This window comes from Hibiscus syriacus, unplaced genomic scaffold (genome assembly GCF_006381635.1).
Source record: "Hibiscus syriacus cultivar Baekdansim isolate YM2019G1 unplaced genomic scaffold, ASM638163v2 tig00110204_pilon, whole genome shotgun sequence".
NCBI classification, from domain to species: Eukaryota; Viridiplantae; Streptophyta; class Magnoliopsida; order Malvales; family Malvaceae; genus Hibiscus; species Hibiscus syriacus.
This window is the reverse complement of record NW_024062626.1, coordinates 1,337,826-1,444,154: the sequence shown is the minus strand read 5'-3', so window position 1 is coordinate 1,444,154 and position 106,329 is coordinate 1,337,826. Positions and strand designations below refer to the sequence as shown.

The window sequence follows — 106,329 nt, the reverse complement described above, 5'->3', positions numbered from 1 at the left end:
AATTATCCAACTCCGATCCCTTTTGTTTTTCTTTGATTTTGGTTAGGAAATTAATGGAGGAATCAACTTTGAGTAGCTAAATGTAACCAACTAGTCATTGATGCTAATTAAGTTCATGAAAATAGGACTTGGTTTTATAATTCCTTTCATTTTAATCCCACGAGTGAATAGTAAAAAATGAAGTTAAAAGTGTTAGAATTGATAGTATTTCCCCTTCATTTTTCTATGAAGAAGTCTATGTTATTAGAAATATATGCAAGAACTAATGATACCAATTAGAATTTCTCAACTCCCTTTTCGAGTTCATTCTGTTTAATATGAGGTTTCTATTTTGAATTTGTTTATTAATGGGATAATAAATATGAAGTGGGTACAGATTCTGAGAATTTGTTGGATGCATCTTTTATTTCCAGGTTCCTTGTCCCAATATTCTCGATCCAGCAGAAAAATTCCTGTCATTGATAATTCCTGCTTTCAATGAAGAGCATAGGCTTCCTGGTGCTCTCGATGAAACCATGAAGTAAGTTAATGCTTCTTTTCCTAAATCCCTTAAAGTTGAAACATATGTGGTTCAGTTGGATGGTTTATGATAACAAAAATAGCTTCAACATATGAAAAATGCAGGATGCATATTTTCAATAGTCAGTAGTATCTTGAAATGCCAACATGTCAATTTGATTTGTTCACATATAAGGGGGCCGGAAAAAAGTAGACAAAAATGCAGGATTATTCCAATTAATTAATTTGAGTTTCCCACATCATAACAATAAAATTAAAGACTTTTTCTTTCTTTAGCTCTTCATTCTCTATTTGTATATTTGATTAACCATTGCCTTGTTTTCAGGATTAAAAATATGGTTTCTTAGACATGTTTTGATGAGTTAATTAGAAACTATTCCCTTTGTTGTCACTGAAAAGATTATGATGTTAAATAGTAATCATTTGATGTTGTTACTTTGTAGTTACCTTAAAAAACGGGCGGCAAATGATAAATCATTTTCCTATGAGGTACCTTTCCTGTTCCATCTTTTATCTGGATCAGCTAAATTGGTTTGTGAAGTCTATTATGTTCAGCATCCTATCATGAAATAGGTTAATTATGCTTCTGGCTCGCTACCGAAGGGTAGAACTACCATTTTTCCCCTTTTTGAAGAAAGCATACCATTTAAATATTTATTTGATGTCTTCATGCCTCTTACTTGCATGAGATGTGCATCATGCAGGTATTGATAGTTGATGATGGGAGTAGGGATGGAACGAAAAAACTAGCTTTTGACTTCGTAAAGAAGCATGGCGTGAACAATGTAAGAGTTATCCTTCTTGGTAAAAACCATGGAAAAGGAGAAGCAATAAGAAAAGTGAGTCACCTAAACCATTCATTTGGATATTCGCAAACATTTTCTGATTTCCCCTTCATGATAGCAATGGATTGAAGTTCTTTACCTCTGCGAAAGCATTGTAAAACAGGGAATGCTACATTCACGTGGTGAATTACTTCTAATGCTAGATGCCGATGGCGCTACCAAGGCTACCGACCTGGAAAAACAGGTCTGTAAAAGACTGACTACCCTTGGTGAAGATATTCCATGTGGTACAAGATTATATGATGCTTCACACTTAAGATCCATGCAGTTGCGAGAAAAGATCATCATCATGGTGATTTGGCAGCTGGTGAGGCAAGTTTTAGAATATCTGATATCCCAATAGTTGCATTTGGATCTCGCGCCCATCTTGAGGAAAAAGCTCTAGCTACAGTTAAATTCACTTATGAGGCTTGCTATTTAGTCAAATTTTTATTTTCTATTCTAAGTTGCAGAGTTCTTCTTGTTGAATTTTTTTGAATCTTCTATGCTTTAGAGGAAGTAGTACCGCAATTTTTTGATGAAGGGTTTTCATCTTGTGGTTCTCTTGGCTGCTGGACCTGGAATTCGTGATACGCAGGTGTGTTTCTTTATTGTATAGATTTCTATTTTCTGGCCTAAAATAACATATCTTCTCTATTAGTAACATAATATGTACTGAATTGTCTATGAACATTTCTTTATCTGGATTTCTTCATAAAATGCAGTGTGGGTTTAAGATGTTTACTAGGTCTGCAGCAAGGAAGCTTTTTACTAACATCCGGTTGAAAAGGTGATCCCGTAGACACTATCCAACACCTATCCTTAAGCACTATTACTTGCTTATCTTGTTATTAATAGTTCAAAACAAGTCTAAACTATATGCTTAGATCAATGTGCTGCCATCAAAATGCTTGATTTATCATTGATACTTTGGTACATTTCTGTTGTTTCCCGTTTACAGATAAGCATTTAATAAGGAGAAATAAACAATAGGAGGTTAGAAAGTAGTAGATGGAGATGAACTGGTAATTTAGTAATAGATATTTGTATTCATGTGTGTTTTAACCTCCCATATCTCCACTGTTCTGAAAAGATTTGCTGAGTAATTTTCGATAAATTCTCTTTCCACCAAACCCAGAAGAATTCAAGTCTCTCGTCTTCGACACACTTTGTACTTTCTTGGTTTTAAATTTAACTTGTCCCGGGTCTAGCATTTATGTAGCAAGAGAAAATGCCGTACTCTATTAGTCATTCCTTTGGAAATTTCTGTAACTGACGGATGATATATTCAGGTGGTGTTTCGATGTTGAGCTAGTTTTCCTTTGCAAATGGTTCGATATTCCAATGCTGGAGACATCTGTAAAATGGTCCGAAATTCCTGGATCCAAGGTAAATCCATTGAGTATACCGAACATGCTTTGGGAGCTTGCCCTCATGTCTGTAGGGTACAGAACTCGGATCTGGAAAATTAACTCCTGATGTGGATCCATTGAGCAACTGATTTGATAACACTGGGTTTTAATACGTTCTTTCAGAAGACCAGTTTATCCGAGCTTCTTCTTTCTGCAATCCACCCGCAGTCTTTTCCGGTTGTAATATTAACTGAGGTGACACTTGCTTTACTGTTTGATAATTGAATTACGAACGTATTTCTCGGATAAGCACTTTATTACGCTTTTACGATTTCATTTAAGCAGTTTAATACGGATTGGATGTGAATCCAATTACATAATATAATTTTTTTTTAGTTTTACACGGATTAAGACCGTTAAATGAGCGAAAATAGAATGTTGAGATTATCTTATTTTATTTTTTAGTGAATATCTTCTCATTTACTATCGTTAATCTTAGTCTTATTTTCACTCATCTAATAGTTTTAAATTTGTATAAAATTAAAAAAAAAATTACATTGTGTAATAGTATCATATCTTTATATAAACTCGTGATTAATCCTCACTTTTGTGTCCGAGCGTGAAGACAGATTTTCTATTCAAATAGCAAGCAAGGGTAGAGATTAGTTGCAATTTTCATTTTCATTTATTTTACGAAAAACCTTTTATTGATTTTTAATAAAATGTTTTTATTTTCAAGCAAACCTAAACTATTGTAAGGAAAAAAAGAACGGAAATAAAGCGGTGAAAGGTGACAGATGGAGCCGTCCAAGTACAAAGGTCATCTTAGCTTGAAATTTCAAAGGTTCAACTTAAAGGTTCCTGCCTTTGAATAAGGTTCTTAATAAATCAAGTTCGTTTGCTTGAATATTTGTATTATCATTTAATAAAAAAATAAATTTATTTAAGTTTAATTATAAAATTATTGATGTTTTGCTTATGAGAGGGTTAACTTTAGTTGTAATTAGTAGGAAGATAAGCTTTGAAACTTTAAAATTTCTAATAAACTTAATTAGTTCTCTTGTAGTTGGGATAATTGTTAAAACATTCTACATTATTTTGATGTAGGTGAAAGAGCTCGGGACAACAACTTGGGTAAGTTCGAGCTCTCTGGCACCTCGAGGTGTCCCTCAAATCCCGTTTGTTTCGTCAAGGATGCCAACGGTATCCTAAATGTCTCTGCCGAGGACAAAACGACTGGCCAGAAGAAGAAGATCACAAACGCAAGTTATCCAAAGATGAAATCGAGAAGATGGTTCAAGAGGCTAAGAAATAAAAGACAAAGGGTGAGGAACACAAGAAGAAAGTATAGGCCAAGAGCGCTTTGGAAAACTACGCCTGCAACATGAGAAACACCGAAAAGATTGATTCAAAACTTCACCCGGCTAACAAGAAGAAGATAGAGGACGCCATTGATGTACCAATTAACTGAGGCAGATGAGTTCAAAGATAAGACAAAGGAATTTGAGAGCATTTGCAATCATCATCGCCGAGATGTACCAGGATGGGTGTTGTCATGGAAGATGATGTAACTCCTCCTGCCGATAGGGGTGCAAGCCCAAAATCGAGGAAGTTGATTAAATCAAATGTTAAAACCCTTTTCTTCTCCATGTTTATGTTGTGTTTTTATTAAGGAACAATGTGATCGTCTCTAAAAGTTTATGTATATGAATATTTTTTAATATCTCCTTTAAAATAGCTACAGTATTTTTCAATTCTCAATTTCTGGTAGCGGTAGAATTTAATATGAATTCGATCTAACTCAAATTAATTAAGAAAAGTAAAAGATTGAGTTTGATTAAAAGTAGGAGAATTATTTTTATTTTATGTTGATTGGGAGTATTCCCATAAATATATTTAGAGTTATATGTGAAGTTGATCATAAAAATTCTTCTTGTATTCTTTTATTTTCGACATTAGTGAAAATTCTGTCCTTTTTTCATGATTTTTTTCTAAAAAGATTTTTCACATAAAATGTTGATGTCTATTTTATCATGTGATCAATATGTTTACCATTATCTTTTAAAAAATTGGTAGCAGAATATTCATGTTGTTAGTATTGATCACGATTATGACATCCTTGAAGTATATAATTATGTTGTTGGATCATACACAAAAATCGTATTGTAATAGGTAGATGTATAAAAATTTGCAAGGTTTCTCCCATTACAATGAAAGAACAAAAAAATATTGTCAAGAGATGAAATTGTTATCTTTTTCAGATATAATGATTTTTGGAAGCAGAATAAAATTAAATTTAGTGAGCATAATGAATTTGAGAAGAAAAAAGAGAATCCAATTCATCACATGAATTAACAGGGAAGAAGATAGAATTCTCATTGATGATCAGAACATGTTGTACATGATATTACTCGTAGTGATACAACTGTGAGCAACACTGAAACTTATGATGATCTTATCGATGTGAAGACGGAATTACGTCATACATTCATGCTTGGGAAATGTTTGGATTAAGTTGGCAAGCATTGTTGAAGAATACCCTTTAAGGGGTTTCATGGAGGAAATGGATAATATATTCTCAATGTGGAGAACTTTTTCATCGATGTAAATAATTATTTTTTTTATTGAGTTTGAGTGTTTCATCGAATTTGGGATTTTATCTCGAACTCATTGTACTTTCAGAATTCGTGTCAAGATAAAGATTATTATAGTTACTTGAATTCAAGTTGACTCAAATTGATTGAGGAAAGTAGGAAACTTGGTTTGATTGAAAGTATGAAGTCTATTATATTTTATGTTGATTGAGAGCAGGAAACATGGTTAGAATAAATTTCTTGTTATGTCTTTGTAATCAAGTAATTATTCTTATAAATAGACAATAAGGAATAGAGTTAGATGTCAAGTTGTTCATAAAGATTCATCTTGCATTCTTCTATTTTCGACATTATGAAAATTTACTTCTTATGTTAGTGATTTTTCCTAAAAAAGTTTTTTCACGTAAAATATTGATGTCTAATTTATTGTGCAATCATAATGTTTGTCATTATCTTCTAACAATCATTGAAAATCTATTCATAGCCAGTGTAAGCCCTAAAGAATAATCATTTTAGATACTAATTAGATGATCTAATGAGATAAGACACTAAAACTTTTAAGTAAAATAAGAGGTTTCAATCTTAATGTTATGAATGAAGCAAATTAAGTTGGAAGGTTTATCTCATAATTAATTTCTACAGAATTAAGTGATCAATAAATCAAATAACAGTAGTAAATCACATTAGATAATTCATGTATCTAATTTTTATATGTAATATTATAATTGTATTTAAATATAGAATATTTAAATAAAATTAACTAAATTGATAACCTGTAATTATTTAAAATTTCATATATATTATTTTTATTTAGTTATTAATATTTACATCATATTATGTATATTTTAATATTTCGAGTCTCATAAACAAAATTGTTGAAAAGATGGATTGATCTGAAAGAAATTTACAGGTCTTGGAAGAACAATGGTAACTCAAATTCACACAAACAATGATTGCATCTATTGAAAAGGTGAGGGGATGGGTAGATTCAAATAAAAACAAGTAACCATCACTAGTCCCACGGTGGAAATTTTGTTGTACAACATTATAATATAAGATTAAAGAAAGTTTTTATCAAAAATATTAATATTTTTGGTAGAATATTATTTAAAATGTTATTTTTTTTATTGAAAATGTTAATTTCGTTATTTAAAATGAATATTTTTGATAAAAAAATAACATTTTAAGTAGATCTTTACCGAAAATATTAAAAAAATATTAACATTTCCAGTAATACCTTTACTTAGACTTATATTAGGCTGTTTTTTCTTGTACATCTCGTCCCACACTCCAACTATACAGTTCATGTTATCCATATTTTTTTATTTTTAATCAACATATATTTATTTTAGATATATATATATATAATTTAAAATTTTATATACACAAAAATTATATTCAAGAGATTGTAAATTTTAATGTATTTAAATAAGATTGTATCTATTTAACAGTTAATATTATTATTACAGTTTTACATTCATTTATTTTATTTATATTTTACATTCACAAAAATTAAAGAAAAACAGACCATCATGAAAGTTGATACAACACAAATTAGCAATATAAAAATTTGGTTATGGTTCGATAAAATTTATAAACAGGATTAGAATACATGATTTGTGAACTTTAACTAAGACGAAGTACCTGAGAATGAAGTATGAATTTGCTGTTGATTAATGCGGTCAAACCCTTCTTCTTTGCTCTTATCAACGATGATCGTGATAAAAGATCCATCTTCTTCATCTCCGAGATAAGCTGAAGAAAACTTCAACCCGCCATTGTTATGAACATCTTCCATTAGTGTTTCCCTGTGAAGCTTCAGTTCAGCTTCTTGCAAGAACTTCAACCTCGTCGAAGGAGGCGAAGATGATGTAGTTAACCTATCGAAGTCTGCATCAGTTCTGGATTCAAACAAAGGGTTGAATCCGAATTGGTGAGCGAAACAAACATCGATTGGAGTTAGTGGGGGAGTAAAAAACGGTGGAGAAGCTAAAGGGGTTAAATAAGGGGTTTCAAGAGACTCCAGATCCTCCATTGTCTCTTCAATAATTGTGAAGAGAAATCCAGGTTGCTGCTCAAAATTTCCATTTCCATGGTCTCCATCAAAAGGCTTCAACATTAAATCTTTGTTCGGTTGCAGATTATGCTGCTGCTGCTGATGACGATGATGGCATTGCTGTTCTTCTGCAAATCTAATTTCTTGAGGAGTGAAAGCAGAGTTAGCCTTGGAAGCTGATGGAAATATGTGAAACAAATGAATGAATGAATGAAGTGTACCTGGGTTTTTGAAATCATTTTCAAGATCTGAGCTTGTTCTTAACCTGTTCTTCCACCATAACAAGTAATATATTTCAGCAATCAAAGCTAATAAAAGACACCCAAAAACTATGCTCAAACCAACCCCTACACTGCTCAAAGATTTCATTTTCATCTTCCCCTCAATCCAGCTTTCGTAACTTCACATTACAAAGTTTGAATGCTCAGAGAAGCAAAGCAAAAGAAGCTGTTTTGCACTCTGAAACTTTTCCTCAGAAATATACCCTTCAGCTTTACCTGCAAAAATCTCAAATGGTAAGTTTTTTTTTACAAAGAAAATTCTCCATTTTAACCTTTGAAAATCAAACTATTTTAGCCATCAAGTATGCATGATTATAAAAATTAATGATATTGTTGAATTAATAAACGATAAATGAAAACACAGGAGGGCTTTTTATTTTATGGTTGAGACTTGGGAGGTCCCTACCTTCCTCAAATACTCACATGGGGATTGGGATCACAAGTGTTCTTCTCATGCTACTCAACATTTAACACCCTACCATTTTAATATAAGTGAAATAAAACATTAATATATTAAATCTCATATAAATATAAAATAATAATAATAATAATAATAATAGAAAAATGAAGAAAAAAGAGAGAATAAATGTAGGAGACATTGATTTATTGGTGAAAGGTATACAAAAAGCAGAGAATTTATAACCCCTTGTGTGTTATAGGTAATTGGATTAAATATAGTCCTACACCGCCAATTTTATAGGTGAAATTCACAATTTCATTTTTTAAAAAAAAGATAATGTGATTTTTATTATGTATATTTTAATTAAATATGTTCCTTAATTGAGTAGTGCTTATCTCATTTAAATTCAATTTAAAATATAAAATTGATTTAATTATATATTTTATTATTAAAAATTAAGGGACCATTTTTATACATATTTTATTTAAACATTTTTGATTTGAAGTTAAATGATTTACAATAATGATAATAATTTAAAAAATCTAGTATATCATAAAATTTGGTGGAAAAAACTATCAATGGGGATGTTATCATCATTGTCTCATGGAACTAAACCTTAGACAATTATTGGTTGTTTATATTTTAATTGGGTGCATTACTTTGATTACACTTTTTGAAAATTTTATGATGTTTTTGTTTATAAAAATAAACAGAAAGGGTTAGATTATATTATACTAATAATAATATCAATTAAATTAAACTTAATTGATAGAAAGAAAATGTATTTATAAAAACTCAATTAAATAAATAAATAAAACTTTTTTAACTAAAAATGCTGTGCTATTTTTTAACTTGGGATGTGAAACAAGTTCCCCTAATTAAGACAGTGATTAATTAAAATAGTTGTACCAAATTTCCACTTTCCCAATATTCCCACTAATGAGTTTTCCGTTAAACAAATCTTGGAAAAATGGATTTTTCTCATCAACCAATCATCCTGTAGGCTATATTGGTTTCTTATGACACGAACCTCTTCTTTTCCTTTATTTTTCTCAGGTATTTTTTTTAAAAGAAACATTATAAATATTGAAAATCAAAGTTTAAACTTATTTAATAATCCTGAAAATAATAGACTAAATTCTTATTTTTCCTTTTTAAATTATATTAAATATTAGAGTAAAAGCTAAAAAGGATTAGAAATTATAATAACATCTATTCTCTATGTTTTTTTTTTAAATCAAATCATTATTTTACCTAATAAACATATAATTATATATTGATCGAATCAAATTAGATAAAATAAAAAATCTTTATCTAAAAGGTTAAATCAAATAAAATCTGTCTAAATCTGAATCAAATAATATATAAAAAATAATTAAAATCGAATAAAAATTTTGATCAGTCCATACTCATCCCTACGTGCAATAGTTAGTTGAGTAACCTTGTATCATTTCTTTCAATAGGTCGGTATAATGGAGGAAAAGGGTGGAGTAAGTTAAGAAGGATATTTTCGTAAGTTTGATTTCACTTATCAGATTGTGTGTGTGTGGACCCCAGAAGCATGGTGCTACTAAATTAGCACGTGTGGATGAGGTGCCAGCAACATGCTTAGCACATCACTTGAAGTGGGATCTTATGCTAAAATATCACAATTCCCAAGTGATTTCAATAATTAAGTTTTTTTTTAAATATTTTAAATTTAAATAATTACGTTTATACGATTAAGATACATATATTATTAATAATTAAAAAATTAAACATATGTTATCTTTTAATCACTTATTAATAAATAATAATAATTTACTTTCAACGTTCAATAATACACCATTGATCAAAGTTTAGAACACATAGCGAAAGGGGGGCGGACAAGGGTAAAGTACACAAACAAATTGTTTCCCACCATATGATATTGCTTTGTTACGTCTCTTATAAAATTATTATCTAATTATTCATTATATTTTAAATTCGTCTTTTTTCGTTTAAAAATTAATAGTCGTTTGAGTTGGACGTTAACATGTTGATTAAGATATAAGTCATTTGAGATTATAAGATCATATTTTATCATATCTTAGTTAACAGATTAACATCCAACTCAATTTATCATCAATTTTTTAACAGAAAATTACAAGTTTAGAATATATATATAGTTACGTAACCATATTGTAAATTTTAATAGTTATGACACTCAACACAACAACGTCTTATAGTCAATGAACTATTATATAACTTTTAATAATTGAGGAACTCAACAAAGCAGTATCCTATAGTCATTGAACAATTTGTGTACTTTACCAAAAAAAAAACAAATGAAAATGTAAAATGAGAGGTGTAAAAGATAGAGGGGAAGAAGAAGATGATGAGATGGGAGAGAAGTTGGTAAAGTTTATGACTTGCGCGTGGAGATGAGTCTGGCTTTTGAATTTCTGTAAGCCTTCTACCTCTAAACATTTCATTACCGAAACAATGCATTGATCTTGTGGAGTTTTTTTTTTAAATAATCAAACATAATAATAAAAATATTAAAAATATATAGTTAATTTTAATTATATTTAAAAAATAAAACAATTCATATAATTTTATACAAAATTACGCCATGTTTCTATATTTAAAAGCTCTTACAATTTTAAATAATTAATTGATCAAATCTTGTGTAAAATCTAAAATAATCATAAATTTGAATATAATAATTTGATTAATGTTTACTAGATATAAGATTTATCCATACTTCATTGGGAAATTAAAATAATTAAATATAAATAATAATGTGTGAAATTAGTTTAATTATAAACATATAATTTTGTATCAAGTAAAAATAGATAATTTTTATATATACTAAAATCTATTACAAGTTAATTATAAATACAATTATAATGTGTCATAATTGTCATACGGAAAGTTATTTAGTTTGTGTGAGCTTATCTACATGCTTAGAATGTATTTGTCACTATCAACAATAAATTAGTTTAGTGGGATGAAACATTATATCCCTTAAACAAAATTAAGAGTTTTAATCTTAACGATTATAAATGAAATAAATTGAGTTGAGAGGGTCATCTTCACTTATGTCGTACTTGAACTAAATTAGTTAATTAATAGATCGAATACTAATGATTAAAAGAAGGAGAAGAAGAATGTATTAGTTACTAATAAATTTGGTAAAGGTTTGTATTTGTGGATTTTGCACCTTCAATGGGAGTTCAGTTTTGTTGGTCAAAAAGAAAGAACGAACAAAATTTAGTGACACCCAACTCTTATCATATAAAACATATTATTTTCTCAAAACTTCGAAAACATGCAATATATTGGGGGATTTCTTCGATGCCATAAATGCATCAATCATCACCGTCATGCAAACCCTCATTTTGCGAAAAGTATATCATATTTTGTCTTCTAAATTTGGTCAATTTTCAATTTACTCTTTTAATTTATTTTTTTATTTTAATTTTCAAACTTGATAATTTTCTGAAAATTTATGTCATTATTAAAAATTTAAATATATTTGTTTTGGATGATGAGGTGACAAAATCTCACAATGTAGAAAATATTATATACAAATAAAAGTTTAAAAGTTAAATTAAAAAATATTAAATTTGAAAATTAAAATGTACTAAAAATTTTCAAAAAAAATAGAGTTACAAAAAGCAACCAAATTTGGGTTTTTTTTCTTTAATAAAAGTGAGTTTAGAGGTTTAGTACAAAATTATGATATAATATGAGATTAAAGAAGGTGAATAAAATCTTTTTAAGTATACTTGGAATGATTTTGGAAATTATTCGTAGATCATTATTATTATTTTGAATAGTAGCCACTATTGGATTAAAAAGTGAATATCCAAGACTATAATAAGAATTTAAAACTATTATCGTAAACTAAATACATAATTTAGAGATCATTATAAAAGTATTATTCGAGTCATATTAATAACTATACATAAAACATTTAAAAGATTCACTTAAAAATCAGACGGTGACACATATTTGATTGGAGGAACAAATTTATTAAATTAAAATTAGTATTAAAATATATAATTATACTAATTTTATTATCAGTAACACCAGTTATTTAAGTAATCTGATTAACAAAATTAAAAAATAATTGTTATATTAAAATCTATCACAGTTAGATGATCATCCATGTTGTTTATCCAAATTATAAACGATTAAAATAAGGAGGGAGGTGATTGATTCTTCAAAATTGTCCCATTGAAATTAAAAAAATGAATTAGAAGTGCATACATTTTTCTTTTTCGAGAGTCTAAGGTGGAAAAAGAAAGAAAGGAGAGGAGGGGCGATAGGCCACTTTGAATGCTTTACTGAATATGGGCACAACACCTTACAAAAGTGAAAGATTGGGAATCATGCTTCTTTTCAATTAACTTTTACATTATTTTATTTACAATTGCCAAATTGGTTGAATTTTAGTAGTTAAATGTGACTTGACTAGGATTAATAATATGATTTATTTTTTAAAATATATTATAAATTACTTTTTGTGTTAATAATATTAGGCATAAGTCCAATCCAATCTAATCTAAGCTGTGCTTGTTTGATCATTTGATAAATTAGGTGTCAAAAATTTAGAAATAAAAAATGCTTAAAACTATTTATAACTTTAATTCCTAAATAAGGGGTCGTTGTCTATTTAAGTAAATTTAAATTTATAATCTTTAAATAGTAAAAATATTATTCAAAACCTAAAATAAGTAATAATATTAAGCATATTATTAAAACAATAATACTATAAGGAATAAGATCCAATTACACAATATAAAATTTATTTAGTTTTATATAGATTTAAGACGTTTGGATTAGGAAAAATAGGTGACTAATATCAACTCTTTGTTTTTTTTATCTAGTGAGTATTTTCTCATTTTTTACTGTTAATCTCAGTCATATATTTTCATTCATCATATAAAATTAAAATATTTTACATTGTATAATTAAATTAAATAATAATTTTATTATAATTTTCTATTAACCATGATATTTTTTTAACCAAACACGAAAATATATAAAAAATCAAAAATCATTTTCAATAAATGAAGCACAGTCTTAATTTTTTTTGGTCATATTACTTCATAAAATACAATACAATACAATATAATTTTATTTTATTTATTTTATTTTTCAGAAAATTATGTAAACGCGGCCTTTTAGCTACCCGAAGGGATTTTCATTCAAGTGCCCCTCCAATTTTGTCTACTTCTTCTAATATGCGCAAATCCTGATAAGCTTGCATACGCATAATTAGATTCTTTATTAGTTTTCTTTAACGGTTTCGTTTGACTTTTATCAACCAAAAACCTCACTTGAAAATTAAAATAAATACTTTTTAGATTTTATAAATGAGCAATTTAAAAATATTTAAAAGTTATTTCACCCACTTATATATATTTTTTAAATCAAATATTATAATATAAAAACCCAAATCATGAGGTGATAAAAAATTACATAAATATGATGAAAAGTGGATAAGATTAGAATAATATGAACTTTACTGGCAAATAAGTTATTTTCCTCTAAATTTTTTATTAAAAAATTTCCTCAGGCTTTGAATATTTAAAGATGTACATGACATCTTATGAATTGATGAGGTCATTGCAATGTTGCTTGTGTGTTGGGAAAATTTTATAGATTTAATTGTACTTTTCAACTCAATCTAATTTAAATTTTATACATTTAATAAATTTCAAATCAAATATACTTATTTTATTTATTTTGTTAATGTAAACGAGTTCAATTATTTTATTCATTTAATAAATTTAAAATTTTGAATATATACCGAGTGTGTGTTTTATTTTCCTAAAAAATATATAACGCAAAATTTAGTATTTTTCACTTTTTAAACAATTTCATTCTATTTGTAAGGGAGGGGGGGGGGAGATTATGGCACGTGTACGACACGTGCTCCACATCGGTATATATCAAAAACTGTTTCATAGAGTGAGACGCCTCATTTGACCCTTGTTTTACGCTACTCTGTCCAGAAAACAAAAATTGCCGTCACAGTCTCCGTTACCTAACGCCGTCAGTTCGAAACGGCGCCGATGTCTCGACCATTTCCTTATTCAACTCCGTCTCTTTAAACAGATTCCGTTTTCTCTCTCTCTCTCAAAGGGATCATATTTTTCAAGCGCTCAATTTTATCTGGATTCAAATCCTCTCCTTTTAGGTAATAATATTACATACCAATTTCCTTTTTTTTACCTTACTTTTTAGGGTTAGGGTTTTTTGTGCGTGATTGATTTGATTTCCTTTTAAATCTGCTCCTCTTTTGCGACTCTCACTTTTCTGTTGGAATTTTATTGGATTCCGGTACTTGTAGAATCATGGATTTGATTTTTTTCCACTTTATATTCTGTTTGGTTTGATGGGTAAGAAAATCAATAGAAAATGAAAATTTTGGAATCTTTAAAATTTTAGGGTATTTTAGATCTTAGATAATAGAAACATTAGCTTGATTCGGCCTTGATATAATCATCATTTTGATTATTTTGAATCCATTTTTATATAGAAAAATTGAGATTGAATTGAGTATTTGTGTATGTTTTTTTTTTCAGGTTGGGTTTTTGGTTTAACATTGTTACTGGCCATGTTCGTATTCAGCTGTAGTTTGAATTTTGATTGATTGATGAAACTTAGTGGATTTTGTTGTGTTTGGAATTGAATCATGAAGATTTTTATGAGGTTTACCAGTGGTTTTGTGGATTGATTGGTTTATGAATCTACTGTTTTTCTCGGATTTTTCATTTGATTTATGAAGATATCTACAGGGAGCTTTTGTTGATTGTTAGGGTTTTTAAGTTTTAAACAGTGGGAAAGAGGAAATAGTTAGAAGAGCAAGGAAAAATAATGGGGGAAGCTCTTCTCACAACTCTGTCAATGGAGTCTGATCACCCGTCTACACTTCTGTCTATGGATTCGGGCTCTTTTCTACCAGATGAATTGGAGAGAGAAATGAATCGATCTATGATGCTTTCTCGCCCACCTGATATCAATCTCCCGTTATCATCTGAACCAAGCCCACCTCCATTGGCATGGAACGATTCATGTGACATCCTAGATGTTAGCCTTGCACCCCAGATTTACGAGGCGGTTGTCAATGTCCCAAAAGTGGCTAAGAAGTGTATGAAGCGTCTTGACAGTGTATGGGGTGCTTGGTTTTTCTTTACTTTCTACTTCAAGCCTGTTTTAAATGGAAAGTCAAAATCTAAGGTACTCAGAGACAGCAATGGTTTGTCCGGTTATGACAAGTCAGACTTGGAGCTAGATTCGTTCTTGGTTCAGCATGACATGGAGAACATGTATATGTGGGTCTTCAAGGAAAGGCCCGAAAATGCACTTGGTAAGATGCAGTTGAGGAGTTACATGAATGGTCATTCTCGGCAAGGAGAGCCCCCGTTTCCGTTTAGTGTTGGTAATGGTTTTGTTAGATCTCATAGAATGCAGAGAAAACACTACAGGGGTCTCTCTAATCCTCAGTGTTTACATGGGATTGAAGTTGTGGCGTCACCAAACCTCTCGAATCTTGATGATGAAGAAAAGAGGAGATGGAGAGAACTTACCGGCAGGGACATGAACTTCTCTATTCCTCCTGAAGCAAGTGATTTTGCAGCTTGGAGGAATCTTACCGGCACAGAATTTGAGCTTGAGCGACCCCCAGCTCCTTTAAAGGGTAATTTAAATTCCCACACTAGAAAGCTGCTTAACAATACTGGTTTGAACTTATCAACTCAGCTGATAGAACATAGCAATGGTAATGGGATGGATTTATCTCCTGTCTGTTATAAACGGAAGAAGGACTGTTTCTGGAACGGAAATGATGAGGATCTTGGTTTACCAAATAATTTGTATTCTAACGGAGTTTTGGATATGAAAATCCACCCAGTTGAGCCAACATGGATGAATGAATTTAGTGGGGTAATGAAGAATGTATATGGGCCTGTAACAGCAGCAAAAACAATATATGAAGATGATGAGAGCTTTTTGATCATCGTCAGCTTGCCATTTTCGGATCTTCAAAGGGTGAAAGTTACTTGGAGAAATACTCCCTCACATGGAATTGTAAAGGTATCGTGTGTGAGTACAGCATGCATGCCACTCATTAAGAGGCGTGATAGGACATTTAAGCTAACAGATCCAGCACCCGAGCACTGCCCTGCGGGGGAATTCGTTAGAGAAATTCCCCTTCCGAACCGAATTCCTGAAAATGCTAAACTGGAAGCATACCATGATGAGACTGGAACAATGCTCGAGATTATTGTGCCCAAGCATCGTGGAGGACCAGAAGAGCACGAGGTCCATGTCTGCTTTCGTCCCTCCCCATGGAGTGAGCGACCATTCATGGATCTCGAGGAATCTATATTGTGATACAGGTAGGGATGTTAGTGCTTGGTGCTTCATTGTTTCCTAACCTCATTCCATGAGGAACTCTATATGAATTATAACTGCATTTTTTATATTATATGTTTGTTTTTTGTTATACTGCGCGTAGTTGATTCATCATGATTATTGACAGTTCATCTTTATTGACATAATAATCATTTTACATACATGTAGGTCCTTGCATTTAATTTAATTTGTGAATCATTGAATTGAAATCTGGGGTTTTCTCTCTTCTTGAAGGTTAAAGTATTTGTTTTAGGGCCTGAGTATGTCATGAGAATGGCTAGTATTGTATTTGTAACTTTACAAGCAGCAGCTCCGTTGCTATACCTCAGAGCCACCATCACCGGTGGTTTTCACCCAACCCATCACTGGACGTTGCTACTTGTAACTTCATTCCCCTTTCATATTTAGCTTTCAACTTCATGCTTCTATCAGAAACATTTTTCATTTCCACAAAATAATCATCAAACAGAACCTTATATCTTGGTGTCCATAAAATGTCAACATTACTGAAAATAAAATTTATCACTCTTTTATATGAACCAAGCGACCTCAGTGATTAAAGAATTTTATGTTATATCCCAAGTTCGAGTACCGTATATAGGAATACGAGCGTTTATAGTTAAAAGATTTAGAGTCTTTAAACACATAATTACCTTGTATTCATCCCTGATTTATAAAAAAAAAATGTATCACTCTTCCATCCTATGCAGATGGTCACCGTTCCTTAACATTGAGGGAGAGAAAATCCTGCATTTTCTCCGCTTTAATCAGTTGATTCCACACCATTCTTGCCCTACTGCATAACCTAAGCACACGTCCCACGTTCTCTTCACCATTTTAAGTGTTTGCATTATCATATTTCAATATTATAAATTCAATTTTTTATGGGTATAAATCATGGAATAAATAAAAATAAAACAATATGATATACTTTTTTTTATATAAAAATAGAAACTGAAGTTGGATTTAGGCCTTCAATGTTAAGCACAAGTCTAACCTATATTAAAATGGGCCTAATATTTTGTCGAACCACAATTATCAGACCTAATGTATCCAATCCTTTTCAAATTTAAGACAGACCTTCAAATTTAGACAAATAATTCTACCATTGAACATATCTGTTCCACAGTTAAATTGCTAATAGTAGGATGATATGATAATTTTTAAGTGGAATAATTAAAATTTTAATCTTTAATTTTTTATATTTTTATTTAGTTTTTAAATTATTAAAAAATCAAGACAAAAAAAAAATAATGAAGTCGGGAAAAAATATGGCGTATTTGAATTTATTGGATCATTTTTTTATAGGCCTTATGGTTATTCAATGAAAAGTTTATATTTATTACAAGATTGGCAAATGATCCTAGTCGTTGAGCGTCATCAATCATCAGCGCATAATAAAAACTGACGTAGCCGGAATTGTATAAAAAACATAGTTTGTGGCTGCTGGGATTCGAGCCCAGGTCTCCACGGCCACAACGTGGAATTCTTACCACTAAACTACAGCCACAAGTTGATATGTTAGTACAAATATACTATTATTATCCTTTATGTATATAATGATAACTTTAGATAGCTTACATGTGCCTTCGTTTAACAGTCAACCAGGGCCGAGTCTGCTCACTAAATTAGGACAGAATAATTAAAACAAATGTCTGGTTTTCTGACAAATATACCTAATTAATTTTAGGATAACTACATAGTTGATATTTTTGTTTCATTTTATTAAATGTATTTTCACTCAATTTAAAAAATTAATTAATAGTCACTTCGTTTTATTTTAATTAAAATGTTGTCACTTAAACATTAACTTACGTTAGTTTGATAATGTGTCACTTTATTAAAAGGATTTAATTTTTACTTTAACTCCTGAACTTTAAATAAAATACTAAAAATGAACTTTTTGTAAATAAAATATTATGTAGGGACAAAAGCTTAATTTACCCCTTTTTTTAATATGTTTTCTTCCACAACCCCATCTTCTTGCGCCGAACACCTCCCTCTTCTCTACCAATGGAAAAGCAAAGTACAGGAAGAAGAAACGGATGAATCAGACGGGCACTTCAAATTAAGTGACTAAACCTCTAGTTTACCCTTGTATGTTCGAGCATTTTTCTCTTCAATCGGTCCTTGTCAGGTTGATGATATGAATCTGCTACGGCCTTCGGGAAAAAGCTATCGTAGTATTGACCATTTGTCAAGGTTTTATCTCCGTAAGAAAGCGGCGAGCTACAACAATTAGAATCCTTGTTGAGATCCCTCATTGAGTAAAATCCTGGCAAATAGCTTTTCGACCTAACTTCTGTTCCCATTCCTGAAACCGGTAAACAAGTCTAATTAATTCGACATACAATGAACAATTGCAGCGACAATCATCACTCGTATCTCAACAAAATGCAGAACTGTTAATGCAGTATCTTAGAGACATATGGCCACATTTCTGGTAACTTGCATGAATAAAGCATCGTAAAGTCAAATTATCACTCAGATATCATCACAATCAACTGTTACTGATTCAACAAAACGATTCGTAAAAATAAAAAAAAATATCAACCAGAATCGAATAAACATAAATAGTTGCATGCCAAAGCAACAAACATCTATGGCGAAGTAGCGCAATCATAATAACTAATGACACTAAAAGCAGGCAGAAAACCAAGATTTTAAAAGTGTAATGTAAGCCACAAGATCATAAATGAACCACCAGAGCCACACTCTCATGCATGTATAAAACTCTCAGAAAACGATAGAATCTTGCAGAGAGAAAAAAAGTGTTGCCAAAGGAGGAAAGTTAGGAACCCTATCATCGTGGAAGCAAAATGCTATAGGAATCTATGGAGACAAAGGAAATTAAGATACTAATAAATAAGCAAATTAAGATAACAGAGTAGATCCCAGAGATATAAGCAAATAAGCAAAAAGTTGGGAGATGGTTTACTTCGAAACCAGTGGTTTTACTTTTTCCTTCTCAAATATAAACCATTGGTTTATTTTCGGGATTTAAAAAACAAAAAGAGGGGTCTAGGCTTTTGGGTAACCTGACCACCGCTGTGGTGGTCCGAAAAGAGTGAAACAATGCCGATCTAAGGCGGGTGCATTTTCACGGCTGTAGAGAAGAGGGAAGTGTGCCGCAAGAAGACGGTTGGGGAAGAAAACATATTAAAGAAGGGGTAAATTAAATTTGTCCTTAAATAATTTTGAGTTTACAAAAAGATCCATTATTAGTATTTTATCTAAAGTTCAAGAGTTAAAATAAAAATTAGACCCTTTTAGTAACGTGTCACATCATCAAACTAACGAAGTTTAACGTCTCAATGACTACATCTTAAATAAAATAAAATGAAAATGACTACGAATTATTATTTTTGAATCAAGTGACCATGCGTTAAAAAAAATGAAACAAAAGTGACAAACTCTATAGTTTACCCTCGATTTTATGTTTGAAACAAAATTTAAAAAAATTGTGTTGATTTTATGTGCTTCATATCGGTGTAGTCTCAAACTTCTATTTCTCCGTAAAATAATCGAAATGTTTTTATTTTGTTAATTTAGTATGATTATAAAATGGTATCAATTTTAAAGGATTTTAATTATTAGATAATAAAATTTCAAATAATTTTATATTTTATGATAATCGAATTATTGATTTTTAAAGATAACGATAATTTATTTAATTACTGAGATAATTTAATTCAGGTATAAAAAATCTTTTTTAAACCATAGAGCTGCATGGTTTTAGCATAAACAAAAATACATTTGTGGTCTCATCAAAAGATCCCTCGAAAATTTTGTTAGTTAAGATATAAACAAAGCCTAATGTCAATCTAAACGTAAAAAATACGTTTATGAAAAAAAAATCTTTAAAACTATATATAAAAAAGAAAATTAAATAGAATCGCCATTTTAATGAATATTTTATGTGGCTACAATTTGTCTGTCATTCACTTCGAGAAATACGGAGGGTGTGATAAAAAAGCAAATTAACCACTGTCATCGTCTAAGAGTAATTGAAAATTCATAGAAAATGTTAATAATGTAATTGAATTTTTTAATTAATTCTTATATTTTTTTAATTAGGGGTTAAATATTCATTAGGAGTAGAGTTTTTATTTTATTTTATCTTAAGTAGAAATTGTAAAACTGTTAAAAAAAAAAAGAAAACGTATAGGAAATATTAAAACTTAGGGTAAATTACGTATTTAATACATAAACTATCAGTTTTTGTCTCTTTTAATACTTAAATTTTTAATTTTTTTTAAAATCATATCTAAAGTTTATTTTTGTTTCATTTTAATACCCGTCATTAAAAACTTAACACATTTAGTATCTAAACTATTAGTTTTGATCTATTTTAATACCTACAATTTCATTTTTTTCAAAACTTAAATATGATTTAGGCACTAAAAATGTGTTGGTTCATGACGTTTATTTTCTTTTTCAAAACTTAACAGTAAATATTAAAATAAAATAAAAATTAAACGTTAGTTGTGATTTTGAAAAACTTAAAAATTTAGATGTTAAAAATGGATCAAAACTAATAATTTATGTACTAAAAGCACAATTTACCCATTGAATATATAAGATTTATCTAATTGTTTTATGATTAAAATTTATGTATAATAAGATAAAACTAATACCACTGGTGTTACATTTTGGATATTGCAATTGTTACATTCTTAACATCATCGGTAGTTTCATCAAATATAAGCTTATCTAAAATCTTTATAAAGCTGCTTTCTGTTTTCATTGTAAACTTGGCCGTTCCCCTTTCTAACTAACTTCTCACCCAATTCCAGGGCCCCTTCGCTGTCTTCTCCGCCGTCTCGAACGCAGCGTCGATAGTTCCGCTCTCCACAGCTTGCTCCGCCGTTTAACTTCCTCGCTCCCAGAACCACGTTTCGTCGTACTCTGGCGTCGCCAATTTTGCAGCTGAAATCAATAAAATTGCAATGAATGTTTGAATAAAAGAAATAAAAATCCAAATCTTGACTGAATCTTATTTGATTCTTGAAGAAAAACATATAAATTTACTATTTTTAAAAAAATAGCGAAAATGACAGATAATAATTCATCCGAGATGTCGAAATAAAGGTGAAAAAGGAGATTTTCTGAAGTAATAATCACCTTATGACGGCCATGAACCAAGCCGAAATCTTCAGCCCGATATCCATTTCACTCATATACACAAACCCTCGATCTTTCCTCATAACAGCATAATCATGGCAAAGAGCAAAGATCATTCCGGCCGCGCAGACCTGGCCAGTGATGGCGGCGACGTAGGCATAGGAAAGGAAATTAGGTCAGCGACGAGATCTCGGAGCTTGGAAGACAACAAACGGATCTTTTCGGGTGAAGAGCCTGCCCAGGCGAGATCATAGCCGTTGGAGAAGAACCAGGCCTGGCCAGTGATGGCGGCGACGTAGGCATAGGAAAGGAAATTAGGTCAGCGACGAGATCTCGGAGCTTGGAAGACAACAAACGGATCTTTTCGGGTGAAGAGCCTGCCCAGGCGAGATCATAGCCGTTGGAGAAGAACTTGCCGTGAGCAGTAGTGATGAGAACGGAACCGGAAAGTGAGTTTGAGTCGGAGCGGATTCGGTTAAGTGCCGACCGGATCGCGTCGACTCGGGTCGGGTTTAAGCGGTGCTAGTATTTGCCGGTCAACGTTAAAATGAAGAACTTACCTCGCTTCTCTAATTTGCAAGCCTCCATATCTTTCTTTCCAATGAACAAAATGATACTCTTCTATTTCCCCCTTTCTATACATACTTTTAAACTTATGCTTAATTCAAAAATAGTGCCTAAACTATTTTTTTTTCATTTAGCTGTTGAAACTTTTTATTTTGGTTAATGAAAGTATCTAATATTATAAATGTTATTATTTCAAGTGTCTCAAACGTAAAAGTTAAAAATATTTGTTATCTTATACATATTGCATTTATTTTTTAAAAATTATTAACAATATAATTTTTATATAAGTTAGCATAAATAAAATTTTAAGATGAATATAATCAGTAAAATTAATAATGAATAAAAGAAAATTGAAATTCTAGGATGTGTACAACTGATAAAATTAATGATTTAAGAGAGAGAAATTAAAATTTCAGGATAAATAATAAATAGATCTGTCCAAGGATGGACACAAAAAAAATTTATGTTCGAGGTGAACTAAAATTTCAAGAGAATACGAATTTATAAAACTTCAGGCGATAAAAATAAATTTTGAATATAAAATATTTAGAAAAAATTTAAAATATATGATAATTTTATATTTTCAAGAGGGACGACTACTCCATCCGCTCCCCTCGATACATTCTTTGGACCTGCCGGGGGTGCTAAGGACGGAGAAAGGGATACTTAAACATTATACCCCTACACTGTTTAGAAAGGGGAACTGGTTGAGTAGGCTAAAGTTATTAACAACGTTTGCTTTTACGAAAACCATAAATTTTTAGAGTAAGTTAAGTCGGTATCCACACTGATGCAGGTGATGATGCTGCACTTTTCCTACTAAGACATACAAGACCTTTGCTTGTCTAATATCCTCAGCGCGTCTTCTTCTATGTTTTGCTTGTCCTGATCCTCATTCCTATATAATACAACGCCAAAACTTATTCAGAATTCATAAGTTTGAGTTGAAAATTTAGATTCCTTCACCTACTTTTTTAACCAGGATTTCATCAAGTACGTGGCCACGAAAATATTCGAGATAGTTCACAGCCGAACTTGAGCCCACCTCAGGAGCAGGCATCTGTGAATCAAACATGGAAGGAATTATTGCATGCAACAATAATTCACTGTTTACCATAAACAGAAAATGCTTTAAATTGATACATAATTACTCCTTCCCATTTTCTTTACTTACCTCGACCTCGTTTGGATTTGAATGGAAGGAGTTCTTTGGATTTGAACTTCAAAGGGGGAACAATCAAACTGGAGCAGACCCTGTTTCTCAATTACTAAGACAGTTGTTTAACCATTGCACATATAAAATACAACAAAGCATGAAAATTCTTGAAGCAATCAAACAAGAAACAGATATGATAATAAAAACAGTAAAAAAGAATACAGAAGATAAACATCAGGAATCAGAGAAGGGAATATCTCCAAATGTCAATAATGACCCAACCACCGGATTCAAATGATCAAACAAACGTTTTGCTTGTCATTTTGAAACTCACCATACCATGAAAAAGCGTTAACATTTAAAACTCACCATACCAATAACAGGGTGAAAAAAGAACTGGTGGGACACGAAACTCAAGAAAAATCGTTTCAACAAACAACTTTAAAGTGTCTTCCATTTCCATATTCCCTGAGTTGAGCTTCGTGCTTTCCACGACTATATATTTTCTTAAATAAGAAATGCAAATCATAAGCATATGGGGGATGTAGCTCAGATGGTAGAGCGCTCGCTTAGCATGCGAGAGGTACGGGGATCGATACCCCGCATCTCCACTCTTTTTCTATTTTGTCTTATTTCTTTATTAGAAATGTAAATATTTATTCTCTCCTTCACAGGTTTTCTTTATCAAGTGCAATAGATTAATTCATATTATTTGTCTTAATATTTAAAAAATTGTTTAAAATATATTTTTTATTTGGATATTTAATTTTTTTTATTAATTTTGAAAAAAATGGTTATCTAACAAAAGTTTTAAAAAAAATGTTATCTAACATGTATATCGTTTATAAAATTTTGAAAATTTTATTTGAAAGAAATTTAAAAATATTATTATATATATTTTTTAAAGATATAATTTCTCTAAAATTACAATAAAAAAATCCAAAATTCTAACCCTAATTCCATTCCTTTATCATCTTACTTGCTAGTCGTCGCCGCTTTTATCGTCTCCCTTGTTGATTATCGCTGTCGTTGTCATCCTTGTTATTATTGGTCGCTAGGGTGATGGTGGATTTGAGTAATTTAGGATTTAAGGTTAAAAATTATAAATTTAAAATTTAGTATTTTCATTGCCATAAATGGAGGTTTGGTCGGTGACAACGTCCATGACATTGGAGGTCCGATCAATTGGCTATTCATCAACGAGTGATAAAGGGTGATGAGCGACGTTGATAAAGGGGTTTGGAATTAAGATGTTCAAAATTTTGAGTTTTTTAAAAATATATTAATAATTTTAAGTATTTTAAAAAAATAATAATAATTTTATTTTTTTATTTTAAATAAATCTTTTAAAATTTTATAAACGCGACACGTATGATATATCAATTATTTTTAACAATCGTGATGGACGAGGTACCTAAATGCTAACGTTGGTAATGTTAATCATGTAAATTGACCGGGGGGGGGGAATTAGACACCTAAATGAGAAAATAGTTAAACCTTAAATTTTTTTATATTAAACCTAAATTTAATAATAAAAAAATTATGAATAAAAAATTAAAATATAATACCTTATAAATAAATTTGAAGTGTGTGTTTGGTTGGTCATTCTTACATTATGTTGCAAAACATATTGAGATTGATTGTTATTTCATTCTTAAAAAGATTCAATAAAGTTGATTTATTATCGGCTATGTGAAAATTGGAGAAAAGCTAGGAAATATTTTCATAAAGGCTATTGAAAAGGTGCAAATTAATCATCTATGTAACAAATTATACATGACTAATATTTAAGTTCCAACCGAGAGTGTTACATATTTGCAAATTAAATCTGAAGATTAATATATATTGTATTTGACATAGGATATTACATAATTAATGTGGGATATTATTATTTTTTGAATAGTTAACGTGGGATATTGGTTTACATATTAATATTACATAGTTAATGTGGGACCTTTATATATTCAAGTTCTTTGAAACCGTTTTCTGCTGACCGGATCTTTTGTTAATTACTATTGGTTAATTGGAACATAATGTATTTTGCAGAGTGCAAAGACAAATTTTGTTAGGCCTATAGGCTGTTATGCAGTTGAGGAGGTTGAGTGCAGTTAAGGTAGTTAAGGGCTGTTGAGAGTTAGTTACGTGTGTATGTGTGAAGTGAGTGAGCTATGTTGTAAAAGCTATACAAGCATGGCCTGGTGCCTTTATAGATAAGCAAGAAATACAATTCATATTGTTAATATAGATTTCTTTACAAATTTGAATGTGGAAGAATCTGATGATAAGGCGGAGGTATTATTTTCTCTTCTCTGCAACTTTTATTTTAAGTTCTTCAGGTCGTGTAATCATGTGAATATTATAAATTTGCAACTTGAAATGATGTCTTGGTTTTCGGTTACAGCCAACGACACTCAAAATTAATGAGCAGGACCCTGCAGCAAGTGCTTCGTAAAGGGAATAAAATATTCTTGAACTCAAGTGACCATTGTTATGGATTTGTGTAAATCCATCTGATCTCTAAACATACGGGATCGTTATCGTTCTTGTCTGTCTTCTTGTCCAACATTATCTCTAATATCATTACCGTTATCGTGTATTGATCAAACGAAATGATTCATCAATGCGACTCAAATTTACCTTGATAAATAACTTGTGAAGAATAACGATTGTGAAGGTGAAAATTTAAAATGTCATTGGTGAATATGGTGCTATTAGTTGAACTAGTTATGATGGTACCGATAGAGGAGTATCACTTGTCAACAATGATGCATATGCAATAAAATCTGTGTTTGATACTATTATATATAATAACCTTGTTTCGGGCTGAGGATAGGAGAAACAATATAACGAATATTGCATCTATAAATGATGGCATGATGGTGTCGGTTGTGATGGTTTGGACAGTGTTGACGATGACGAGCCAAAAGGATTTGCTCTTTCCCAATTAGTTGTGAGACAATGATACTACATCCATAAATGCTTTTGTCTATATTGATTAATATAGTTGATTCATTGTTCATCGAACAATAGATACAACTTCTCGTAATACATGAACAATACCGCACAATCCATATGTGAGATAAGCATAAATAATGATAAACATATGTGAGATAAGCTATATGAGAAAGAATAATCTGCTTAGATGAACTATGATATATGAATTACATGGTAAAGATCTATGAAGTCATAGGTAAAAGTTACAGGAGTAATATGAAATTGAATTAAGGGAATATAGGAATTAGTATATAAATGAAGTTATATAAGTGATATATGTTGGTATGCTACAATATATGTTACATGATCTATGGGAGCATAAGAGAACAAAACATGAGCTAAGTGATATAGATATAAATGATTATGTGAACATTTAATATAAATTAGGGAATGATGATATTGGTGTTTATATGGCTATAAGAAGATATAAGAACAATATATAAGCTATGTAATATGAACTGTATGATTTAAATGCTATGTAGTATTATCTATGTGAATATAAGATAATAAAATATAAAACATATGTTATGAGATGAGTGATATGTGGTTATGTGAGACTATACGAGAATATGTGACATAAGCTACGCGATTACATGTGTTTATATGTTAAGTGAAATAAGTGACATAAATTATTATAAATGGTAATGCCCATGTTATGTGTCATGAGAGCTAGATGTATAGTTGGCAAGCCAAGAGTCGAGGGTCTACGCGATCCTTCGGGACATATATATATCCTTTGGAACATTTATGAGGTCCTTTGGGACACATGATTGATCCTTATGGACATTTTATATGGCACTCCGGTGCATTTCTATGCGGCACTTCGGTGAAATTCTACGTGGCACTTCGGTGCATTTATACGAGCTGTGGTGACAGCAATGTGCACAACCTCTATGTATTCGCATACCTTCAGTTCTCACATGTGTTCATGGGCTAAACAAAGATAACAATAAATACTCTATATGTCATGTATATGCTTTTGGTAATATGAAGTAAAGTATAGAAGTTGATATGATAATATGTTTGTTTTCTTGAAAAGTGATATGTGTGATCGATGATGTGTGCAAATAATTAAGTATGAGATAATCTAATAAGAGGAATTACTGATAATACTAAGAATGAATATGACGATATATGTGCATGTGTGTATTTGTTATATGAATGGATATATGCTTGTATATGATATGATAGTATTAATTATTCATGCATTGTTATTTTGGAATTTACATTATATGTTTTATATGCCTCACTAAGTCATAGACTTGGCGTGTGAGTGTTTCACACGTAGGTTTCAGAAAGCGAGAAGAGAAGCGAAGAGTAGCAAGACAGGTCAGATTCTCCTTTTCACAGATCAGATCAGAATTGTATTTGAGTATATGTATTTGGTTATATAGAATGTAGTTGGCATATAGTCTAAAAGATTTAATTTGTATAAGCTCTGATATGTTTTGTAAAACCAATTGATTTTAGATAAATGAAAAGCAATCATTTTCTTGAATTATAAATTTTAAAGTTTAGTCATTTTGTAAAGAAAAATGTTTGAAAAGTCAATGTGACATCTCGGACTCAGATCCGTGTCGGATACGAGTTTGGGGTGTTACATTTTTAGATGAAATTGAGGTGATTGTCAGATAATATCAGTTTAAAAGATTCTAAGTTATTTTATAATGAACGCTCAAACATATTTACAAACACTGGTAGTCAAACCTGGAACCTTTAGAAACAACAATATTTTTTAACCGCTGAAAGTAATTTGATACACGTATCAGATTTTATATTAACTATCATATCATTTATTATGTTCGTACTTTTGTACATAAATTATGATGTTATCTACCACATTACTTTACAAAACGTTAAAAATATTGATATAAAAGCCCCAATTAATCATAATTCATAACTTAAACTATATAACTAAATCAAGGGTTTATTTGATTTATTTTTATAACTTTCGGAGCAACTTTTTACTATTTAAATTTACCATGAAAGTGAACGTTAAAAAAATTGAATAGATATTATCGTATAATCACATTAATAAAAAAAACAATTGAAAAAAATTGTGTAGCATGCAACGAGGACCACATGAAAAAGCCATTTTAGTTGGCTATTGCTCCGCCCCCTGATGATGCAATAACGGAGAAAACACAAGCTTGGAAATTAGTCCATAGTTTTCGGATTGTGTCCTAAACAAAATTAGTGGTCGGTTTGGTAATTTTAATTTTATATATTAAAAATCAAACAAATCGATTATATTATTAAAATCGAGTTTATTTAATGGTTAAATCAAATTGATAATTAGTGGGAACTTAGAACAACAAGATTGATTTAAAGCCACCAATTTCTACCACCTAAAATCAGGATTTGAGGCCAAGAATTATTCATGTTTAATTTAATATATGTAACCCACTTGAATTGAAATTCCGTCGGCTAAATTTATAAATCCATAGAAAATCAAGATTAAGATATTAATCAACTTGTTAAATTCTCACTAAATTCATTAGTGGAGCATTGACTTCCATTTGTTCTCAAAATGTCAAAATGGAGCTGTGAATGTAATCTGATTAGGATGCCAAAGTTGTAGGGATACTTCCTCGAAATATTAATTAAATATTAACAAGTACGATGCTGATGCTTTCCCCCCCCCCCCAAATTTAACATGAGACAATATGTATGTATAAATTATCCACACACAAAAATACGTATGTATATGTAGGCATGGATCAAAATAGAATTTTATAATTTTACAGCTCTTAAACTTCTAATATAAATATCGAGAAATTCATATTACCTTGTACAAAATATTGTATCCATCCTTATATACAAACCCTTTCTTTTTAAGTTGATTATTTTCGATTGGTTATATGTGGATTCATGCAAATTTTTGTATTTATTTTGATCCAGAAATATTTATAAATACTTATCGTAAATAATATTTTTATGAGATAAAAAGACAAGGTTGCTGAGTTAAAATAAACTATGTTTTATAGATTAGAAGTCATTAAGCTTTAGATCGATCCAAATGTAAAAGGATGGAGATTAAGCAGATAATTTAACAAAATTTCTTAGAAGTTTTGAAGTTCAAAATGGATAAAAAAAATAACCAATGTCTTCAAGAGTTGTTTTGTTTCGTTAAAATATATAAAGAAAGTTAGATTTTGATTCTATGGGGAAAATTTGTTGCAGGCTTGAGAAGGTTAATATAAGAAAATTCCATAGCCAGGCAAAGATATTAGGCACAATTGTGACCGTTGGGGGAACAATGCTGCTGATGCATTGATTAATGGACCAATGTTGCAGTTGCCGTGAACCAAATCAAATAGCTTACTTGTACATTCAACTGCATCGACACCCGAGCAAGATCCGATTAAAGGTGCTCTCATGATCACTGTTGGCCGTTTTTGCTGGGCCGGTTTCATCATTTTACAGGTAAGTTCTCTCATTAATCTTCTCCATTAACCAGCCAACTGGTTCGGGTTGATTTTAATTAACAAAAATGTAATGGTTTTTTTTATAGGCAATTACCCTAAAATCATACCCTGCTGAGCTCTCCCTAACAGCGTTAATCTGCTTGGCGGGCACCATTGAAGGAAGCATTGTACCAGTGGCAATGGAAGCTGGCAATGCTGCGGTCTGGTCTGTTCATTTGGATGTTAAACTCTTAGCTGCAGTTTACAGTGTAAGAAATTCTCAATTCGTCTAATGTAACATCATAAAATATTTCCCCGACCATAATAACTTGCGTTTGGTTGCAGGGAGTAGTCTGTTCCGGGTAGATTATTATGTTCAAGGAGTAATAATGTAAACCAGAGGACCTGTTTCTGTCACTGCATTTAATCCTCTAAGCATGGTTATTGTTGCAATTTTGAGCTCCTTTATCCTATCCGAGGTGCAATACTTAGGAAGGTATTATATCAATCCCTCTTCTCCGCTATATTAATTATAAAATTGCTATAGAAAATTTTCTATGAATTAAATTACAATAATGTTATGTTTATTATGGTCGTGGATGTAATGAATGTTATTGTAATTGTTGCAACCTCTTATAGGGTACTTGAGGCAGTTGTAATTGTTGCTGGCCTCTATCTAGTTTTGTGGGGTAAGAGCAAGGATCAACAATCAACGGAAGCAGGAAATTATGTGAAAAAGGTTGACATGAATGAGCATATCACAACTATGGTTTCATATCAAGATTTCGTCGTCCTGGATTTAAACCATAACAAGGTGATAACTAGCGTTGAACCTGTTTGAAACCCCACAACAAACGTCTACTAATTAAGGATGTAGTTTTGTTTCCCCCCTACATGTATTGAGCTAATGTGCACAAATAAGCCGCTTGATGATTATATCATCATTCGGATTCTTCATTCTCTATCCAAAATTTGTGTTTGACCTATATTCATGTTTAAAATATGCATGCAACATTTGTATCTCCAATACCCATATTGGACACATACTCGAACTTAAATATAAAACACCCATATTGAACACATACTCTAACTTGAATATAAAATACCTATATTTTACACATACTCGAACTTGAATATAAAATACCCATATTCGACATGAACACAAAGTACCTATATTCGGGGCAAAAGAATTAAAGCTTACCTGTTGGGGTAGGTACAAGACTAGTACCTGTAACATGATAATTAAAATTCTAAATCTCAGAACTAGTCAAAATATCAAATCTCATTTAGAAATTTTTGGAAAGTCAAGATACATATAGCATTTATCTGCATAAATTATTGAAATCCCAAAACAAGTATATAGTTTAGTACAAAGATACAAGCTGCTGGGCACAGATCTGACCCACCTCACAAGATTTGAAAGGCTGAGTCTTCATCTCAAAGATGACACAACAGCATCATCCTTTCCATAGATACGCTGAAGCTCACGGGTGGCAGCTTGGTATGATGCTGCAAAAAGTAAACAAGGAATTTGAGTCAACAAAACTTACAGAGAGAAAAAAGGACGGGGTCTGAGAGCACCGCATTACTCAAACTCAGGTGTGAATGCTAAATATGAGTATATGTTTCATACAAATATGCTCAATATTTTAAAATCATTCCACGAAATTGAAGACTCCTTAGAGAACCATATCTGAATCCGCAGGTACGTAGAAAAAGATGAAGAGTAGAAGTAATGTCAGTCAACTAAACAGCCACTTTACCTTTCCAGATGCGAAAATTCTTCTGGTTGATTTGAGAACCTGTCACGGTTTGAATTGCATCAAAAAGCAACTCTTGAGGAGTGTTCTTGAGCTCTTGAACAACTGCATAGATGGTCTTTCCATTCTCAAAGTAAATGTGATTATTGGGGTGTTTGGTCTTGCAACTAGCATGGCGCTCAAACTCATACGCATTCAGAGCCTGCACAATAGATTTTGAATTATACAGTAATGATACTCAGCTTTAGTAATCTAGTTCTCTTCCTATAACTTCATAACGAAGAACACATTCAGTTGGTATCTTAAAACATGGCTGAAAAGCAGAGACCAAACAAGTTGCTTACAGTCAAATTGTATTAGAGTCCTAACTATATTTACTTTACTGTTTTAGGAGTCTTTTAAGATTATGAATCCTTATTATCTTTATCCCTGGATAAACTATATCTTCCAGTAAAGTATTTTATTAGGAGTTAATTACTAAGTATTAAATAAGGGACATATGTATACTACTACCGCAGATTAGAAAATAAGAACTTCAGCTTTTATTTTTCTTCCTGTTTTTTCAGTTTCTATTATGTTTTCAGTCACTTACTTTTTCAAACTTGCAGTCGTTGCAACCGCACATATACCCGGTCCCTTGTATATATCCTTTAAGGTTTTTCTGCCAATGAAAAGGTCTCGTAACATAAGTGAAATCGCACCGATGAAAAGTTAAGTATAGGAAATGACTCACCTCCCGTGACCAAGAAACATACTTCACAACCACCCCATCAAGCATACCAGTTGATAACAAACTCTTGACATTGGAAGGGAAATTGTTGGGAGAAACCTTTTTCGATGTCACAGTTTCTTTATGCTTCAGGTTGGTATCAATTGTAAAACTACTTTTTGATGCACTATTTACATTTGAATCAGTACTATTCGACTTGACCAACACTTGCTGGCAAGGAGCTTCTGAAGCTTGTGCTGAATTCTGATTATTCATCAATAAGTCATAGCAACTAATAATACTACCAGAGAGGTTAGCCTCCGGTTCATCATGGAAACCCCCAAAAGATATTGTATTTCTTTCGCACCTGTTGTAGTTTTGATGCATAGATAGAATATTAGACCCTCCTTTGTCTTGTTTAGGAGCCACTGCTGTGATGTTACAGTCCGCCTTATGATAAGATGGACCCATTGGTATGATATTATCGCCTTCCTTATCAAAAGAGGATGCCATCGAAACCACACTCTCATTTGGTTTACTATATTCAGAGGCCATTGAAATGAAATTTTCCTGCCCCTTACCATAAAATGGGCTCAATGAAATTAAGTTGGCATCTCCCTTCTCATATGACTGACCAATCGGAATAAAATTGCCATCTTCCTTGTCAAAAGGCTGACCCATAGATAAAGTACTCTCATTGCCCTTGTAATTGTGGCCCACAGGTATGAAGTCACCAGCTCTCTTGATAAAGGTGTGACCAATTGAAATAAAATTGCCATCTGCGTTACTAAATGTAGGGCCCATTGAGATGGTATTTTCATCCTCACTACCATAAGTTGGGCCCAAAGATATAGCATTATCATTTTTACTGAAAACATTAGACACTGAAAATGTGCTATTAACTCCTCTATAAGGGTGTCCCATTAACACCGGCATGCCACTGTTGGAATCCCTAACTTGATTGACCTTAACTTTCCTTATTCCACCAAAACTGAGAAATGAAGAGGCATCTTCAGTGGTATGGGACATAGACAAACCAGAAGATGAACTAATACTGTACTGATCCTCAAAATCCTTTCTTCCCATACTCATATTCCCAGTATCAGTAGAAGAAATGTTCCTATCAACCATGTTGGCTGTTCGAATGGGCTCAGATCCAAATAGATGGTCACCAAATGGGCCAGAAGCTGACTGGAAACAGGAAGCGTTGGACCAAGGAGAAACACTGGCGTCTGCAATTCTTGAAACCGGACAGCTGTTTAAGGATTCCATAGCTTGCTTCTTGTTGCTGAACAACTCTGGTGCAGCAGCATCCATAAACCATTGATGACCCCGCTTTGCTTCAGATTTTGAAGAATCATCATAACCCATCTCTCCATTAGTTAGGCAAGCACCATCTCTCCGCATCTGTAAACTTTTTTGCTGGAAAGCCTGCCCAAAATCAATAATACAAATAATCAAAGTGGGAATATTTGTTATCGCATGACAAGAGGAACTAACGAGTGAAACAAGAACTCTATGACAACACAAATTAAAACCCAAAGAAATCATGTAATCAGAAAATTATGAGACATAAATCAAGCATAAAATGTCGCTTGCTAAAATCAGTAAGAGAATATATATTTGTGTGTGTGTGGTAAACAAGCTAAAGTCTGATAGATCCATCAGAGGGTTATTCAAGTCAATCTAACAAAGCCTACCATAGAAATCAGATAAGTTTCAGGGTATGAATTAGTTGGTAAACAAACACAGGTCTCCAAGGAAACAATCATCAAAAGTTAAAGCCGAAAGGTTCACCTTTATACTTACATGAACAAAACTGAATTCCAATTGGCGTGCTTGTCCAATCAGGAATAATAAATTTTTCAGTTCCTTTCAGATCCTAGTGAAGCTCAGAAAAAGAATCCTCCGAAACATTTCCCTCTTAGATGTTACCAGTAAGACTTATCAAGATAGGTCATTGTACAGGTATGCTTATAATGAGGTTTCTATAATCATATCATGGTATTTAAAATCTTCAAAGAGTTACCTAAATGACACATGAGCAAACTTGCAAGGGACATTAAATAAACCTGCCTTTAATGGTAATGGCTGTAGCCAATTCAACTTAAGATTCGAAAACTTCCCTTTTATTTCTAACTAGGACCTAATACAGTAAGATATCTTCAATTTGTTAAAAATCTTGATACATTTAGGACATGCGTCAACACTTAAGATCTGGGCCAAAACGAGAAGTATTACGGCGTTAAAGTTACAACATACATAGCATAAATTTCCTTACAATAAGTTTGAAGAGACTATATATACATTAATTCTATTGGGAATTTTATTGACATAGAGACAACTTTATTTATTCATATAGTTTCTGGCGGGATCAAGTTTTTTTGTCTTTGGATCAGAATTATGAAATCCAACGAGTAGGATAGAATAAGACTAGTAATAGAAAACTAAATAATATAAATAAACAACCTAGCAAGTTCCTCATTACAGTAATCCTGAACATTCAATAGTTACTCCTTTTTCATTTCATCTTAAAATGTAATCTAAATAAGGCAGCAAGGGGATACAAGTACAAGAATAATCCAGATCAGAATAGGAGCCCAGAGGGAAAGCAGCTTCGCTCATTCATGGGAATTATTAACCGTACAGATTTTGCTGTCTCCTGCTAGAAGCTTGTGTACAATGATGATTATGAAACAATGAAAAGCATCTAAAGAAAATAGGTGTTGATGCTATGACGGTTTTGATTCTACATATCATGAATATAAGCACCCACTTCACAGAATTGAAATGAGAACCATCTGAATTGAAAAGGATGTGCAAACCCACTAAATGTCCACGCATTTATATAATTGTATATGTACATTGTTATTAAGATAAATAAAAAGCTACAGTTGTTTGGTCAAGTAAAACAGAGAAGGAAATCTTATTTACAAAAGGTGTTCCCTTAAAGATTTTCTATGAAATTCTAACAAGATGTACACTATGAAAAGGGCAACTCAACCAGTTAGACAATACACATGATGGACAAACATACTGCAGCCCAATTCGGTAATTTATGCTTTTCATGGAGTCAAAAGAAAAACAAAGTTCTTTTCACAATGAAATTTTAGAAAGAGTGAGCCAAAAGATTCAGTTGACATAACAAAGAAATTAATTATTAATATGAATCTCATTCATATGGTTATTAGAGTACTTATTTAGCTTTAAATCGTTCAATATTAGATCTTGTTCTCATCATCTGTATTTGGTAATGTTAAAATTTACAGTAACCACAAAATCTTTTACATAAAATATTCTCAAAAGGAAACGTGTCCTTTCTCTTCTAGAAGGATTCTACCCACCTGATATGGTGGATTGACCCTCAAACCATCAACTAGTGCATAACAAAGGGAAAATACAGAAAAACCAACAGCTGGTAAATGCAAATAGTGTAGATCAGCATATCAGTCCCGGAAATTGCTAATGTTAATGCTCTAAATTGGTTGAATCTAAATATAAATCACCATGTCCGCATATCTGAGGCATGTAACCATCAGCATTCCTCTCATTGAGAATTAAAATTCCTCATGTTCCAACACAATGAAACCTAAATAAATCACCATACCAAGGACATGTTCTTCAAATTTTCATTCACTTTCATCAGGAGCATTCATACATATGACACATGATTGTCACCATAACTTTTATTAAAACCTTTAAATTTGTTGATTCCAACTTAATCAAACTTCACACGGTATGCCTTATTCTCATAACTAAGAAAATAACCGTCATGATTACTTTTGTTAATACATTTAAGCATACGAAAATAACATAAATCAATATATCTGAATATTTGGGCTACACGTGCAGCACAGCAGCGTTTATTACAACACAAAAATTCCTCAAAGCTACTAAATGATGGAACCTAACATTAATCAACATATCCGCATCTCAAATACATGTAATCAACTTATTAGTACTGACTATCCTTCTTAAGACATTTAAATTCCTTAAAGGTGTGAAATTAAGGAACCTATTATTAATCACCATAACTGCAATTCTAAAACATATGATAATCACGATTTCTTTTACTAATACATTTAAATTCCGACCTAATGGAGCCAAATATAAATCACCAGCCATATATCTATAGTAAACAATCATCAGGGTTTCTGTTAAAACATAAAAAATTAAATTTGTCAATCCTCCAACATGATAAGACTTATCAAGAATCACCATAAATGCATATCTAAAGCACAATCTATCTTCATTAGGATTATTTATGCAATCTTCATTAGTCATTATCCAATCTTCATTAGTCATTTATGCATTTAAATTTCTTGCGCACCAAAGTACCATTCAACTAACAACAATTAGACTCAGTAAGAGAATTACAAATTCTCCATGTAGGCACTTTAATTCATTAGAACAATATTCATATCAAACAAGAAGCAGCATTGATCAAAGTACACCAAAACAAACTCGAAAAAAATGAGGGAGGAAATGGAGAAAAATCAAAATCAGTAACAATATAGCACCAAAACTTGAACAAAACATTTGCATGCAATAAAAAGAGCATAGACAAGAGTTGGGATCATACCATTTCTCGCCGAAGACTCAACACATGAGCAACTAAGTTGCTTACTTGCAATCAGACTCTTCTCCGATCAATCAAAAACCAAGCTTCTTTCAATCTCCAAAACACCTTCAGAAGTTGAAAGGGCAAATTAATCAAATCAATATAACTTTAATCACAAATTTCACATGCATTAATCGATTTTTAAAAAGAGAAAAATCAGCATTTTTCTATTTACAGGAATAAGGTTAAAACCCCAGATTTCTTTCGTTTTTCTCTGAATTTTGCATGGAGCTTAAAGAGGCTTTTTGCAAGCAATGGTGAAAATTACAAAAAGCCTAGAAATTACGACAAGTGAGAGATCCAATAACCTAATACCTTTTTTCCGGAGAGATCGCCGGTGAGACTTCCCGGCTACAACTCACCGGAAATAATCAACCAAAAACTTTTTTTCCAAGTTTTTGAAGTGAGAGTTGCAGTAGTAAGGGATACATTGAGAAAGCAACTAAGAGCTTTCTAACCCTTAAATAGGAAGGAGAGGAATTATACGGTGTACCGCGGCATAGTTTTCATTAATAAAATTCTAATCTATATCACACACGTGGCTATAAATACTGAATCGGATCCCTGCTGAGAATTACGTATAAATTCTGGCCGTTAAATTTGATTACCAAAATTCAGATTTGGATTTTTCGGATTTGAATTACGTTAATTTTTCTGTGTATATATCTTAACATTTATAAAAATTTAGAAGATAATTAATAAATTCGGATTTCTAAATTGGATATTCATCTTCATTTAGTTCATTTTATTTTATTTATTTGCATTCAAGAATTTAATGTAATAAACTCATATATTTAATAAATTTATTTTCAATCACCATTATGGAGTTTTTTTATTTTAAAAAAAATACTTTTCAGTTAGTTAAGTATCGTAGTAACTAGTAATGGTGCTTAGCTAAAAATAACTTTTATTTAACTTTAATTATACAATTATAAATATAAATAAATAATCTAAAAATAATATATTTAAAATAACAAAGTATTGAAATGATGTTATCTTTGGTAAATGGCTGTCTAATGGGTCGAAAGACTTCTATCGAGCAAAATATTAATCCTGCCTAAAGTTGATTAAGCTAATATTATAAAAATATAATTAATACGTCATCTTTTGTCAAAATTAATAAAATAATATATCACTTGTATTTTAAAAAAGAAAAATTGAACGCCATCAATATGTACCTATTAACTCAATTATTTTCTTGTGGACTTAAGTACATAGATGATGATTTGTTTTGGTGAATTAAATTATTTTGTTGGCCACTTAAACCAAAAATGATGTGTAAATTATAAGAAAATGAGTGCATTTGAGAGATTTTTTTTTGACATACCATGTTCATCATCTTCACAAAAGTCAAAGTTTATAGAGTCATGATGGTAAAAATATTTAGGACTTGTTTAATATTGTTTCGAAAAATATATTTTATAAGTTTGAGTAATTGTATTTTTAAGATGTATATATTATCAATTTATTAACAAAGATTTGAGCAAATATTATTTTACAATTACTTAAGATTATTAAAAAATATTTTTTAAATTATTTAATAATATTTAGTATTGTTGTTAAAATTATTTTTGACATGAAAAGATATAAAATTTTAAAACTCATAAATAATTTTTTAGTCGTATAATTGTGTCTTAATAAAAAAAATACAATAAAACCATCATAAAATAATAAATGAATATTAAAACTATAAACTGACTTAAAAAATACTTCTTAAACACACAAATTAGCTAGAACTTTCAGAGTTTGTGTTTAGCCCCAACCAAAGGGTCTATTTGAGTAAATTTTTTTACTGAAAGATTTAATTATTACTTTTTAAAAAAGAATAAAGATTTTTAATTACTTGCTGATGTGGAGTATAAGATAAAGTATTCATATCATCAAAATTGATCATGTAGACTACCACGTGTACAAAGGTTCATGACATCATCATTCGTTAGCTACAGTGTCATTAAATTTAATAATCATTATTGATTAATTTTTATGATTAAAATGTTTAATTAGTCATAAAAAAGTCACGAGGACTTAATTGGATTTTTTATAATAGTCTGAGGATTATCTGACTTTTTCCAAATGAAAACAATAAATTTTAGAATATTTTTCCAATAGTTAAGTGTAATATATTGGTTGTTGCTTCTTAGATTAAATAATGTTAAAATATATTTAATGTTATCATATATATATATATAACGTTTTTTTATTAGTCAATATTCAGAGTGATAACAATACAACATATGTTCGAAAGATTTTCAATTATTTGATAATAAATATTCAAATATCATTATAAATGTTATATCACACTCGAAATCTTAAAAGATAATAGCAATATATAAACTACTAAGGTCGTTTAATTAATTAATAATATAAATTTAAACTAGTTCATTCATAAAACTGATCTAAAAACATATTAAATAAATTTGAACTTGAATTCCATTATGTAATATCTTTTAATTATATGGATGAGAAGAAAAGATATGACGAATTTAATTATATTAGAAAATATTTTTAAATTTTTATATCATTTGATTAAGTAAATAAATATTATATTTTCAAGGTTAATAACAGGATTGAAAGTAGGATAATATGAATATTTTTAACCACTCGAACAATTAATGGATATCGAAAACTATTTATTTAAATAATGTGAGGTAATTATAAGGTAATATGTATTCAAAACTATTTATTACTCTCTCCATCCTATTGAATTTTTCTTTTTAAAAAAAAATCACATTTTTTAAACTTTGATCATGCTTATTTTAAATATTTTAAACAATTAAATTTTATAAAATATATATTTAAAAACTTCTTGATTGAAGGTTTTTAAAATATATCTTTTCAAATTTTATCAATAATAAATTTTATATAATAATGAGTCAAAATAAAAAAAATTAATAATGAACAAATTTTATAGGATAGAGGAGGTAATAAACTTCAATGATACTACGTAATATAGGTTAATGATATCTAAATTAAAGATAAGTGTTTGACATCTATTCAATAGACGCAGTTTATAGTTGTTTGAAAAATCAAATTTATTTATTAATTGTGATAAATTTTAATTTTATTTAAAGAGAATGAAAATAAAAAACTTTAAGAAAAAGAAGGAGAATATTTCTGATAAATCTAAAACTTATGATAATAAATATTATTGTAATCAATTTAATAATTATGATGTATTATTAGTACATGGACATATCGGGACATACTTTAGTCAAAGTATTCATGACGATGGGACATGGACATGTCATCTAGCACCTAGTCCTCCGGATGAAATATCCGACAAGTGTAGCTTGGGTTTTCGTGGTAAGTTTTTCGCTTGTAAACTCCCAACGTTCATTAACTCAAAGCCAATTTACTTTTTTTTGAAATTTCGAGAATTATTGAACATAAATATTAAGTTTTCAAAAATGAGTTCCGATAAATATATTTTAAAATATAAATCGGATCCAAATTTGACATTTAAGATTTGATTCGGACATGTTTTTCTATGTTTTAATATAATATATTATATTATTTTTATATAGTATATAATCTATTTCACGTAAAAATAAATTTATAATAATATACAACATTATAATACATATATAAAATTGTCTATAAAACAAAGAGTGTAACCTCTTAGATCCGGCCTGGACATTATGATCAAATCTAGACGATTATATATCGTATTCTGAAATTACTTTTATACTTAAAATAACGTTAAAATCTATATAATATGTACACATATATATATATATATATCAGAAAACTTTGTAAAACATATACATATTAAAATATCGGTAATACAAATATATCAAGACAGTAGCAAAAACACGTGTCACCAAATTATAACTAAAGGTATATAGAGATATACAATGATACACAAATAAGAGTAGTCGATCATCCTGATGCAAAGTCTGCTAGTTTACGGTCTGCTACTATCTGAAAATGTTAAAATTTACAGAATGAGCTAAATAGTCCAGTGTGCTCTTTACGGTGTATAAAAACATACTGATAAAATACTTCGATAAAAAAATAGTTCATCAAACATGTTTTAAAAATATGAACAATACTCCCATCCGAATATCAGAATGTGTATGTTTCTCATAACCATACACCTACATGTACACCCATAAGGGCTTTATACATATAGCATAAGAACTTGCGTTAAGGACTTACCCTGTGCACAAAGCAGAGGAGCATGCGGTAAGATCTTACAAGTCATAGATTAGGCCTGATATACTTCCTCCAATAATACCCCCAATAACAGTAATAAACATGTATTTATTCGAGTGAAAACGGTAGTTTAATCCATTAAAACATGAAAGTATTTCATACTCAGAAATCATATACAGAAATACAGTAACAAGAGATCATATCAGAAATATATAGTAAATCAAATATCAGATAAATAGTATTAAAAAAAATCAGATATCGTGTCGTAAAAATATTCAGTATCATAAAAAATCTAAAACAGTTTAGATAAATAGTATAAAATAGTAATGTAACACCATCAGAAACACATACATAAATATAACTTATATTTAAACAATTTACAGAAACATACGAGTAACTCTCGAAGAATGTGGATCGAGCAGATCTGACGAACGGGAAGCACCGGATCTAATCGACCCTCGATCGGGGGAAACACGAGTACGTTCATAAAAATATATACTCGAATTAATTCCATAATCAAACCTCAAATAAATAAGCAAAAATACTAGAAATACTAAGTATTTTCGGATTAACGGGCTAGATTCAGGGCTTTGGGTCAAATTTTAGCAAAACGGATCGCAAAATCAGACTTCAGATATCAAAAAGTTAATACGGAGGTTTTCAGAAAAAGTCAACGACATTCAGATATTAAAACTTACCAAGCTTGTTTAAAGCGGTGAACAACAGAGAGCTCAATTTCACAACGTCGGAAACTTGATCTTCCTCACCCCTTACACGTCGGTGGTGGCAACAGAGACAAGATTGACACCAATGGACTCAGGACGATACAAAGAACACAAAAAATGTTATAGTTACACTATAAGTCCTACCATTTTAATTGCTTTATTAATTTAGATCCAAATTTAATTAAAATTTTACTATGGTCCCTAAATTTAATTAAAATTTTCAATTTAGTCAATTAGAAAATTTTTAAGAAAATGTTGGGCCATAATTTGGGGTGTGACAAAGAGTAAAAAAATAAATATAGTAAAACAAAATATATATAAATTATTAAAATTTTAAAAAAATATATTGTTATTTTTATAAAATAAAAATTTGAACGTATTAATAATATATTTAGATTCATTATTTATAAATATATATGAACTTGAATAAATTTCAAATTTATATTTCAAGTTTATTAAAATTTAAATATATATATAAATTATGGGATCACTCTATTTTGTCCGGTTTTATATGTGTTAATGTGGAATATACGAATCATCAAGTGATCTTAATGGTAAAAGAGATTTTTTAGAGATTATAAGTTCGAGTAACTAAAATTGTAGGGTGTATATATTATTAATTGATTTAAAAAATAAATAGATATTACTTTATAATCTACCATCGTCTTTGCTTAAAGAATTTGAAATTTTAATATAATTATCAACATGAAATGGTTCGATTGGTTGAGTACTCATCATGGTTGAAGTTTTACCAATAATTCTGGTTGGTCTATCATTTTTTATATAATCTTAATAATCGATGTAAATTTTCTAATCCAATCAAATCTCAATTATATATTTGACGATAAATGATTCATTTCCCCCTAAAATTTATAAACACATTACTCAATAAAAGATTGTTATAAACATATCATTGGCCACTAAATATTAGACAAAATAATAATATGATATGGTATGATAATAATTTTAGTCCTTAAAATTTGTACATTCCAAAATTTAATTTTAATTCAAAATAATTTAATAAATGTAACTCTCCATAATATAATTTCATCATTTTGATCCTTTTTTCCTCCTAAATTACTCAATATTCTCCCAAAAATATTATATTACGTTTCAATTAGTTTTATGGTATAATAGCTATTTAACAGAAAATTTGTTGCTACTTTATGATAGAATACAATTATTGAACTATTACTTCGATTTATTGGATTTGTTTAGTTCGACAATATCATAAAAAGATTAAATTGATGGAGCACTATTTTAAAATATAAATGATTAAATTTATTGAATTATTATGAATTAAGATAAAACTAATAAAATTTATTAGTTTCAAAAATTAAAAATGTTATTATACCATGTTACATTAGATGTTCATTTTAATATTAATGACAAAATTATATGTTTGTAGTCGTATTTTAGTTGATCTATTTATAAATTTTTTAAAATAAATTATTTATTATCAAAAAAATAAATAAACGATTTAAAATATTTTTTAATAATATAATGATTATAAAGTAATATTTGTTTATTTTTTAAATTATATATATATATATAATTGTTAAAATAAAATATATTTTATCCTTAAATCCTCCGCAATCTACAAATAAAGAGATGGGTCCAATCCAAAACCTATGTGTGACATGAAAAGCCACTTGCACTCTCTCAGTCTCTCTCAACTCAGTCTCTCTCAACGGATAACAACACAAAGATAAACAAATCCCAACCACAAAAGGCATCAATGAAGAATTCTACATTTCTCCCCATGTTTTTCTGGCTGCCCATTCTGTAGTTCATATGAACTGGAGCACAAACTATAAAAACAATGGCAGTTTTGCAGAATTCCATACCTTCCCTTCATCATACATTGTTCATTAATTCATTTCCCCAGGTTTCTTTTCTCATCAGCATTGTCAATCTATTTCGCTTTCCAGCTTTGGGTCTTTTTTATTTTCTTTCAACTTCTTCTTTTGGTTGGATTTTAAATTGAGGGGTTTTGCCTGTTTTATCTGTTGAACAGAAAGGATTGCAGAAGCTTTCTCATGGTGCATTTCTTAGCTGTAAAACAAGTGTTTCTCTTCATGTCCGGGCTGAACATTTATCCTCTTTAGCTGCTTCTTCTTCTAGTTCTTCTCATTTTCAAGGTGAACTTATTTTTCTTTTTCTTAATTTAGTAATTCTAGATTTTGGTATGGTGATTCGTTGTTAATGTATAGAGGTATTTGTGGAGGTTTATTGAGCATTTATTTTTCTATATTTCAGTGCTTATATTGTAAAGATATTTTTTTCAAAAAAATAATCTGCAGAGATTTGTGGGAGACGCCAAATAATTGCTGCTGGAATCACTGCTCCTCTGGTTTCAATTGTTGACCAAACTCCTACTGCATGTATGTATGTTGTTTGAAGCATTGAAATTGAAACTATATTCGGCAATCTATGTATTTATGTTGTGTTTGTACATTGTTTCGTGTCACAATATCATTCGAGAAGTTATTGATATGTATAAACTTTGACATGCTAATAATGTATGTTAATGCATTGGTATCATGTTCGATTTATTGTATCGTCCTAAGTTGTCGAACCTACTCGAAATCATTTCAACATGCATGCTATTATGCAGTATGATGATTCTTTGAATAAAATTTGCTGATATGCTAAGAGGACACATTCATATGGTTCAGTTGCTGCAGAAACTAAAAAGGGATTTCTTCCGGTCACAGACAAGAAAGATGGATACACATTTCTCTATCCATTTGGGTGGCAGGTATACTTTGTGCATGTAACTACCTATGTTACTCAGATACGGCTATTCTATCCGATTCAGAGGAACATAGTCATTTTCGGATTTGATTTATCAGAAACTAAAATTAAATAGTCTCACTTCCAAGTGTGCAGGAAGTAGTTATTGAAGGTCAAGACAAGGTATTCAAAGATGTTATTGAGCCATTAGAAAGTGTGAGTGTTAATTTGATACCAACCAACAAACAAGACATTCGAGATTTCGGGTCTCCACAAGAGGTTTGCCATGGGTTTTCTATACTATATATATCATCATAATCAGAACATAAAAAGAAAAGGAAAGTGAGATCTTAGTTTTCATAATAATTTCTCACAGGTTGCTGAGACTCTAATCAAGAAAGTTTTGGCGCCTCCAACTCAGAAAACAAAGCTAATTCAGGCAGCAGAGGTTTGTTTCGGGAATTGTATTGTTTGATGCTAAGATAGTTCATAGTTTTGTTACCCTTTTTTATTGTTATTTCTTTGTTGTTTTCAATTATGTTGATCTAATTCTTCATTCTTTGTCCCAACACCTATATCTGACGAATATCTGGATATAGATATGTGGATATAACCCTCCAAGATACCTTCAAATATGATAAAAGACATGACCAAGTGTTGTATCTTAACCTTGAATGAAATCATACTTTTGTCTTGAAAACTTTCTCAACTAGTTTATCTAATAACCTTCTCGTAATGTTGTGGTGGATCGTGTTATGCTATGTTGTTTGGACATGCATGTCAGCATGTGCAGATTTCTATCATACTAAGAGTCTAAGTTTAAGCCATCCATGTGAATTTGTGTTGTATTCATGTTGTTTCCACATCTTATAATTGTGTTTAAAGTGAAAATTTTATATAAACTGAAACTTAATAGTTCATGTCATGTAGATTTTAATGGATTGATGTATTCACGTCGTGTCTATATTATTTTCCCGTTTTGAATTAATGTTGTGTCCAAAATGAACAGGTATGTTCATATCATTGTTAGCTCAGGGAATTGCCTTAAACTTTGAATTTTTGAATGTCAAACGCTCTTCTAATCTATTGGATATACATTTTGACATGGGTATGAGGATATAATCCTCCAAAGACCCTCAAAATACTTAGATAATGTTGAGCACACTGGTTTCGACACATACCTTATCCGACAGTTATTCTCGAGTCCAAATAACATAACATAGCTCCTAATCGTATTGATATTAGCTTCCTGTTTGTTAAGCTTTTAGAATTTGTTTAGTGAACATTATGGATTGATATGTTTTGTGTCATGCATATCTCACAGCATGATGTAGATGGAAAAGCTTATTATACATTCGAGTTTATCACTCGGGCTCCAAACTACACTCGACATGCTCTCACTGCAGTTTCTATTGGAAATGGTATGTATATGCGTGGTTACTATGTCATTTCGATTCTTCATTTCAACACCCTTGTTGAGCACAAATTTGGACATGGTTTTGAGTATATAATCCTCGAGTACATAGAAAAACTTAGACCATCATGTTGGAAACATACCTTAGCCGACACACGAGTCCAGGTATCATCACATTGGTATATACCATGTGTATTGCATCTGTAGATTGTCTTACTGTTTAATTAGTTTTCATCGGCAACAAGTAAAAGTAAAAATCGTAATTTTACATGAATATGGAAAATACTCCTTGTTCACGAGCTTTTATTAAAAGTAGATAATTTATGTACATCGTTTTCATACATTAGTTCATTCCATCATGTTCCTATGAACAATCCATCAAATACATAACATTGTGATGTGGGTGTTTTATCAGGTAAATTCTATACTTTGACAACCGGGGCAAATGAGAGAAGATGGGATAAGATGAAAGATAGATTGATGACTGTGGTAGACTCCTTCAAGATATTCAATGTTTGAAAAACATAGTTGGTATGCATGTACTTGTTGATTGAGAGCATTTTGCACCCCCCCCCCCCGGAATTATTGTATAAAGTCCCAATTCAATCTTGTTTTTCTTTTCTTCCCCAACTTTTTAATCTTCCAACTGTATTATTATGGAACCACTCCTCACAAGGTCTCGACGTATATATAATAGAGTGGTGATTGCTCTTTTATATATAAGGTAGTATCTATTTAAAATTCTCTCAACTAAATAATGATGAACGTATATATCCTGCTGGCGTTATACTGTATTGCTAACTTATGAGCTATTATATCTGAATACAAAATATCTCGTAAGGAAGCTTTACTAATAAATTTAATCTCTAAATATCGGTGAAAGTAAAGATTTTTAGTAAAATTTAGTCCATACATACATGCATAAACATACAATCACAAAAAAATTTCACACGTTGGATATGAGTAAAAGAAAACATTTTATATAAAATTATTTTATAAAATTTTATTTAATAAATTTTACAAGTGAAATAATAATGATTTTACATATAGATTTAATGGTGTGTTAGGTTATTAATGTGTAATTGTATTTTCATACAATTGTTATGATGATAATTACTAACAATTCTAATTTTCTAGATATATTTGATTATAATACATAATTATACCTTAATAATTATTTCATATAGAGTAAGCACATTTGGTCGGGTGATCAAGTTACTTTTCTTTGTTCCATCATATTACCTTAGGTTATTGGTTCTAAACTTACTAGGAGCACTCGCCTTTTTCCCCTAGAGTCTCCCTTCCCCTCTCCTCTAGGTAGGATTAATTAATTATACCTTAATGAACACTCAAATACCCTTAAAGACAGTATGATTGAACACGAAACCTCTCAAAATAACAATCATTCCTTAACTATTGAGATCGTTTGATTTCTACATATAACATTAATATATTAAAAATAAATAAAACAGAGTGAAAATATATTATAAAACATTGATCCCTTGTTTTTTCCGCACGAATTAACTATCAAACTTGGATATTATCGTGAATGTTTGTCCCCAGTATCCCAACAATTATCAATTTTATTGCAGATAATGAGGAAAAACTCGATTAAAAGGAAGTTTCCGGGGTAATGTTATTAGTTAAAATTCATCGAGTAAATATTGCTTGTTGATTGGTAAACGAATTGGATAAACAGTGAAGTCAATTAGAATATTCCTTCTTAACAAAGGATCCTACAGAATATTTCCGGGGATCATTTTCTAGTAAATTCCATCATTATTTGTGCTGCTGGTTCCTTAATTGTATTTTTTGGATTACTATATATATAGTCAACAAGGTAAAATCGTTTAAATTTGGCTTCTTTTGTTTTAATCAATTTTACAATCCTCTTGCTATGTGTTTGAGAAACAAGTTAAACGAGGCAGCTAAAGCAGGAAATATAGATGGCTTGTATGACGTAATCGGGAGAGATCCATATATTCTAGACCGAATCAGTGAAATTCCGTTCGTCGACACTCCGGTGCACGTAGCTGTAGCGTCGGGGCATGTAGATTTCGCGGTGGAGGTTATGAATTTGAAGTCATCATTTGCCAGGAAGCTGAACAAAGAGGGCTATAGTCCGATTCACTTGGCATTTCAAAATGAGGGAACTCTGCTTCGTCTCGTGGAAACGGATAAAGATCTTATTCGTGTCAAAGGTAGAGAAGGCTGCACGCCTTTACATTATGCAGCTCAGCACGGTAACCTTAATCTTTTGGCCAAATTTTTAGTTGCTTGTCCCGAATCTATACACGACGTGACGATTCGGGACGAGACTGCTTTGCACGTTGCTGCGAAGAACAACAAACTCGAAGCTCTTCGTGTCCTGGTGCAATTGCTTCGGAGGACCTATTTTTACAGCTGTTCCACAGGGAAAAAGCTATTGAATTGGAAAGACAAGGATGGCAACACTGTATTGCACGTTGCTGCATACAATAATCAACCTAAGGTACTGCAATCTTACGAATTACTGGTCTTTTTAAAACGATACGATATCTCTATTATATTGATCGAATATATCTCTTTAACATTTTATATCAATCGAGCAGATGATCAAATTGTTATTAGATTGCAAAGTTAATGTGAATGAGATCAATTCAAGTGGTAAAACACCATTGGATGTCATACAAGAACTTCAAACCCCAGACGAGGCTTCAAAGAAAGATGTTAGGCGAATTCTACTCAATACCGAAGCTTTGAATGCTTCCTCGACTCCAAGGCCTCAACCCTTACACGAACAATTAAGATCGACTATTACATTTACCGAAAGAGCATTTGGCGAAGTGCTTCATGACATCGCAAACATGTCAACCGAAAGAAGTGGTGCTGTTCTTGTGATATTAGTCCTCATTCTAACATCGACTTACCAAGCCACTCTTAGCCCTCCCGGTGGTGTTTTACAAGGCGATGGTGGAGACTCGCACGATCATCTCGAGCCTCGTAGTCTCGTCTCACGGAAGATGCTTCAAAAGTACGTGCTTCCAAATGATGGACCGACGTTTAGGGACAAATCACTCCATCGTGTTAACTCGAAAGAGGGGAAATCGGCATTGAATTCGGCGGCTTTTCTTCTGTTTTATGTTCCAAACACTCTAGCTTTCATTATGACATTTATTTTGACGCTGGGGCTGCTTGCGATTGTTGCCAGTGGGGTAACATGGCTTCTTTTACCGCCTTTACTTCTTTTATATTTTTGCCAACTGAGTTCTACAATTGACATATCTCCCACATCGGCTGTTGTAGTCTTGATTTTTCTTCCTTTTCTTAGTTTACCTATAATGTTCAGAATCATTGGACATGCAAGAAGTCTTAGGAAATATATGGGTGACAAAGTTTAGAGAGATTTTCTCATCTCAAATGTGATACCGAATAATGTATTTTATTCAAAATAATATTGATTGCTATATAAGAGTTAATATTTAATAAATTATTTGAGTCCTAATGTTGAAACATCCTAAGGGCTATGAGTTTATTTAAGTTATATAATATTCTCTTATTTAAAAGTTCAATAAAATTATAGATAATTTAAATATTTTATTTTATATGTATACATAAAATACAAAGTTTAACGACATATAATGTGTATATATCGACGTGGCTTGAAATAAGTTTAGGATTCCTAATGTATCTTAGAGTAATGATTATTGATTACAGTACCACAAAAGATTACTTTATATCTACTCTCAAGAGGGAGATGAGAAAAACTTTAGGGTAAATTACTAAATTGATCATTTTGCTTTCATATTTATATATTATTACTCATCGAATTTAATAAGTTGCTTTTAGATGACTTATATCGATTAATCAAATTTAGCCACTTATGCTATATTTTGGTCATTGAGACATTAACCAACAACTACTAAGACATTAACTCTTATTAGTTTAATGATATGAAATGTTAGCAAAATAGATTAACTTTAATTTAACCCTTGAATTTCAATAACCTCTAAATTTTGGATGAAATATTATTTTAACCACTAAACTTCAGATAAAATATCAAATTAATCATTGAAATTGACCAAAATCTCTCACCGTCAGCCTCCACTTACCCTTGTCGACGTTGGTCACTGTCAATCGGCATTACCCACCGTTACCAAAGATTATTACACCTTAGAATTTTCAATTCACTCATTTTGTTAACCTCTTAAACACGAATCCAATATTCATTTCATAAAAAATGCCTCAAACTTAAAAAAATTAATCTATAATCCTTCGACTTCCTTTAAAATTAAACCATAATAATAAATTTATCATTAATACTTTTTTTTTAAAATATAAAGACACCAAACAGACAAAACTATATCATAATCAAATACACAAATAGTTCATTTATATATTGATTGGTGTTGTTAAAAATGTATGAAGGGATTAAATTGATTAAGTATTAATATGTTTGAGTGTTATTTTTAGAATTAAGACTAAATTAAAATAAAGTGTAAAGTTTAGGGCTAAAAGTTTTATTATACTAATTTTATTAACTGTCAAATCATCATCCGTTAATTTTTTTTAACATAATAGACCGACTTGTTACTTTTGTTAAATATTTTAAATCGGGTAATCATTTGATAACTTTCCATAATCAAGGGAGTTGATAAAAACACACCCTCTAATTAAGGGACTATTTTAGTCTTTTACCCATAAGTTTTATATTCTTTAAATAATTATGTTTATTAGTAATTTCATATATTTTAATAATTATATTATTAAACTTTTAATATAATAATATGATATTTATAAATATATTTTGATAAATAATTTTTATTTTTTAAACATCATTATATGGACATATTAATGAATGTATGTATGTTAAATTAAAGTATATATTGATCATATTTAATTTGATTCCAAACTTTGATTCCTTCACTCCACTCTGGAACTTTTCCTTTTATCTATTTTACAATAATTTACACCGATAAACTTAAATAATAATAGGAAAAGAGAAAAACAAAATGTATCTTACGGGATTATTTGGTTCATGTAATATAATTGAATTAGTTATCAATTTATATAATTGAATGAAATAATCATATTTTATTAGTTATCAATTTATATAATTGAATGAAATATTAAACCTTTTAATAATATAATTACATAATGAGTAAATATTTAAAATTCTTAAACTGTGTTTCTTTCTTCTTTTTTATAAACTTTTAGACATTAGCACCATAAGTCCTCCTTCGAATGTTTGGGTTATTATTTCTAAGACTCAAATTCATATTTTTTTTCTTTAAAAGTATACTATATCTTACTGTTACACCCAACACTTAGGGGTTGTTTGTTTACTTCAGAATAATTAAGCGCTGAATAATTCAGAAGCTATGTATAAATTAGCTCTGAATGTGACATGCTATTTAATAATGGCTCTGAATCATTCAGAATGTACTTTGATGCTGAATCAGTCAGCACTGAATCATTCATAAGTGTGAAACAAACGTGCTGAATGCTGAATGGAATCATTCAGCGCTGAATGCTGAAGGAACCATTCAGAGCCAAACAAACAACCTCTTATTATTATATTTTTAAAATTTTAATTTATCATAGCACTGTTTTTTTTATAATAATATTAAATATTTAAATTTTTTGAATTATATTTAAAACATTTCAACTCAAATTAATTTTTAGGTAAACTACACTTTTAGTATTCCAACTATCACTTTTGTTCTGTTTTGGTCACTCATCTTTTTTTATTTATTTTAAAATCATACTTAATGTTACATTTTGGTCACCCGTCGTTAAAAAATGATGATACTGATGTGTCACCATAAGGTAGTGCCACGTCTTTATTGAAAAAAATTAAAAATATCATGTTAACACTTCTGTTAATTTTTTAACAACAGATGACCAAAATGAAATCAAAACGTAAAATTAGGTATGATTTTGAAAAAAAAAATAATTAGATGACCAAAACGGAACAAAAATAATAGTTAAGATACTATAAATATAGTTTACCCTTGTTTTTTTCAATAGTAAAGGTCAGCCAAGTTTTACTAGGTTAAAATCTCGAATATATAGCCATTGAAGTTATCAATACGTTGGAACTTTTTAAAATAAATGGGTTTTTCTTTTATTCCTTATTTTCTTAAGGTTTGTTTTTTTTAATGAGTTGAGACTGAAAAGAAAATGATAATAATTTTCTGCAATTCTTTTTTTATTATTTAGTAAAAAGAATGAAAAAATGGATTTTAACATTTTTTTATGAAATAAAAAAGAAATTGTTTGGTTATAATAATAATAATAATAATAATTGTCTGTCTAGCTCAGTTGGTAAGAGAGCAAAGCTCTTAACCTTGTGGTCGTGGGATTGAATCCCACGGTGGGCAATTCATAATTCTGACTGCTGGAGGTCTCCCACGGAAACTGCTCTCAACCTGGTATTGGGGGCATGCTACTATCGTATCTCTCACCCCATATCATATGGTAATAGGGTCAGTTAATAATTTTTTTGTTTGGTTATAATAACCTTTTTTTAATATATCGTTTTCGTAAAATAATCTATATAAATCTCGATTTTCTAATTTTTTCTACTTAAATTTAAATTTTTAAAAATCTATTCAATAACGATTAATCTAATTCTTTTTAATAAAAAATGTTTTTTTGTATAAAATTATACTATATTCAACTATCTATAATTTAAAGTATCTGGAAATTCTATGGAAAAAATAGATTTTTTCTTTTGCTTGCTTTAATTTTGCTTCTCTCCGGCTTCTCCAATTCAGTGTTAAAGATTTGAAGCGCGACCAAATCTGATGTCTATTTAATTCTTTTCTTAAGGACTGAGTTAGGTACTTTTTCATGAAGTAGGACCAAGCCAATCAGAATATTATAAAGAGACGAGTTTCCAGGTGAACCTCATCCTACTTGCTTTACTTGCTCTCATCTTACCCGTCACTTTGAGGCTTTGTTTACTTAAAGTGAAGCAATTAGGACATATTCTTTCCAAAATGGAACAGTTAATTTTCAAATAACGACCCTTTACGTTGCATTTTAGATGGCTATAAAGTTGATGTTCTTTTACTTATCTTCACCGTTTCCATTATACTTCTTCAATTGAATCCTTACAGACAGGAAAAAAAATACGGAGATGGATCCAAGTTTGAAGGAAGCAGCTGAAACAGAAAACATTGATGCCTTGCACCTTCTAATTCGAGATGATCCCTACATCTTGGAACGCCTCGACCAAGTTCCTTTCGTCGAGACTCCACTTCATGTAGCAGCAGGCAAACTTCATGTAGCAGCAGACAATCGGCGCTTTCGTTTTGCGATGGAGATGATGAGCTTGAAGCCTTTGTTTACCGAGAAGCTAAACCCAAATGGGTTTAGTCCCATGCACTTGGCGCTGAGAACAGAGCAGGCTAAGCTAGTGCTTCGACTGTTGAAGACCGATAAAGATCTGGTTCGCGTCAAAGGATGGGAAGGGATGACTCCTTTCCATTATGTAGTTACAATGGGGAACTTAGAGCTTCTTTCTTGATGCTTGCCCTGGATGCATCGAAGACGAGACTGCGTTACATCTTGCTTTGAAAGAAGACCAGATCGAAGCTTTTACCCTCCTAATTGGATGGCTTCAAAGGACCCGCCGGACTCAACGTAGTGTCTTGTCCTTTGAGAAAAAATTGGCGAATTGGAAAGACGACGATGGCAACACTCTGTTGCACTTTGCGGCTAAGAGCGGAAAACATTGGGTATGTGCAATTCTATTCTTTGATTTACGTCGCATTCCGAAAACCTCTTTTCGATAAACTATTATTGGTTGTTCTGTTTTCCATTACCAATGCATGCAGGCGCTAAAACTGTTGTTAGATTCCCAACTTTGGTTACACGTAAATGCTAAGGATTCGAGTGGTTTGACGGCTCTTGACATCATACAAGGTACTAACAAACGAGACAAGGACGAAGAAAACAGAAACAGGAGTGACGAAGTCAATACCAAGATTAACCAGTTGAAAGGTAAAGTTACTTTGGAAAGAATAAAAGTGCTGGCAGATCGTACGAGGCACAGCATGTCCGTGGACATGATCAACACGATGCTGGTGATTATGGCTCTGGTTATCACAGCAATCTACCAATCGCCGTTAAGTCCACCAGGTAGTATTTGGCAAGACAATGGTGACGACAATGCCAGGGCCCCGGCTCGGCTATGGCCCCCTCGAACATCCCTAGCACGGGTAATTTCTCCAATAAAAACTTTGTTAATACGTCTGTGTGGATCTTTGGTAATAAAACGGAAAAAACCGGTGAAACAATCATGAATCCGCAGATGTATGGGTTGTTTTGGTTCTTGAACCTCGCAACTTTCAGGTTCACGGATCTTGTAACCGTATTCCTCCTCTCAAGTTTTCATCTTTTCCTGCTCCTTGCCATCCCGCTTTACATGATGGTCATCTGCTACTTCTGCTCCATGATAATCTTTGCACCAACCTATACTTGAGCATACGTCAGCCTTTTCTTCTTAGTTCTGTTTGGATTATTCCCATTCTTGCTCTTCTTCGGGTTGCTTATGTTTAGCAAATCGATTCGGCAGATCATAGGCGAGATCAGGTCCCGAACCCGGATGTGGAAAGAATTTGACATGAGCTCTCTAGGACCCTGGACGTTGATGTTTTATTCGCAATACGTACTTGATGGCATTTTTTGTATATGGATGCCTACAGCTTAGGTGTTGTAACACATGTCATTAAAATTAGGACTAAATTGATGAAAATATGTAAATATTAAGGACTTAATATATAAGTATCGATGGTCAAATTGGAATCTCTCCATTATTAAGTGGTCATAGATGTAGTTTACCCTTAACTATATTTACTTCAGTATGATCCATTGGAGTTTTAACCGAATTTTGCTCCACCCTCCTACTTTCCTCCATTAGTCTTAATCCACACAAACCCAATCTTGAAAGCCCAATTCTTTAAAACCCTAGTCTTCTCCTAATATTAGGGGTTCGACATATTTTGCGTAAGACTGAGAGAAGCAGCCATTGCAGTCACTGCAGCAGAACATCAAAAGAAGCTATGGGTAACTCTTCAAATACATCAAACATGACCTCTTTATATTGGAAGCAAAAGATAAAAAATAAAGATGGATGCTTAATTTCTTTTAATCTTTGTTTCATGTTTTTGTTTGTAAATCACTAAAAAAAACAGCGAGAATCAAGGTCCATGAGTTGAGACAGAAATAAAAAACTGAGCTTTTAGCTCAGTTGAAAGATCTCAAAGCTGAACTTGCTCTTCTTCGCGTTGCTAAAGTGACCGGCGGTGCACCCAACAAGCTTTCCAAGATGTAAAATTCTCCCTTTCTGTATTGGTTTCTTTGTTGTTTTTTGTGTTAGATGTGGATCTTAAGTTAATGGCTAATTGGGGGCATAAAATGGAACTTGATTTCTTACTTTATTTAGGGAAATGAGATATTCATTTGTTTTAACAAAGGATTTTCACTTTTTATTGTAACTTTATTTTATTATTTTTCCTATGTTGAGAAATTGATTTGCTATCTCTGAAACAAAATGCTTCTGATATATTTGATAAAATGTGGTTTGATCTATAAAATGTTAAACAGTAATCGTTTTGATGAAGACAACAAAATTGGTTTTCCTGAAGAAACAGCTAAACGATTCTACTTTTATACATGGAACAATCATGTTTGAATCGATGATTATTTTAACCATATGCCATTTTTTCTCGAATTTGATCATTTGGTTACTAACTGAGAAGCGAAATCTATATCATTTGATTGGCTGGTTGAGCTTTCCTAGAGCACGGTAGGACATAATGTATATGTTGGTTTGGAATTTGTACAATTTGGAGTGCTATCTAAATGTTTACGGGCTGTTGAATATTTTAGTTACTTTATTGATTTGTTTCTTTGCTATGTTTTTCTGAGTCTTTTTGTTTGTATGGGTGCAGAAAGGTGGTGAGGTTGTCGATTGCTCAGGTGTTGACGGTGATCTCACAGAAGCAGAAGACCGCACTGAGGGAGGCATATAAGAAGAAGAAGTTCTTGCCCCTTGATCTCCGTCCGAAGAAGACCAGGGCCATTAGGAGAAGGCTTACCAAGCATCAGGTACCGACATTCTTTTGATAATGCAGACTACTTTTTTTTCTAAATTTTGTTTAACAAGTCTGTTTCACTTTGATTCGGGCGGCAGTTTCCGGTGGGATTTATGTCCAACATAGGTGTGTGTATTCAAGCCTTTGCAATTGCAAGTTTCGGGCAGGGTTTATATTCACATACTCATATCTGAATATGTGTTGGATACGGGTGATGAGCTTTAGTACTTTAAGAGAAATGAAAGAAAAATGAAGAGATTGAAATCGGAATAACACGCTCTACTGTTCTACTTTGGTTGTTGGATCATCTGTTAATACGCATTCAACAAGTAACTGTTTAGTTCTATTACTATTTGTATAGGTTGTTGGGCTGTATGTCTGAATGTTGGTTTTGTTGCTTGCCCCAGGCTTCATTGAAGACGGAACGGGAGAAGAAGAGGGAAATGTATTTCCCAATGAGGAAGTATGCCATCAAGGTGTAGGATAAGATATTTCAGACAAGATTCTATTTTTGAATCCATTTATCTTTAATTAGTATCAGACGTGTGAAACCTGGGTTGTAATTTTGTTCAATTTTTAAATTTTCCAACATTTTCCATTCCAAACGTAGATGCTTTATAATTTAATATATATTACTCATTTTTCGTTCAATAAAAAAAGGAAAATATTAATTATTGAAGTAAAAGAATTGATACTAAAAATATATTGTTGTTAACATTATAATAATGTATTTTGAGGGGAAGAATATTTCAACTCACGTCGATTATTGTTTATTTTAGATAAATAAAGTTTTTATTAGTCTGGAAATTCCTCGCATCTCATTTCATTGGGTGATCATGTGAGAAGAATATTCATTCTAGATTCTATTAAATAATGATCCAAACTATTATGTTAATTTATTAATCAAATCATGATTTATTAATTTAATATTTCACTTTAGAACCAATTAAATAATTTTCTAGACCTATAGATTTAATATATCAAATAATTTCATATATATACTCGATTTGACTCGTACTCAACTCGAATTAGTCCGAAGATCCAAGGTTGACATGAATCGAAAAATGATTGATCGAAAACTGACTAATCTACATGCACAAAACCTTAAACTCAAAATCTGCTTAAACGATATCAATTTGCTTAAAAGTGGGATGGATACTTTAAATATACCAGGGCTTTGTTTAGGTATTTAAAACTGTATTCTGTTGTATTTATCATAATTCCAACTGAAATGAATGTTATTACAGTCTGTTACGATATATATTAATTGTATTAAGGCCTTAGCCTTCTTTATTGTTACTAGATTATATTTTATTTCAGTTTCTGAGATTTAAGTTGTAATTGGGTTCATTATCGTAGTTAATTAGTATTGGTCATTTTTTTAAACATTTTCAAAGCAAGCAGATTTGTCTCTCAATGGTTCTAAAGAGGTAGGTTAATGGAATCGAACTCATGATTAGTTTTGCTATCTTATGATCGGTTACAGTGTAAATAATATTCATCTTAGCGTTAGTTTATGTTACTGGAAAACCATGGCGGCTTGTAGTCATTGATGGGAACTGGTATTTATTTACACTTTTAAAGTTGATTGCATATCGTCGGTGTCGGAGATCATAGGTGCCGGCAGTAAGGTCCGGTTCGATAGTGTTGGAGCATCAGGTCCAACTGGTTCGGACCTTATCAGCTGAGATTGCTTGCAATGAGCAATGGCTCCCTGAATTGGGCTCTCAACCTCTACATTCACGCTGATGCTTCGTTTCAGAAATCGCAAATTCTGAGTTCCATTTGAGCTAGGACATGAAGAAGAACCAGATGACGATGTCGAATTAGAAGACGAAGACTTGTCCGTATAGTGTTGTCGTTTGACGGCCAAAGAAAACGATCTCCTATGGTGAATTTGTCCGAATGGAGCTTTCTTTGTTGCTTTCATCATCATGGACCGATCCAACCTTTCTTTAGCTCTTAGTCTTAGAATCGATCCTTCATCTGCAACTTTTGCAGCCGAACACGATTCACTCGAACAACCCGATATACTAAACAAAGAATTGAGGTAAGCCCTATAAGACTTCAGTTTTGAACCGATGGATGACGACTTTTTCCGGTGGTTCTCACCATTGCAGCGGCCGCTTAAAGCTTCGGTTGAGTACTCAAACGAACACTCTTCGGGATTCAACTCTCGGCTAATCCGACAAGACTCCGAAGGCGAAACATTGCAGGATTCATATGGAGTGGTGGTTGCGGTGGTGGTTAACGGTGTCGTATAAAAATCTTCGTAGACAGAAGAAGTGGAATTCTGCAGGAGTTTTTCGACCATGTGTAGACGAGGAGGGAGGTGAAGTGGAAGAAGCTTGCCTTTGTAAAAGAGTTCATCAGCTGGCGAAGTTGTGGGCTCGGTTTCCATGGAAGACCAAGACATTTGAAACTCGAACTCAATGGGGAAGTGCGGAGGCTGTGAGCTTATGGAGGAGTTGCAGAAGAAGTTGGAGTAGGAACTCACCTCCATTTCAATGTATTCATCATCTTCAACTTGAAGCTCATTTGGTAGTACACGGTTCACTGCCATTTTTATTTTACTGCTTTCCAATGTAATCTGTGTTTAGTGAGGAGGTGAGTGTCGTGATAGCAGAAGGAGAGCAAACTCTTTAAATCCTTGATGCTGCCGCGTAATATTAAAAATAGTCTAATATTTTTAACTAAATTTTAAAAATCAATTAACAATATCATAATATGTCATATAATAATGATATCTCTAAGCTATTAAGATTTAATAATAAAAAATATTAAATAATTTAATTAATTTATTTTATAATTCGATGGCTTAATTAAATATTTCGATACAAAAACTTAATTGACTGTAAATATAATAGGAACTGAATGAATTTTTAAAGAAAAACCATAGACTAAAATCTTTACATCTTGCCTAATATTTATCATTCTCGAAGTTTATCCTAATACGACAAGCCTCTTTTTGGAGGCTACTTATCCAATGCTTTTTCCTAACAAATAAACAAATATTTACCCTTCTTTTGATACTTAATTAAATATTTAGAACCCAACAAGAATCAAAGAATGATTTCCAAGCTGTATGGTTCTACTATCTTATACTAATCATGGTGACTTTAACGTCATTAATAAGGATTCATAAAGCTAATTTTTGTTATACTAATCATTACTATTAATCAATATGTTTTCTTTAAAATAAAATAAATGGTTTTTAATTTAATTTTATCCATAAATCAGTTTTTTAAAAATGGAAAAATAGTAATACATGGAAAGACATTTTTGTATTAAAAAAGACAAAGAAAGAATGCGGGAGTTGTCGACTTTAGGTAAGAAAAGAACAAATGAAGCGACATTCGATGGTGGGATGGGAATCATGTGAGGAAAATGTGGATGAAATGAGTTTCCTTGTTTTCTTTTCCTTTCCACTCACAACCATTAAAACGATAAGACATTCCAATGATACAAGTACTGGGGTTCTTATTTAATCTTTTCTATTTCCGGAGCTTCTAATGCGTGTTTAAAAACCAGCAACAATGAGGGTGTTGCACTGTTGATGTGGAACATAATTATAGTCTTTACTATGATTTGAGTTCTATTAACTTAAAGGTTTAATTTGTTCCGATTTTAATTTTAAAATTTGAACTTATCAAACTATGTCAATTAAATCCATTTATTTCGTTGAAAATAATTGATTTAATGGTTACTAACACTCACATATTTTTTTTAAAATAATATAACCCGTGATTATTTTGTAGGGTAGAGTATATAAATACTCTCCAGATTATAGAGTGATGTTTCATTGTGTACCTTTACTATTGAAAGTTATAAGATGATCACCTGATTATAGAGTGTTGCTTGTTGTGTTCTCTGACTATTAAAAGTTATAAAATAATCACCCGACGATTCATATGGTCCAAACTCGTCAATTTTTTGTTAAAAGATTAGTGACTGTTTGAGCTGGACATTAACATGCTCATTGTGATATGATAAAATCTGGTTCTAGAACTGTTTGAGTTGTATTTTATAAATCGAGTCTATGTTTACATTACGTCGTTGAGCCAGTGCTTGAAAGCAACATCGATACTAGTAGACATCATTAAAATATGATTCTATCATGTCTCAGTCAACATGTTAATGTCCAGCTCAGACAACCGTTAAATTTTTAACGAAAAAACGAGTTTGAAACACATGAATAGGTTGATAATCATTTTATAACTTTTAATAATCGGATGACTCAATAAAACAACATCCTATAGTTAAAAGACTATTTATAACATTCAATAGTCGAAGACTCAATAAAATAATATCCTATTGTCGACACCATCTGTATATGTTACCCTTATTTTGTATTGGATGCGACTTGTAAACCTAAAGATAATAATCAATGTGGTTTTCAATCGACGAAAAGTTTCGTTTACCGTTACACTATTAATGTGACTGTCCAGTGTCCACATGTCAATGATTCTTTATAGTGTTATTAATTTGCCTTTAACAACCTAGATGGTGAAGAATGACACCTCAATTCATCGTAACATAATTGGATACTTATATTTTGAAGTAGAAGCAAGACAAACATCTTAAAAGTAAATATTTTTATTTTTTTAATATTTAATATTTTAGATAATTTTTTTTTAATTTTGTAATAAATAAATAAATCTTCAACATTTTAAAGAAAATCAATTAAGTCTTCAAAACTTTTTAGAAAAATCAATTAAACTCATCTGAATATATAAATAGTCATATTAGCATCAAGATATTGTCAAAAACAACTTTGTAAACTGTCAAATTAGTACGGTAACAATCAATGATGATTTTTATTGATAAAATCATCGCGTTTACTTTTTTTCTTCTTTTGAGTTTGAAGAACATATTACATGAGAAAAATTTAAGGTTCACATTGATTTTTGTAAAAAGTACAAGGGGCTCATAAACAATTAAGCCGAAAGAATTTAAATGCCATTCTCAACTGCAAATCCAATTAACTGTGTGCTAATTAAAGTTAATTATTTTGTTGAATCAAATCCGAGTGTACTGCGATCATTTATCTCTCTTTTACACCCTGCCTTTCATGACTTAAAATCAAGGCAAGATAACCTAAACAACAACAGATTTGGTCCAGTGTAGTGATGGGATCTGAATTTATGATACAATTTCATCATGAATTTGATTCTAAGAGAGGTGAAAAGAAAAATATATTATCCGACGAAATCTTAAAAGCGAATCATGATTTTGCTGAGCTTTCCCATTCTCAAATACGGAACCAAAGAAATGGAAAAAGAAAATGAAAATTCTGCCGACAAACAACGAAAGTAGGAGCAAAAGATAGCCACAGAAGCATTAATCGAAGAGACCCACCACCCAGAAAACCAGGATATTGCCAGTGTCGTGGGTTGCTTCGATTCGAGAACCAAACGATAAAAGCAGAGCCTTGTCGGAGCTCGACCGGAGGGACACAATTGCCGGGTATCCAACCAGCACCAGAAATAACGAAAAAGCACTCTGCATCACCCACCACACAGACTTTTGCTAACGAAATTTACTAAAAGGATCATTTTACCTCATATTATATATATTTTTTAAAGTATTTTAGCATCCAACGTTTCATTTTAGGGTAAAAAGAACCATAACATTTGACAAAATAATTATTTTGTCTCTTATTCTTTTTTGGGGTATTTTAGCTCTTAACGTTTCATTTTAAGTTAAAAAACCTCCTATTTTGAAGCATTAATCATGTGTTAACTAATGATTTTCATCTATAAATGGAGTTTTTTGCCTCAAAGTAAAACAATAGGGACTAAAACACTTAAAAATAGAATAGGGGTGAAAATAACTATTTTGATAAACACTGGAGGCTATTTTTGGCATTATTCCTTTATTATTTATAGCCACCCCACCAGCTTGTGGAGGCTTTGCCATAAAAGGTCGAAGAGGATCGGATTTTTTTTATACTTAATCTATATTTCATTTAATAGGAAAAAGATCTCAACTTGATATTTAATTTTAGAAAAAATAAAGTTATGAAATTAGTTCACGATATTATTGTAGTATTTCAACGAATTATGACATATGACATATAATAATATCATCGTTTTGATCGATCAATATCACGTTAAAAGTTTAATTAACTATTAAAATAACAACTCAACACATGTATCAATTTGTAAAAAAAATCAATTACATATATCAATTTGAAACAAAAAATTTCAAATACCAAGTACCAATTTGTATAATGAACCATAAATAAGTCCTGAGCGCATAACCATACTGAGTCCAATACATACCCAATGGGCAATAACCATGTAAAATCCAACCTAATTAAACTCAATATAGTATAAACCGAACCCAAAAAATAAAATATAAGCACGATTAAATTAACCAATTAATTTAATCTAAATATAAAATAACTTAATTAAATTATTCAATTAATTATATACAATTATGTTTAATTTGACAATGATGTTTTTTCATGAACAAATAAATCTTAAAAAAAGTGCGAAAAAGAAAAAATTGTAGTAATTAATTAATATTTTTTTTTGGATAAGTAAGCTTTTATATATACAAAAGAAAGCAGTCAAACTGTTAAAAAACTGTACAAACAGTCCCCAAACAATGCACAGCTACATATTAATCCCATCATTCATCTCTATACAGTTTTTATACAACTTAGTCCTGACATCCTTTTTCACCCGTAGATATTTGGACACAGGCGGTCTAGGAACTTTTAAACATGTAACACAAATTATTACTTTAACTAAACAATCTTAAATTATGAATATGAACCAACCAGAAGTGAAAATATATAATTAAAAATTTGAATATTTAATTACCCAAAAAATATATTGAACATAAATTTATATTTACTCATAATAGAAGAATCTAAACATAGCTTAAAAAGGATATGATAAGCTGATAACATGTCAAATATCTAACTCTTAACTCTTAAATTTCAATAAAATCTAAATCTTAACTTTTAAATCTGTTTTAAAACTAAGATTTATTTATCATTATCCACAAATTTGAGTGTTATTATCTAAATCTGATTTAATTAAACTATTCTCCAAATATTTAAATTTACTAAGTAAAAAGATAATACGAATCTATTAAACATAAAAAATAAAATTAGTCTAAACAGTTTGTTATCTAAATTTTAATTATGTGGAAAATTGAACTTGAATAATGGATATTCAAATACCAGCATCCATCCAAATCTCATCGAGATAAATTATTAAAATAGAGTTTTTCAAGAGATAAATTGATATTTTATTAAAGTCGGGTTAAATTAACGTGTGAATGAATTGTTATTAGTTGATAACGTAAATGAATAAATTGTAAGAATCAAAATTTGAGTGCCCAAAATCGAAAGCAAATGAAACAAAATTTACCTCTACTGTAATTTACTCTAGTTTATTTTACGATTTTGTAACAGACAGTCACCGAAGGGTTTAAACGACCATCGTTTTGTAACAGAAAGTCACAAGCGAGAAAAAAAAAAAGGTTGTTCAATTGGCACTGCCACCATTTCAAGCTCAGCTCTTTCTTTTCCATTTCAAGATATGGGTAAGCTTAACTCTTCTCTGATTCTTCGTTCTGTTGTGAATGCTGGAAGGAAACTCTCTATTTTCCACTCTTCTTTTTCTTCTTCTTCTGTTAACCTCTTCTCTACCCGCATCGATGCTTTAGATAAGAAATCCATGTCTGTATGTGGAAAGAGAAAGCAATATGATGGCTTCGATAGTGTTGGTGATGCTTTAACTGTGTTTAGCAAGATGATTGGCAAGTACCCAAGGCATTCCATCGTGGAATTCACTAAATTATCAGCTGCCGTTGTTAGGATGAGACATTATGTCATTGTCATTTCTATGTGTGGCAGGATGGAATTAATAGGATTTTCCAATAATGATTATTCTTGGAGCATCTTGATAAATCAGTCTTGATGAAGGTTTAATGATTAGTGTAAAGATCAGTCTTCTCTATTAACAAGGTTACTCAATACATGCAACAGTCTAAACTTGCTTACTGCTTGGCATTAAAAACAATCCTCAAGTACTTATACAATACAATTGACTATGAACTTTGGTTTGTTCTTCAGCGACAACAAAAACTAATTGTAACAGTTTTTGCTGACGTTGATCGGGGAAGTGACACTAAAGATCAAAGCTCAATTTATGGGTATTGTGTAAATATTGGCCATTATATGTGATTTTAGAGTTAACAAAAGCAAGGCTCTATCTCCAGATCAATAGTTGAAACCGAGTATAAGAGTCTTGTAGACGTTACGTATGAAATAACGTGGATAAAACCTCTTTCATCAGACATGAAACCAATAAGAAATCTTTATAGTCTGGTGTAATAATAAAGACTAAACATGTAAATTTAAAGGGTAAACTGCGCCAATGGTCACTGATGTTTGGGTAAGTTTTTGTTTTCACCATTAATGTTTCAAAAGTTACAAATAGGTCACTAACGTTATCGTTTGTGACAAAATGGTCACTGGCCGTTAACATCCGTTAAGAGGCGTGACGAAAAATACAAATGGACCGTTATTTGATGAGGTGGATCGTTGACCGCCATTTTGACTGGCTCTTCTTCTTCTTCAACCCATTCCCCATCTTCTTTTTCTTCACTTTTCTTCTTCTTTCTTTCTCTTCACTTTTCTTCTTTCGCATCGAATCAAAAAGTTGAAAATTGAAACGACTTTAATTTTGGTATTAAATGAACAATGGAGCTATGTTTTCTATTTTCTTCGTTTCATTTGTGATTAACATATAACGGTCTAAACAATTGGTAAGGAAACAACAGCCGATTTTGCATTTCGTATATTCTAAATTCCATTCTCCCAACACAGGATCAGATATTCTCAGTTCTGTAATGGTTTTTTTCTTTTTCATATCATCTGAATTTCAATGAAAGAATTTGTAAATATATTACCAACTAAATTTACAACATATTTATAAACCACATTGTGATGTATGCCTTTACAAAACCTGCACAGAGATGGACATAGGCACCGAGACATCGTCGGCGAATCGTGAATCCCTGTTCAAAGCTGCCGAGTTGCCTGCAAATGCATATCCAACACCCAGTCCACCGAAATGTAAGGATGCATTCTCGCACCTCTGAAACACTCTAGCAAGCGATGCAGCCTTTCTTTTTGCCCGCTTTGTGCCCGTGAACAACAGTGTCTGAAGCAAGCCGGCCAATGATGGAGCCTTTAGCACTCTTTCAGTCGCAGCATACCCACCGTTGCGGCCCAACTCGAGCAACGCTGCCACTGCATTCTCTTTACCTCTAGCGGATCTGCACCTCATCATTATTATTAACCCCACCACTGCCATTTCTTCCTTCCCCACAGCTTCAGCCACAATTGGTTGCCTGACGATCAAGGCCAATGCACCTGCAGCTTCCTCCGCTACCCCTTCATTCCCCAAAGCTCCTACTAGTGTTGTAACAACTCTGGCTTCAATCATTCTTGCACAATTCTCCAAATGAGTCGACTGATTAAATAAAGCAATTACAACATCCTTCTTCCCTCTCGGAGTCCCAACTCTCAACAACCCTGATAAGGCTTCGATTGTTCCTCCCTGATTGACTATTCTCTTCTTATAGGCATGCACTGCTGAGAGGCTAAACAGTGTTGCTGTCGCATTTTCCCTGGCCTCCGATGTGAGCCCCAGCCTCAAGACTTCGACAATCGAACCTAGACAACAATCATCGCCCATAATTCAGTTTTTGTTTTTATCATAAATGGATAAGTTCAGCATTGCGGTAACAGAATTCTCTTGAGCAACAGGTTTTGAAGACGACAACAACTTACATAATTGTGGTATTGCTCCGGCCTCTGCAATAAAAGCCCGATTTTTCTTTCCTGTTTTAGCCAACAAGCGTATCTCATGAGCATCAATAGCCTGGGATGTCTCCACTCAACAATGGGAATTACGTCATGTGTGTGATAAGAGGAAAAGAAGAAAAGTGAAGAGAAAGAAAGTAAAGAAAAGTGAAGAGAAAGAAAGAAGAAGAAAAGTGAAGAAAAAGAAGATGGGGAATGTGTTGAGAAGAAGAAGAAGAGCTAGTCAAAATGACGGTCAACGATCCACCTCAGCAGATAACAATCCAGCTGTATTTTTCGTCACGCCTCTTAACGGCTGTTAACGGCCAGTGACCATTTTTGTCACAAACGATAACATTAGTGACCTATTTATAACTTTTGAAATATTAGTGGTGAAAACAAAAACTTACCCAAACATCAATGACCATTGACGTAGTTTACCCAAAATTAAATCTTCGTTCTGTTTGAAAGAAGATCATGTCACAAAATCTTGAAGTTAATTATGTTTCAACTGACTTTCAAATAGTTTTTTCCCCTAAACACATCATACAAGAGGGAGGGAGAAAAGAAATTTTTACTCATAATGAATATTAAACCTACAACCTGAAGAGAGAATTTATCAACTGAGAATTTTTAATTATTTGTTCTTGAGTTTATCGAAGACTTTCAAATAATTGTGTTGATCAAATCACTATTTGTTTCCTAACTTAAAAGTTTTCGAAATGAACGATGGACTACATTCTTGAGACATTAGAAACATAAAAAGGAGAAAAGCAAGGTGTGATTGTTAACAGTAACATTTGAAATGGACTTGGTTAGATTATTAAATCAGTTGACCAGAAAACACGTTGAGTATAGGCAGCTTCAATATAACAATAATGCCAAATATATATTCCTTCAAACATGAAAGTCCCTTTTTGCCATTGCCGGAATTCAAGCCTTTCTATATTAAATTACCTTTTATTTTAAAAAACTTATAACCTATTAAAAGATTGATATTATCATTTGGAATTTAAATATAAGATTAAAACTCTGATACAAGTATTGTATTTTAATAAATAAACTGGATACGTAATAATCTTTTATTGGTTAAACTAAAAGTATTATTTCATTATCAATGTACTAAATAATAATCTTAATTATTTTTAAACCCCATAGAAGTACTCTGTTATAATATTTTAATTCCAAATATATTTGCTTAGAAATATAAAAGTTCATAATTATTGTTTGTTCCGAAAACTGAGTGTGAATCCGCCGTCTACCTCTTCTATACGCTCTGGCTTCCAGAAACCTTTTTCCAAAGTACTGTGTCCATCATTTGAAACATGTGTAATGCAAAATTAATACCTCAATTATTATTTTTGTTATATTTTGATATTTAAATTTTATTTTTTTAAGAATAATTGATATGATTTTTTTCAATAATTATATGTCATAGTCCTATAATAATATATTGATATTATTGTTAAATTTTTAATGATAGATACTAAATTAAAACTTAAACTAAACGTTAAATATGAAATTAAAAAAATATATAAATATTAAAATAAAATAAAACTAATCATCTAAATATAATTTATTCTATAATTTAAGATGTGTTCCTCCGAGTTTCAAGCGGAAGAATCTTTCAAAGGTAAAGGAAAACGAGAGAAGTGGGACCGACGGCTCAAAACGAGTCTAAATATGGCATTTTTATAAAATCAAATTTAGTTAATATAAACTAGTATTTGATTAAAAAAAAGTAAAGTTAAATAATTAAAATATTTGCATACAATTTAGTGTCTAAATATTACTTCGATAAAAAGAGAGTCAAATAAATATGGTATTTGATGTAAAACAAGTATTTAAGTTTTTTTAATGTCGATTTAAATGATTAATAGTATCCCAAACTAAATAAAAATAAACGAGCCTACTTTGAACATGCCTCTTATGATTTCAACTTTTAAAGGGTACTTTTTTTTAAGTTAAAGGGTATAAAACTTAAATAGTGCGACTTGCTGAAATTTAAATAAAAAATAATTGAATTAAATTAATTTTAAAATTAAATTTAAATAAGATCATACATTTGAATCTAATAAATCATAAACACATGATTCTCGCCGTACATAAAACTTTTTAAATAAAATTGAAGATTTATTTATTCAAATATTTATATTAAAACATCAAGGTTGATACTATTACATATGTTACAAAAATTGTTAATCCAAGATAAAATAATAATAATAATAATAATAAATATTATTATATAATCGAACGAAACAAAATAAATAAAGAATTAAAATAGAAGAACATGATTTGTTTGCTAGTATTTAGACACTGAATCGGATGAGTGAAGTAACATAAATCGAAGAAGAATTTTGTTGAGGCTTGTATGAACAGTTTCCTTAAGACATATTCGTCCTCTCCTAGGTGTTTTGAGTAACATTGGATGTTGGTCTCCCAGGATACAACAACAAACGATCACAACAGTAAGCACAACCGTAGTGATCAGTCGAACACAATCTTTCCTTTCTCTATCACCTAGAATGAACGAATTTGGAAGGAATTTTCTAAGTGTTTTATAATTCAACACTATAAATTGTGTCTTGTAACTTATATTGTGTTGTATCTTAGAATTGGGCCTCAAGTAACCTATATATAAGGAGAGGAAATGGATTGAAAGGATAAATTCTTTCGATGAAATGACTTATCTTTTTGATGAAAGGATTTAATATTTTCATGAAGATAATTGTTGAATTGGTATGATTGAATGGGTGCAACTTTAAACTAAAAAATAAGTTCATTCACCAAGTGACATGACTTATTATTAATTAGTTATAAATAACATCAATTCATTCAATAATTTTTCCAACAACATATAAAAAAACTCTAGAATTTTTTGTTCAAAAATGGAAAAAATAATAATATTATAAAAGAAGCTAAACAATAACATAGTAAAGCCAAACTAGCAATATATAAGAAAATCACAACATTAAGCTCAAACACCTTAAACAATCAAACGTATAATGCACCATATAAGACTGCTTAAAATAGAAATAATATGCCATCGGACTACTATAACAAAAGAAGAAGAAAAATACATACCAATTCCTTACAAATCAACAAGGACATTGGCCGACTTTAAGCATGGTTCGATACAACAACAAACACACAATCATCATAATACGATCCCAAAACATTAGATAACCCTTGATTGCTAAATCAACAAACATGTTTTTTTTTTATTAAGACAACTCCTTCAATGACATTGAATCATACTCAATGACCACTATACTAAAACCACCAACGAGACACCGCTATAAACTTTTACAACCCATCCAGTCTAGCAAGTTCGAGAACCACTTCATGTCGTCACCGTCAACTCTAAGCAGGAAATAACTAATTCAGCAAGAACTTTAGTCTTCAATCAGAGTACTCAATCTTTGAAGCAATCTTAAGCGATCAATTCCATTTATGTAGTAACTGATTTCATCCTGTACACAATTCAACAATGCCGAGTTTTTAGCAGTAGCTAAAACGCATGTAGTATATGAATTAAATCATTTATATTTGATGAAACAATTTATGAATAAAATCCATGTACATGACTGTAATTTATTCATCAAAGGAATCTAAATCATTATCACTGTAATTTTACAGGCTAAAAATATGGTTGAAAATGTACAATTTAAAATTCGAGTTATACAATTATCTTGGAAACATAATATTTAATAAATTCGAGTTTGAATTTTAACATATATTTTTTAAATTTTTTACGTTAATTCAAACTATATTGCTAAAAAGTGAAAACCCTAAGTTCGCATATAAGGAAAGGTTCTTATTCAAAAAAAAATTAGTGTAAAAAATCATTATCATTTACCTGGTGACAACGAATGGAAAGGATGTTCATATTGGCTGCTTTGCTATGTGTAAGGCTTAGAACTTGAGCTCCTTCTTCTTGAATGATTGTGATAATCTCACTCAATGAAAGGTTCAACTCGGATCCCGTGATCAGATTTATTTCCATGCCAGAAATATTTGAATACTCCGATATATTTATAATTGGGGACATCATCGTTGATCTTGTCGCTCTATGAGCCTCTTCCAGTTGAGATCTCCTTTGTTCAAGTCCCTCCAAACGTGTTCGAAGCTGGTTTATGTGTTCGGTGGCTAGCTCCAATCTGTCAGGAATCGACGACCTCTACAACAATGAAAACAGAAAACATTATAAACTCGGACTTAACCTATTTAATTTGTTCGTGTTCGAAACTAACCCAGTAAGTTCACGCGGTCATCGTTAAAAGATGATCTACCACGGATGCTCCTATCCTGGCATTCACATTCAAGAAAAAGAAGAAAAAAAGACGAAAGAGAAGTGGACGTACTCGGGCGGGTTGAGGAGGAAGGAGAGAGAAGAGCCTGGAAAACAGATCTCTCATGTTGGATCGCCGTTCTCTTTCGATCAAATTCCGACTCATTTCCGATCAACGAGCTTAAAACTGCAGGATGTAGTTAGGGTTTTGTAAATTTCTCAAGGTCTTTCTCCACTGTGAAGGACAACGTGGAACATAAACCTTACTGAAAAAACACGAAGCGGAGATATTTCTATTTATACCACTCATGCGCCAACCCCCCCCCCCCCCCCAACACTTATTGACTTGGTAATCACGAGTAGTTTTGGATATGCACAAGACGTCGTGTCAAATGAGTCAGCTTTTATAACGTTATATTAGAAATTAATTAGTATGAAATTATCAAATTTAAATATAAAATTAGAACATTAATAAAAAATATAAGAAAATATTTAAATTAAATAATAATTATATTTTTTAGGAGTACGATCGCTCTAAAGCCATGTATCTTTAATTTTTATTATTATTTAATTTTTGTGATTATAAAGTAATATTTATTCAGATTTTTTAACATATTAATAACGTACACACCATGCCTACACAATTAATGTTTGAACCTAGATCCTGTAGGAAGAATAAGATTTTTTTTACTACTAATATCACTCAATAAATTCTAAAATAATAATTCATAATTATTTATTTAAATATTAATTAACGATATATTATGGTGGATTAAAATTAATTTGGAAGAATTAAAACTCGATTGGTGTATCAAATAAAATTCATTATCTGATTTAGTTTAAAATATGATCCAAATCCTTGTACAGTTTACACATTTAGAATTTAGTCATTCTAATTTTATCTCTAATAACTTAGTTCCTCTTTTTTAAAATTTAAAAATTCAAGTCAAATTGTTAATGTTGTTAAAATTCATTATTAAAATCACTGATGATATAACAATTTTAACAAACAAATATTGATGTTGTAATCAACTTAAACTTAACAGAAAATTTTAAATATTTTAATAATTAGGCTATAATTTAAATCTAAAAAGTAGAGAAATTAAATCTTAAATGTACAAAAATATAGGGAATCGGAGTATAATTAATCTTTAATTTTATTAATTAATTTTAAAAAAACATGTTTTAATTTATATTTTATTAAATATAATTCATTATAAAATTATAAAAAAATACAATAAAGACAAGAGAAATAGAAAACATAACAAAGAAAAAGAATATTTCTAATGCTTATATCAAACTTCAAAAGTCATATTATAATGAATATGAAAGATGAAAGATGAAGGATTAAAGGAAATGTATATGGATTATGGACCTTACTCAATAAGTAAGTTCATAACATAATTATATTTTTAATATTCAATCGTAACTATACTTTTTTTTAATAATTTATAATAATTATAAGATAATATTTATTCGTAAACTTTTTAATTTATTGGCAATTCACGTCCGCTCTGCAAATAACGCTGTTTAAACCCAAAACTCTAAAAAAATCAATATCATCTTTTTATTACTGAAATCATGTGACAATTCTTATATTACTAAGTAGGGCTGATTTTGGGACTGTGCGGGCTGCCCAACCGCACATGGCCCAATTTTTGTAAGGGCCTCCAAATTTTTTTAAGTCTTTTGTATATATGTGTATTTAGGATGTTTGGCCCAAGAATTTTCAAGTCCAATGCCCACATTATTACATGAAGATATTTTTTTATCACTATTTAACGTTTTCTATAGTTATAATAAATTTTAAAATATTATTGAATTTCTTTATATATCTAATATTTTAATTTTAAAAGACCTATTTTATTGTTATGGCATAAGATCACCAAAATTTACAAGACCATGTTACTAAGAGTTAATAGTGTATTAGTGTTTCTCGCACACAATGTCATGAAGGAGACAACGACAAATCAACACATAATTCTCTATCGAAAGGACAGAAAGCAGCAAATTCAATAGTATTTTTTGTAACAAGAAGAAAAAAAATAGTTTTTTCACGTGCAAATTGTATCCCCTCTTATTCAAAGTTTTAAAAGAAACTGTTTCCAACTTTGAATTTATATTCTTTTTTTTATTCCGCAACTTTTTCAAGTGATTAAATTTACATATGAATATGTAGGTAATATTTACTTTAGAAATATAATCATAGATTTTTAAAGTATAAGGATAAATAACCTATTAGTTTTGCAATCACAGTAAATACCTATTTTCCTTTTAATTTTATGAACGAAAATAAACTTATTTTATACATTTCTGCTTTATTTTTAAACAGTTTTAAATGTTTACGTGACAATTTCTCAAACAAGTTGAAATAAGTTAAATTTGAAAAAGATGAAAGTAATTATATAAAAGAAAATGGTCAAACTGCTTCCCCTCCCTATTAATTTCAACTATTAATTTTGGAAACTTTTATTCTACCTTCTTATTCCTACTGTAGAACGAAGAAAAATAGAAGCTATCGGCGAAAAATCTCTTCCCAATTACATAGTTTTTTCTTTGGTAAAGTACAAAAATGGTCCCCCTACTATAGGAAGTTACTTTGTTGACTCCATTGATTATTAAAAGTTATAAAATAGTCACCCAACTATTCATTATGTTCCAAAATCGTCTTTTTTCATTAAAAATTGACTGCAGTCTGAGCTGGACGTTAATCTACTGATTGTGAAATGATAAAATCCGATCTCATTATCTCAAACACTATCATATCTCAGCCAGCATGTTAACGTCTAGCTCAGACGACCATTAATTTTTTAATAGAGAATGACAAGTTTGTAACATAATGTATAGTTGAGTGACCATTTTGTAACTTTTAATAGTCGAGTGACTCAATAAAATAGTATACTATAGTCAAGGGACCACTTGTGTACTTTACCATTCTTTTTATTATTTAACTAAACATAAAGGAAAATAGATAGTATAAATACATTCAAATATTCGATTAAGTAATGTAAATAATAAACGCATATTTTACTAATAAAATATCCGCAAAGAATTCTTTGATTTCATTAAACAAATAGGAAGGAGGAAAGAGAAATTATAATATATATCTCAACTTTAGATTTTGATGTATAGTTTGAGGATGTGTCTTGTAATTAATCCATATTGGATCTAAACAGTCAAGCATGATGGCACAGACATTTTCGTCAATAATTTCTGTTTTAAGACAGCCTGAAACATGTTTTTACGTGCATTTTGACACGTGTAAAGAATAAGACAAATATGGTAAAAGAAAAAATATAATTAATTGACTTTTCTAATAAAACATTTGAACTCTTTCTACCATCTCACTTATGGTCCATCCAATTATTTTATGCCACATAACCAAATTTTTTCATCTAGTATTTGAAAAGTCTTCCTTTCCCTTTTTTAAGTTGAACAAAGAGGAATTTAGAATCCAGCTTCTTTTTATTTGGTTGGAGCTTTGTCTAGTAAACGAATAATCCTAATTTTCACTGATTGAAAGCCTCTCATCACTTGATAAGTTGGAATCTGATTCAAACTTTCCGTTTGTTACCCTCAATTCTTCTCTTAATTTTCTTTCCAACTTGGATGAAGAAGAAGAACAAGATTTGATATATAAAAGTAAAAACTTTATAATCTTCATTATGAAAAGGGAAAAACTTTTTCTTCACTTGGGAAGAAAAGGGATTAATGAATCATTGAACAAGCTTCATACTTCTTCAACCTTTGGTTTCATCATCCAAAATCAAGCAAGAATATCGTTTTGCTTGCCAACATTAACGGCGGAATTTAAGTTCCTCTTTGTTCGGTCTAAAAAAAGGGAAAAAAATCAAATAGGGAAAGTAAGACTTTTCAAATATGACGTGGAAAAAATTGATCACGTGACATACAATAATTGGATTGGACCATAAGTGAGATGATGAAAGGGTTTATATAATAATTTCTCCCTTAAATGAGATAATTTTAAAGGAAAAAAAAAACTAACATTCTTTTTGGACACACAACTTAACTGAAATGAACAACAACTGATAATGTGGGCGGCGCTTTTTCTTTTAAAAACAACAGGGGAATGTTTCCTCTAAGCATCGGTCGAATATTCCTTTCTTAGGAGGAAGCTTAGGAGGTCCGGACTTATTTGGGTACCCTGGAGGCATTGAAAGTCTCTCCCGAGACGGCTGAGGATTTGGAATTTGTTGATGGCTATTGACGACTATTACATTATTATGGACAATGTTCGTCGTCTGATCATGAGCTTTGGACGCAGTTTGCTTATCATGATTGCATCCATGGCTGTTAACCGGCGGATCATATGATGTGAGTCTGATCCTAGGGTTGTTCGGGGGATTCAAGTCATCTGACTTCTCTTGGATTGAACTTTGATCTTCTTGATGAAATCCTGATGGAGGAGGATCCTGCCCCCATGGAACGCTTTGATGGTGCTGGTACTGGTTATGGTGGTGGTGGTGGGAGTTTTTATGACTGCTTTGATTGTTAGTATTATTGTTTCCTGGAAGAACCGTCACCGGAGATGTTTGCTGCTGGGGGTGGTGGTGATGGTGGGAGTTTTTATGACTGCTTTGATCATCAGGATTTTCGTTTTCTGGAAGAACAGTCGCCGGAGATGCTTGCTGCTGCTGCTGGTGATGATGATGGTAGGAATTTTCATGACTACTTTGATTGTGAAGATTGTCGTTTTCTGGAATAATCCCCGCAGGAGATGCTTGTTTTTGTTGGTGGTGGTGGTGGCGGGAGTTTTTATGACTGCTTTGATTGTCACCACTATTATCTTTTTTGGGAAGAGCCGTCACCGGAGATATTTGCTGGTGATTGCGGTGGCAGCTATTGCCACCTTGCGGAGTATCCTCGCCGCCGCTTCCAGCAAGGGGTTTCGCCGAAGGTGGATTATAAGCATTATTACGTGAAGGAGAGCTTTGAGTAGAATCGTCCATCTCTTTCATCTGGAACCGGAAGCTCTGGTCTCCACTGTTGCTCATAAGTTCCATGATAGATTTGGGGTTTAAATATCAACAAAATAATATTTAATAATTAAAGATGAACTGAGATTCGTTTCGTCTAACTTCATAAAACTTAATTTACTAAAACAAATCGCATGTTCCTTCATATACACGTTTATATGTATATATTATATTAAAAATTTGAAGAAATTAACAGACGATTCTCAGCTTAGAAAGAACGCAGCATACTATAATGCAATGCAAATTCAGCATATAGTTTCCTTCAAGTCCCATGTAATTTTATTAGAATTCTAGTGATGCTTATATATATACATAGGAATAAATTTTAATATAAATGATAATTTTCACTTTTATTTTTTTAATAAAAATTAACCTTTAATCTTATAAAAATATTGAATCATTATTTTTAAATAAAAATATGGACTGAAACATTAAAATTTTAACATTATCAACACCGAATCTCACATCATAGTCCATTAAAATTTGCACCTTTTTTTTAGAATTTTTTTATATTTTAAAATTATTTATTGATGTAGCATATGAGTCATTTATTTAATGTTTACATGAAGCACATATGAACTACAATGCGGACTACCACTTCAAAACATTAAATATTTTTGTCAATACTTTCATTAAAATATAATTTAATTCATTTTTAATTGTTTAACATATATATATATATATAGAATTGTTTAACATAGTTGCATGAACTAAGTTTTCCATCTTTATTTTATATTTTTTAACAGAAGTGATTTTTTTATTATTCTAGGATAATATAAGATAATATATTTTTAAAGATTTTTAACAATTCAAAATTAAATATATATATATATCTTTGTATATGTCGTGTTTGAATCCTATACCTGAAAAAATAATTATTAATGTCATTTGATTCGTGGAAACAGAAGTGGATTTTAAATATGTAGGAGGTCACTTATGTAAAAATAAATTTCGAACTTTATTTTAATTGTTGGGGAATACTAAAAATAATCTAAGCACCGAAATTATTAATGAAAGTTTTTTCTCCATTCATTCAATAAAAACAAAGCATGAAAAGACGCCATGTAAATATAAACTATTTACACTAAACAAAGCAGAAGGAATTACGAATAATAGAATTGATAAATAATAAAACAATACATTTAGAGACAATTAACGATGATTGAATAATGAGGTTGTGTGTATTAGAAGATGCAGCACTCGGAACAGCAACCTTTATCAGTCTTAGGCGGATCAAGAGAAGGAGGCGGCTGAAGCTCCGGCGGTCCGTCCGATTGTATAAGGTAGTCTGGAGGATAAGCCTGATGCTGCTGCTGCGGCGGCGCCGGCGGCTGGTTCTGCTTCTTCAGTTCTTTTGAAGGAAGATCCTCCATCGGAAGGTACTGTTTAGTTAGATGATCGTGTTTTGGAGGAGTTACTCCATTGAAGGGTTGTCTATAGTTTTCTGGTTGCTCCACGGTCCGAGCTGGAGGTGGGGGTGGCTGGTTTTGGTTCTGGTTCTTTAGATCTTTTAAAGGAGGGTCCTCCATCGGACGGTACTGTTTAGATTGATGATTGTGTTTTGTAGGAGGTTGTCTATCATTTTCTGGTTGCTCCGCATTCCGAGCTGGAGGAGGCGGCTGGTTCTGATTCTGTCGATCTTTTGAAGGAGGCTCCTCAATCGAATGGTGCTGTTCACGTTGATCATCGTGTTTGGAAGGAGTTACTCCATCGAAGGGTTGTCTATCATTTTCTGGTTGCTCCACGGTCCGAGCTGGAGGTGGAGGTGGCTGGTTTTGGTTCTGGTTCTTTCTATCTTTTGAAGGAGAGTCCTCAATCGGACGTTGCTGTTTACGTTGATGATCGTGTTTTGAAGGAGATTGTCTATCTTTTTCTGGTTGATCCACTTTCCGAGGTGGAGGCGGCGGCGGCTGGTTCTTGTTCTGCCGATCTTTTGAAGGAGTGTCCTCCATCGAACGGTGCTGTTTATGTTGATGATCGTGTTTCGAAGGAGTTACTCCATCGAAGGGTTGTCTATCATTTTCTGGTTGCTCCACGGTCCGAGCTGGAGCTGGAGGTGGAGGTGGCTGGTTTTGGTTATGGTTCTTTCGATCTTTTGAAGGAGGGTCCTCCATCGGACGGGGCTGTTTACGTTGATGATCATGCTTTGAAGGAATTACTCCATTGATGGCTTGCTTATCTTTTTCTGGTTGATTCACGTTCCGAGCTGAAGAAGGCGGCGGCGGCTGCTCTGCTTGTTTCTGGCTTGAAGAAGTTGGTGGATTGGTATGGTTTAAGAGAGGATTTGGTGAGAGAGTATGAGATTTTGAAGGCTTTGTTTTGTAAGGAATTCCATCATCTTTGGATTCTGCTTCATCCACCTTAAATGAACAGCTCATCTTTCGATTTGCACTTGTTTCCTCTGCTTTACACAATATATATATAGTCATTAAATTTTACAAGTGGCAATATAAATTTTATGATGAATGTATAAAATAATTATATATAGTTTCGCCGATCCCTCTTTTAGCTTTCTTGGTTTATGCCTTTCCACCATCAAGAGCCTTCCTTCTTGAAACGGAGATTGATACTTCTCTGTAGCGTCAGGCTTCCCCAATTTCAACGGGGGCTGACCCTGCCATAAAAACACTGAAAGAGCACGATGGAGTTGAATCCGAAGTCAAAGTATGGATATGAACATCTCTGATGGTACAGTCGGCAATGCTAATTTATCCACAGATATGGACGAGGCTGATCTCCAAAGGAACGTGCTTGTTGGGACTGGGGTTAAGCTATAGTAATGGGGAGGAGTGCAGGAGATTTTTTTTTCCAAAATTTTTCTAAACCTAAATACTCTACCTGATTTTCTTTAAGGAAAAACTATATTTCTTTTTATCATTCAATGATATCGCATAAAAATATTAGGGTTCTTTTATGAGAGTTGGATGTGGTACAATTCATCCATCGACCTGAAACGTAGGCAACAAGGAAGAAGACACCTATATTCTAAAATAATATTTACTCTGTTATTGATTTTGATCATATAATATTATATTCATTTTAAATTGATTAAAAAAATATTTATGATTGGTAAGTACTATTATATTACTCCGTCGTAGTAATGTTCGGAAACCAAACATGAGAATGACATTTTAAAATATTAATGGAGTAATTCAACATTTCTCGAATTAAAAACACACCAAAGGAATCCCCTTTTAAGGATTTTTCTTCTGCCACACGTCTGTCCTAATTCAAGCTTCCTTCGGTTATTACAAGACAATGGGTAAATTATAATTTTGATTCCTCTATTACATTTATAATTGAAATTTAGTCATGTACTTTTATATTGTTAACGTTCAACATTATTTAAATTGACTTTATTTGAGTTATAATACGCAAGCATCTATAACATCCAATAAAAAATTATATGGAAAGTTAAAAGTTATCTATTTAGTTATTAGCCGTTGATGCATAAAGCCAGCACAGATTCTTCTCAACCCAACTCTTGACAGGCTTTTTAATATGTACACTTGTATTTCTATATTCTATTCCATTGGCATCGTCACACTTTAGAGCTGTACATGTCTCCGGTGGGTACCCAAATCAGACAAAAACGACCCTAACCCAGCCAAGTAAACTCAACTATCTGCAACGAGGCATGCACCATGTGCTTTTAGATAATCCGTAAGCAGAAATAATAGTGATAACCAACTCTGACAATATTCATAGCCTGATAAATAAATTAACATAATTCAAGAAATCGAGGGAAAAACTGGTATATATATCAACTATATTACTCGGACTCGGACGAAGGGTCATATATAGGTATGTATGCAAACGGTACATTCGCCCTTTTATATGTTTTTTAAGTGTTTGGAAGGTACTTTAGAGGCATGTAAGAATAGAAGGGGCAGGTGGGAGCAGTAGTCTTCCTGAAAATTTCTAATTAGTATATATTTCGAATAAACATATCATAATGTTTTATAGTCGAATGACTAAACTAAAATATATCCTGAAATAGAGGCTATATAATTATATCCTGTATTAGATGCCACCTACAGAGCATGTGCCTGTGCATGTTCAGGTTTGTGACTGAACTCGTAATCCAAATGAACAAAAGCTCGCTCAATGTTGGGCAGTAACTCCAGTTTCTCTTGCAAGGATTCTCCGATGTCATGAGCTTCTTGCAATGCCATGTTTTCAGGGAGTACAATATCAACTTCGACGAAGTAGTGAGACCCGAAGGAGTAAGCTCGGACCGTATCGATGTTTTTTATGGCCTTATGGTGGTTCCAACACAGAGAGGTTAGTTTCTGAAGATATTCTGGAGCTGCTGATTTTCCTACCAGTGAGTTCACATTCTCTAATACTGTCATGGACCATGTCCGGATTGTGTATAAAGCCAACTGCAGTATCCAGCCTTACAATTATGAGCATAAACTGATGTTTTTTAAGTTGAATATGATCTGAAGTAAGACATGGTTTTTACTTACAATGATAGCCCCAACAGGGTCGATCCAGTCATCAATGTATTTAGCGAGTAGCACGGCAACAAGGCCAATGATGTTCGGGATAACATCGAAGAAGTGACCCTTAGCATAAGCTTTAACGATTTCGTCGGGAAATGCACGACAGTAAAACACGAGGAGAAGCTTTACCAAGGTCACTCCGAGCATAATGCCAACAACAAACCTCTCTTGTTCAATTGTCAGGTGGAATTCATCCTCCTGGGCAAAACAAACAAAGATTTTACCGCATTTCAAATGGAGAAGAGAACTTTAATGCATAATTGAAGCTGACTCACATATGATACCATTTTCCGAACAGACTCCAAGATTATCTGCAGTCCAAGAGTTGCCATGACAGAGGCAAAAACAAGGATAACCTAATCATAGAATAGTCTCTTAGTCCGAGTAACATAACCGATAATGATCAGAAATTGAGTATGACAAGAACAGAAAGAATACTGACCAGTGGCTGCATTCGTTTCTTTCCGATTGGATATTGATACGAGTTCGATGTTGACATGAAGAATGCGGCGAACCGGAGGATGAAGCAGGACAAGAGATCGAGAAGGGAGTCTAATGTGGACGCAACTATAGCTAATGAGCCACATCTGATGGAAGCGTAAACTTTAGCCGCAAAAAGAATCATGTTTGCAATATTCGAAATTCTAATGGCTAATCTCTCACTTCTAGCCAACTGTTCCCGCTCTTCCTGCCAATCATGGCAGCAAAATTAAGTCCAATACTATAATTCAAATAGGGTAATCTTATTATCTAGAGAAAACAGACGATATAGCAGTAAACCTTCGAGATTCCAGGAATAAAACCAAGCTCTGCTAAGGCATCCATTTCACTAAAACTCTCGACCATTTCTTAGCTGCTGCAGATAGTGTTCAACCATGTTATCTTCTTGACCTGAAACCATCGAAGAAAACCAGCAAGATGAATACTTGCAAGAAAACCTGCAACTTTCCTGGAAAAACTTTGAATAAAAAGCAAACTTTAAGACAGAAAACAACGTAAATTGTACAAGGAATCACATAACATCAACCTCCAAATAAAACAAATCAATTGTCTGATCAAGAAAATTTGCAAACTTTTTACCATAATTTCCTTGCAAAACCTTAAACTATAAGGCACACCCCACGCTGAAAATAACATAAAGACGAAGAATTCACATACCTTCCTTGTGCTAAGCAACCTTTGATCACTCTTTAGACTCAAAATAACGAGCTAGAACTCAAATTTAGAGACCCAGAAAAGGAATTTCCCCCCTCTTAAAATCTATTGGAGTTTTGATGCTCAAAAACTGAGGAATAACTCAAACTCATTCTAGCCATAAACAGAGAATAAACATAAAAAAAAGGTGATCATTCATTAGAATTGAAAAATAATTAAATAAAAATCCAAATTGAGTAAATTCATAACCAAACACGAAAAGAATCGAATAATTCAAATTAAAGCTCAAAAATGAAGTTGGCACCAAAAACAAGTTCATAAATAATCATTAAACTGTGCTAAAATAATTATTTGGGACACTGAAATGCTAATATTTCTAAACAATAATTTTAAAAATAAAAGAATTATTTTTTAAATAATGAAAACTCATAATTGACTCTTATAATTATAAAAATATTTATAAAAAATCTTTTTTAAAAGGTGATGTCTTCTGCAAGCTAGGATTGTCTTCAACAGGCAAGGATTGTCGTATAATTTAGGTTCTTTTCTAAATTTAACTTGTAATCAAGTTGAGTACTTCTATATGCGATGATATGGTTGATCCAATAGTATATTTATTACAAATATAGTTACGATATAATAAAGTATTTATAAATCTTATTATCTAATTTGTTTTTAGAATTTATAATATTTTTGAATTACATGTACATTTACAGAAATAAAATAACCTTAATAATTCATTATAATACAACCACTATATTGCATTACAATCGCAATTTAATAACCAAAAAACCAGTGATGCAGAGGAAAACGATATGATGATAGCGTGCAGCTGGTTTCTAAAAATATTACAGCATACGTGTATTGAGTATGGTAGATAAAATTCGACTTCAAAAATCCATCTTTTCAATTTGATTAGATTTAAAAAGTTGATCTTTTCAACTTGACTCGACTCGACTCGAGTTAATTTCGAGTTGTAATTTTATAAATTCGACTAAAATAATTCAGATACAAGTTGAGTTATAAAATAAAACTTGAGTAACTCGAAATTTTTAGTAAATATTAGATTGATTTTCAATTTTAAGTTGAGTACTTCGGTTTTGTATTATATGTGTATATCACATATGAGAAAAAATATGAATAAATATATATGTATTGTATATGATTATAGAAAATCGTTTAAATTATAATCAAATGGTACCATAATATTATAAATATTTACAATTAAATTTAAATAAAAACTCGAATAACTCTACTCAACTTAAAAAATTTAAATAAAATTTGAGTTATAAAATATGATTAATCAATTTGAATAATTCAAAAAATTTCAACTTAATCCATCACTCACCGTCAGGTGCAGAGCTTAGTGAGGGCCCAAAGGGCCCCGATCCCTATTAAAATTTGTATATTCGATATAATTTTGATTTAATAGTATTTTGATTGATGTAAAAATAAATATTTAAACTAAAAAATATAAGAATTTGTTAAATATTTAATCAAGTAATGACCGAACTAAAGAATAATAACCTCGTGTTCTCAAAATTTTTGGTTTAATAACAATTTAGGTCATTGTAAGTTTAAATATTAGATAAATTAGGTGTTATGTTGGAATTTTGAGTTTTTTTTAAATCTAGGGTAAATACAAGGTAATATCTATACAAAGACTCAATTGTTTAACAATGAAAGCTCATACTCATACATGTGCAGTGCTCGAACTCGAAACATCAAGGACAACAACAATCCCTTAATCACTAAGGTCGCTTAGTCATGCTGAATTTTGAGTTTAAATACCTAATAATTATTTATATTATTTTAAAATAATTACAATTTCGACTATGTAAGATTTAATTCTGACTCTTCTCTCATCGAGAATAAGTGCGAAGAAATAGAAAGAGGGAGGGTGTTTTAAACAATGAAGGTGACATCACTGGTCGTGTATGAATTGAAATAATGCACGTGAACTATTTGCTACTTTGAGTGCTATTTTAATATATAAATTAATATTACGCATTAAATATAACTCTATTATAATTAGTAGGATGTTTAGTTTTATTTATATGTTTGTATTTAATTATTTAATAGTGTATACATTTATATATAATTAGTGAATCATATTATTAAATTTTATATAAATAAACAAGTCATTTAAAGTCTATTAAATTAAATTTTTTAACAAATTACATACATAAAACACCAAGGTTAGATGTAATTCATCATATTGTAATACATGAATTAAAAGTTTATTAATGAACATTGGAGTAGAAGATTGAAGATGCCTAATATACAAAATCAAACAAAGCAGTACATGATCAATTCACACCATAATGACTGAAGAGCTAAGCTGAAGGCATCCAGATACTAAAGATGCCATCAAGTATGTATTGCGAATAAAACATGAACGTCCAGGGTCCTCGAAAGTTCATGCCAAGAGCTTTGCGCATCCGGGTTCGGTACCTGATCTCGGCTATGGTCTGGCGAATTGATTTGCTTAAGATAAGCAACGCGAAGAGCAACAAGAATGGGAAGAATCCAAAAAGAAGTACGAAGAAAAGGTTCACGTATGCCCAAGCAAGGGTCGGCGCCAATATCGCCATTGAGCAGAAGTAGCAGATGACCAATATATAAAGCGGGACGGCAAGGAGCAGGAAAAGATGAAAACTGGAGAGGAGGAACACGGTTACAAGATCCGCGAGCCCGAAGGTTGCAAGGTTCAAGAACCAAAACAACCCATACATATGCGGATTCATGATTGTTTTACCTGCTTTTCCCGAACTATTACCAAAGATGGATATAGATGTACTAAAAATGTTTTTATTGGACATGTGATGAGAGGGGGGCGGGGAGGTGTCGGTGTCATTGTCTTGCCAAACACTACCCGGTGGACTTAACGACGATTGGTAGATTGCTGTTATAACCAGCGCCATAATCACCAGCATGGTGTTGATCATGTCCACGGACATGCTGAGCCTCGTACGATCTCCCATCACTCTTATTCTTTCGAAAGTAACTTTATCTTTCAACCGCTTAATCTTGGTGTCGACTTCGTCACTCATGCTGATGTTCACGTTTCGTCTGTTAGCATCTTTTATGATTTCTAGAGCCGTCAAACCTTCCGAATCCTTAGCTTTAACGTGTAACCAAAGTTGGGAATCTAACAACAGTTTTAGTGCCTGCATGCATCATTAATGGAAAACAGAACATCCAATAATAATTTATCAAAAGGGATTTTTGGAATAGAATTGCACATACCTCATGTTGATTCTTTTTAGCCGCAATGTGCAACAGAGTGTTGTCTTGGTCGTCTTTCCAATTCGCCATTTTTTTCTCAAAGGAGAAGACACTACCGTGAGTTTGACGGGTCCTTTGAAGCCATCCAATTAGGAGGCTAAAAGCTTCGATCTGGTCTTGTTTCAAAGCAAGATGCAACGCAGTCTCGTCTCGAACCGTCACATCTTCGATGCATTCGGGGCAAGCTTCAAGAAAGTTGACCAAAAGCCTAGAGTTCCCCGTTGTAACTACATAATGGAAAGGAGTCATCCCCTCCCATCCCTTGACGCGAACCAGATCTTTATCTGTCTTCAACAGTCGAAGCACTAGCTTAGTCTGCTCAGTTCTCAGCGCCATGTGCATGGGACTAAACCCATTTGGGTTCAGCTTCTTGGCAAACGAAGGCTTCAAGTTCATCATCTCCATTGCAAAACTAACGTGCCCTTTGTCTGCTGCTATATGAAGTGGAGTCTGGATGAAAGGAACTTGGTCGATGCGTTCCAAGATGTACGGATCATCTCCAATTAGAACGTGCAAGGCATCAATGTTTCCTGTTTCAGCTGCTTCCCTCAACCTTGGATCCATCTCCATGAACTTTTTCTCCTTTTTGTAAGGAAGCAGTTGAAGAAGTAAAATGGAAAAGATGAAGATAAGTAAAAGAACAACAACTTTTATAGCCATCTAAAAGAACATCAACGTAAAAGAACTATTATGTCCCAATTGCTTCACTTTAACTAATTAAATAACGCTTCAAAGTGATGGGTAAGATGAACACAAACTAATAATTATGGTCTCACTCCTAAGCCCACTGAACATCACTGCAAAATTTAAAAGAATGTAACTAAACAATATTAAAAAAATCAATAAAAAAAGCTTACATGTATGTGAATTAGGGAGATTGTAAATAAAATATTGCAAAGAGGATGGGTAATGTAAAAGAGAAGTCACGTACAGAAGGGCGGCGCAAGGGCGTAAACAGATGGACGGACGGCAATGGATTGAGAAACAGCGATGAGTTTAGTTGAAAAGGCAGTTTAGAGTTGAGATGATTCTGCTGGGTGATTCGTTTTTGAGAGAGTAAAGTGGAAGCAAGAGACAAGGAGAAAAGACCCAATGAATGATCTAGGATGATCTAGGATGTCTTGAAAGGGCAAACGAATCCATGGTCATTGAATTTTGATTTCATTTTTATTTTAGTCACTAAAATTTCAAAAGGTAAAGCACAATTTAGAGACCATATTAAAGAATATCAAATTCATACACTAAAAAGTACAAAAATACAAACATCAATCTCGCTCTATTATCTCCTTTCTTTGTTTTTCCCGTTGAAGGAAGTTGTGCAAACAGAAAACTCTTCTCCCCGGAAACTCCTCTCGTCACCACTACCGGCATCCTCACTATCTCACTAATCAATCAACACTTCCACTTCAGCAGGCGCCAAATGAGATCCTCCGGCCCCCACTGCCATTTCATCAACCCCCAATTCCGTGAACCCCCTTATAAACTTGGACCCCAAGAGGTACTTCCTTCTCGCCACGTCTCCCTTTCTCTCTCATCGTCAACATTTCCATCTCTTCCCTCGTTATTTTCAGCTATTTTTAAATTTGTTTTCGACTTCGATTTTGACTTGATAATCGGAAGTATTTGAGTGGAAAAACATGAACACGTTCTGTTTTCTATTGTAAATTGGAGCTCCATTTTGATTGAATTTTCGTTTTCTGTCCCTTTATTTTAAATTTTTGTAGTTATATTTTTTCATGATCAAGACTTTATTGATGTCTATGAGTGTTTTGTTTAGTAATTGAGCGATGCGGTGGCCGGTTGCTAAGGACTTAAGTTGGCTGCTGAAGAAAAACCGAAAAAAGAAAAAGGATAAGTAAAGTCCGCTCAATTTCCTTGCGATCCAGAGGAAGGAAAGGAAAGGAAATCTCACAAGCTGAAGCTGCGGAGGATGGGAGCAATGAAATGCACGAGGGACATCATTTATGCCAAAACAAGTCTCGTTCAGATAAGTCTATCTCAGAATCATACAAAAAAAGACGAGTTACAGTCTGAACCACAGAAAAGAGTTCATCAAATCCAGATATGGACTAAAACCACACCATGCACCGAGCTATTGAAGATTTAATCAGCATTCCAGTAAAGAAGAAAGCCTAAATAAAGATGAGCCAGAAACTGGTTGAGGGAAGCTGTTAGCTGCTACCGAAGATGTTAGATTCCCAAAGGGAGCATAGAGGAAGATGATAACTGCTCGAATACGCAAGCTATAGAAAAAATAACACCCCCTATAACCATGGGAATGAGTATTTAAATACAAATCAAACAAGAGTAAATTGGTTGATATGACATCGAACGCTTCAATCGTGAGGCTTAATATTGATTTATGCCATCGAACAGACCGACAGTATAAGTTGGATCATACATATATTTTTAATTTAATGAATGTTTGAAACTAACAGCATGTGAAAATGTTTACGAAAGAAAATAAGATCCTAACTCTCTTTATATTTTTATATATATTAAAAGAATTTAGAATCTAAGAGAAAAATAAATCTTAAACTTTTCTTTTAGAAGAGAAGGGAGAAAGTTTCACGTGCGACACCCTTAATATAAGGTAGTATCAATTTTGTTATTATTTTTTTTAACAAAACCGATAAAAAATTACCAAAAACATTATTATTTCTACCGATTTTGTTATTATTGGGCACTTTACCGATTTTATTATTCTTTCTACTGATTTTGTTATTATTAGACACTTTACCGAAAATTTTAAAAAATATTAATGTTTTAGGTAGAAATAATAATGTTTTAGATAATTTTTTTACCGATTTTATTAAAAAAATAATAACGAAACCGATAACGCCTTACCTTAGCCTTATATTAAGAGTGCAGGACGATAGAATTTCCCAAGAAACGCAAGATAAAATATTGAAGGTTCTTTTTAGAATTAAACCAAAACAATATGGACAAGCAGATATGTATTATCTTTCAAGGGAACAGCAGTTTGTATATCAAAGACATTTTAGATACAAAGCTCAAGACCTCAATGGTACATCAAAGAACAAATTTTTGGACAAAAGGAAAGACAATGAGAGGCCAAAAGGTTTCCAACCCCTTAAAAAAAAGGAAAAAAACTGCTGTTACATTAGACAGGGTGAGGCCTGAAACCGGAGGGGCAATCTGAATTCGCGAAATTCCACATCTGATGACGCCTTGGCAACGAACTCCACGCCGAAGAATCATACACTCTCAAACACATAAAAACCTGTTGTTTCTTAATCTCAATCATCAGCTTCCAAGGAATTCATTTTTTCTTCTCATATGAGTAAATGGTTGATTCCCCTTACCTGAACTATTCCTGTCTCATTCTCGGAGTGGAAGAACCGGTACGAGAACCTTGAACCGAATGAGTTCTGGGATCATACTTTTGAGAAGCTAGATAAGTGAGGGCAGTTACTACATCAGCTATCAGTGGCCGCATATTTGGCTGCTCTTGAACACACATTGCAGCCACAGCTAGAGCTTGGTACAAACCCCTCACCGGATATTGTCCCTGAAGTAATGGGTCGGCCATTTGTGCAAATTTCCTTCGATCTTTAAACAACGGACGAGCCTGTCAAATAAAAATGAATGGTTTATGCAATTACAGAACATATGGGAGAAAAAACTAAAAGATTTGCAAGAATTATTGTTCTTCTAGTTTTACTTTCTTCATCGGAAGGATTCAGCCTCGATGACCAAATAATAATTCTCTCTTATGCTGTTCCAACTCTTCGTTTTTCTTTAAGTATTTGTATCCAACGCTCATGTCAGATGCATATGCGTGCTATGGGGAAATGACCCTCCAAATCAATGAAAACTTAAAATGAATATACTCATATCCTTCACTCATACCCGTGTCCAAGTATCGTAGATTCTCACAGTTCAGATTTCAAAACAATTGAACGGATAAGAGTTTTGGTAGGGAATCAAGATTCTATTACAATATGTCCATGCACAAAAATAAGCCAAGGCAATAAAACGCGACTTCAAACTCTCAGCAATATGATAAAAAGGAGATGCCATAGCTATCTTACCCAGGCAACCAGATTTTGCTCACCACCAGCCCTTGAGTTGTCAATAGCTTTCCTTCCGGTAATGATTTCAAGCAGAACAACCCCAAAACTATAAACATCCGATTTCAACGTGAGCTGACCAGTCATTGCATATTCTGGTGCGCAATATCCATACGTTCCCATCACTCTCGTAGATACATGAGTCTTATCGCCGACAGGACCCAATTTGGCCAAGCCAAAATCCGATAGCTTGGGATGATAGCCCTCCCCAAGCAAAATATTTGAGCATTTCAAATCACGATATATGACAGGAGGACTGGCTTTGTCATGTAAATACTCCAAACCTTTTGCAGCACCTGCAGCTATTTTCATTCTCGTATTCCAATCTAATTGCCTTTTGTCGGGAGGTAAATCTGGAAGATAAAAGAACACGAGAAAAATAATGGGCAATCCATGTTAAAAGATGATATATGCTGAGGTAATTAAAACAATTGCTAGAATGGACTAAGCAGAAGAGACACAAATCAAACACCAGAAACTCAAAACGCAAGAAATTAGTATTAACTATGATAACTGACATATGATATTCAATGTTGTGAAAGAAACCAAGATTCCGAACAATAGAATAGATATGAGCGTTTGCTATACATACCATGTAAATGATCTTCCAAAGATCCTAATGGCATGTACTCATAAACCAAAAGCCTCTGATCTCCATCAGCACAATATCCGATTAAGTTGACAAGATTAGGATGGTGAAGCAGGCTCAACATCAATACTTCAACAAGAAATTCCCGGTTTCCTTGCAGTCCATTACGATCAAGCTGCTTGATTGCCACAACCTACACAACAAGGGTGACAAAGTTAAGGGTGACTAGAAGTTATGAATGGTTAAGGGTTATATATTTCTGAAACCAAAAAAAAAATATTCATGAAGAATGAAACTTCACAAGCTGGCCTAATAATACTTTTAGCTCAACATAGATGGGCAGAACAAAACAATGAAAATTATGATTTCTACGATTCTTTTTACCTTTAAAAAAATTATTTCTACGATTCTATCATCAACTAAAGGTGTGTGAGATCATTGGAGAGTAGTACTATGTCATATGGATTTCACGTATTTGTATTTCCTACAAAATTTACAGTCTCATTAATACACATACTTTATTAGTGCTTTCCAATCGCCCTTTATACACCCGGCCAAAGCCTCCTTCGCCTAAAAGGTAATCTGCCCGGAAATTCTTTGTTGCAGCCGCCAATTCACGGAAGGTAAATGTGTGTGCTGCAATGTGATCTGACCCTCCATCCTTGTTAGCCTCCTTCTTAGCATCCGGTGTAGAATTAACCTTCAGCTTTTCTACCATGACACAGAAAAACAAACTTAATATGATAACTTCTGAAAACTGAACCAAAAACATGTAGCACTACCAAACCAACAGAAGCCAAATGCAGGTTTCATTATTGATCTCATTATAACAACAGATAGACGAAAAGGACACAAACAAGATTCGTGCTTCTATACCCTTCTATCACAGAAAATAATGTTACTCCCCCTATTCATTTTTCTTTAAACACTCATATCCGATGCATATCCAAACATAGGTATAGGATTTGACCCTCTAGCATCATCCAACTACTTGGAAAAACTTAACTAAAATTGAGCATACGACATACCTATATCTGACACTCACAGCTGAGTCCGAGTAACATAGATTGAAAATAATAATATGCTTGAGCTAGTACAATTCTTTAGGCTTTCATCAGGGATTTAAATAGCGGCTGGGTAGCGGAATAGCGGCCAAAACCGCTATTGCGGAAAATAGTGGTGTGAAGCGGAATGACACCAATAGCGGTGGATCGTGGCTGCAATTTAACGGGTAGCAGCAAATTGCAGGCCGCTATTCTAAATCTTTAAAAAAAATCAGCTCCTTTTACAAAAAAAAATCAACTCCTTTAAAAAAAACTCACAACCATAATACCGGCAACAGCGCAATAGCATCCGTTATGTCCACTAACGCGACCAATAGTGCGGTCGCAACCACAATTAAATCCCTGGCTTTCATAGAAATTCTAACATATTCAGTATAATAACATTAAGAATAAATAAAAAAGTTTAAATTCTTGCAGTTCAATGATGGTAACAATTTAATCCCCAAAACATCCATGAGAATTAATAACATAGAATTAAATTAGGAATTGCACACTCAAGCTAACAACTGAGGTTCCAAATCAGTATACATAATATATACTAATCCCAAAATCAATAAAATTAAGAATTACAAAATCCCATGAATCTCTCATCTTTATATACTCAAAACAAACACAAAATGAAAATACTATATACATATATTTTCAAATTCCTCCATCAGATCAAACTGAAATATTGAAAACCCATAAACCTAGAAAACTCGAACAAGTGAACAAATGGGTCTTACAACAATAAAAATGCAGCCAAAATAAATGGAAATTCACTGTTTTGTTTCCTTTCTAACAAAAAATAAAATCCTATCAGAGGTATATAAAAAAATCAAAAATTGAGGTGGTTTTCGAAATCAAAAGAATTACAGAGCAACAAGAACCTGAAGTGGAAGGGTTCCGATCATCAGATGAATTGGCGGTGGTTGTACTATCATCGATGGGAAGCTTTTTCTTTCCATTTTTGTTTTTCTTTCCACCACAAGGGAACCAACCCATATGAATTTACCTTTTAGAACTCTCTTTCTCCACTTTCTTACTTCAGAATCTAATGGCTAAAACAGCTAGAGATATAAAGGGAGAGAGAAAACTAAAAGGAGAGAAATGAAAATCAGAACCAAACACACACACACACTTTAGGGAAGAAAGTGAGAGAGAGGTTAAAAATTCACAAGTATTGCTCTTCTCCTTTTACCTCCTTTTGCGATTGTGTCCTTTGGTTTTTCTGTAAATTGCTAATCATGCCATTACTTTAAAAATGTTCTAATTTCGTTTTTTATGTTTTAAATTAACATTATATTTCAATTTATTAATTTTATACCTTCAAAAAAAAATTAAAATTTCCATTATTTTTAATTTAACTATTTTTTAAAATTCATGAAAATATACTAAATTAATTAATATGGTTAAAACATAACATGTGATTTGTCAAAATATAACATTTTACAATATTTTTATTGTATTAAAAAAACTTAGTTATTATGAATTAATCAATTTATGTGTGGAAAATGATAGTTTGCTAACGAAATTCAGAATTTCTTAATGATATAAAGTTTACCTATTCATGGAGAGGTAGCTGAGTTTCGAATCTATTTCAAATAGTATTTTAAGTAACATATTAAAGGCTTATACTTTAAATCATTTAGGGTAAAGTATAGTAATGGTCACTGAACATTTCTGAAGCTTGCATTTAGGTCCCCCAACTTTTAAAACTTACAATACAGTCCCCCAACATTTATTCCATTTGTAATATGGTCCCCAACTTAAATCACTTTTAGAAAATTAGGGTAAATTATATAAACGATCATTGAACTTTTTAGGCACTTGAATTTAGGTCCCCAACTTTTAAAACTTGCAAAACAGTCCCCCAATAATTTTATTTTCTTATTAAATATAGATGTATAGAAAATATAAATGATTCAATTTATATTTAAATGTATGAATCATTTATATTTTTGATATATTTTATTTTTCTTGTATAAACTAGTATTTAAAATATGTTTATATTTTAATCAAAATATTTCAATATACGAATAAAAATATATTTATATAAATGTATATTTATATTTAGATGTATAAATAAAAAAATATATTCATATATTAATGTATGAATCATTTATATTTTTTGAATATTTTATTTTTAATAAGAAATTAAAATTATTAATTATATTAGAAATACTCAACTTAAGATTATATATATAATCATGAATTATAAATATGAAAAATATAATTATTAAATTTAGTTTAAAATATATAAATCTTAAATTTATTCTTTTAAAATATTGTATCAACTAATATTTAAAAAATATATTAAATCTATCAAACAATTTATCAAATATAATATTTTTTATTGTAAAAAAATATAATATTTTCCCATCATTTATTGCTTTCAAATTTTTTACCGAAGTTCAAATCTCATTATTTCCATTTTCCATTATATTCTTTTTTTTCTGGCATTGGTCATACTATTAGTATATGTATTATTGTATATCTCTTAACACAAACGATGTTGTTAGCTTAGTGGCTCCACCATGTATCTTTCATTTGCGTGACTCAGGTTTGAGTTTGCCCAAGACCCAAATTTTACTTTTTTGTAACTTAATTTTCTTCTAATTAGGTGGTGACATGTGTCACCAATAACATATATCATGATCATGTGTTAACACATGTCAGATCCTGGTTAAATGATTAATTTATTAAATTTTATTTAATTTAGGACCAAATTGATAGCATATATAAATAATTAGGTGGCGACATGTGTCACCAATGACACGTGTCATGATCATGTGCTAACACATGTCAGATCCTAATTAAATGATTAATTTATTAAATTCTATTTAATTTAGGACCAAATTGATTATATAAATAATAAAGACTGAATGTATAATAATGTCAATTCCTTTTAACTGCCACTTCATCATTTGTATCAATTGGTAACGACTAGTGGCTTAGTTGAAACAGTTAAATAATTATGTTGTATGATTGATAAATTTAAAAGATCGATGACAAAAGTAAAAAGGGCTAGATAGTTAAGTTGTCAACCTAATAGTTTACACTTTTATTTATACGTCAAAATAACATTTTATAAATTTAAAATTCGAATTATTTTCAACCTCTTTGTTGAAAACATTTTGATATTTCGATATAACAAATTAAGTTAAATGAATTTTAAGATTTTCCAAAATGATTTTCTAAGTATATTCGATATAATTATTCGAATATCAAAACATTACTCAAAATATTTCAAAAATCATTTTTAATCCTTACTTAAGTGTAAAATTAAGTTTTAATCTTAAAACAATTTCAAAATAATCTTTCAAAGTATTTCGAACCATTTCAAAGCCAAAAAATTCCAGATTGCTCAGAGGGAACCGATTCCCCCCCAAGGGGGTACCGATTCCCCCTGAACGGTTTGGCTCCGAGATTTCCATAATGCTCGGAGGGAACTGATTCCCCCATAGGGGGTACCGATTCCCCCCTGTTCAACGGTCGAAATATTTGAATTTTACACTTAGGGAACTGATTCCCTATGAGGGGGAATCGATTCCCCCCACGCTCCAAGCTGTTTTATTAATTGTTTTCACACTAAAACGGCTATATTATCTTTATTAATTATTCCCAACGTTCAGAAGTGATTCAAGGTGTATTTAAACAAGTTCTGAAGCCCTTGATCAATAAGAAATCATAGAGAAACAAGAGAGAAAGCATCAAACACCAAGTTTGTGCAAATCAAGCCAATTTTCCTTTCAATATTCAATTTGCTTTCAAGAACACCATTTGTGCTCATTTGTAATTATCTTTGAGTATTCTTTTCTTGTTCTAGAATTGTGCAAACATCTTACCTTGTGAGGTTTTCTTGTAAGTTTGCAAATTTGTAATCTTCTATTTGGGAAAAAGAGTGTTTCAAGAGTTGGGGTATACTCTTGAGGGATTTTGTAAGGTTATCTCTTTGGCCTCAAAAGAAAGAACAAATTAGTAAATTTGTTGGAAAATCCTTAGTGTGGATAGCTAAGTTAGTGGATGTAGACTTTGTTTGAGAAAGTCGAACCACTGTAAATCGCTGTGCAATTACTTTCAATTTTTCTGCAAAAGCTTCCACGAAATTTTTAATTGCCAATTCACCCCCCTCTTGGCCGATTCCGTCGATCGATTAACTCAACAATTGGCATCAGAGCCTAACTCATTTGAAGGTTTAATCGCCTCTTGAGTCGATTCGGGAAGAGTTATATCGATTATTAAAGTCATCAATGGCCTCCGCTTCAAACTTCGACTCCGGTCTCAATTCGATGCCCGTCAACAAGCCTTCTTTCTTCAATGGAGATAACTATGCCTATTGGAAGAATAGAATGATGTACTTCATTCAAGCAAGTGACATGGGAGCATGGAATGCTGTAGAAGAATGATACATCAAACCTCTCACTCATCCAAGGTTGTGGAGTGAAGGAGAGACAAGAATGTTCCAGCTCAACTCCAAAGCCATCCATATTATTTTTTGTGCTCTTGGACTAGATGAATACGAAAGAGTTTCATTGTGTACAACCGCCAAAGAAATATGGGACAAGCTTCAAGTCACACATGAAGGTACAGATGAGGTAAAGAAATCAAAAATTAGTATTCTAACGCATAGCTATGAAAATTTCAGGATGAAACCAAATGAAGACATCAAAGCTATGACGGATAGATTTTCAACGATTGTCAATGGTCTCAAATCATATGGAGAGATCATCTCAAATGAAAAGCTTGTGAGGAAGTTAGTATACTCCCTCCCAAAATCATGGCAATCAAAGAAGACGGCAATCATCGAGTCTAAGGACCTATCGTCCTTAACTCTTGAAGAACTTATCGGTTCACTCCTCACTCATGAGATGATGCTTGAAGATGAGGTTGACCTTGATAAAGTTGAAGAGACACCAAAGGAAAAGGAGAAGAAGAAAAATATTAGAGTTGCTCTCAAATCCACAAAAGATGAGAGTGATTCTAATAATGATGATGATGACGAGGAAATGGCATTGTTTGCCAAACGGTTCAGAAAAATGATGAGACCTTACCAAGGAAGAAAATTCAAACGAAACGAAGGTCTCAAAAATGAACCAAAAGAGAATGACCCAATCATTTGCTATGAATGCAAAAAGTCGGGGCATGTCAAATATGATTGCCCACAATTGAAGAAAAAGGGTCAATCAAAGAATAAGCACAAGGCTCATGTGGCTACATGGAGCGATGAAGAAAGTTCCGATGAAGAGGAACAAGAAGTAGCAAACTTGTGCTTGATGGCATTCGAGGAAGATTCTAAGGTAACCTCTAACTCATCCGATTTTGATGATTTATCTTATGATGAGTTATTTGAGGAGTACAATGGGTTGGCTTCGGATTATGAGAAATTGTTTTTAAAATATAAAAATGATGTTTCAAAATTGAAAAATGAAAACAAACTCATATCCAAAACCAACAACGATCTTGAAAGTAAAATCAAATATTTGCAAATCAAACTAGAAGAGTTTGAAAAGAAAAATTTAGATTTGCAAAATTTACTTTCAAAGATCAATGATGATCATCAAAAGAAAATTGATGATCTTAAAACTTCTTTTGATAAAGTTGGAACAAAATATTTTGAAAAAAGTGGAAATTCAAAATCCAACTTTGTTAGAAAAAGTTTTTGAAACTACAATCATAGGGGTCCCCAAAGAACCTCTAATGGAAAAATCATTAGAAGTATGTGGGTTCCTAAAGAACTCATTACTACTAAAGATAAAAATATCCTACACAAATGGATACCTAAGGGGACTAGGATTTTGGAAACTAATGAATATGGACCCAAAAGAATTTGGGTACCAAAAATCAAAAATCAATCTATGTTTGTAGGGAAAGGAGCATTGCTACAAGGCACGGGAAACAAATTCAAATTCATGGTACCTTGATAGTGGATGCTCAAGACATATGACCGGAGACAAAAGCTGATTCATTGAGCTTAACGCCAAAAATGGAGGAGAAGTGACTTTTGGAGACAATTCAAAAGGTCACATTGAAGGTATTGGTACAATAGGTAATACCTCTTCCATACAAATTAAGAATGTTTTATATGTGAATGGATTAAAGCATAATCTATTGAGTATTAGTCAATTATGCGATAAAGGATTCAATGTATTATTTGAAATTAATGGTTGTAAAGTCATTGACATTGCATCTAATCGGATTATGCTTGTTGGTCATAGAATAGGAAACATTTACATGGTGCATTTAGATTCTATTGATATGACTAATTTATGCCTAGTTGCTAAGGATGAGCATGATAGTTGGTTATGGCATAGGAGACTAGGTCATACTAGTATGAGTGTTTTGCAACGGTTAATTCAAGGAGACTTAGTAAGAGGGTTGCCTAAGCTTAAATTTGATAATGATAAAATCTGTGATGCTTGTGCTAAAGGAAAACAAAAACGAGTTTCTTTTAAATCTATTAATGATGTATCAACTAGTAGAGTATTACAATTGATCCATTTAGATCTTTTTGGGCCAACTAGAACTACTAGCTTGGGAGGAAAACAATATGCATTTGTCTTGGTAGATGACTATTCTAGATACACTTGGGTTATATTATTAAGTACTAAAGATGAAGCATTAGAAAATTTCATCACATTTTCAAAATAATCCAAAATAAAAAAGGTTACTCTATCACTAGTGTTAGAAGTGATCATGGAACTGAATTTGAAAATCTTGGATTTATTGAGTTTTGTAATTCTAATGGTATTAGCCATAATTTTTCAGCACCTAGAACCCCTCAACAAAATGGAGTTATTGAGAGGAAAAATCGAACTTTAGAAGAAATGGCTAGAACCATGCTTTGTGAAAATAATTTGCCAAAATATTTTTGGGCGGAAGCCACAAATACCGCTTGTTATGTTGTAAATCGAGTAATGATTAGGCCAATTTTAAAGAAAACTCCATATGAAATTCTCAAAAATAAAAAGCCTAACATTAGCTATTTTCATCCTTTTGGATGTAAATGTTTTGTTTTAAATAACGGTAAAGAAAACCTTGGCAAATTTGATGCTAAAAGTGATGAAGGAATTTTTCTGGGTTATTCCTTAAATTCTAAAGCTTATCGTGTATTTAATAAAAGAACTTTAGTTGTAGAAGAGTCTATACATGTTGTTTTCGATGATAATCCCCTTCCGAGGAAGGATTCTTCTGTTAATGATGATGTAGGTATTATACAAGAAAATGACGTTAGACATGACGTTGGAGAATCATCATCAAAGGAAGAAACAAAAGATGAGGAAACTCATGATCCCCTCGAGAATTCAACCAGTGAAGAAAGGGAAGTATCTTTTCCAAGAGAGTATAACTATGTCAAGGATGGTGAAATTATAGGTGATCCATCAAAAGGGGTAACTACTCGATATTCTCTTAGAAATATCTGTAATTATGTTGCATTTATTTCATGCATAGAGCCTAAGAACATCAAAGAAGCATTAAAAGATGAACATTGGATTATGGCTATGCAAGAATAATTAAATCAATTTGAGAGAAGTAAAGTATGGACATTAGTTGAAAGGCCTAGTAATAAATCTACTGTATGTACTAGATGGGTTTTTAGAAATAAACTTGATGAAAGTGGTAATATAGTGAGGAACAAGGCTAGACTTGTTGCTCAAGGCTATACTCAAGAAGAGGGCATAGACTATGATGAAACATACGCTCTCGTAGCTAGGATGAAAGTAATTAGAATGTTATTAGCATTTGCATGTTTCAATGAATTTAAATTATATCAAATGGATGTTAAAAGTGCATTTTTAAATGGTTTTATAAAAGAAGAAGTGTACGTGGAACAACCTCCAGGTTTTGAAGATTCAAATTTTCCGGATCATGTTTTAAAATTGACAAAAGCTCTTTATGGTTTAAAACAAGCTCCTAGAGCTTGGTATGAAAGATTGTCAAATTTTTTAATTGAAAAAGGTTTTTTAAAAGGAAAGGTTGACACTACATTGTTTTTAAAGAGAAAAGGTAAAGATTTATTAGTAGTTCAAATTTACGTTGATGATATAATATTTGGTTCTACTAATGATGTTCTTTGCCAAGAATTTTCTAAGCTAATGCAAAGTGAGTTTGAGATGAGCATGATGGGGGAGCTCTCATTTTTCTTGGGACTCCAAATCAAGCAAAGAAAAGATGGCATCTTCATTAATCAAGCTAAGTACGTCAAAGATATGCTCAAGAAGTTTGGACTGGAAAATGGGAAACCTCATAACACTCCAATGATCTCTTCAACAAAACTTGACTTAGATGAAGGAGGTAGATGTGTAGATGTTAAATTATATAGGTCAATGATTGGCTCTTTGCTTTATCTAACCGCAAGTAGAGCGTATATTATGTTTAGTGTTTGCTTGTGTGCTAGGTTTCAATCATGTCCTAAAGAATCACATTTACTAGCTGTTAAGAGAATCTTTAGATACCTTAAGGACACTCCTAGTTTAGGACTTTGGTATCCTAGAGACTCTAGCTTTAGCTTGCATGCCTTTTCTGATGCGGATTATGGAGGATGAAAATTAGATAGGAAAAGCACCTTCGGTACATGCCAATTCCTTGGAAATATGTTGATTTCTTGGTTTTCAAAGAAACAAAATTGTGTGGCATTATCTACCACTGAAGCAGAATACATTTCAGCCGGTAGTTGTTGTGCACAAGTTTTATGGATGAAACAACAACTTTTTGATTATGGAATTGAAGTAGGTACCATTCCTATCAAGCGTGACAATACTAGTGCTATTTGTCTCACTAAAAATCCCATCCAACACTCTATAACTAAGCACATTGAAATAAGACATCACTTCATTAGAGACCATGTCACTAAGGAAGATGTAGTTCTAGAATATGTTGATACTTTGCATCAATTAGTGGATATCTTTACAAAACCCTTAGACAAGGAAAGGTTTTGGACACTTAGAAGAGAATTAGGTTTAACTAACCTATCTTCACTTAGTGTTTAAAATAATTTAGCACTTTTAATAAATACTGAAAAATGCTTATAATAATAATTTTTGATTGCATTCTTGCTATTAGTTAGGGGGAGTTTATGATTCTTAGTGAAAATTAATTTTATGTTCAAATAATGTTTAAAGATTAATTTAATTGTTTGAACATGATTATTTTTCAATATATGAGTTGCCTATACCACTAGAAAAGATTAATTTAGCATTTTATGTGCTTAAAAGTCGGATTTTAGCATTTTGGTGCAGAGGGAATCGATCCCCCCATGAGGGAACCGATTCCCCCTTTGAAGGGGAACCGATTCCCCCCACAGGGGAATCGATACCCCCCTGGGGTTCTGTTAAATCGGGCAGAACACCCCAAAAAAACCCCCAAAACCATGTCCAATCCTAAACGTGCTAGGTCTTCATCTAGTCGTTCTAGTCGTCAACCAAATCCTCCTCCTATTCCTTAAAATCCTATTCCAAATCTTGATCCTAACTTGACTATCCAAAATTCTTGTTTCAATCAACCGGGTCCTAAAGATTATCGTTATTGGTTTTACCAATATTTTGACTCGTATAAGATTAGGGAAGAACGTATCCCATCTCTTCAAACTATGGTTGATATTAACTTTAAATATCTCTCTATCTTGCACGAATGGAAATTTGATAAACTTTTCGAACTTGAACCCATTATCTATCATCAACTTGTTCGTATCTTCTACTGTAATGCCGTTTGTATCAAAAATCGTGACAAAACCAAAACCATAGGAGTATGTTCCTACCTCCTAGGTCAATATTTCCATCTTGATCCGGATTACATAGCCAATGCCTTAGGCTTGGATAATGAAGGTTTATCAAACGAAAAACAAGTTTTAGGCTCACGATATAAACGGAATGATAGTGCAAGTGTTCTAGATCTTCATGAGCGTTTTCTTCATCTCATGATCACTTGGTGGTTTCGACCATCCGGGGGTCGTTATTATACTCTTAGAGCTTTAGACCTTTGGTGGTTGCATTGTTTTGAACACAACATAAAAATAAACCTTTCCGAGATTATCTTTGCTGAGATCGTTGAAACCGTTAACCTAGTGCCAAATAAGAAACTCTGTTCTTCACTAGTTTACGGTTGTATCCTTAGTAATCTCTTTTCTAAAGTCGAGCTTCGAGTTGGTCTAGATGCCGCTTTTCCTCTTAAGAAACAAATTAACCTTCTTTCTTTAACGAGAGCGGGATGGATTAAGGATAAGGAAATCAGGGAATGGGTTCGATCTTCTGCAACTTCTCCGGGAGCTAGTTCTTCACGAGCTCCATCCGAAGCTGACGAAGATCTCGAGCTTGAGCAACTAATGCGAGACATCGATGAAGCTGAAGCTGAACCTGAGCAGGCCGAGGAGCAGCCCGAAGAGCAAGCACAACAATCGACTCAAATGCCTCCATATTTTCAATCTTTTATAGAGACATTTGATTACCGATATGCGACCATGGATTCGCGCTTTATTTTTATAGAGTCTCATTTATCCACAATGGGAGCTCAACAATTAGAAATTCTTCGGGAAATACGTGCAAATAATGAAGCAACCAACGCTCGTATTAATGAACTCACTCACGAAATGGCTGCTATGCGAGCCCGTTTTCCTCCTACAGATCCGGATGCTTGATTTTGTGTTTAGCTTAAAAACTTTGAACAAAATGAATATTGTTTCAACATTTTTGAATTGTTTGATTTTGTGGATTATTGGATTTTGGATTTATTGATGGTGTGAACTTATATGTTTGGTGTGTTTTATTCGTTATTGCATCATTTACATCATTATTAGCAATATGACCAATTTTGCCATATCACGTTATTTATGAATATTGATTACGGAACTAATGGCTAACGTTTCTCTTAATTGTGATCTTAGCAGCTTATACATACATATACCTAATCAATTGGCTTAATATTCTTCACGTTTATTTGAATCTTTTTGATTTAACAAAAAGGGGGAGAAGTGTGTTTTAAGTGTTTTAAGTGCGTTTTTAAAATGATAAATGGGAGAAGTGTTAAAGTAAGGGGGAGTAATTTCAAAACTTGATTTCAAAATCTTAAAATTACTAAAATGTTTTGTTATATCAAAAAGGGGGAGATTGTTGAAAATATTTTGATATTTCGATATAACAAATTAAGTTAAATGAATTTTAAGATTTTCCAAAATGATTATCTAAGTATATTCGATATAATTATTCGAATATCAAAACATTACTCAAAATATTTCAAAAATCATTTTTAATCCTTACTTAAGTGTAAAATTAAGTTTTAATCTTAAAACAATTTCAAAATAATCTTTCAAAGTATTTCGAACCATTTCAAAGCCAAAAAATTCCAGATTGCTCAGAGGGAACCGATTCCCCCCCCCCCAAGGGGGTACCGATTCCCCCCTGAACGGTTTGGCTCCGAGATTTCCAGAATGCTCGGAGGGAACCGATTCCCCCATAGGGGGTACCGATTCCCCCCTGTTCAACGGTCGAAATATTTGAATTTTACACTTAGGGAACCGATTCCCTATGAGGGGGAACCGATTCCCCCCACGCTCCAAGCTATTTTATTAATTGTTTTCACACTAAAACGACTATATTATCTTCATTAATTATTCCCAACATTCAGAAGTGATTCAAGGTATATTTAAACAAGTTCTGAAGCCCTTGATCAATAAGAAATCATAGAGAAACAAGAGAGAAAGCATCAAACACCAAGTTTGTGCAAATCAAGCCAATTTTCCTTTCAATATTCAATTTGCTTTCAAGAACACCATTTGTGCTCATTTGTAATTATCTTTGAGTGTTCTTTTCTTGTTCTAGAATTGTGCAAACATCTTACCTTGTGAGGTTTTCTTGTAAGTTTGCAAATTTGTAATCTTCTCTTTGGAAAAAAGAGTGTTCTCAAGAGTTGGGGTATACTCTTGAGGGATTTTGTAAGGTTATCTCTTTGGCCTCAAAAGAAAGAACAAATTAGTGAATTTGTTGGAAAATCCTTAGTGTGGATAGCTAAGGTAGTGGACGTAGACTTTGTTTGAGAAAGTCGAACCACTGTAAATCGCTGTGCAATTACTTTCAATTTTTCTGCAAAAGCTTCCACGAAATTTTTAATTGCCAATTCACCCCCCTCTTGGCCGATTCCGTCGATCGATTAACTCAACACTCTTTTATATCCTAACTACTTTTTTTAATTAAAAAATTTCTTCAACAGATAAGAATTATACTATTATATTTATATAAAAAATATTTATCACATGAAATAAGATGAAATTAAATAATAATAAATCTGACATAATTGAATTTAATTGAATTATTTTGGAATTTAGGGTTTAGAATGAAATTGAATTACTTTGGAAATTGGGGTTTAGAATGAAATTGAAGACTGTTTTACAAGTTTTAAAAGTTGGGGGACCTAAATTCAAGTGTCTGAAAAGTTCAATAACCTTTTATATAATTTACCCTAATTTCTAACGGTGGTTTAAGTTGGGGGACCATATTGCAAACGGAATAAATGTTGGGGGATTGTATTGCAAGTTTTAAAAGTTGGGGGACCTAAATGCAAGTTTCGGAAATGTTCAGTGACCATTACTATACTTTACCCAATCATTTATTAGAAAAAGGGCGGCTTATACTGCCTACAGTTAACCATTTCGGTTAAAATTAATAATAGACCAACTCAATTTAATTTTGTCCAAGTTTATAAAAAATATTTTAATATAATTAAAAATATAAAATATTAACCTAAAATTTATTATATTTTTCTCATTTCCAATGTTGATTATTCACGATCAGTAATCAAAGTGAAGAAAACCAATTCAAAATAAAAAGATAAAAGGGATAAATTTAAAATACAATCGGTTAATACAAGATTAAAATAAAGTAAAAATTGATTATAATTGAAATTTTTATTAAAGTATACATTTTTAGAATATTTCATGTTGAAATTAAAAATATTATATTCTTCATAACAAATCATATTAATTATAGAACTATTTTGGTTTCAACTCAAAAAGTAAATATCTATATGTACTCGATTGTATCAAAATTATTATCAATTGTGTAATTTTTTAAGTTGAAAGGACAATGTTTTAATTTATTAAATTGTAGGTATGTATAAATAAAGGATAGCGAATTTGACTTTAATTTTAAAGAATTTTTAATGTATTTTTAAAATTATTTTAAAATTATTAAATTGTAGGTATGTATAAGTATTGTAAAAAATATGTTTAAGTAAATAAATAAATATTTTAAAAGTTTTTAAAAATACAATAGGATTTGTGATATAAATGACATATGAGTAGTTTTGCTCAATATTATTTTGGGAAAAATTAAAAATTAAAAATTTTACTTTAAAAAAATATTTTTAATTCAAGTAAGCAAACACTTTTAAAAATGAATTACATCTTTTGGAAAACACTTTAGAGTAAAATGGGTTCATTTGTTTTACTGAAAACATTTTAAAATGAATTACATCTTCTGGAAAATATTTTCTAGAAAACGTTTTACGATATTTTGAAGATGTTGTTTAAACCCTTTTTCCACTAGTTGATAAATTTTTAAAAAAATTATTTATTATAAATATTAACTACAATAAATAATATTATTTATCATAAAACTTAATATTATTACAATATATTTTATTGAAATAAAAATACTATAAATTATATTAATTATTATTAAAGTAATAGTGTTATATTATATTTTAAAAAATATTAATTAGTATATTTTAAATATCTTTATTAAAATATAATTAGATTATTATATTATTATTAAATATATAAATAATATTATTCATTATTAATAATTTAATAATATTATTTCTATGAAATTAATAAATAATATAAATTTTATTAATAATTTATTATATATTATTAAAATAAAAATATTATATTATATTATTATAAATATTAATAAATGTATTTTAAATATTTTAATAATTAATATTTTGATTAAAATGATATTAAACTATTTTATTAATATTAAATTCATAAAATAAATTTATTTTGAGTATTTATTCTTTGAAGTGAAATGTTCGAAAAATGACTTACGGAAAATCAGACAGTAAGTCATTTTCCAGAAAATACAAAGGAAATTCTGTTGATCATAAAAATATTTTACGTTGACCAACTACTTTTCCTCCAACCAAATACTGGAAAATGAGGAAAACATTTTTTGGAAAACGTTTTACGTTAAACAAACGGACCCTTAAATATTCTGTATAACTTATTTTATTTTATTTAAATATTCATGTAATATTGAGTCGTATTCTTAGCCATTAACGACATATACATACCTTGTAGACCACTCAATAAGATCATTGTTTGAACCCATAATTTTAAAAGAAAACAATCATTTGAACGACCACTAAGACCGCTTAACTTTTACTCAATAAAAGAGGGTAATTACGATGGAAATTAGTTTAAAATAAACATACTTTAGGGTTAATTTAGTATAAATTTTAAAGTACAGTGAAAAGGTATAATAATGAAATGATTTTAAAAAGTATATTTTGTTCAGATAATTCAATAATTATTTATTTTCATTTCAAATATAAATATTTTTTTCAAGAAAAAGATTCAACCCTATGTACTCTGACATCAAAGGTAAACGGTATACCCCAAGATTTTGTGATGGGAAGGTATACCTCTTTGATTTAGAATAAAAAACCTCCCTTGTACGAGACCCTCATGAAATCCCAAATAGCACTCCGATCATTGAAAAAGAAAAATCCAACACAAGCTTAATTTATGCATGCAATGAAGAATAACAAAATCCACTAGACTAACAACAAATTCATGCATTAGCATTCAAGATCAGATGAGTTCAAACCAAATGCAGATTGTAAGCAGGAACAAAACTCACCAACAACAAACAAAAAGTATTCCCAGTTTCCCCTACTCGAATTCTTAGCTCTTCCCATGTCACTCCAACTGTTCATGTTGACCAAAATCCAAGTAATATAACTATCTTCTGTTGCCTAAATCTCATACCTATCCCTCTATGCTACCTGATTCTTCATTGTTCTAAAGTATTAATGCTCAAAAGTCTTAAGAGAGCTCGAAATAAACATGACTAAAATACACCAGAAAATGAAGAAAACCAAGTATTAACTAAAAAAATCAACTTGCAATGTGATTCTAACTTCAGCAATTCGAATTCCAAGATTACATGATTCTACAAAAGTAAAAGAACAAATTATAAGAATTCTCTTTTAAATACAACAGAAAAAAAAGGTGGGTTTTTCTTCAATTACACTTACAAAGCAATCTTCATTAATTTCCCCCACTTTCCTCTTCAAGCTTCTTCACATAAGCCTTTAAAACCATAACAACATCTCTCGCAGGAACTTGAAGTGTCCCAACAAGTCCAATTGCAGGACTCTGCAAACTCCCCAAAAGCTTAGCGTAAATCTCAGCTCTGGTAGGCATACTTTCAAGCTGTTTAAAATCGTCCGGCCCATAAAATTGCCCTTCGAAAACAGCCCCCGTGAAGTCATTTTCAACTTTCTTCTCCTTCTGGAACGTCCTGTAAGGTTTAAGTGCGTCCGGGATTTCTTCGGTGTGAACGAAGAGCCAAGCGTTCATCCCTTTCATACACGGCTTCAATGCCTCCCAAGGAGTCCCTTCGATGGCTTTCAAGACCAGAGTGTTCTTAGCGACGAGTAGTTTCGATGACTCGGGAAGCGATTGACGCAAATCTTGGAATTGTTTGACGGTGAAGCCCTTGTATTCCACGGCAGCCAAGAGGTAGCAGTTCTCTAACTGGGATTTGACCGTTTCGACTGTTTCTTCTTTCTTTGTCCGGGAAATGGCGGCTCTGATGGAAGGGCATGACGGTGGTTTGGAGGAAAGGAATGTGGGTTTGGAGGATCGGAGGAACGGGGCGGTGGGTTTAAGGGATAGGGTTTGGGAAGGCGGGGGTTTGAATGAAGGGAATGAAAGGAGAGCTATTTCCATGGCGGAAAAAGAGAAGATTGAAAGGAATTGGGGTTGAAAGGGGCTTATCTGCTTCTTTTTAATAACTTACAACTGAACAGCACTTGTTCTCCTTAGATAAGGGATTGTCCTGAAATTACGACTGAGACCTTACCATTTCGTTTATATATACATCTTGAAATATTCTACGTTCATACTTCAAAATTGATTTAATAAATGTATGTAGGGATGATAAAATCTGAATCCTTTTAATGGATTGTTAATTATTTATTGCACTCTAATTTATTCCTAATGCAAAATTACATTTTTATCTTGTATATATATAACGGTAAGAATTAAATTATCTTATATTTTATGTTTGAAAAATTACTTATTTAATTGAAAATATTAAAAAATTATAAAATTAAAATAAAGACGAGATGGTATAAGAAGAAAATAGGTGTATTCACCGTTAAAAATAAGACATTAAATTTATTAAATAATATCAAGAGTTTAAATATTGACATTTGTAAATAGAGTAAACTGAGTTGAAATGATCACTCTAGCAATGAATATTTGTAAGATCTAACCCGAAATAGTTGATTAATAGATTATATACTAGTGATTAAAAAAAATGTAATAATAATTTTTAAAATTACATATCTATGATGGCAAAGTGGGTAGTGAAGTAAAGTGCTGCCATTATGCATTCATGACACGTATAATTATATACATGAACGTTAATTTAATGCATTTCCATA

General features: G+C 31.7%; 12 protein-coding genes, 1 long non-coding RNA gene, 2 other non-coding genes and 5 pseudogenes across 17 annotated transcripts; 8 read left to right on the top strand and 12 right to left on the bottom strand.

The window, feature by feature from the left end:
• Positions 1–413: 413 nt before the first annotated feature.
• Positions 414–3,024, top strand: LOC120219195 (annotated as a pseudogene).
• A 3,895-nt stretch (positions 3,025–6,919) lies between these two features.
• On the bottom strand, positions 6,920–7,776 carry LOC120219194. The gene is made up of 2 exons (XM_039216051.1): positions 7,567–7,776; positions 6,920–7,488 (listed from the first exon to the last, which is right to left on the bottom strand). The coding sequence occupies exons 1-2, from the start codon at positions 7,718–7,720 to the stop codon at positions 6,920–6,922; spliced, it is 723 nt and encodes a 240-aa protein (XP_039071982.1). The 5' UTR covers positions 7,721–7,776.
• Positions 7,777–13,994: 6,218 nt separating this feature from the next.
• Positions 13,995–16,541, top strand: LOC120219160. The gene is made up of 2 exons (XM_039216033.1): positions 13,995–14,198; positions 14,587–16,541. The coding sequence occupies exon 2, from the start codon at positions 14,879–14,881 to the stop codon at positions 16,394–16,396; it is 1,518 nt and encodes a 505-aa protein (XP_039071964.1). The 5' UTR covers positions 13,995–14,198; positions 14,587–14,878; the 3' UTR covers positions 16,397–16,541.
• A 1,314-nt stretch (positions 16,542–17,855) lies between these two features.
• TRNAH-GUG lies at positions 17,856–17,927 on the bottom strand. The gene has a single exon. It is a non-coding gene; the product is annotated as a tRNA-His (tRNA).
• Positions 17,928–21,042: 3,115 nt separating this feature from the next.
• Positions 21,043–22,142, bottom strand: LOC120219054 (annotated as a pseudogene).
• Positions 22,143–23,802: 1,660 nt separating this feature from the next.
• On the top strand, positions 23,803–23,875 carry TRNAA-AGC. The gene has a single exon. It is a non-coding gene; the product is annotated as a tRNA-Ala (tRNA).
• Positions 23,876–29,448: 5,573 nt separating this feature from the next.
• On the top strand, positions 29,449–30,028 carry LOC120219163. The gene is made up of 3 exons (XR_005525284.1): positions 29,449–29,684; positions 29,773–29,934; positions 30,011–30,028. It is a non-coding gene; the product is annotated as an uncharacterized LOC120219163 (long non-coding RNA).
• Positions 30,029–30,941: 913 nt separating this feature from the next.
• LOC120219159 lies at positions 30,942–37,184 on the bottom strand. The gene is made up of 6 exons (XM_039216032.1): positions 37,071–37,184; positions 36,717–36,821; positions 32,159–33,565; positions 32,018–32,086; positions 31,429–31,627; positions 30,942–31,174 (listed from the first exon to the last, which is right to left on the bottom strand). Exons 2-6 carry the CDS (start codon positions 36,717–36,719, stop codon positions 31,098–31,100), a joined length of 1,755 nt encoding a protein of 584 aa, XP_039071963.1. The 5' UTR covers positions 36,720–36,821; positions 37,071–37,184; the 3' UTR covers positions 30,942–31,097.
• A 6,179-nt stretch (positions 37,185–43,363) lies between these two features.
• LOC120219044 (psbP-like protein 1, chloroplastic) lies at positions 43,364–46,320 on the top strand. Its single transcript, XM_039215896.1, has 8 exons — positions 43,364–43,523; positions 43,653–43,776; positions 43,939–44,019; positions 44,314–44,396; positions 44,528–44,650; positions 44,748–44,819; positions 45,696–45,792; positions 46,201–46,320. Exons 1-8 carry the CDS (start codon positions 43,458–43,460, stop codon positions 46,302–46,304), a joined length of 750 nt encoding a protein of 249 aa, XP_039071827.1. The 5' UTR covers positions 43,364–43,457; the 3' UTR covers positions 46,305–46,320.
• A 1,362-nt stretch (positions 46,321–47,682) lies between these two features.
• LOC120219193 (ankyrin repeat-containing protein BDA1-like) lies at positions 47,683–49,165 on the top strand. The gene is made up of 2 exons (XM_039216050.1): positions 47,683–48,276; positions 48,377–49,165. The coding sequence occupies exons 1-2, from the start codon at positions 47,683–47,685 to the stop codon at positions 49,163–49,165; spliced, it is 1,383 nt and encodes a 460-aa protein (XP_039071981.1).
• Positions 49,166–52,908: 3,743 nt separating this feature from the next.
• On the top strand, positions 52,909–54,332 carry LOC120219192 (ankyrin repeat-containing protein BDA1-like). The gene is made up of 4 exons (XM_039216049.1): positions 52,909–53,220; positions 53,285–53,509; positions 53,609–53,992; positions 54,126–54,332. The coding sequence occupies exons 1-4, from the start codon at positions 52,909–52,911 to the stop codon at positions 54,330–54,332; spliced, it is 1,128 nt and encodes a 375-aa protein (XP_039071980.1).
• Positions 54,333–54,820: 488 nt separating this feature from the next.
• On the top strand, positions 54,821–56,468 carry LOC120219040 (annotated as a pseudogene).
• A 972-nt stretch (positions 56,469–57,440) lies between these two features.
• LOC120219191 (probable membrane-associated kinase regulator 4) lies at positions 57,441–58,467 on the bottom strand. Its single transcript, XM_039216048.1, has one exon. The coding sequence runs from the start codon at positions 58,431–58,433 to the stop codon at positions 57,441–57,443; it is 993 nt and encodes a 330-aa protein (XP_039071979.1). The 5' UTR covers positions 58,434–58,467.
• Positions 58,468–64,829: 6,362 nt separating this feature from the next.
• Positions 64,830–66,127, bottom strand: LOC120219190 (annotated as a pseudogene).
• A 2,942-nt stretch (positions 66,128–69,069) lies between these two features.
• LOC120219164 (transcription factor bHLH162-like) lies at positions 69,070–70,156 on the bottom strand. Its single transcript, XM_039216035.1, has 3 exons — positions 70,064–70,156; positions 69,559–69,879; positions 69,070–69,172 (listed from the first exon to the last, which is right to left on the bottom strand). The coding sequence occupies exons 1-3, from the start codon at positions 70,154–70,156 to the stop codon at positions 69,095–69,097; spliced, it is 492 nt and encodes a 163-aa protein (XP_039071966.1). The 3' UTR covers positions 69,070–69,094.
• A 6,015-nt stretch (positions 70,157–76,171) lies between these two features.
• Positions 76,172–77,365, bottom strand: LOC120219189 (basic salivary proline-rich protein 2-like). The gene has a single exon (XM_039216046.1). It carries the CDS (start codon positions 77,363–77,365, stop codon positions 76,172–76,174), a length of 1,194 nt encoding a protein of 397 aa, XP_039071977.1.
• Positions 77,366–78,820: 1,455 nt separating this feature from the next.
• LOC120219059 lies at positions 78,821–80,396 on the bottom strand (annotated as a pseudogene).
• A 2,473-nt stretch (positions 80,397–82,869) lies between these two features.
• On the bottom strand, positions 82,870–84,995 carry LOC120219158 (ankyrin repeat-containing protein BDA1-like). 3 transcript variants are annotated; one of them, XM_039216028.1, is made up of 3 exons: positions 84,870–84,995; positions 83,900–84,735; positions 82,870–83,820 (listed from the first exon to the last, which is right to left on the bottom strand). In XM_039216028.1, exons 2-3 carry the CDS (start codon positions 84,596–84,598, stop codon positions 82,987–82,989), a joined length of 1,533 nt encoding a protein of 510 aa, XP_039071959.1. In that variant the 5' UTR covers positions 84,599–84,735; positions 84,870–84,995; the 3' UTR covers positions 82,870–82,986. The 3 variants fall into 3 exon arrangements, with proteins under 3 accessions (XP_039071959.1, XP_039071960.1, XP_039071961.1); XM_039216029.1 differs by having other exon boundaries at positions 83,900–84,520; XM_039216030.1 differs by lacking the exon at positions 84,870–84,995 and adding an exon at positions 84,796–84,860 and having other exon boundaries at positions 83,900–84,520.
• Positions 84,996–87,233: 2,238 nt separating this feature from the next.
• On the bottom strand, positions 87,234–90,815 carry LOC120219157 (probable serine/threonine-protein kinase PBL7). Its single transcript, XM_039216027.1, has 5 exons — positions 90,555–90,815; positions 89,139–89,332; positions 88,625–88,814; positions 87,994–88,385; positions 87,234–87,530 (listed from the first exon to the last, which is right to left on the bottom strand). The coding sequence occupies exons 1-5, from the start codon at positions 90,667–90,669 to the stop codon at positions 87,270–87,272; spliced, it is 1,152 nt and encodes a 383-aa protein (XP_039071958.1). The 5' UTR covers positions 90,670–90,815; the 3' UTR covers positions 87,234–87,269.
• A 14,077-nt stretch (positions 90,816–104,892) lies between these two features.
• On the bottom strand, positions 104,893–105,671 carry LOC120219155 (50S ribosomal protein L10, chloroplastic-like). The gene has a single exon (XM_039216026.1). The coding sequence runs from the start codon at positions 105,608–105,610 to the stop codon at positions 104,927–104,929; it is 684 nt and encodes a 227-aa protein (XP_039071957.1). The 5' UTR covers positions 105,611–105,671; the 3' UTR covers positions 104,893–104,926.
• Between the last annotated feature and the right edge of the window lie 658 nt (positions 105,672–106,329).

What these genes read in the sequence shown, in the direction of transcription:
- LOC120219192 (XM_039216049.1), top strand. Translation starts at nt 52,909, where the DNA reads ATGGATCCAAGTTTGAAGGAAGCAGCTGAAACAGAAAACATTGATGCC. An exon ending in TGAAGACCGATAAAGATCTG is followed by an intron (nt 53,221 to 53,284) that starts GTTCGCGTCAAA and finishes TGGGGAACTTAG; the next exon opens with AGCTTCTTTCTTGATGCTTG. An exon ending in CTCGAACATCCCTAGCACGG is followed by an intron (nt 53,993 to 54,125) that starts GTAATTTCTCCA and finishes CGCAACTTTCAG; the next exon opens with GTTCACGGATCTTGTAACCG.
- LOC120219191 (XM_039216048.1), bottom strand. Translation starts at nt 58,433, where the DNA reads ATGGCAGTGAACCGTGTACTACCAAATGAGCTTCAAGTTGAAGATGAT.
- LOC120219189 (XM_039216046.1), bottom strand. Translation starts at nt 77,365, where the DNA reads ATGAGCTGTTCATTTAAGGTGGATGAAGCAGAATCCAAAGATGATGGA.
- LOC120219155 (XM_039216026.1), bottom strand. Translation starts at nt 105,610, where the DNA reads ATGGAAATAGCTCTCCTTTCATTCCCTTCATTCAAACCCCCGCCTTCC.
- LOC120219193 (XM_039216050.1), top strand. Translation starts at nt 47,683, where the DNA reads ATGTGTTTGAGAAACAAGTTAAACGAGGCAGCTAAAGCAGGAAATATA. An exon ending in CATACAATAATCAACCTAAG is followed by an intron (nt 48,277 to 48,376) that starts GTACTGCAATCT and finishes TCAATCGAGCAG; the next exon opens with ATGATCAAATTGTTATTAGA.
- LOC120219158 (XM_039216028.1), bottom strand. Translation starts at nt 84,598, where the DNA reads ATGGCTATAAAAGTTGTTGTTCTTTTACTTATCTTCATCTTTTCCATT. An exon ending in CTAAAAAGAATCAACATGAG is followed by an intron (nt 83,821 to 83,899) that starts GTATGTGCAATT and finishes TGATGCATGCAG; the next exon opens with GCACTAAAACTGTTGTTAGA.
- LOC120219044 (XM_039215896.1), top strand. Translation starts at nt 43,458, where the DNA reads ATGGCAGTTTTGCAGAATTCCATACCTTCCCTTCATCATACATTGTTC. An exon ending in ATTTCGGGTCTCCACAAGAG is followed by an intron (nt 44,651 to 44,747) that starts GTTTGCCATGGG and finishes AATTTCTCACAG; the next exon opens with GTTGCTGAGACTCTAATCAA. An exon ending in AGCTAATTCAGGCAGCAGAG is followed by an intron (nt 44,820 to 45,695) that starts GTTTGTTTCGGG and finishes CATATCTCACAG; the next exon opens with CATGATGTAGATGGAAAAGC.
- LOC120219159 (XM_039216032.1), bottom strand. An exon ending in ACGACTGCAAGTTTGAAAAA is followed by an intron (nt 31,628 to 32,017) that starts GTAAGTGACTGA and finishes TCTATTGTGCAG; the next exon opens with GCTCTGAATGCGTATGAGTT. An exon ending in GAATTTTCGCATCTGGAAAG is followed by an intron (nt 31,175 to 31,428) that starts GTAAAGTGGCTG and finishes TACTTTTTGCAG; the next exon opens with CATCATACCAAGCTGCCACC.
- LOC120219157 (XM_039216027.1), bottom strand. Translation starts at nt 90,669, where the DNA reads ATGGGTTGGTTCCCTTGTGGTGGAAAGAAAAACAAAAATGGAAAGAAA. An exon ending in TCGGAACCCTTCCACTTCAG is followed by an intron (nt 89,333 to 90,554) that starts GTTCTTGTTGCT and finishes GTGTCATGGTAG; the next exon opens with AAAAGCTGAAGGTTAATTCT. An exon ending in GATTGGAAAGCACTAATAAA is followed by an intron (nt 88,815 to 89,138) that starts GTATGTGTATTA and finishes CTTGTTGTGTAG; the next exon opens with GTTGTGGCAATCAAGCAGCT.
- LOC120219164 (XM_039216035.1), bottom strand. Translation starts at nt 70,156, where the DNA reads ATGAGTCGGAATTTGATCGAAAGAGAACGGCGATCCAACATGAGAGAT. An exon ending in TTCCTCCTCAACCCGCCCGA is followed by an intron (nt 69,880 to 70,063) that starts GTACGTCCACTT and finishes TCATTGTTGTAG; the next exon opens with AGGTCGTCGATTCCTGACAG. An exon ending in TTTCCATTCGTTGTCACCAG is followed by an intron (nt 69,173 to 69,558) that starts GTAAATGATAAT and finishes AATTGTGTACAG; the next exon opens with GATGAAATCAGTTACTACAT.
- LOC120219194 (XM_039216051.1), bottom strand. Translation starts at nt 7,720, where the DNA reads ATGAAAATGAAATCTTTGAGCAGTGTAGGGGTTGGTTTGAGCATAGTT. An exon ending in AAATGATTTCAAAAACCCAG is followed by an intron (nt 7,489 to 7,566) that starts GTACACTTCATT and finishes TCACTCCTCAAG; the next exon opens with AAATTAGATTTGCAGAAGAA.
- LOC120219160 (XM_039216033.1), top strand. Translation starts at nt 14,879, where the DNA reads ATGGGGGAAGCTCTTCTCACAACTCTGTCAATGGAGTCTGATCACCCG.